This window comes from Spinacia oleracea, chromosome 4 (genome assembly GCF_020520425.1).
Source record: "Spinacia oleracea cultivar Varoflay chromosome 4, BTI_SOV_V1, whole genome shotgun sequence".
NCBI classification, from domain to species: Eukaryota; Viridiplantae; Streptophyta; class Magnoliopsida; order Caryophyllales; family Amaranthaceae; genus Spinacia; species Spinacia oleracea.
Window position 1 is genome coordinate 31937506 of NC_079490.1, and position 144179 is coordinate 32081684.

The window sequence follows — 144179 nt, forward strand, 5'->3', positions numbered from 1 at the left end:
AAAGTAAAAAAAAAACTCCAAACTTTCCCACGCATTTCAAATAAGCAAAACCCAGCATATGCAACCAAACAAAACTTCACTTTTATCATAAAATAGGTACAAAATTGCATTCATAGGCTCAACGGCCTCAACGAAAAAGAATCCAAAATAATAAATTCATTGAAATGAATCAGTAAAAATCTTATCAAGAAAACAAAAACATGACTAATTAACTGAATCGACGTAGTACGCTACTAATGGGAACTACCTAATTTTACTTTCAAGAATTGAACAATCAATCATACCACGCAGTTTTGTGTTGGGCGAATCTCCATAAAATGAAACCAATATCTAGGACACTAAACATATCCAAAAAATCATTCAAAACTGAAATTGCTAAAACTTTATAATTGAAACTGCTAGTCATGCGAGAACTATTCGAGTTAGGGTTTTAGATAATAAAAAATGAGATAGATCGATTACTTGGGCCGGTGGAACTATCTAGTGTCGGTGGTGCTAATGCTGGTGAAATGATCTAGTGTCTGAAAATATCCCCTCCTTCTTGACCTGCAAATCAGAAATTTTATCACTGACCTTATAATATTGTTTTGTTGCTTGGGCAGCTAAAGTAAAAACTTCAGGATCCCCTTAAGTCTTCCATGATTCGCGAAGCATCACATCCTACAATGACAATGAGAAGTTTGTAGTCCACATTTTAACAAACTAACTGGATTCATTATGTTGTCTTGAACAATTTATGAAGAATAAAAATTCTATAAATTCACAAAATTGGGAACTAGTAGTTCATTAAATAGAAAAAAAAAATAGTGTTAAAAAGAAACATACATCTCACAATTTACAAATTGAATAAAGTTGGAAATTAAAAACAACAACCCAAACACAAAATTGCGAATTAAAACCAAAATGTACTGACACAAATTGTGAATTGAAATCAGAATTTTCGAAAACCCTTAAACATAAATTAGAGACATAATCAACATAAGGAAAAATCAATAACGTAAAGAAAAACATTCCGATCAAATTCGCAATGAATTCCTCCACCTTTAAGTCCAATTTCACGAAGCTTCGCCAATTCAATTGTTGAGAATGAAGGTGAAATTATTTAGAAAGAGAAATCGTTTTATCAGTCGGGGAAGTGAAATGCTTCTTTAGGCAATAAGATCGACTTTTAGGTGATTAATGGTTTCCTCCTAAATCTTTAGGAAGTGAAGCAAACAAAAAATAAAATTGAATTGTGTAGTACATACTTGTAGATTAGTAAGAGGAGAAACGACAATACTGGTGAGGAATTGATCATTATTGTGGGCGAAAAAAAATACTAGAGGAGAGAGAAAGGACATAATGGTGAACGGTGAGGGGGAGGGAGAGGATAAGAAGACGTCGTTGAAGAAGGAGGAGCAGTTTCCATGAAGGTAAGAGGAGCAGTTTGATAGTCTGCTATTATTTTGTATTTCTTTCTTCTATTTTTTTTTATTAAAATCCATTTGAATGTTGGATTTTTGGGTGGTTTAATTGGATTGGGAGGGAGTGAATGAGAAAGTTTGGTTGAGGGTTTGGAGTACTCACATAAGCCAATGACTTTTTTTATTATTATATTGGGTTGGATAATTGGATAATTAAAATCCATTTGAACTTTGGATATTATGGTGGTTTATTTGGATTCGACGGTAAAATGGATGATGTCAAATAATGAAGTTAAAGTGATGGAAGGTTAAATTAGATGAATATGATTCGAGCAAAATCAAAATTAAAAAAAATCAATCATGTTCCCCTTACTTTTTTTACCGTTTTGACAATGTCTTCGTGTTTAGAATATTTTTACACTCATTTGAACTATTACGATTTCTGAAGAAAATAAAAATAAAATCAACAATTAAGGTACGCATTTTATAATAAACAACCGATTAAAAAGTAACTTATTAAATACAGATTATCAGAGTATGGAGTGCATGTGCCTTACAAAATAATGTATAATTTGTGTTTCTTATTTCTAAATCTAAACATTGTATATTTCGTCTATCCCGCACTTAAAAACGATTGACCCAAAATTTGAAAAAATTGTCAAACATATAAAATATTTCCATAGAATTGAAACATTAAATTTTAGCATGATATCAGTAACTTTAACATGTTGTCATACAATGTACAAACTTACAACAGTAACATCAACGGCTCAAACAACATTAGAAAATATACTCCCCAAGAAGGAAAATTGTAAAAAAATCTAAAGAATTCAAAGAGAAGAGAAAGAGAAAGGAGTTTTTCTTAAGGGCATTGCCGATAGAGTATACCTATTTTTGATAATATTGTAAATTTATCGGTATAAAGTTAGGAATACTCGTACGATTTTCTAATTTATTTAACCAACCCTACGAATATGAAAGGATGTGATATATAGGAATTTTGCATACCAAGTACGTACTCCATGTCAATTATAAATAATAAGAGCTGGTCAGTCACCCCTATTTATTTTAGGTCTTTGCATATTTAATACTCCGTATTATTTGGAATAATAAAAAAAAGGTTAAAATCATCTCATTATGCAACTGTTTGATGGTATTAATTCGGAAAAATACATATCGTTTGACAATAAGAGAACACATTTCACAAACAATATGATGTAGACTCATGTAGTACTTTAACTTCATTATTTGACATCATCCATTTTACTCGTGCACCATAGTCAAAAGGTGAATCCTCCAAGGCATCTAACATTTTTATCATCTACTCTGAGCAACAAAATGTGCAATTGGTTTTTACATTAATCACATTGTCATCAACTAACTTTTTGAGTAAGACATCTTTCTCCACAGCAACGACATGTTATATTTCGATCCAACAAAAAAACAAAAACTCTCGTAATTCAAGTAAAAGATCGAACCTTACATCAATATCAAAAAAATTGGAGTATTGACTAAAAGAAGTTTTCAATTGGGGAGAGGAGGTTCAAAATTTCACATTTCTCAGACGGAAAAATTAACTTAAATAATCCAACCTAAATTCTATTTTTCGCTTAAATCCAACTTATCGATTATTATATAATAATCCAACCTTTATACCCCATTCGCTTTTCTTGCACCTAAATGACTTACAACCGGCAAAATAGGTCAACATCTCTATTTCATTACGAAGTAATTTTTTTTAGGAAAAATTACTTTAATTAATCCAATCTTTTACCGATTTTCCGTTAATAATCCAACATTTGGATTATTATCTAATAATCCAATCTTTATACCCCATTGACTTTTATTAAACCTAGATAACTTGGAACCGGCTAAAGAGGTCAGCTTTAATTTTATTTTACTTTTTAATTTTTTCCTACCTCCTTCTCGTCCTTCTTCCCCTGGTTTCTATTCCTAGAGATTTTTTCTTTGTTGCACCCCCATTTAATCATTCCATTTTTTAGGAAATCACACTGAAAATTGAGAGCTCAAGCTGCTTACATTAAACGTTTTTTAACTCATTGATAAAAGATTAGTAATATTTAACTAATCAGAATTCAAGGAATTGAGTTTTTTTGGGAATGAAATTTAAGCTCAAAATCTGGAATTTTAAGCCAATGTTTTTTTATATCAAAGAGAACAATAAGCCATTTTCAACTCAAATTAAGCAGAAATTTGACAACTTTGCTAACTTTAAGAAGACTGGAGCAATTGGGTATTCATGGAATGAGAAATTAAGGTAAGAATTTCGGATCTTAATTTTTGTTTCAGAGGGTAGAATCAAACCATTTTAACGACTAATTTTTGGAGGATTTGAACAAATGGGTACTCTTTGAATGAGAATTAAGGTAAAAAAAAGGAATTTAAGATCAAAATTTGATCTTTTTATTGTTAGAAAATTGAGCAAGGTTGAGAAAATGATGGAAATTGATGAGGAAAAAAAAAAGAAACTTGGAATCACAAAATTGTACCAATAGGACTGATTACCTACAATCATCTTCAACCATCGACTCCGGGCTCAAGGTGTTAGCAAACTTAACTATCTGCTCAACGGGCACTAAACTGAATAGGAAACAGACCCTCTAGCACAGCAACCAACACCATTTTCTTCGAGACTGCTCAAACCGACTGCACTCGTCCTCGAAGGATGCTTCTGGTCTTTGAGATAAGAGAAGAGAGATTTTACCTCTGTCTAGTTTTCTGTGGCAGCCTTCTATTAGAGTTCAACGAGAGGGTATGTTGCTATAGTTGTCGACGAGAGGGTATGTTGTTGTAGTTGTCAGCAAGAGGGTCGATAACTGAGGCTTTAATTCGGCGAGTGTCAGGCTAGTGGTGGGTTCTTGCTTTTTTGAGCCTTTTCTGCTTCACAACTCTGGAGGAGGGAAGGAGTAACAAGGAAGAAGAAAAAAATATTTTTTTTTAAAAAAAAAGCGAAAGGTTGGATGACATGTGTATAAGTTACCTGTTGTACCAGGTTGGTAACCGGTTGGGTGCAATAAAAGTTAATGGGGTATAAATATTGGATTATTAGATAATAATTCAAAGGTTGGATTATTAACGGAAAATCGGCAAAAGGTTGGATTAATTAAAGTAATTTTTCCTTTTTTTTAATCTACCCTTCCTTATCCCCAAATCTCAGACTCTCTACTCTTCCAAGCTTTCATCAATGGCTTTAAAGTCTACAAGAGCATAATAAATTTTAAAGGAGAAAATACAGTTATAAATTGTCCAAATAGATACTAGATCAAAGCTTTTGGAATTGGGCTAATTAACTGGGAAAGGAGTTCCAAAATCGGAACTTGAGTTTCGGTGGTTTAATTAATTAATTTCCACGAAGCATAGAACAATGAGAAGAAGGTGGAGGTCCATTCCAATAGAGGCACGCTCATCTTTCTTTCTCCTATTCTTTTGTGTCTTGTCAATAGTAATTTTGTTTTCAATTTCTCAATGAACAACTTTTTATAAATCAATCATCAATGGTAACTCTAACAAAAATGTGTTATTCAAACTAAAAATAATAAGAGCCCAAAGACTGCTAATTTTTCGTCGACGAGGTTCTTTCTTATTGCTGCATTTTGCTGCTACCGCACACCACCGCCCGAGTTCAATTGCTAGAGAATTTTTACGCTTCGCCTTGCCTCTCATCTCCCTAGTACCCCTGCTATAGTTTTTATTTTCATTGTTGGTTGGTGGTGTTGTATGTTGTAGTACTTGTTTTTTTGTTTATTGGTCTAATTACTCTTTGATGGTGTACGTATTTGGATGTTTAGAAAAAGGAGGTTGTGAAGGGGAGGAGACAATCAGATAGAAAGGAGGAATGGAGGAGGGGGTTTGTGGTGTGGTGAGTGTTAATTGGCTGGGTTGGTTGTTAATTGGTGGAAGAGACTAACCAACAATAGTGGTGTACAACGTCGGTGATGCGGAGGACCGAAGGGTAGGAGAGAGTGTGGGTCTGCTGGAGGAGTAACATGATGATGAAGAATAAAAAAAAAAATGAAAATAAATAAACTAGAAGGAAGAAGGCAAAAAAATAACTTAGGGCGAATAGTTGCATGACACGTGTATAGATTACCTACGATATGAGGTTGGTGACCGGTTGGGTGCAATAAGAGTTAGTGGGGTACAATTGTTGGATTATTAGATAATAATCCAAAGATTGAATTATCAATGGAAAATCGTCAAAAGGTTGGATTATTTAAAGTAATTTTTCCTTTCTCAGACATTATGTCAAATATCTCAAATCAACATCATGTACAAAAAAAATCAGACAAAATCCTAGCATTGTGTTTTAAATTTGACGAAAATAGCAATTTGCATTGATTAAACGCAATGGACAAGAAGAATATTATAATTCTATCCCTAATTTCGATAAGTCTAATCACAAATAACACTGCAAAAAAAAAAGTATCTATGAGTGTATGTAAAATAACATAGTAGCAAAATTTGTAAGATATGAAGTACTTTAGGACATCAACTAATTAATTAAGGAATACCTTAGTAGCCGACTGTGTAGCATTAGGATCATAGTTCCACCAGCATGCATTACAGTGTCTAATACCATTTAAATAAATAAATAAACTACCACCAATTCAAATCACCAATAATATATAGATACCTTAAAAAGAAATCTATCATTCTCTCCACATTAAAAGTCAATCATCTACAAAAAATAGTTATTCACAAAGCATGAACAATATTAAAAAATATTATTAGAAATGATCAAGATCGAATACCTTTCATGTAGCAATCCTTGCCTCGATTGCCTCTAAAAACACAGTTAAACAAATTAACTCAATTAACTCAATACATAAAAAAAAAAAAAAAAAAAAATCATCAACTATGTATAAACTAATTACTACATGTAGTATATTTTTTATAATTGGAAAGAAAATAATAAAACTTATAAATTATAGGAGTAAGAAGTAGACAAACACTTACATAATAAATTAAACGTCAAAGGAGTAAATAGCAAACAAATTACAACAAAAGAATTTCAAACATGCGATGCGGAATAAACGAAACATAACAAATTTATTACCTCATTTGCTTGTAAATTATAATACGAAGCAGATAGCTGGAGGTTGAATATTAGGAGGAGATGATCCTATTAATTTTGGTGGAAGTAAGGAGTGGTGGGAAGGAGACAATGGAAGTTCTTCTTAGTTTTAAGAGTGTCGGTTTATACTTTTAAGTTGGTTGTAATTCTCACGTAGGATTTAGTATAGAGACTACTTAATTCTTAGTTTGTTTCTACTATATAATGTTTTTTTGAATGGTTTCGGATGTTTTTTTAGAGGGAAAACACATTATTTGGGTTGTGTAAGGGTGTTAATGGGAGTGAACAAAATTGCTCTATTGAGGTTTTGGAGGCCTCACAAAGGCCAATGACATTCTTATTATTATATAGGATAGGATTGGATAGGATAATAGGATAATTAAAATCCATTTGAACTTTGGATATTAGGGTGGTATGTTTGGATTTGACGATTCATGAGATTGATGAATTAGAGTTGTAGACGTCTCACAATAGATAATAATATTTTTTTTATTATATAGGATAAGATATAGGATAGGATAAGATAAGATAAGATAGAATATGATATATATATGATATTATGATAAGATTTCTGTCATTTCATATGTTATTTTATTTTCAAAAGGTCTTGCATGCACAAGTTGTACAATAAATGTATTGTACACCAACTTAACTTTTACCCAGTTTTCTCTAACTTTTACCCAATTTTCTTTAATTTTTATATTATTAAAAAAAATAATAGACAAACATTTTAAAGAGTTAAATGATTAATTTTATACATAATTAGTATTGAAGAAATATTTTTTATTAAAATGAAAAAAATTATCACTAAAAAAATAGATAAATTTTACATATATAAGTGTAACTTTTAAGCATTTTACGTTAACTTTAACTTCGGTGTACAATATTTACCATATACCCCACATAAACAATAAATGCAGAAATTAATTTCTTTGTGCAAAATTAAAAAAGTCATAACTACCCTTGTATGTTAATAAGAAATAATAATAATAATAATAATAATAATAATAATAATAATAATAATAATAAAAACATCATCAAATTCATTCGTCAACCATAATTGCGAAGTACTCATCATTTCTTTCTACATGAAACGCTGAAAGTAAAAACACCGTACTTAATTCTTTCCAACGTCAACCATAATTAACTTCCCTATTACTTGAAATAAACCATTTCATGGCAGTCAAACTCCAACATCCTTGTCATATTTTAGTACTTTAGAAAATAATTTCAGATTCGAAACTTTAGTTTTTAAAATTTCCTGCAAACTTCGTGTACATTTAAATGGCCTAAGATTGGACTATAATTTTTTCTACAAAGATTGAATTGTTATCATCCGCGATAATTTGAAGTTATTTAGAACTTTATGAATATTAATTACCCAATGAACTAAGCGCCATTAAAAATTGAGAAACAAAATCATGTTTCGGGCTTTGACTTTCAACAACATCACCTAATTTTTAATTCTGAGCTCTCTTAAACTAAGCACAGAACACGCCAATGGGTAATTGGGTATCCTTATATTTATGGTTAAAGATGGTGTTCTGGTTTTGCAGTTAAGAAGCTCCGTCGAATGTTAGTGTTTTTCCTTCTTTTTATTTTATAACTAGTGTGTGGCCCGGGCGATGCCCCGGTTGCTACATTCAATACTTAAGATTTTAGATTTTTCTTGAGCTCAATATTTGACCAAAATACATGTATTTCATAAAGTGAAAATATCCATGAGGTTCGTTAATTACAAAGACACACTACGTCATTTATCATGCTAAGTAATTTTTCAATGTTTTTCATGTTTTAATGCTATAATTGTCATTACTTTTTTCAAAATAGTCCAAAGAAAATAAAATGTCATGTAAAAATTTAGTTGTGTTAAGACTTATGTTAACATTTATTTATAAATTAATGTGAATAAATAAACCACAATTGGTGGTTGTTGGTTAAGATGGTAATGAAACTTATCTTCTACACATGAGGTCTTGTGTTCGAATCTCATTGCATTAGTTTTGGTTGTCTATGACATGCCATAACACTTGGTGAGTGGATGATGTGGCGTAAAAGGGAGAGTACTATGTGGCACATATACATTTTTCACAACGCCTTTTAATATATTATATAGATTTTTGGGTATTTTGGTCAGTTCAAGTTCTGTGTTAAAAAATTAATTTCTGCATTTAGCATCACCTATAAGAATTTGTGTTTTATTCTAGCCAGTATATTTTGATCGAGCCCATTTTATTCAAAAGGTCTTGTGCGCACAAGGTGTACAATAAATTTATTGTACACCAAGATAACTTTAACCCTTTTTTTTTGTAACTTTAACCTAGTTTTGATTAACTTTTATATTAGTAAAAAAATTTGATAGATAAGTATTTTAAAGGGTTAAATGATTAATTTTATACATTATTAGTTATTTTGAAGAAATAAGTTTTACTAAAATAAAACAATTTATCACTGAAAAAATAGATAACTTTTACATATATATATATATATATATATATATATATATATGTATATATATATATATATATATATATATATATATATATACATATATATATATATATATATATATATATATGCTTAACTTTTAAGCATTTTGAGTTAATTTTTACTCCGGTATACAATATTTATTGTACACCCATTATAAATAAGAATCAATTCCGCTTGCATGGACCCGGTCCACCATAAGGTTACCATGGACCAGGGTAATTAAGTAATTTTGCAGCTTTGAACCGTTTGAAATCACGTGATCCAAAATAACAGAATGCGCGAAACCCTAAAATTGAAATCTCTCTCCTCCAGCAGCAGCTTCTCTCTCCTCCAGCAGCTTCTCTCTCCTCCAACAGCTTCTCTCTCTTCGAGCTTCAACAATGGAGGAAGATTTAATCAATTTGAATATCGATTTAAATCGCGCAATAGAAGAAAAATTGTATAATTATGACGGTAATATTCACTACGAAGAATTATAGTAACTTTCATACTCATTGAGTAATTATTATTATTTTAGAAAATTTAGAGAATCATAGAGAAGTATATGACGTTGAAGATGAAGTTGAAGGCACATCTCAGCAAGTTATGGTTGCAAATCATTGTATTGAATAAGGTATGATATAGTATCTCTTAATAAATATATATTAACTATTATTTTGATATAGTTAACATATTATAATTGCAGTAGAGTAACTAACATATAAAGAGGAATTATATTTATCGTATAGTAACTATACCATATAAAGAGAAACTATGTTTACTGTAGAGTAACTATCTCATATAGACAAGTACTTATAGTAACTGTAGAGTAACTATAAAATATAGAGACTAATTATATAAAATGAAGAGTAACTATAACATATAAAGAGTAACTATATAAAGAGTAACTATAAAATATAGAGACTAATTATATAAAATGAAGAGTAACTATAACATATAAAGAGTAACTATATACTGTACAGTAACTATGACATATAAACAGGAGTTATATTAACTGTGAGTAACTATAAAATATAAACAGTAACTATATAAAATGAAGAGTAACTATCACATATAATGATAACTTATTTATAGTAAAGTACCTATAATTTATAAAAGGTAACTATATTAATTATAGAGTAACTTCACATAAAGAAATAATCTATATAAGAAATAAACTATAGTAACTATAACATATAAAGAGTAACTATATTAAATGTAGAGTAACTATAACATATAAATAGGAACTTTATTTACAATCAATAGATCCTGAGTAACTGTGTTAAATATAGAGTAACTATAACATATAAAGAGTAACTATATTAAATGTAGAGTAACTATAACAATCAATAGATCCTGAGGAACTTTATTAATAGTAGAGTAACTATAACATATAAATAGTAACTTTATTTACCATCAATAGATCCTGGTAACTATCTCATATAACAATAACTATATTTATAGTAAAGTAACTATTATAAAAGGTAACTATATTAAATAAAAAGTAACTTATATTAACTATGACATATAAAGCAGAACTTTATTTAAAATAAAAAGATCCTCAGTAACTATATTAACTGTAGAGTAACTATAACATATAAAGAGTAAGTTTATTAATGGTAGAGTAACTATAACATATAAAGAGTAACTTTAGTTACAATCAATAGATCCTGAGGAACTTTATAAATTGTAGAGTAACTGTAACATATAAAGAGTAACTATATTAACTGTAGAGTAACTATAAAATATAAAAAGTAACATAAAGGAAACAACTATTTTTGAAAGAACTTATATTAACTGTACATTAACTACTAAGCTAATATTGGTATATGTACATGTTCAATAATACATTCAATTGATACAAACCACAACATCTTTGAAAATCCAAATAATGAGCAGGAACAAAACATTGATAAATTAAGAATTAGATGGCAGTTTAATTGGAGAAGCAAAGAAAACAACCGATGAGATTTATGATCTATATTGCAAACATGCTGCTATTATTGGTTTTAGTGTACGAAAAGGGAAGAATAGATATAAAGAAGGAACCACAATTGTTAATGGAAAATACTTCTACTGCTCTGCTGCTGGAATAAGAGACCCTCCTAAAAACAAAGAACTCAAAAATGAAGATGATCAATCAGATGCAAAGAAGAAAGAAAGGAGAAAGAGAGTTATGATAACAAGAACAAAATGTGAAGCTCAAATATTTGCAAAGATGAACCAAAATGGAGATTTTGAAATAGAAAAGCATGTAGTGGTACATAATCACCCATTGACAAGAGAAATAAGTAATTATCTCCACCGATCGGAACGACAAATGACAGAGCCCAAAAAAGAAGCTATTGAGGCAATGTCAGAATGTGGTCTAAGACCAATGGAGTCTTATAGATATATGTCAACAAAAACTGGTGGAGACGAATGTGTAGGTCATACGATGATTGATCATCTAAACTACTGCTACAAGTTAAAAATGAAGCAAATTGATGGCAAGGATTCACAAACACTAAGGAACAAACTGTATGACTTACAATCAATAGATCCTGAGTTCTTTTTCCGAGTAAGACTCAATGATGAAGGAAAAGTTGAGTGTCTATTTTGGAGGGATTCTATGATGAGAGAAGATTACAAAATATATGGAGATGTTCTAGTTTTTTATACTACATTCAGAACAAATAAGTACAATCTCATATGTGCTCCATTTGTTGGTATCAATAACCATTGGAAAAACACAATGTTTGCTTGTGCTTTCATTGGGGATGAAACCACAAAATCTTTTGTTTGGGTGTTTGAAACTTTTCTGAAGGCTATGGGAGGAAAGCACCCTATATCAATTTTCACTGATCAAGATGCAGCTATTGCTGCTGGAATAGAACAGGTACCTCTTCATATATTATAGTTACTGTCTATTACAAATAGTAACTGTTTGTAATTACTATAACTTTCACATATAATTACTCTTTATAATTTATAGTTTCCCTTTTTTGAAAATAGTAACTCTTTATATAATATAGTTACTGAGTATAATTAAAAACATTACTATTTATTGTTTATAGTTACCCTTCTTTACATATAGTAACTCTTAATGTAATATAGTTTCTCTTTCAGAAAATACTATATCTTACTTTGAGATCAAGTATAGTAACTCTTTATAAAATATAGTTACTATTTTGACAATATAGTAACTCTAATTCAATATAGTTACTATTCTGAAATTATAATAACTCTTTATAAACTATAGTTACTATTTTGACCATATAGTAACTCTTTATAAAATTTAGTTACTATTTTGACAATATAGTAACTCTTAATACAATATAGTTACTATTATGAAATTATAGTAACTCTTTATAAAATATAGTAACTGTTTTGACAATATAGTAACTCTTAATACAATATAGTTACTATTTTGACAATATAGTAACTCTTTATAAAATATAGTTACTATTTTGTGGAACTATATATATTCATTATTGTTTTTCAGGTTTTTCCTTCTTCAAGACACAGGTTATGCTTGTGGCACTTGAGTAAAAATGCAAACAGTAGGTTTGGTTTATTGAAGTCTAATAAAAACTTCAAAAATGCATTCTACAAGTGTTTAAGTGGGTGTATAACACCAAATTATTTTGAAGAAACTTGGAAATCTATGATCAACACTTTTAAGCTGGAAAAGGATGACTGGTTCAACAGATTGTATGGTCTTAAAGAAAAATGGTGTACAGCTTTAAGTAAAGATTTTTTTTCTGCCGGTATACTTTCTTCACAAAGAAGTGAAAGTACGAACCATGCTGTTGGATTTAAAGCAAATAAAAGTACAACATTAACAAAGTTCTATAGTATTTTTCAAGCTACAATAAATCGATGGAGAAAAACCGAAGAAAAAGACGACTTTGACTGTACAAGGGGAATACCTACTTCAGAGCTAAGTATGAGTGCTATATTAAAACAGGCAGCAAATACATACACGATAACACTTTTCCGTGATTTTGAAGAAGAGTTCAAGCTTTCTGTGGCAAGTAGTGCAAAGTTCAAGGGAAATGTTGGAAGAACAGTATTTTTTGAGGTGTGGATAGAAGGAATAACAGGTAAAAAAAACTATAAATCTTTATTTAATAATTGGAGTAGATGTTCTTTTGAATAATATTATATTATATGTAAATAATCTAACAGGATCAAGGCAAGAAGTTCAATTCAAAATGGAAGATTCAACCGTCACTTGCACATGCAAAAACTTTGAAAAATCTGGATGGTTGTGCTTCCATTGTTTGAGAATATTGCATTTACATTCAATCAATACAATTCTAGATCGTTACATAACAACAAGATGGACTAGATATGCAAAGAAACAGATATGGGAAAGGGTTGATACGATAAAAAGGGAGAAAGGGGAAATCAACAATTTTACTGGTTGGAGATTACATATGATCAGAAGGTAATTTTTTCAATATACATTAGTTCATTTTCATATAGTTACAATTACAGTTGATATTTTATTTAACACATAAACTTTATACCACATATACTATAACGTAATTTTGAAAGGGCATAAGATAGCAAAGGCCAAAAAATTTATCGAGGAGAAGTTTAAAACGGATAATAAAGCAGCTGATGAAATCATAAGAAAGGAAGAAGAAAGGAAGGCAAAAGAAGAAGCTGCAAAGATAGCAGAACAAGAAAAGGCAAAAGCTTAAGCACAACGAGAAACACAAGACGGGGAATCAACTAATTCTGAAATAACAATGGTGCTTGATCCTGATCGTGCTAATACTAAAGGAAAGAGTAAGAAGAGAATAAAGGGTCAATATGACAATTACAAGCAGCCATCAAAGAAAGGAAAAAAGAAACACAAAGAATTTGGATCCAAGACACCAAATATTCAATTATTTACACCTAAAGAACAACTATTTTAGTGATGTTCTTGTTTTATTATCATATACAGTTACTTCAATATTTTTAAACAAATTTATTGAGTGTTTATACTATAGTTCTCCTTTACAATACATAGTTACTATACTGAACGTATAGTAACTCTTTATAAAACACACAATTTTTACAAAATAACTATATCTTGAATGTTTATATTATAGTCTTGACAATATAGTATTTCTTTATAAAATATAGTTACTATTTTGACAATATAGTAACTCTTAATACAATATAGTTACTATTTGACAATATAGTAACTCTTCATAAAATATAGTTACTATTTTGACAATATAGTAACTCTTAATACAATATAGTTACTATATTGACAATATAGTAACTCTTTATAAATATAGTTACTATTTTGACAATATAGTAACTCTTAATACAATAGTTATTATTCTGAAAATTATCTCTTTATAAAATATAGTTACTATTTTGACAATATAGTAACTCTTAATACAATATAGTTACTATTCTGAAAATTATCTCTTTATAAAATGTAGTTACTATTTTGACAATATAGTAACTCTTAATACAATATAGTTACTATTCTAAAAAAGATATAGTAACGTTTTTTATGCAATCAAAATGACTTATAGTAACTATATGTTTATCAAATAATAAAATACCATAAAAAAGAGAGTAACTATATCTTATTAAAGATAACTATATCTGTAAGATAGTAATTATTTAGATTTTTACACCAAATTATTCACTATTTATATATATACTAACTCTTCACATTTAGTGGTCACCCTTCTTTACATATAGTAACTGTTTATAAAATATAGTTACTATTTTAACAATATAGTAACTTTCGTTGTGCAATCATATGACTTACAAATTTATAAGAGTAACTATATTTTTAGAAAGGTAACTATTTCATTCAAATAGAAACTATATTTGTACTTAGTAAATTGAACAATATGACACAAATACTGCAAAAGTTATAATTACTCTCATATATCAAACATTTAAAAATCACTGAGTGTAACTATATCAAAATTAGAATTAATTGTACTTTCTAAACAGTAATTTGACTACACAGTACACTAACACAAAAAATTAAATTGTTTCTTCACCAAGAATCATTATTAACCACGTGAAGCACCTCGTCCACGTCCACGTCCCTTACCGCGTCTGCCTCATCTAGCGCGTCTCCCGCCTTTGCCACGTCCTTTCTATTCAACATTGACATCTGTCTCAGCTTCATCTTCTGTTTCAACATATTTGGATTTCCTTGTTGAACTATTTTTTGCAACAATTTCAATTTTTGAAGGGTCATTCATGTATTTCTGCGTCAACTCTTCCCTTTGTTTAATTAAGGCATCCAAAACATTTTGTTTCCTGTTTCCCCTAAATGCAACCATTTGTTTTAGAAATTCATCCCTGTAAACATTCAAATTTGACAACATAATGGTGCTACACAAACAAGCTCTGAGAAACTTCCTGAAATCTTCCTGCAAATATTTGAACAGAAACTATTAGAATAAAAACAGTAACTATAATAACAAAACAATAACTATGATGAGAAAATAAAAATACCATTAATTAATTTAAACACAGAAACTTACATCTGCCAAGGGATCAAAGTCAAAAATCCCAACACCATCTTGTATAGTTTCAACACCATGAAAGACCATCATAAACATCATCAAATAGACACAACAGTCTTTGTCAAAAGCACCTCGCTTCCAATTACCACCAACTGGGATAAATGTGAAGCTTCTAATATCTTCATGATGAATGTTATCCATATCTTTCAATAGTTTTTCCAATGGAGAACACTGTATAAAACAAAGTATTTGTATTCAATAAGGACTGGATTAAGTATTAAAATCATATAGTACCCATTAAAATCATATAGTAACTATTAACAACATATAGTAACCTTTGGAATCATAGAGTAAATATTGTACACATAATTATTTCTAAAAGAGTATAGTAACTATTGCACACCATATAGTAACCTTTCAAATAATATAGTAACTATAGTACACATAGAGTATCCTATTAAATCAGACACTAACTATTTATACTGTTTTAAAGTTAAAATTACTTTCTAAAAAAGATAGTTACTATTTTAAAAACATAGTTACTGTTTTAAAAAAATAGTAGCATTTTAAAAATATAGTTCCTCTAAAAAACTCAGACTAGTATAAGGGTAACTATAAAATTTATAAAGTAACTACAATAAATATAAGGTAGCTATAAAAAAACTTACCAAGACAGAAAAAGATTTCTTCCTTCCTTCAATCTCTTTGGGTTCAAGAACCATATTATCAATGAAATAGACACTTTTGTCTTTCATACTAACCACAAACAGGTAGTAATGCTTCGGATCTTCAATCAGAACAGGAGCAAAAATCTATATAAAAAAGAAAAATAACAGATTACAACTACAAAAAGGAGACAAAAATAAAATAAAATAATATAGTTATATAAAGAAAATATAAATCATACCATATTACAATCTTTCAAAGATTGAACCGCATTAACATCTTTCACACCATAAGAAAGACAAACAGACAAATCAGACAGGACTTTTGCATCGTCTGGTTTCTCAATCAATGCAGCAACATATTTCTGCAAATGAATATTAGAAGAAAAATTAAACAAAGGCCAAAAAAATTAAAATTATTAACATTCTATATTATTAAAAATATAACTTACACATTATGTGCCACCTAAAAACAGCTTCTGAGGACAACCAGCAGAATTCCTTTCATTTTCATTCAATAAGAAAGCCCATGCTTCAATATGAATCAAAAGAATATCAAAGGTAGAAGGAAGTGTCCACATGTCATCTCTTGCTACCGCAATAAACGGATTGTATTCAACAACTTTATCACTGAAAAACATAAAAAAGAAACAATAACTAGGTCAGAAATATTATAAAGATTACTATAATAAATAAAAATTAACAATAGAATATAAAAGGAAACTATAGTAAATAAAAGGGTACTGCAGTATATAGAAGGTAACTATAAAGTATAGAGAAACTATAGTATACAAAACATAACTATAGTATATGAAGTTACTATAAAATACAGAGGTAACTATAGTATTCAAATGGTAACTATACAGTATAAAAGGTAACTACTATATATAAAAGATAATTATAAAGTATAAAAGGTAACTACAAAATATAAAAAGGAAACTATAAAGTATAGAAAGAAACTATAGTATATAATAGGTAACTATATCAGATATAAAGATACTATATCAAAATATAAAGTTACTATAACAAATATAAAGATAATATATCAAATATAAAGTTACTATAACACATATACAGAAAAACAATAAATTATGAAATGAAAAAACTTCGACTTACTCAGTCAAAATACCCTCTCCATCAGACAAAGCAACAAAATCCACAACTTCTTGAACAAATGTTGGAAGATGTCTCATTAAATCTTCAAATGCAATCATAAACGGAGACATGAACAGCACATTTTCCTCTATGTCATAGACACTCACATCCACATTGGATACAGCAGTGTTGTTAATGATGCATTTTTGGAATGCAGCCCACACGCGCTCACATTCATCCATTTCATCATCATCATCCTCCGTAGTTCTTTTAGTTTTGGCATTCAAAGAATCAAGAACTTCATATATTTGAGAGGTAGCTTGAGCTGGATTACCAACTGCTTCGGTAGATGTTGTTGGATTAACAACAGCAGCAGTAGACAAAACTGCAGGCTCAGTTGGAACAACAGCAGAAGGTTGAGGGGCAACGATAACAACAGGATTGTTACTATCATCAAAAAGAGCATCCCAACCATTTGGTAGATTCTTCACCAATTGATGAAAATCCACTAACTCATCAACCATCTTTTGATAAGTGGAATTCTCCAAAATATCATCACCATGGCTCTGCGTTGCCATCGAAGCCTGTATTTTGAACAGCTCGTCAGCATGGATGGCTGAAACGACATCCAAATCTCTCTTCATCAACAACCACTGACCATGAAACTTCTGTAAAACAAAATACATAAATTTAAATATGGAACATATTAGGAAAATTTAATTAAAAGTACAACAAATATTATAAGAAAAGGTATCAATAGTATATAAAAATAACTATATAAAAGGTTACTATAGTATATGAAAGGTAACTATAGTATATAAAAGATAACTACAGTGAATAAAAGATAACTATAGTATATAAAAGGTGACTATAGTAAATAATAAGTAATTATAGTATATAAAAGATAACTATAGTATTTATTGTATATAATACAATTACTAAAACAATGTAATGATAACTTAGTGTATCAAAGATAACTATAGAACATAAATGGTAACTATAGTATATAAAAGATAACTATAATATATCTACAATTACTAAAACAAAGATAATGATAACTATACTGTATAAAAGATAAGTATAGGATATAAAAAATAACTATAGTTTATAATGACAAATATATCAACCATAAAGTAAACTTACATCAGTGGCTTTGGAGAGAATTTCTTCATCACTAAGATGAGATTCAGGGAGCTCAAACTGAAGAATCCTAGGACGCCGACTTTGACGTCGACGGCCAACAGAGGGCTGTTCAGCACTTCTCCCACTGCTGTCAGGTTCACCTTCTTTGGAAATAGATTTTATTTGTCTAAAATCTATTTGACCATCAACAAAAACAAATTTTTTGGAAATTGGATACTTCTCCTTCTCCAAAATTCCAGAACCATATAATGCACTCATATTTGCATTTTCAGCATGAATCCGATCAGTTACCATCTTCGATGTCCAATGCTGAATAAGAGGTAATTGATCAGGAATACTACTGGAATTCTTAAACTTAATCCTCTGAAAATACACAAGTTGCAAAAACACAACACAGCCTCCAAATGTCTTTTGATCTTTGCCTTTCAATAAACAATTTTTAAATTTCACAGTTTCTTCACATAATACGTCAAGAACGTATTTACATCAATTGTATTTGGGAATCATTTTAGGATCTTCCAAAGCCTTAGCCAATCGTAAATCTACAGTCCTATTGGCTGTAAGGGTCAAAAAATGTAGAAAAAGCAACAAAAACAAACAATTATTTAAACAGATCACCACCGTCTGTCAACAATTTGATCCTTTCCTCAAGCAACCTCAGAGGAATTTGAGCATTGACTTCTTCAAATCCAAACTCTTTTCTCCACTTGATCTTCAAATCCAAATCAGGATTAGTAGAATTGCGCCCGCGTTTAACCCCTTCAACCTCCAGCTCAGAAAGGGGGAGCATAAACAAATCGTACACATCATAATCAGTGATTTCAAACTTCTTGGAATCACTGATAGTGAACAAAGAACTCACTCCATCAAAGCATTTGATGCACCAGTACATCATTTGAGTGTTCTTTCGACTTAATTGAAGGCATAACAATCCTCCAAAGCCTATCTCTTGAACAGATGCCTTTTGTTCAGGAGAGAAGTCTTTAATTAATTTACACAATGATCCTCCTGAACATTGTGTATCAAAATTAAACCTGAAAATAATGAATAATGAAAGTAAGTCAGGTATTTCAAACATATAGTAACTATTTAGAACACATAGTAACTGTTTAAAACATACAGTAACTATTAAAAATATATAGTAACTATGTAGAAGATATAGTAACTGTTACCAACATATAGCAACCTTTCAAATAATATAGTAACTATAGTACACATAGAAACTATTTAAACATATAGTAACTGTTTAAAACATATAGTAACTATTTAAAACATAAAGACACTATTTAGAACATATAGTAACCTTTGGAATCATATAGTAACTATTGTAAACATAGTACACATAGAACCTATTTAGAACATATAGTAACTGTTAAAAACATATAGTAACTGTTAAAAACATATAGTAACTATTTAAAACATATAGTAACCTTTGGAATCATATAGTAACTATTTAAAACAAATAGTAACTATTTAAAACATATAGTAACCTTTGAAATCATATAGTAACTGTTTACAACATATAGTAACTATTTATAAAAATATAGTAACTATTTAGAACATAGTAACTATTTTGAACATATAGTAACTATTTTGAACATATAGTAACTATTTAGAACAATTGACAAAATTAAATTAACACTTTCACGATAGGCAGGCCATCGGCACCAACTTCTTTTAAAACTTGTGACTGAAGTTGATGAGATTCAGGCTGTGGAACGTCAACCAGAGAAGAATTTTGTAAAACTAGTTGATTAGGTTCTTCTTCTTCAATTGGTTCTTTTTCAGGTACAAGCTCAATATCTTTTGTTTTCGGATTGCCAGCCTTTTTGTTCTTTTTTATAGACACAGATTCCTTAGCAACTGAAACAAAACAATTATAAAACAAAATATTACTATATAGTAACCATTACAATCACATAGTAACCAATAAAATCATATAGCAACCATAATAGAATATAGAAACCATTAGAATAATATAGTAACTATTACAAACATATAGTAACCTTAGAAATCATATAGTAACTAATGTACAAATAATAAGTTATAAAATACTATAGTACCTATTGTACAACATAATAGTAACCTTTCAAATAATATAATAAATACATAAACATAGAGTATCCATTTAAATCAGATAGTAACTATTTATTAGACATAGTAACTGTTTAAATTTATAATAACATTTAAGAAAGAAAGTAACTATTTATAACACATAGTTACTGTTTTAAAGTTATATTTACTTTCTAAAAACGATAGTAACTATTTATAACACATAGTTCCTATTTTAAAGTTTATTTACTTTCTAAAAAGACAGTAACTATTTATAACACATAGTTACTGTTTTAAAGTTATATTTACTTTCTAAAAAAGATAGTAACTATTTATAACACATAGTTACTATTTTAAAGTTAAGTTACTTTCTAAAAAAGACAGTAACTATTTTAAAAACATAGTTACTGTTTTAGACATATAGTAACCTTTTAAAAATATAATTACTCTGAAAAACTACTAGCACTACGAACATACCAGTCACTAATAAAAACACTTAAAAACTTCGTAACATAAAATAAAAGGTAACTATATCGTTGAAACAGTAACTTCATGAAACACTAACCCTAATTTCAACAAAAACCACAAACATTTCAATAATTCAAAATCAAACAAAAAATAAGTTCAAATTACCAGGAATTTCTTCACAAACATGATTTGGCCTTCTTCCTCGCCTTCGAGGAGCTTCAACTGCCATTTCAGCGACGAAATTGTCGATTTCAGGTTTCTTCGCTGCCGGATTCTTCGGTGCCGCTTTTTTCACCATTTTTTAGAAAAAAGAAGATCGGAAGAGTAATTTGATGCAAATGGATGAAAATAATCACTGAAATTAAATTTGAAATGGAGAGAGAAATTCAGAGAGAAGTTCGAAAGCAGTTTAGAGAGAGAAGTTGAGTGAGAAGTTCAAAAGCCGGGAAAAGGGAAATTAAAAAAAAAACATATATATAATTACGAAATCACGTGGCAGTTACATTTCAGCAACACGCAACTTTTTACACACGAAAACACAAAGACAATAATACCCTGGTCCATAACATGGACCCGGTTTAGTATAGTGTAAATAAATAAGAACTAGTTCTTGTGCCCGTTCTACGAACGGTTTTTTTTTCTTTGTTGTTTCCTCGTATTGGGTTGTTTATTGGTATTGGACTGATCCAATGTGTTTAGAGTGCATCACTAGTTGTTAGTTTTGTTTTTTGTTTTGTCTTTATGTTTCTGTTGTTTCGGAGGCGCTGTTCTTGTAGTAGTGGGTAGATGTTGGTGAGTAAGTACTGATTCGAGGACTATATTGATCGAAAACTACGTTACGTAAGGGAGTAACATTAAGAGGTGATTCGAGTGGTCCAGGATCGTTAGAAATTTGTTGACTTGAAAAGAGGGGAATATATGAATTGGTGAAATACTAGGATTGAAGCCCAAGAGTTATACATCCATGAAAGGCGTAATGAGGTTCAGTAGAAAAGGAAAGTGGAGCAGAAGGAGTGTCTGTAGATCCTGCTAAGGTTCAAGCTGTGAGTGAGTGACCTACTCCAAAGAACGTGTCTAATGTTTGAAGTTTCCTAGGCCTATTTGACTATTATAGGAGGTTTCCGAGAGACTTTTCGAAGATAGCAAGACCAATGACCAATCTGATGAAAAAGGAATCAAAGTTTGAGTGAAGGGAGAAATGTGTGAAAGCTTTCCAGATTGTAAAAGAGCATTTGACCCCCGCAATCGTTGTCACGTCAGTTGAAACCTTACGAGGCTAATTAACCTACTCATGACCTAAAGCTAGTTGTTATTGTGTTATATGCGAATATTCGGAGACATTACCTTTATAGGGCAACATGTAAGATCCTTACCGAGCACAAAAGTCTGAAATTTTGGCAATAAGGTCCAGTTGAAGCTTGGGGACAACATTGAAAATGATACTGCTTTCCACCCTGTAACCGATGGTCAGCTTGAGAGCACTAACCAAACCATGGGAGATATGTTGAGAGCATGTACTATTGACTTTAAAGAGAAGTTGGGAGATCATTTAGATTTGATTGAATTGTCGTGCATCGATAGTTACCATGCGAGCATTACGATGTCACATGTTGAGGCATTGTGTGGAAAAAGTGTAGAAGTCCATTGCTGGAATGATTTGAGTGAAAATATTGTATTGGGGACATAATTCGATGAAGTGGAAGTATCCAAAGTTATTCCCTGAGATGAGTTACGAGGGCGTAACTCGTTTTCTTTAAGGGGGTAGAATGCGATAGAAATTCGCGCTTTTTACCTACTTTTATAGCAATTTTATGCATTTTATGCTAATTATTAGCAACTTGGATTTGAAATTTGTCGTACTATTCGTGTTTCCTTATTTCAGTTAATTGGTTTTGGACCTAAAATGTAATAGATTATTTATGAACCTAAAAGTTAGTTTTATGTTTTCCGCTGCAAAATTCTGAATAAGCCGTTACGTTTTCACACGGGCGATAATACTTTGATAATTCCCTACAGTTATATTTAAGAAGGGTTATTTTAGAAAATGGGAATTGTTGGGGTGTTAAATTCCTCTGTATATTGTAGGAGACAAATATACTCATGGAAGGTGATTTCACTCCGTATGTCCCATAAACAACCAAATTGGAAAAGAAGGTGAATACTAAGTCCCTTGAATATACATTCAAGTCTTAATTATAATGTCAAATAAACTCTTAAGTTGGGAATAGATTAGGCTGAAGGTGGTGATTATATTGATGATTTTCATCTTTAATTTGGTAATTGAATTAGTTTTAGACAAATCAAACAAATTTTATTGAAAGGAACACCATCTAAGCAGAATTAAGAAGTTGTTGCTTTTGATGGTCTGTACAAGAACACTACCACATGATATGTTTAATTGAGTGTTTCCAATTCACATCACTCACCTGAACACTGCCAAAAATGAAACTGGCATCACCCAAACACCATTGCATGAATGGGTAATAACCTAAACTAAAAGGGTTTTTTTAAATTATCATCAGCTGTGTTAGACAGTCAAATTGTTAACACTGTTGTATTCTATCTGCTCAGTACCAAAACTCAACGTTCACATGTTCTACACTGTCAGATTCATCCTACAGAACTTGCAGGAGTTTAAGGCAGTTAAGGAAGGCAAAATGTAGATTTATGTGGAGTAAACCACCTTCCCCTATTTTCCATTTTCAATGATTTTTTTTGCAAGAAACCCAATAAAGATTTATATTTTTCCTTAGAAAACATTTTCTTTGAAAAATCATTTTTCACTGAAAATATTTTACGCCAATCAAACAGAACCTGTGTCTATCGTCTAACAACACTCACTCATATTGGTCAACTTAAAATATTGGGCTTTCCGAGCTCGCGACAATGCTACATACCCCTTTCACGCAGCTAAAGCCCAGCATTATCAGTTGTACCATGTACAAATATTTACTATTCGTATCATCTTTTAGACCCCGTTTTGGTTGTTTATACATAATGAAATACGAAGTATGTAACTATGTTAGAACTTGTTCATAAACTTCATATCAGCTTCCTATAAGTATGTTAAGTTGCTAAGTACGGAGTATGTTAAAATTGTCTTTTTGTTTTTTTTGATAGGAAAGCTTCCTATAATTGGCGAAATGATTAGCAAACTGAACATGGTATCAAAGTCAGTTTGAGTGTTGGGCCTTTAATCAATTTATGACATGCTTTCAAGTTTACTTTGTTTACTAATCAGTAATCACTACTTTACTTCAAGGATTTTACAGAACCCTTTTTGAATTTCATGTCTCCACAACCTTTTACCAAAAGGCGAGAAGTTATATCAGGTAGCTAATAACTAAGTATCTACTCGTATATTGCAGCTACAAGGTATACATAGTACTATTTTGACCGAGACTCTGGTATAGTTTCCGGGTAAGTTACAAACAAATGAAGTACATTATAGTCCTCTTTCTCAAAATATCAAAAACAAAATGATCAAAAGTGCATAGTAGTGCAGAAATTTCAGGATGTAGCAAACAAAGTAGAGAAAAGGGATCACCTTTAAAAAGGCCTGTCGGAATTACTGAATACCTAACACTGGGGTACACAATTAACTCAAGAACCTGTGTCCAGAAACAAACTTAAAACCAATTCCTGATATAAAAAAAGGACAGAACCGCCCAAAATAATATCACAGGGAGTCCAACTATTTAACATGAGTAAAAAAAACATAGCTTATCTTTGATGGATCATTGTTTATAACTTTCCCGGATATCAAAATCAAGAATACTTTTTCAAATACTCTGTACTATAATTAAATGGGAAAAAAAAAACATGGCACAACTCAACACAGGAAACGCATTTTCAAAAGACTTGATTTGGCTTCACTATTCTGGTCTTGGTACACATTCAACCTCAATCTTACGCAATGAAACAAAGCTTCCACCCACACAATACAAACTACATGTTAGCATCAAATGCTCAACTAAACCGATAAACCCAAATAGGAAAGATGAGGTAAAAAAAGGTACATGTGTCGGGGTAGCGCACGGTCATAGCATTACTGTTGTCATATCTACTGTGTTAAATAGGGTAAGAATTGGATTTAGAGATGAGAGTAGAAAAATCAGTGGCCGTTTGTGTTTACGAAGTGTAACCGACATAATTTACTAAATTATTAATGGAATTGGGAGGAATCTATACTAATATATTAAAAGGCGTTTTGAAAAACGTCTATGTGTCAGGTAGTACTCTTCCCTTTGAGCCACATCATTCACTCACCAATTGGTATGTCATGTCATGGATAACAAAAAATCAATACAACGAGGTTCGAACTCTAGACCTCATGTCTGAATGATAATTCTCATTACCATCTTAACCAACCACCAATTGTGGTTTATTTCTTCACATTAATTTATAAATAAATGTTAACATGAAGTCTAAACCAACTAAATTTTTATTTGATTTTTTATTTTCTATGGAATATTTTGAAAAATAAAAATAAAAAAATAATTAGAACAATTATGAAGAAAAATGATGTCATGAATCTCATAAGCATTAACTATAGGAATACCTTGCATGGCTGCTTATATCTAATTTGGTGTTATTAATTTGAAGCACTTAGTTCCACTAGAAAACAAATTATACAATTGTAAGATGATCTAATTGAAAAATTACTTGGCATGACAAATGACGTAATGTGTCTGTGTAGTTGACAAACTTAATTGATGTTTTTCACTTTAAGGTATACATGCATTTCGTCAAATGTTGAGCTCAAGAAAAATCTAAAATTTTAACTATTCAATGTAGCGATCGGGGCATCGCCCGGGCCACACACTAATTGATTTATAAATAGAAGCTCTTAAAGAAGATGGTGGATCAAATTGAAGGTGGAATTTGAGAATAATGTTGTATTAAGAGGACGAATTGAAGCGGAGATTCAATTGAAGTTTGTGACATTCCAATTGAAGATGAAATAGGACATTGATGAGATTAAAGAATCAAGAAACAATTAATGGAGAGATTAATATCTTGTAACTGATGAATTGAAGGATGATAAATGGAGACTTGAGATGGAGTAAATGGGAAGATGGCAATGGGGAAGTTTGGGGGTTTCCTTTTGCGCGGTGATGGTGATTTTGTTTGCCCTTTTTTTTTTTTATTATTATTTATTAGGATGACACGTCCCTTCCCCTTTTTTTTTTTTTTTAATAAATGGCATGAATTAGGAAGTAGTAGGATGGACATGTGGCAATAAGTAAATGGCATGAATTAGGAAGTAGTAGGATGGACACGTGGCAATAGGTTTGGTTTCCTTTTTTAAATACTAGGTATAGATTTGTGCATTTTATTTTATTTTCCCTGCATTTTGCACCGAGAGTACCAATCTCGGGTGTTCAGTAATTGAAAATAGAAAGCTTTTGTAATGGCGAATGTGGCAAAATAGACCCATTACTTATGTCTTATGTGCGAATTAGTCCCTTAACTTTCAAATGTAGCAAATCAACTCCACAAGTATTTTGTAATGTGTAATTAACTCCAATTGTTAATTTGCCGACCAAATATCATTAGAATTATATAATTTTCGCCGGATTTAGACCATAAAATACAGCATGTCCCAAATACCTCGAATCTGAATTGTTAAAATACACAAATCCACAAATCAAAATAGTGTAGAGTTATAAAAATACTATAGGTCAAACGTACTATTGCTCGATTTTGAGCAATAAAAGAGTTATGTTCGTGACTACTCCGTATCATCTATCATCAAATAAGATGCGAATGAATATACAAACTCCATTACCGTACAATCACATGTATTTTGCTCGTACAATCATCTTATTCCGGCGAAAATCATATATTTTCTGATGGTATTTGATCAGTAATATAATTCGAGTTAATTACACATTACAAAATAGCTGTGGGGTTAAATTGCTACATTTGAAAGTTACAGGACTAATTTGCACATTAGACTTAAGTAATGGGGTTGATTTGCCACATTCGCCCTTTTGTAATTAGAAAGCCTACACACTGTTTCCGGCGGGCAGACGTCTCCAACCACCACCCTTCGATAGCAGACGGCAGTAGAAGGGCAAAGAGAGCGAGAAAAATTCAGCTAAGAATTATTGAGATTTCCTACTTATTTTAGGGTTCATTAACCTCATCATCATCTTTTGAAGAGAGAGAAAGCAAAATCGCTGCGTTTCTGTCATCTTAGGGTTGATTAACCTCATCTTTTAACAAATCTGCGTCGATTTCCTTTTCGTCAATTTCAATGATCGTAAACCCTAATTCTTATTCCTAAAAGACGATCGTCAATTTCCCCCAAATTCCTTATTTTTGTTACTCGGATTTTAGGCACAATGGATTTGGAGACCGAGAATCGAATAGCAGCAATTCTATTGAGAGAGGCTGCGGAAATTCGACGCCAAGCTCAGCAAGATGGTGCGCTTGCTTATCTTCGCAACCCTACCGTTAGAGGTCGCCCTAATTCTCGGTTTCTTACGGCCACAGTTCGTGGCATTCAACAAGGTAACTCTTTTGTATTTTATTTATTTCCCCTCTTTTTTGTTTGAGAGAAGGATGATTAATGGATAATTGAAAGTTGTCTAGTATGTTACTTCATAGAATCATAGCTCTGCTTAAGTTAATTGTACTCCGTATTGTGTGTTTTGTTTATCATTTGAACTGTGTTGAACGGTGATTGACTGTTGTGCAATGCCCCATTTTTGAATTGTTGTCACTTTATTCAGTTTGAGATAATTTTTTCAAGTACCCAATCAAAGAAATGAAAATTTTAATTTGCAACTGATACTTGAGTTATGGGGATCATTTGCCACATTTCCTGTTGGTATGGCTTTGTGCCACCTTTACACGCTTAAAGCCTACTATGAGGTTTAAAGTAGCGGAGAAACTAACGTTGTTGTGACCAATATGCACATATTACACACTAACTGTAACCAACATGAATCCTTTTGTCTCTCTTGCCTGCCATGATATCTTTTCTACTTTGTTTGAGTAGTTTCATTTGTTGCTATCATCTTGTTTTTGGCTTTCATTGCAAAATTGTTGAGTATGCTAGTGCCTGATTTCGGTGCTCGATTCATCTCAGACTCTCAGTCATGTCCTCATAACATCAGACTTCTACTCATATCTTGTGATTATTTCACTGTTTGTTCGAGACTATGGATTTGTCTGATTATAAAATACTAAGTAGTTCAAAATTTAGCACACTATCCATTGGTCTTTGTAGCCTGGGTTGCTGGATGTGCGCCAATTGGCCCAAATCTGAGAGATTGAAAAGTTTCTTATTGGTTCGAGTAACCAGCGTTGCTTAAATTGATGTTTATAACGTTCTTAAGTTTTATTTGTTGCTTCTTTGGATCATAGATTACAAATATCATTGCACTTAAGTAGTGGGATTTTTTTTGGTTTAAGTTACTACATAATTAGATGCAAACTAAGGCCTAAAAGAAGATACAAGTAAGAAATAAAAAGGTGCTATCAAACTCCCCCAAGCTTTCCATTTCCTTATCCCTTTTCTTTTCCTTAGCCAGTTGCTCTACCAGGGTATGCTGTATATTCTGGTGTTATTAAGTTTTACCCACATTAGCAGCCTAGTAGTAAGACTTTCTTGTTTACTTTGCTCTTAATTATATAATCAAAGACCACTACCAAATATGGAGTTTGAGATTCCTGGTGTGACATTACTTCAGATCTTAACTAAACTTGTGAAATAGGAGCTGCTTAGCAACATATTTTCTGTAGTGGGCTGTGGGCTGGTAACCCTTGGTTAGGAAATATTGATTTTTCAGAACCAGATGACTTTTTGACCGCTGTATTGTGACTTTGGGAGCAGAAATTTGATAGGGCCATCAGGAAAAGAGTTGGAGATTGTTGTGGGAGCTAGTGATTGTAATTACAAAAGGACATCCTAATTTTCTTGCGTTCTGAACTTATTTTGTTGTTCCTGGAGGAAATTTTCTCGTGTTCTTTGGATAGGGTAATTTGTTAATATTTTTTGGCAGGGAATCAATTTTATTTAGTTCTTCTTTTTAAATTTTCACTTTGTCCTATTAATCTATATAACGTTTTCTCCTGAGAGATATATGTTAAATGGTCGAGGTGCAGCAGGGATGGATGGAATCGGTGTATGACGCGACAGTAGGATGCTAGGCATATAAGATATAGAGATAGATAGATAGAGGGAGCAACGAAGGCTTATGATGGTAAAATGGTGATGAGGAAAGTCTGGACAGAAGAAAGGCATAGTCTCAAAAGACATGTTGCTGCAGGCTTTGATGATTGAGCGAAAGAAGACATACATTAGGGTTGACATAAGACTATTTCATACGCTCATTCCTCATGGGATAACCAGGTATTTCTGGAGATTAAGGGTAGGGCCTGGCTGCACCTCTTCTCAGTCCTTATTGTATTTGTTTTTAAAAGATCATGTGATTAAGTTTATATCAAGGAGGCATGGATGATGGATCACATGATATCTTGAAAATTTAGATGTAGTTACTTGTTTCTCTTCATGTGTAGAATGTGTATGTTTAATTAAAACAAAGGTGATTGGGCCTGGTTGAGAATGGAACTGTATAAGTTGTTTAAATGACGTCTTCTCAATTCTAATGTTACGTTGGTTTGCACTTCTGGTTCATTTTGAAGCTAGATTTGGCTCTATGTTTAACAAAATTTTAGTTTGTGAAATGAACTTCGCATATCATTGTCTTGATGTCAATGACTTCATTTTTTATGCTTGCAAATGGGCTTTTATTAATTCTTATTTTAAATGTTGCATGTTTCGTGCTTGGGTGATTTCTTTTTTTTGTGTTTCACACATTGGATCATGCAGAGTTGGTCTCTTCACTTAGTAGTGTCTGGAAGATTAGTTTCTATTTCTCTTTGCCAACCTGGATGTCCGGTGTTTTTACTAAATTGTATTGCGGCTTTAGAAGATATTGCTAATCAATTTAGGTAGGGGTATGGCATTGATCCTCTTATATTTGGGACACACATCTTTTTTTGTAATGCAAACCAGGAAAACGTTCCGATTAGAAATAAAGAGTAGCTACAAAATCTAGAGAGGTAATTCCTCCATAATTACATCCGTATGGTGATTAGCTAAAATAGTTCTTACGGAATTAGCAATTTTGCATCAAAATCAACGACAACAACAACCAAGCCTTAGTCTCAAAATGATTAGGGTCGGCTAACATGAACCATTATTAGGAACCGTATGCGTATGTGAAATAAGAGAAATAAAACAAAATAAAAGGTTTTGTTAAAGAGAGTAGACACGAGGCACGAAAAAGAGGGAACACAAAAACAAGATAAACCAGTTTAAAGAAGAGGCAAAATATGTTTTGAAAAGATAATAAAAATAAAAGTGGGAAAATGAGAGAAGTTTGCAAAGAAGATAGAAAAAAGTGAAAGAGATGGAAAAGAAATCATGTTGAGTCGTTGACATGTATTATCTCCCTCAACTCCGCCCTATCTAACGCCATATTTTCCTCAACCCTGAATAAACTCATATCACTATCAATCACCTTCTTCCATGTTTTCTTTGGCCTTCCCTACCCCTTAAAATTACATCCGTTTGCTATCATTTGGCCTCCGTCTTACATGCTAAACCACCTTAGTCGATTCTCTTTCATCTTGTTTTCAATTGGTGCAAACCCCACTTTCTTCCTAATCACCTCATTTCTCAACCGATCCTTTCTTGATGGCCACACATCCAAACAAAACAGGCGCATCTTATATGACATTGTTTCAAAGCCAACATTATCTACCATATAAGAGTGCAGGTCTAATTACTGTACGGTAGAATTTCCTTCAATACATTGGGGGTACGCCTCAATCACATAGAGAACATGTAAAACTCTTCCGACCTGACTTAATTCTATGGGACATCTCCATCCACTCCCCATCCTTTTGGATAATATATCATAGGTAAAGAAAGAAAGATGAACCTTTTACAGTCCTCCTCCAAGGTAATCGTCTTTGCCCCTTTGTTTCTGTCACCACTAAACTTACACTCCAACTATTTTGTCTTACTTCTGCTCAATTTGAAGCCACGAGATCCAAAGTATGTCTCCTTAATTCCAACTTACTTTCTACACCTTTATTTGTTTCTTCAACCAACACAATATCATCGGCAAACAACATGCACCATGGTATTACTATGACACAGAGAAAAGGGCTAAGTGCAGAACCTTGATGTACTCCGATCGCGATAGGGGACCACTCTGTCTTTTCAAACTGGTCCGCACACTTGTTTTAGCTCCCTCATACATGTCCTTAATGATGTTAATGTATTTTTGCGAAATTTCTTTCCTTATCAAAGCCCACCATAGTACTTCTCTTGCTACCTTATCATATGCCTTCTCCAAATCAATGAAAACTATATGTAAATCTTTCTTATTATCCTGATAGTTATCCATTAGCTGTCTCATAAGATGAATGACCTCCATAGTTGATCTTCCTGGGATGAAGCTAAATTGGTTCTCCAAAATCTTTTCGTTAACCTTTGTTCAATTACTCGCTCCCAAGGTTTCATAGTATGCTCATTAGTTTATCCTTTGACATTTGGCACAATCGTGGATGCCTCCTTTATTCTTGTACAAAGGGATTAGCGTACTTTTCCACCACTCCTCTTAATGCTTCTGCAAATCTTGAAGAAAGTTGTCGACCAATCAATTCCTCTCTCTCCCAAACACCTCGAGATCTCGATAGGGATGCCATTCAGACCTACTGCTTTCTTCAATCTCATCTTTTACAATGCCATATTGCCATTTTGACTCTCCCTTTTGAATTGTCTGCATAAAGTCACGATTGACCATATTGTGAGAGATACTTATATCTCCAAAATCCTGCCCTTAATCTCCATTAAAAAGGTTGTCAAAATACGACCATCGTCTCTCTTTATCTCCTTATAACCAATCACATCGAGGTTCTACACGATTTTGCCAAAATATCAGCTGCTCTATTGGACTCCTTCCCTACATGCTCCAGCTTGAATGATTCAATCCCACATGTAAGTGCCTTTATTGCATGATGATATTACTATTGATATCGTAAATATCATCAATATCTAATATCCTAGCTACTACCTCCTTTGAATCCGAATGAGGCAGAATTTTGTTCCGTCCTTGCTAAATTGCTATTCACTGCTGTTTCTATTTTTCTAAAGGCTCCAGCAACACCTGCAAATTCTGCCTTGGAGAAGGACAAATCACAGTTCATTTTCAACCAATTCATTGAGGGGGAGGGGTCCAGTTATAGCTAGAAGGGTGGGGAGAAGGAGAATGGCTAAGTTGTGGTTTTGTTGAGTAGAATCCCCGGGCAAGGTTGTAAACTTCTGTGTGCAAAGTTGTGGTGATTTTAGAGTGTTTTGGAAGATGGCCATTTCTTCTCCAGATATTCTGAATGATACATGGAAAGAAAGTCCTCCATGGTAGGTTGGTGCTGTGATCTGTTTGCTGGTTAGGTGGGTGTTTAAGATTCTGGTTTATCCATTGTTTGAAGACTTGAAGAGGCTGGGTAAAAAAGAAGTTGCGGAGAAGGAAAGGGTCCAATACCTCTTAGCTTGCTGACAGTCTCTCAAAATCTGGAGAGATTCCTCATTGATGACACCAGTCAGAAGTTCTAGATTGAGACATATTTCTTGAAAAAGGCAACTCTTTATGAAATAACCAACCAGAGAAAGAACTTTATCTTTGGCAAGGTATCACACCACCAAATTCAGTCAAGATCAATGGTCTTCTTATCGTGAGGATTAGCAAAATGTCGTACAGCTTTTTTAAAATCAAACTTTTGCAGTTAAAACAGAAAAGATGAATTCGGAGATTTCAACTGAAGGATCAGGAATTGGGACAGAGTGCATAGACTGTAAGATATGTGTAGGGAGCTTAACAGAGGTGAAACACATTCCATGTTTGATGATCAATACAAGCATTAAGGGTCAACGATTCTCCCCCCTCCCTTAAAGAGCCCCTGATGAGACTTCTAAGAGACCCCAAAACCAACCAGTTGTCATGCCAAATAGATGTTTTGTACCCATTCTCTGCTCCCCACTGAATAGAATTCTAGAATACAGACCAAGTTGAGCCCGTGCTCTTCCACAGAGGAGATCCATATTTAAAGGATTTGAATTTGTTACCTTAGAGTACTTACCCTTAATGACCCTCTTACTCCCCCAAAATATGGCTTTTTAATTTGTTTTTGTTTTTTTTTTGCTTTGAATGTTCATCCTTGTCTTTGGAGTAGTATCCTCATAATGTGCCCAGGAAGATGAATAACTTGCATGCATTAGAGTTGAAGGATCATATACCTTCCTGAGATAGAGGAAACATGTTATAGGCAGTTTGCTTGCAATGTTGTTTTCTTCCATTCATTGGTTAGAAAAGGATTTGGGATAAAATTATGCTCAATTAGTACCTACAATTTCCTTTAGCTGTGAAATTCATTGTAGTTCCCATTGTCATGAACTTCTTGTAGAAGATTCATTTATTAGACATTTATTTGATTTACATTTTCAACCTTCTGCTTAAAACTGTTATTATTATTATGTCAGTCAATCGAGCTGTGGAAGTAAATGAAATGTGGAGGATTCGGCAGAAAGAGAAAGAGCTGGATGATAGGCTCAAAGATAGGTCAAGGGATTACCACAGCCACAGTAGCCGAGAAGGAACCAGTGATTTGTCCGGTAGCCAAAGCAAGAGGCATAGTTTAAATTCCTCGTGCTCATCCAGCAAAAGATCATATGAAGATCGCTCTAAAGAAGACGAAGGCTTGAGGGATGAAGATATTGAGGAGTTTCTGCACTCGAGGTCTTATAACCAGCTCCTGCATTTAACTTGCTCCCCCCCCCCCCCCCCAATATGTTTCTTAGTTCCAACTCCATTTTTCCTGCAACATCATCCAATTGCATGATACTCATAGCAGTCTTCAAATCAAATTCTCCATTTGCAATGCTTCCTTTTTCTTTGTTATATAAGGGAATGGCCGTTTCTTTTCTGTCTCCTTGTTACTTTTTTTCTTGACATACTAGGCTTGGCTTGTGTCATTTGAATTTCTCCTTTTTGTTCCAAAACAGATTCAGTCAAATCCATACATTTTCATTCTGTTTATGGATGTCAGAGACTTTTTGTCTGCTCCTGTTATAGTTACATATATTTGTTCATAGAAGGGGACATTTTTCAAGTAAATGTTATATGCTACTTATTTTGAGTATGCTGCTATTTCTTTGCTATTTGCAAAGTGAGAACAGCAGACTTTGAAGTAAATCATAATTTCTTTATCTAAGACGTATGAACAAATGCCACAATGTCTATTTTTTGCTGCTGCAGACTTCTTTTCACTCCTCTTTCTTGAATATTTTCGTCATTAGTAATAACTTATAATTGTAGTTACAGTTTTTTTTTTCAATGAGTTTCTGTATTTCATTTCTATCCATGTGTAGCCACATCTTTGCTACTATCTTCTTCTCATCCTGGTCAAAATTTTTTTTGAGGGGAACATGGTCATTATTATTAAGATGACACTTATGTTGGATGTTACATTCATTATTTGCTTATGACGAGATCTTGTGTCAAATAACTTACCTGAATTATCTACTGATGGCAGGGTTAAACGTGGAAGGGGTTCTATAGGGTCAAGGATGGATGAAACTGGTCCTTTTCTTCCTCGTTCTTCGGAATCCCCAGATGGTGTGGCTACTGACCACAAAAAGGACGAGAAGCATCGCCATACTATTCTTGGTCCAGAGAAGCCCTCATCTTGGAAACATTGTAATTCTTCTGATTCATCTGACAATGATGAGCCGAAGAGATCCAAGAAGACTAGTTCAGGAGGATCGAAAAAGAAACACTCCAAGAAGCATAAATCAAAAGAGAAGTCGAGGGATAAGAAAAAGGACAAACGATATAAACATTAAGAAGGCTGGATAATGAACTGCAACTTCTTAATTCAAATTGCGGGTTCCATTCTCTTGATGTTCATATTTCTCTGCATGTTCTTCTTAGCAGAATAGCAGTTGAACGGTAGTATATTTTCTCCCCGGCAAGTCAGACGGTTACAAATGTTCTTTCCTATTTTGGTGTTCCAGTATATTGTAATTATGTAGATGTATTGGTTACCAAAAAGAATCTGAAGCACCTGTTTATTTGGGCAGTGTTTTCGATGTGCTTGGTTCGGTGTTGTCTTGTTTTACTTATTCTCCTTGACCTAATTATACAATGAGACCTCAGATTGCAGCATTTCATCTATGTTGTCTTGATTAGTCCTCTTTAAATGTTGAAATATAGAGGACTAGAAAATGCCAGATTATATATCTCTGAGTGAACCACAAAATTGTCTTTTAGATTGAATTTGATGACAACAATTCTTGTAGAGTTGTACTTCGTAGAATGAAAGGAATTGTTAAGAGGAAAGGACATTAGTATGATGACAATTATTGAAGAGTTGTAGCTTGTAGTAAAACGACTAAGGGCACTAGTTTCAGTGACTTTTTGATTCGCATGCATAACTAAAATCCAATACACCCGACCCAAACCTGGACAATGTTTCTTCCCTTGCTACCATCTTCCAACTCATCTTAGTTCACAAAGACATAAAATAGCTATTGCAATTAGTAAGTGTTTATAATAAAATGTGTATCTATTTGATAGTCCAGTTACATAAAATCTTTAGTGTTGTACGGGAGGCCATATTATTGAGTATTTCCTAACTCTTTAATAACTAAACTTTCGGTTAAAAAAGAATGTGACCAACTTTTAAGAGAAAATGGAATGATGGTCTTGGACCATGCAATAATTGTTCGAGGTTTGCATGATTTCCTAATATGATGCTATTAGACTCAACCATCTTCCAATTTCAACTTTGTCTTGGTCTAAGTGATACAAAATCATTTTTTTTTTTAACTTTTTTAAGTGAGAGGTAGATGAAAACTTCAAGCAAATAGTTAAAAGAAAGAACGCTATGATTTTTGCGCATGCAATTAAATGAAATATTTTGAAGATTATAAAGAAACTTGAAATGGGGTGACATTCCACCATTAGATTTTGATATGAATTAGTATTTTGATCTGAATTAGTATTTAAAGTCTCTAATTGAGTGATTTTATTAAAGTTAGGAGCAAGTTGTCAAAATTGCAATTTTACAGTAAACCGAAAAGGTGTGGCAAAATTGGATCATAACTCCGAGTCGTGAACTCGTAAGCTTTACGAATTTTGGGGAAATGAGATTCGATATCAAATTTGGAGTTCCGGCTATGAGATTCGATATAAATCCCTTCAAATATCCATATGTATACCTTCCAATATTTTTGCTACTCAATTTAACCTAAGTGACCATGACTTTGTTTATTTATGTGTGAGAAACAATTTACCAAAATATTGCAACTAAGAAATTGCTGATTTTTCCAATAAAAAAGTATTCCTAATAGTACAGATTTATTTATTTTCCGTGGGATATATAATTTTATTTTTTATTCAAGAATTTCATTTTCAAAGTGTACGTAACTTTATTTTGTAAAGCCATGATGTTCTTCTAATTCAATAGAACTATCACTTCATATTATCACGCATCATGAATTGACAATACACGATAAGAAAGTAGTAAATATATATCCATGGTAACTATGGACGGATATTTGGCCAACATGAGTCAATCATTCATGAAGATGAGTTGGAAGACCAGAAAAGTGTTATTCTCTCTCACATATGACCTAAATTTCATTCAACAATATTGCACAAGGATCATTTTTAATTATTTTTTTAGAGAAACTTAACAAAAGATCTTGCATGTATAAGGTGTACGAGGAAGTATCTTTACATATCTGATATGTGCTTAAAGGTGTGCACTAAATTTATTATACACCATGATAGTTTTTTACCCATATTTGAAACTTTTACCTAGTTTTCTATAGCTTTTCATATCTCTTGAGTAACTTTTATATTATAAAAAGAAAAAGTTGATAGACAAACATTTGAAAAGGTTAAATAATTAATTTTATACATTATTAGTGATTTTTTTGAAAAAATAATTTTTATTAAAATGACAAATTTATCACTAAAGAATTGATAACTTTTACCTATATAAAGGTAACTTTTAAGCATTTTGAGTTAACTTTTACTCAAATATATAATATTTAGTGTTCACCACTTGTAAATAAGAATCTGTGAAAACCGAATGATAAATAAATTATCACTTCCAATCCAATGTCGATCCATTAATCGCTTCTATTCAATCAATTCGAAATGATGGATAAATTAAGTACTTCAATATTTTATGGTGAAATTATCAATTTGTTTTCAAGTTTCCCCATTCACAAACACAAAAACCTTCACCACACATAGAGGAAAGAGCCATTGTCATAGAGGACTAGAGGGTAGAGAAGTCTACTCTTGCATTCTCCCATAGCTAAATTACCAAAGACAGCGACACCCAAAATCACAAATTTCTGGTCAAATTTTTTCAGATAAAACCTCAGAACCACCACCACCATGTTGTTCATCCACAGGATGGCGACCACAACACCCATAACTTTCTCTCTCCTCTCCAACTCCCTTCGCCTTCTCACTAAACCCTCTTCACCATTCACTTCTTCCCTAAAAAATGGCTTCTCAATTCCCACCAAATTCTATGCTAAAAAACTCACTTCTTTCTCTTTATACACTACTAGAAATGGGTTTTGCAGTTCATCTGCTGTTGCTTCTCCTGAATCAATGGAGATTGTAACTGATAAAGATGAGAATAAATTAGAGGAGGGAACTTTTTCTGAGGTTAGGATCAAACTTCCCACCAATGAATCGTCTGAAAAGCTCTTGAGAGTTCGGCATACGGTGCGTTTTCAATGATTTAATTGTTTTTCTTTTGTTCTTGTAGAAAATTAATTTGTAAGGAGGATGTGGAAATTTGAAACGAGAGTATCTTGTGTTGTGTTTTTGACTGCCGGAATATGAGAATTAGATTGGTGATTGAATTTTGAGTACCCAGTTTGATGTGATTTGTGAAGGAAAGGTTGAACTTGAATTGGGTTTGTAATATTCTGTGTTGTTGACTGCCGAATTAATGTATCAATACTGTTAGTTGAAGGATGTATGCAAATTGAAATGAGTAGATTGTGTTTGAGGACTTGTAAGAGTAATTTTGGATTGTGGTTCGAGTTCGGTACCCTAGTGGATTAAATATATGAAGAATAGATGAATACATGAACTGGTTACTTCTGGTCTTTAGTTTTTGACTGCTGAATGAATCTATTCTAAAATATATGAAGAATAGATGAATACATGAACTGGTTATTTTGTTATTGCATGAAATTTATTACTTGGTGTTCAATTAAGTGAAAATTGTGAAAGAAAGGTGCAAACTTGAGATAGGGCGTTGTCCGGCACTTGACAATGGATTGAGTAACCGAGTATTGTTTTTCATAAAATTTGGATATTCATTGGATTGATATTTGGTGGAAACTTCCATAGTTGCATTTCCAATGGGTGAAAACTTGGATGTTTTGGACTTAAAGGTTTGCTCGAGTAAACTGGGTAAACTAAATCTATGATTTTTTAATTTGAGTTCTTGTTTGCTATATGAAACTGAAGATATATGATTAGATAAGAACAACACAAATATTGGGATGTTTCCTTCATATATGGTCTTGACCCATCTGAGTCGCGTGAATAAGAACTTAGGTCATTCGGTATGAGGTTTTGCCTGCTGAGTGCTCAGCTTTCTGGTGATAGGATTGTATGTGATAGGCTGTTCAATTGGTGCCTGTGCCAACTGCAACATCTGTGACAAGAATCACTCTTATCTGTTTTCTCTGCCATTTATTCGTCTAAAATTGTCTTCTTTGGTGACACTGTCCTCCAACAGGAGATACCTCTTATCTTTTTGAATTCGTTACTTACATGTAACCTTCCGGTGTAGCCTTCTCTGCAAGTCTTGTGGATTTTATTTGGTTGGTGGTGCATTAAAGTGGTACTGAGTGTTGATAAAAGAACTTAGAAGCTATAACTTTCGTGGCTCTGTGGTTTCATGGTATTGAATAGGGTAAAGATCAGTGCTTGATGTGATGTGAATCTGGCTTTTGTTCCTTTATTCCTCCCTCCTGCAACTGATATGATCCATGCTACTTGATCATGATAGACCTTATTGATGTAATTTCTCATTTGGGGGATTGATACTTGTTTCTCATGATATTGGATCCTTGGCTCATCATGGGTTTTGTTATGAAGTTATTTTATGTTACAGAGATGTATAATTGTATGTTATTATTTCGTTTATTTTATAGGGGTATATTTATTTAGTAATTGGTATTTGAATTCATTTGTCTATGTTGAGTAATGCTGGTAATCTGCTTGCAGTGCGCACATGTGATGGCCATGGCTGTTCAGAAGCTGTACCCAAATGCCAAAGTGACCATTGGACCTTGGATAGAAAATGGGTTTTATTACGATTTCGATATGGATCCTATAACTGATAAAGACCTGAAGAGAATCAAGAAAGAGATGGTCAGTAATAACTATTTATCAAGTTTTTTAATTATAAAACTAAACTAGCTGGGGGAAGTATTTATTAGCTGATGGTTTCATGGTACAGAATTTATTTCTTACATCATCTGTAGGACCGCATTATTGGTCGAAACTTACCACTAGTCAGAGAAGAAGTTTCTCGAGATGAAGCCCGAAAGAGAATAATGGCACAGAATGAACCTTACAAATTGGAGATTTTGGACAGCATAAAAGAAGAACCCATTACAATATATCACGTTGGTAAGGTTTCTGAGAAAAATACTTGCTTCCATGATCACTTTATCCTTGTTGTTGTTTGTGATGTTTGCTCCTACAAGTGACTCAGTTTTCACCACTTAATACACTTCAAACATCAATATCTTGGTTTTGGAATTGATAATATGGTTGCAGTTGTCTTTGCATGGACTATCAGCTTACATGATTCATGAATATCTTCAACAAGCATGGTATTGAAATTCTACTTAATTGGCCCCTTGGATGAATTTCTCTTTTCTCTGTGGCCTCTGGGAAATCATCTCTTCAGTATCATAACCACAGAAATCTGTTACACGTGTAGACCATTGTCATGTTAATTTTTTCCTTGTCTGTTTTCATTTAGCAACATTGAGTACCCTGGGTTATGCTAGATGTTGATTATTGAGGCAAATCAGAAAGCAATGTGTTATGCCTTGTAGTGGCTTCCCTTCCGTCTTATTTTGTTTCCCATTTAACGCTGCATCTTAACTCCTTCATATCCCTATGGAATTTAGTATAAATTTAGGTGGTGCTTTTCCCCCCTAGTTCATTGCATAATTAACTGCCTAAATTCTAAAAACACATCTTCCAAATACTTTCCTCATTTTGTGCTTCTGTGGAAGTCTGAATGAGAAAGATGGCAGTGTTGTATAAGCTTGACACTCATGATAAGCTATGCCTTCTGACTGGATAGCACCACCTTGCCAGGTGTTGTTTTGTGTTGTTTTCTACAAGGTTGGTTAGTTACGGAGATGTCTTGCAGTTTAAAGCACTTTCTTTTGAATAGGCTCTATTAGGTAAAAGTGGGGCCGTTAGTTTAGTTATTATGCCATCTTTAAGCAATAATTATGCTTGTTTCACTAGAGAAGAGGAACATAAGATCCTTTAGAATAGTGTGGCACTGGGTGGTGTGGCTAGAGATGAAATGATGAATGGCATGATATTCTGAAATAAGGTTTAACTGTTAACCGTGGTTTTCATTGTATTCCTTTGTATGTATCTTTCTGGGACTTTTTTAAGTTCTCTATTTTTGTTAAGCAGATTGAATTGTAAGCACCTTCAGTCCTCTTTTCTAAACTGTTAATAGCTAGGAAAATTATGTTAAATTCCATTTAAAATATGTTAATAGCTTGATTATCAAGCTAAGAATTAGTCAAGACAAATCTAAAATAACTGTTAAGAGTTTGTATTGTTTTCATCATTAATTTTGAATCCCAGTACTTCCTCTTGGTTATCTTCTGCCGAGTTATCTGTTATCCATACAAATCTCGAACAACAGCTGTTAATTTGCAGATTCTTTTTGGGGTAGCAAAAATAAGTTTTGTCTTGGTTTAAGATTTTTTCAAAGCAAATTGATGAAATTGCTTAAGTTGAAATTAAGGCTATGTTCTCTTCACCTTATACTTATTGCTTATTAGATCAGACCAGAAAAATCAGACCAGACTAGACCTGAAAAAACAATAAACACTCACAGACCACATCAGAAACTAGAAAAATCAGAACAGACCAGGTGAAAAGAACAAAGCCTAAGGATACATGATGAATTATCCAATAAATGAAATTATTATGATTAAATACTTGAGATGCGTTGCTCAATACATATGTTCTTTTGAGTTTCTATTGGAAGTTTATACTCCTACTATTTCTTGTTGCTCTGGCTTTTTGCCAATTTATTCGCTCTATGTACTTGTAGGTGATGAATGGTGGGATCTTTGTGCTGGGCCCCATGTTGATTCTACTGGAACTATTAACAGGAGAGCCATTGAGCTTGAATCTGTTGCTGGTGCTTACTGGAGAGGAGATGTAAAGAGGCCAATGCTACAAAGGATTTATGGAACAGCATGGGAAAACGAAGAACAGCTGAAAGCGTACGTTCATTTCAAAGCAGAAGCTCTACGGAGAGATCATAGACGTCTTGGCCAAGATCTTGATCTATTTTCCATAGAGGTACTTTATATCTATTGTTCCTATGCTTTGGCTGCTTTGCTAAGAGTGCTTGGAGATGATTCAGCTCATGCACTCTCCATTACCCTACATTCATCATCTATTTATCAATACATTTTCTGCCCAGTTTATGTAGACTTGTAGATCAACCATGATAGCTTTTCTCTTCTCTGAATAATAACACATGGAAACGTAAAATTTGATTTCAATTTCATAGTTTTCAGTGATCGCTGAACCCCTATCATCCACAAAGTATTAATTGGTTCAAGCCCGGCCCTTTTTACTGAATAAGGGTTAATGGAGTTTGAGCTGAAGAATTGCTAATTTGCTAGTGGTTGTGTCCTGTGCACAAATTGATTTTTATTTTCAAGTCGCCGCTTGATAGTCATCAATCATACAGTCCTGTGAAATTCCTGAACATTGTGTTGACTTAAAACTGGCTCCTCTCCTGGTTCCTACTAACTAAACACGAGGGTTCTGTGTGCCTTATGAAGATATGGCATCTTTCCTACCAAAACCAATGGCCTCTGATAAACCTCAGTTACAATTGGAAGTAAAAAAATATTTATGTTTTCTACTTACAATAACTACCGATCAACAATTATTTGATATTCAGTTACAACAGGGAGTAAGAAAATATGTGTGACATTACAGGAAGATGCTGGCGGGGGATTGGTTTTCTGGCATCCAAAAGGGGCCATTGTGAGGCACATCATTGAGGATACGTGGAAAAAGTTGCACATAGAACGTGGATACAGTTTGCTGTACACTCCCCATGTTGCAAAGGCAGATCTATGGAAGATAAGTGGTCACCTTGATTTCTATAAGGAGAACATGTATGACCAAATGAATATCGAGGATGAGCTTTATCAACTACGACCGATGAACTGCCCTTACCATATTTTGGTGTACAAAAGAAAGATGCACTCTTATCGAGATCTTCCAATTAAGGTTGCGGAGCTGGGAACAGTATATAGATACGAGTTATCTGGGAGCTTGCATGGCCTTTTCCGTGTTAGAGGTTTCACTCAGGTATGAACTTCTTCTGTTACTTTCATTTGGATTCTATCTTTTTCTGAAGAAATAAAAACATGTGCATTAGTAGCTTCATGTGTATTACTGGAGGTGAAAAGAAGTTCTTAGAAGGCCACTTTCTTTCTTTTCTCCAACTATTTGTTCTCATCTATGATATTTATCAACCTGTCTATATTACAGGAGTTTTTTCCTCCATGTATCTGGTTCTGGAGGTTCTTTTCTTATTTTTTTTGGAGGGAATTCTTGAGGGGAGCCTTTTTAGCTTTACAGTTGTGTCTGGTCAATCACTCAAATTTTCTGCTAGTTCTCTTTACAGCACATGAGTTATGAGTTATGAATTCTGAATTATAAATTACTAAGAAAAATCATATGATTTCAAAAGCAAGCTAAAGGATGGTGCTCCCTCCCTTGTGTATAATGAATCCGCTGATGAAGCTATTGGAATATGTTGCTTAAAATCTTCTGGTTTACAATTATTTCTAAAACAAGAGCATATGTGGATTGCATCATAATGGGTGAGATGTTCAGGCTGCTGCTATAGTGACACGTTTAAGTGTATTTCAAAACTTTTCCCTGCCTTAAGCGAGATTCTAGATAGGGGATGGTTGTCACATTCGTTATTGAGAAGCCTTTTTGTGTTCGGTGCCCTCAGTTGTTCCATTTGTCTTCCCTCCATAACACACCCTTGCCTGGTTTCTATTGCGGTAGTGGGATTTACATTTTTGGAGGCGACCACACGACAGGGAGTCAGAGGATCTTTTTTCTCTGGTGGAGGTTCTGGATTTTCAATTGGCTGCAGTGGAGGATTCAAGGGTGTGGGGGGGGGGGGGGGGGGGCTTTTCAGGATCTTTTTCCTGAAAATAGTTTCTCCAGAAGTGAGCTTTAGTAAGGCTGGAAGGTGAAGGTTCCTCTTAAAGTAAGGGCTTCTGTGTGGATGTTGGTGTTGGGTAGGAATCGTAGGATTAATACTAATGCCATGCTCCAAAACCAAAGACCGGGGTTGGATATTTCACCTAATATTGTAGGCTTTTCCAACCTAGTAGGGAAGTCATGTTCACATGTTTTTTACATTTGCATGAGGAATCTGGGGTTTTCCCTTCAGAAGTTTTGTATTGGCACTTGGCAGCTCATTATTTTTAGGGGGTTTAGTTAGGATAAGGATAAGAAGTTGCTGTGGAACAATGCTTATATGAAATCTATGTGGTGTGTGTGTGGTTGGAGAGAAACTACCGTGTCTTTTCACGAGCTTCCTTGTCTTCTAATATGTTGTAAGACATAGTTGCTTATTCAGCGTTGTTGTAAACTAATGGAGCTAGGGATTCTAAGAATTACTCAGTTGGGGAGATTCAAAGAAATTGAGGTAATCATTTTGGTTTCTGGTTAGAAGACAGCTTGTCCTCTTTTCACTGCACTCTTTTTTTTCAGATGTTATTATCTTCTATTTTCTTATCAAATTTTTTGTTTCTAATACAAGAGTGACACAAGTTTCTGTCTACATCCATTATTTTTAAGCTGTGTCAACTGTCAAAACGAGGGCTGAAAATTCTACTCCCTTGGCTCTGTACCTTTTTTACAATTTTTTATTTTTAATATTTGTGTGGGTCTAATGCTTCTTTTCTTCTAAAGAACAATTATCACAAAGATATATCATACTCCGTATTGTATATAAGTGTCTATCAATCAATCTTCTCTTTATCTCTGTGCCTAACACGTGACCTCTAACAGATAAATTTAAACTAAACGTCACTTGGGTTTTACTTACGCTGCTTTTGAGTGTGAGACTAACTGTTGTTTCATTGTAGGATGATGCACACATATTTTGTTTGGAGGACCAAATTAAAGATGAAATTAGAGGGGTTCTCGACCTTACAGAGCAAATATTACTTCAGTTTGGCTTTCACCAATATGAGGTGAATCTATCTACAAGGCCAGAAAAAGCTGTGGGAGGTGACGATATATGGGAAAAGGCAACATCTGCTCTAAAAGATGCTTTAGATGATAAAGGCTGGGGCTATGAAATTGATGAAGGTGGGGGTGCTTTCTATGGCCCAAAGATCGATCTCAAAATTGAAGATGCACTTGGAAGAAAATGGCAGTGCTCCACAATTCAGGTAAAATCAAACAAATGACCTGGGATACAAATATTTTGAGCATATATGCTGTAATACGAGGGAAATTATTCTGACTGTTTCTGTCTTGTCTAGTATTTGATAGCAATAAAGTTCATATGTTACGCCTCTATTGTTGCTTTCACTTATAGAGACCAAATATTTACTGTTAATTTTTTTTCAATATATATTTTTATTAAATATCATATTACGAAAATGAAAGCAGAAATGAAGTTAATGGGAATAAAGGGATAAGTTTAGTGCTAAATACGATATGAGCAGCAGAATTAAGCGCTATGTTACTTGGACTTGTGTCACCAAGTGTCTGACTTCGCTATATGGAATTTCAATCAAGTTTATATATTCGCGAACTCAGATATGAACTTATACTGTTTATACCAGGTTGATTTCAACTTGCCTGAAAGATTTGACATTACATATGTGGACTCCAAGTCAGAGAAGAAAAGGCCTATCATGATTCACAGAGCTGTACTAGGATCCTTAGAGAGATTCTTCGGAGTTCTTATAGAGCATTATGCTGGGGATTTCCCACTATGGCTCTCTCCTGTACAAGCTCGAGTCCTGCCTGTGACTGACACACAGGTTAGGAGTTAAATTTGTTATATTTCGTGCAATATCAATGTTATATTCTAGTATTATGTGCATTTTTATTTGGTAATCAAATTTGACATATTAGCCAAACCAAACATAATAATGCTTGTTTCTACAGCTTGAATACTGCTATGAGGTCGTTAGCAAACTCAAGGCAAATGGTATACGCGCTGAAGTTTGCCATGGTGAGCGTTTGCCTAAGCTGATCAGAAATTCAGAGAAGCAGAGAATCCCGTTAATGTCCGTTGTGGGCCCTAGAGAGATGGAGACCCAATCTCTCACCGTCAGATCCAGATTTGGAGGGGAACTGGGCACCATGTCAGTTGACGATTTTACTAGCAGAATCAAGAAAGCTGCTGAGAACAGAAGCTCATTCTGACATTCTTTGTTCAAGAATTCAGAAGACCAATAAAAAAAATCGAAATCTTTTCATTTAAAACACTGATGATACCACATGTAGACTACAGATTACTGAATGAGTATGTTTTTGGGGTTTACATCTTTCAGGAAAATGCAGATTTATCAGCTCGCGATATTCTGTTTTGGTAGTATTTCTTTGTCATTAGTTACTATCTGACTCTATTAATTTAAATTTCCATATTGATTATGATTAGTAATATTATCCGAAAAGTAGTGATTTTCTTTGATGTCCCTGAGAAAATAATGCAGGTTGTATTTTCTATTTCAAATTCCGTCATATCCTTTTTCGGAAGGTGTTGATTCAATGTGACAACAACTTACACGGGAAAGGAGTAGTAACAATCACCATAAATTGCTATTAAGATTCATGAAAATGTGTCTTAGAAGAAACAATTTGTTCTCCTCACCATGGTGCAGTTACCAATGGCTTTGAACTGATCTTTCCTTTGAAAAGTTACCAAAGTTCTTTACAATGATGTTTTTATTAGTGCGAATAAGTCATGAGGGTAATATAAATTACAATTGGGAAAAGGGTATATGAATATGTAACTTATATTGTAAACAGATCCGCAATCTTAAGCACTAGGGGATGTTTTGTTCACCCTAAAGAAATAAGTTTCAGGTTTAGATAAGTTACAATCTGGTCTAATAAGTTAAACAAGTTAGCTCCAATAAGGCTTTGTTTTATTCATCTTATTTTCACTTATTTCATGAAAAATAAGTTCAGATTATCTTATTTTCATGCTAGTTGTGCATGTATCTATGGACACCTGTCCACCCATGGATTACGATCCCAGGTTCCCATGGTTTATGAGCCCAGGCTCGGGCCCAGGCCCCATGTTACCAGTTCGATGATGAGCCCAGGCTCATATGGGCCTAGGCCCTAGTGGAGAATTCCTTCACACGCGGTTCGTACTTGCCGACAACTAGCATGTTAATTAAAAAGTTTATGAATGAATGAATTATGATGTTTTATTAAATGTTTTACCTTATTCTATTCTCCATGTGTTATTAAATAAAATGAATTGAAATGAATTTACGTTGCTAGAATAGTTCGTTACTGAGTCTTCGGCTCACCGTTTTGTTTTCTGTTTTAGGTACTGATGGGAACGATGGACACGAGTAGTGGCGAAGAATTTCACTTTAATAATATTCACCTAGTTTATGCTTAATGTTTTAATAGGTTAATTAAAGACTTTTTGTAAGTTTGTACTTTTATTTTGGGAATATAAAGGATTATTATGTTAACTTGGAGGATTAATAGCTTATGATTGATGTTTGCCTTGTAATTCCCAAGAGGGAGTTACGGCGGTAATGTCCCCACCAAATTAGGTTAATTCCGTTGCTTAATTCCTTGAATTAGAGGTCGGGGCGTTACAATTAGGGTGTCACGTAGGAAATCTAATGGTTTCGGCCAATGAAAAATAAGATTTTCGAAATTATTTTTGAATTATTTATATACAGGTGTCATCAGTAATTATCTACATGACACCTGTATATAAATAATTAGGTGTCATGTAGATAATTTTATTAATTACTGATTACAATAATATTACGCATATACAATTTCACCCAAAATCAAAAACTAATCTAATCTAATATGAAGTATTAGATATATCAGTTGGTACATATAAGCTTTTTTTTTAACTTAACAATTTAATGAAATCCGTACATCACACAGGCTAAAATCTAATAATAATAATAATAATAATAATAACAATAATAATAATAATAATGTGTGAATGATTATATAGTATTATTATTATTATTAATTTGATTTGGTTTATCATCATATCTACTGTGTGAATGATATAAGAATACTAAAAATTAGCTTTTCAATGTCACCTAATTTTGCCGAACACATCTAACATCTAAGCCATCTTGCAACAAACTGTGGGAGAAACTTTGTCTACCTAATGAAATAATGAATAATCAACCACCAGTTATAGACAAAAATACGTAGTGGGACAATTATTCTGTTGTCCATCCTAATGGAGCACTTATGCTGTAATCAGTCCTAATTAAGCATATATTTACTTTGTCAAAGTTGTGGTATTTCCTAATGATGTGATACGAGCCACAACTTTCTAAAAAGCAATACCTAAATGATTATAAATCACAAAAGTTTGTGAAGTCCACCCAATTGCATAAAAGTATAAAATACAACTCATTCTTAAACAGAATATACCATATATACTTGAAAGGAAAGTCAACAACTTATTTTATCAGTTATATTTCAGTAGTGCGATTTTTAGTCAAAGACTCATTTAAATAAAAGGTTATTTTAATTAAGAAATGGTTACTATATCATGTGAACGATAAGGACCATAAGGTGACTATCATTTTAATTCTATTGTTTGGCCGCATCTTTAGATAGGATGAAAATGTTGTATCTTATAACTTTGGTTGTTGAACAAATATGGGAGAATCACTCTCCTTATGTAAACTTTGTTCCTTCATTAAAGATTAGCTCTTGAAGTTATGTTGTATCTTGCTCAAATAGTTTTGTCAGTTTAGTTTGCCTAATAATAGTCTCAACTCCTCACTTTCTTACTGGTGAAATATCATTAAATCAAACTAAGAAACTTATTACTAGCTGCAGAATCTTAACTATGAAGAGTCATACCCAAACAACAACAATAACAACTACAACAAGAAATGGCATTATATAAAACCTAAGGAAGAATATAGAACATAGGTGCAGGCAAATTTAACCGGCAGTTATATATAGGTCTCCATCTCAATATTCCGGAAGTTATGCTAAAGTAATGGGCGAGTTACCCGGCAGTTCAGTCAGAGTGCCGGCTATATGTTCCGGCAGTTTAGTTTGGGTGCCGGATGTCCTTTCCGGCGGTCTAGTTTGGGTGCCGGAATAATCTTCCGGCAGTTCTTTTAATGTACCGGGTAGGATAAGGTTCGTTCTTTGTTTATTCGTTCTACAATATGATTTGACCAAAATAAATCCGACTACGTACCGTAAAATAGTCGTCCCTGCGTAATTAATCATTGTTGTCCATCGATTTGTAGCACAAGGCGACAATTTATTTCACAAGCTATTGAATTAGAGTATTAACGTGTTTATATAGCTTTTGGGTGGAAAAAATATAGATTTAGAACAAGGGCATTATAGAAATAATAATAATATTTAAATAATTTTAAGTTATTCTGCATTTAGTACCCCGTATATAAAAGGGTCACTAGAAATGATTCGGGCTTTGAGTTTACGCTAATACAAGTGTGAGCAAGAATAATCCCTCTTTTATAAGTTAAAACCCTCATTATTGAGATATTCACGCTTATTATTTTGAACCCTAATTCTCCTCTTGGAATTCATTCCTAATACCACCAATGGAAATAAACCTTAGAAACATCAGCCTGAGGCCATTCAAAACCACAGACGTTGATGATTTCATCATATGGGCAGGAGATGAAGAGGTGACCAAACAACTAGTCACGTGGAAAACCATAACTTGCAAAGAAGAAGCCTTAACTTTTATCAAGGATGTTTGCATACCACATCCATGGAGAAGGTCTATATGTATGGAGGATGATCGTTCAATCGGGATGGTTTCAATTTACCCTGGTTTGGGCGACGACAGATGCCGGGCACATATAGGGTACGCTGTGTCAAAGGTGTATTGGAACAAAGGGATTGCTTCAAGAGCTTTGAAAATGGCTATGCTTCAGGTGGTTAAGGATTATCCTGATTTGGTTAGACTGCAAACTTTGGTTAGTGTTGAAAATAAGGCTTCTCAAAGGGTTTTGGACAAGTGTGGGTTTGTCAAAGAAGGTTTGTTGAGGAAATATAGCTATCTTAAGGGGGAGATTAAAGATGTCTTCATTTATGGTATTTTATCAACTGAATTACCTTCCGTTGATCAATAATCAATAATCAATAATCAATAATCAATAATCAATAATCAATAATGAGGGTGTGCTTGTTTTCTAGTTTATTCTGAGGCCAGAATGATTTTCCCATTTTTCGTTGCTTGTTCCGTTAAGGTCGCAACTTTTTTTTTTTTTTTTTTCTACTACGAGGAGTTCTTATCTCCTTTGGCTAGTGGATTAATCTCCGCAGGAGTTTGCATGAGTATCTCGATGGACAACATCCCTCCCAATTGAGGTTTTTTCCATTCCCAAGACTCGAATCCGAGACCTTCGTTAAGGAGCAAAAGACCCTTAACTTGTTAACCTCAATTGGGGTTAAGGTCGCAACTTTCACAAGGTGTAAACTATTTTTCTTTACAAGGAAGAAATTTCGCATCTTCCTCTGTAATCCCTTACCTTCTTTTTCCATCCAAGTATTGTCTGCTGAAACAAACAGAACATTAGTTTTTCTCTTTTTTTTCTTCTCATTATATCAGTACTGTCAATTATGTTAATGTACTGTATGCCCGCTCTTTTGGTTACATTTTGCTTAACGTATCATTTCAACTCAAGTATATTTTTTGGTACAATTTAGCTTGATTCAAAGCAAATCATTCTGAAATGCGGTTGATGGAAAATCAACTAATTCGTGCCATGGAATCTGACACCTCGGTGAGGAAACATATATTTGTATATAAGCAGTTAGTTCATCACAATTTCTCAAACTCAGCTGGTTCATGTCATTTTAATTGCTTGCTTTAACAGAGTAACAATAATATTCCTCTCATCTCCCTTATATAACTGTTAACTCTTAACAAAGGAACACCAATTAGCGAAGATAAACGCATATATACATGGAAATGCTGGTTTTACACTTCCTGGTCCGATTTCATAAGAAAGTGTATAGCGTATATAGATATATACATCACAATGTTTGTATAAAAAATAAAAAATAAAAAATAAAAATAAAACTATGCACATCTCTGTACAAAATTTGGCTGCTCTGGCTCCTGTAATTGAAACTTGATCACTACTTACATTGACAATAAAAACTGCCCTGTAAGCCTTAACCAACTTTTTCTTTTCTTGTGTGTTTAACTAATTTTACTATTTTTCCTGCATAAAAACTTTCGGTTTGCTAAACTTTATGTACTTGAACTACATCCAGAATATGAGGTCTTTATTCACATTTCACAATCAAGGCGTAGAATTTACAGAAATCTCTGATTGGGTTGCTGAACTTTGCTGGTCAATCTGTGAAGAGAGAGCAAGATGCTGCAAAGACTTCAGAGCTACACAGAGCTGTGCAAATGAAGGGCGCAGGTTCGGCTCCCTGGAATTTTTCAGATAAATTAAGCATGCATTACATTACATGACCCCCAAACTTATAAAACCTTTAATGCAAGAAAAACATGGGGATGGGCAACGAAAAGATAAAGAGACTAGAGAACTTACGTCTGCCAACATTCCCATATTATCCTACCAACCAAAGGATCAACTTCCTTGGAGATGTCTAGGCGCCGATTCTGGAAACCTACTGCCCCAACAACTTGCATCGGGTTCATCCCACTCCAAGGAAGTTTAAGTGTTGCAAGCTCCCACAATATCACTCCAAAGCTATAAACATCACATCTGTTGACCAAGTAAAACAATATTCAACTCAGTCATTGTAGCAACAATGGCCCAATACGGCATTGTTATCACTTATCAGGACTAAAGCAGTTCCCCTGCCTACACTAAGTGCTACTTTAAGGAAAACGCACTCAGCCATAATTATCTTTGATTGCAGGCAAAAATCTAACATTCAAGAGTAGCAACTGACTACTGTTTTTTCAAATGGTTTTTCTAATACACAAATATACATCCTCCGTTCTTATATAAGTGCAACATAGCAGGTTGGCCCACGTATTAAGGAGGTACATGTGTGTGTGAGCGGGAGAGAGAGAGACCACAAACCGAATTGTTTGTGCCTTTATTTTTTTAAAGGAAAATTTGTCAAATACAACCCTTGAAACTTTCCTCTTTATGGGCTTCAAACTTTCATTTTTGTTAATTACAACCCAAAACTTAAACTCTCACGTTAAATTACAACCTCAAGTCAGATTCCGACTAACGGTATTGGTGAGTGATGTCATAATTATGATTCCACCCAGTTTTCTCTCAATTAAATGAATTTTAAAGAAAAAATAACCAAATTTTTTTTAAAAAGTTATTCCTCAAATCAGACGTTAGACACCAAAAAGAAAATAAAAATTTATGATCTTCTTCATCATCATCATTGGCAAACCCCGAAAGGAAGAGTAAAATTGAAGAACAAAGACCAGGAGCTGAGACCAATTGCGAGTGAAGCTGAGAAGGGGCGAAAAAGGAGGACCATTTTCAGGAACAACAACAAAAGAATTCATCAAATTATGGTAATCGCATCATCAGGTCTAATTAGATACGACATTGCCGCTTCATCGCCATCACCGAAGACGCAACAAATACATATACCCTTTGCGGAGCAATTGCAAGTTTTGGGAATGATTGAGATTATGGATTTTGAGAGTGTTGCTGCTATGTCCCCGAATCGTCTCCACAATACGTTTGGTACTCTCTCCTTCCCCATTTTTTCAGGCGAGTTTTTTCTATGAATTATGTGACCTGATTTGGGTGCGATTGAAAAGTTTTGGGTTTTTGGAGTGTAGAAATGGTGGCGGTGTGTGAATCGTGTGATGTAAGTTGGAGACTTGGAGGGAAAAGGGGTAAATTTTGATGGAGTAACGAGAAAAAGAAGAAGAAGATGATGATGATGATGATGATGATGATGAAAATCACATTTTCTTTTTGGTTATTTCTGATATGATACGAGAGAGTAATTTTATTTTATTTTGTTTAAATGTTTTTTCAAATTTATTTAATTGAGAGGAAATCGGTTGGAATTATAATTATGACATTCATTTTCCGATACCGTTATCCGAAATCAGACCCAAGGTTGTAATTTAGAATCGGAGAGGCGAAAAAGGAGGAGCATTTTCAGGAACAACAACAAAAGAATTCATCAAATTATGGTAATCGCATCATTAGGTCTAATTAGATACGACATTGCCGCTTCACCGCCATCACCGAAGACGCAACAAATACATATACCCTTTGCGGAGCAATTGCAAGTTTTGGGAATGATTGAGATTATGGATTTTGAGAGTGTTGCTGCTATGTCCCCGAATCGTCTCCACAATACGTTTGGTACTCTCTCCTTCCCCATTTTTTCGGGCGAGTTTTTTCTATGAATTATGTGACATGATTTGGGTGCGATTGAAAAGTTTTGGGTTTTTGGAGTGCAGTAATGGGGGCGGTGTGTGAATCGTGTGATGTAAGTTGGAGACTTGGAGGGAAAAGGGGTAAATTTTGATGGAGTAACGAGAAGAAGAAGAAGATGATGGAAATCACAAATTTTCATTTTTCTTTTTGGTGATTTCTGATATGATACGAGAGAGTAATTTTATTTTATTTTGTTTAAATGTTTTTTCAAATTTATTTAATTGAGAGGAAATCGGTTGGAATTATAATTATGACATCATTTTCCGATACCGTTAGCCGAAATCAGACCCAAGGTTGTAATTTAGAATCGGGGTCTAAGTTTTGGGTTGTAATTAACAAAAATAAAAGTTTGAGGTTGTAACCCGTAGAGAGGGGAAGTTAATAATCCTTTTAAACACCCAAAACGGGAAGTGTTGCACTTATATTAGAACAGGGGAGGACCCTTTTTTGTGCGGGGAGAGGGAAGGGCGGGGGTTTTCTAATCTTGCAAACACCAGGACACTAGCGCAGAGCTGATAGGGGAAAGAAATACAAAAAATGAAAGACACTTACTTCTCATTTGATGGTTCATTTCGAAGAACTTCAGGAGCCATCCATTCAGGCTGTTCAACAAAGAGTACTGGTTAGTGTAAAATAACATATCAAAAACATATAAAAAAAGTTATCTTTACCGTTCCAGCAGTTGATTTAGAAGACAAAAATGTATTATGCTTCAGCCTTGACAATCCAAAATCACAAACCTGCAGTGACAAATTCTTGTTAGAAAGTGACCATAACCATCTAGAATGTCAAGTGTGGGGCAACAACATACTAGAAACAGAAAATAATTTATTATGCTCACACCTGCATCATTAATCCTACAAGAAATACACATGCATAAGCTACACCTGAGAAATAATCTTTGCAGCGGAGGGTCGGACGTACGCAACCTTGATGTATATATATATATATACAAAACCTTGATGTATACTCCCTCCGTCCCTTAATACTCGCACCGGTTTGACCGGTGCGGAGTTTAAGACACTTTAATTGACTTGTTAATTTGATGGGTGTTAATTGATAGTGGGGTATTTTTTTAATATAGTTAGTGGGAAATGTGTAAGGGGTGAAGGGTGGGGAGTGTGGGGTCACTGGGGTGTGAATTTTTAAATGATTTTTTGTAGGGAGTAGGGGTGTAAGTGGGTTAGTAGGTAAGTGTGAGAAATAATATAATATTGGTAAAAAAATTCCATTTATAGAAGCGGTGCAAGTAGACCTGTCAAAAATTGACCCGACCCGAAAACCAACCCGAAAATACTGGATCTTGAACAAGATTTTGTGACCCGTAACCCGATTTTATCCGAACCCGAGCAACCCGAAAAGTAACGGGTCATAACCCGACCGAACCCGTTTTGGACCCGACCGATTGAGAATCATTGTATTTATAGTAATAAATGAGATTATGAGAAAATTTAAGCATAATAAACACGTTTTTACTATTGTTGTGTGTAATATGATTTTATTTTGAATTATACGTCATTTTATGGTTAAATTTGACTAAATATAAACTTGTGTAGGAAAATTTGTTTATTAGTGCCCATATTTTGTATATTTATCGCCTAAATTAATAAGCGTTTTAAAATCTCTCAACCCGTTGGGTCGACCCGACACCGAAAGTTCTGGGTCTTGAACAAGCATTTGTAAACCCGAACCCGAACGTGACCGACCCGAATCAACCCAAACCCGAAAATAATTTTTTACAACCCGACTCGACCGGCCCGTTTGACAGGTCTAGGTGCAAGTATTAAGGGACGGCCCGAAAAGGAAAGTGGTGCGAGTATTAAGGGACGGAGGGGGAATTATATATATATATATATATATATATATATATATATATATATATATATATATATATATATATATCAGCTAAAGGATGGCTTTTTTGCAGGTTTGAAAACAAACAAAAAAAGTTACTATTTAGAGTGTGGGTCACTGGGTCCCTATAAAAACATCTCCAAGTGTTCCTAAAGTAAAGAATTTCTAGAGTACCAACAAACGCTAAGGCTGTATATTTCTAAGGCTGTAAGAGTACAGAGGTCACAGGATAGTTCACTCATAATTCATATAGGCCTTTCAAGTCTACAGACACTGTTTTTTTATGATAAAGCTAATCAACGCCTATGTGCTTTTGGTACCAACAAAATACAATGAAGATACTGTGAGTTGTCCTCCCTTCTTGTGTGTTTCCCTTTCCCCTATTTACGGGGATTGGGGGAGGATGGGCGGCAGAAGGATATCAGTGTCAAAATATGCCAGGAAGAATTTCGGTTGAAAGGCAACAAAAATTCAAATTACCTTCACATTCCAATTCTTGTCAACTAGTAAGTTGGGCGACTTTAAATCACGGTGCACGATTGTTGGTGTGCTTGTATGCAAGCAATTCATGCCCCTCGCCTGCAAATAAGAGGGTTATCATAGGTGCACTACCATGGGAACTAACATAGTGAAAAGGTGAAGAGCCATACAACATCCAGCGCCATTTTAATCCTACGCTTTTCGTCAATTTGACAATTAGGACGATGGAGAATCCGGTACAAGCTTCCTCTACAATACAGGAAAAAAAAAAGGTCAAATGTAATTTCTCTACCTCAATGTAAATAATAGTCAATGATCTCCAATTTCCATATTTCTCTACCTCAAATGTAAATAATAGTCAATGATCTCCAATTTCCATAACTGCGTCACCACAACCCCATCCCAACCAAAATAATATTTTAAAAAAGATTGGAAAGCTGGTGATGACTGATTCATAATGGCTAAAAAATAATCAGCAATGAAAATCTTTCAAGCAGAGTACTGTTTGAAACAAGTTTTACAACTAAAGGAGCCAATGAGATAGCTACATATACAGCTTATGTTGCGTCGACACTCTGGTTGATGGAGGGTGTCGGGTATCGGATCCTCCAATACTTCGACACGACATGACACCCAGATATATATAGTGGCCTTGTATGAAATTTATTACACCTAGAGTGTCGGATCCTCAAATCCTTGTCGGACATGACACCTAAATAAGAGTGTGAGCAACATAGTATACATCCATCATATTCCAAGATCATTTCAGAATATTTTAAAATATCTACCACAAATCTAAATGGAAAGCATCCTATCTCCTCCAACACGTAAATGGCCAACCCCCTACATAGCACAAAGTCAATGAAAAAGCCAGGAGACATACATTTTCTTCAGAATCCAACTACTCTTCTCACTTCTCCCAAAACTGATACAGGTCACAAAATTATCTGTCCTCAGCTCCTCACATAATACAAGGAAGCAAACATCAGTTTAATTGCAATCTTGGTCTCTGGACAAGGATCTATTAAAAAAAGTCTATCTTTCTAGCAACTACTCTGTATTAGCTATCCTGAATTCCTGAAAGCTGCCTACGGTTTTCCTAACTCAAGTTGGTAAATTGCATAGTGGGTCATACGAAGGAAAGAACACTGGCTTCAGATTATATATATTTTTTTTGATGGAAACATAATGATGTTCAAGGGCATCACAGAAAGCTAATTTAACACATATTATTACCAGAAACAGAACAAAGTCTGTTCCCTTTTGTGATATTACTTATAAAATTTTAAATTATTCAAAACATTTCAAATTTTTAGTCAAAAATGGATTTTAATCTATTTAACTACTAATCAGTGGTCCATTTAAGTTCTACCAGAAGTGTTCAAATTCAGCAGGTGAAGATATCCTAAATTTCAGCAATTTCATTATTCATTTTCCCCTTCATTTACAATACAACCATTTAACCACAGGCAGCAGGGGGTAATACTATATCAGCAAACTATTCATTTATCTGAGCATCTAAACAGGGAATCTCTTTGTAATACTTCAATTTCTCCCCTTTCTCAAAGTTGACAACTGGTTTAATCATCATTAGTTTAATGTTCTAAAATTTGTTTCTACATTTTATGTTGAAAAACTAACAGAATTGGTTACAACTTTCTTAACACAGATTAAATAGCACATACCTCGGAAGAAATTCAGACACAATTGATAAATGCGGCGGGCGAGTAACAGCACCCATAAACAAAACAACGTTAGGATGGCGCAATCTTCGCATTATACGGACCTGTAGTTGAAGGGGAAAGCAAGGGAATCAATCCAGTGCTAGAAACTTGAATATATGAAACACTGAAATATTATTTTCAGAAATACAGAACATCTATAAGTTCGACCTAATAAGAACGACATGATTATACAAATTGAATCAAAAGACTTGAAGTGTTCACATACTTCACACACATCAAAATACTGGAGTCTTTTTCAGAGTAATGTCAATGATATGTCACTCTTATACAGAGAATTAAACTAATCAGTATCACAGACCAGTCTCTTATTTTACACTGAAAGTAAAAAACCTACAGGTCCTACAAAATGACACATTTCTATTCTTTTTTACGCATAGCACACCCGGTTCACCGGAGCTTAGCTCCGACTACATCCGGATCCGACCCGTGTCGCACACCTTGCTTATGGTGGGTGAGTCTCTCAACAAGAGTTTCTGCATACGGCGAGGCTCGAACCCGAGACCTCCCTTAAGCGGCATCAAGCTGCTTACCACTTGAGCCAACTCTATGTTGGTTCATTTCTATTCTTAAGGAGAAGTCATAACCAATAAAATTTGAAAAAGAGGAAAAAATTCCACAAATAACTTCCAGTCTTGCAATTACTAAAGAACAAAAGTTACAACATAAAACAGATCAGCATTGCTCATACACATGCTGTATTCAAGGTAAAAGGATTTCAGGATGACAAATTAATTTGTAGAAGGGTAAGTAAATTTTAGAGATCAAGGTTGTTAATTTCAGTTACAAAATGAAAACTACGAGCATTCCTCCATAACCTCTGTGACAACATCAGTCAAATTTACAACATTCACAAGCCACTTTCAGCTTTCTTTTTCCCCCGGTAACCTATAGCATCCCTGCACTTGATCCACTACATAATACTCTGTACACTAGTGTTCTTGGTGAAAATACATCTTACTCAGCTTTAACATTTTTATAGAGTGAAGAAACATTTGGTAACAAAACAGAAAAAGAATAACTAGATATAAACTTTCCAAGAGCCAGAGAACCTATTATGTTCCGTGCAAAACAGCTTCGACACTTACCTCTCTTTTGAACTCTGCTAAAGCAGCCCCAGAGAAATCCTGGTCCAAGAATTTCTTGACAGCAACTTCCTGCAGTGCAAAACACCAACAACTTATAAGCTCTTGGATTTGCCAGGCAATAAGCAAGATGCATCCCTGCTGAAACAAAGAAAAGACTACAGACCAAAACTGTTGTCATCTAAAGGTAAACTTTTTAGTGTGGAGTTTGTAAAGTATCCTCACCTGCTCACCCCCCACATGAGTGTAAACATATTGATCATAGTTAGACCTTTAAGCAGGTCGGCTTGATAAACAATCAATATAGCAACACTCAACCTTGACTCTTGGTCGAATTAACCAAACACTTAATAATGCATCAACGCTTACCTTAATTTTGCATTCACTCATTAATTCAAGAAAACATTGCTAGAAAAAATTCCAATTTGTTTATTACTGGCAATACTAAAAATATCCCACTTACGGGTAATTCTAGGAATAATCACAAGTTCAAAACAATGTATGAGTCTAACACTAACCATACAACTCCATCAATAACAAATGCCCCAATAAAATTAAAGCAATACTAACTGTGAAACACATCAATCGGACCAGGAACAAGAGAGGAGAGGAAGAAAAGTTTTCATTTATGTATGGAAGATTACAAATTCGAAGATTTTAGACAATTGTGTTTCTTCCAGCACTGTTTCATTACCTATCATGAATCAAATGCCATAATTTAAACAGTATCTCAAGATTCTCAGCCATTCCAGTCAACCCTCCTCAACCCTAATGCTACTAAGGATTTCGAGGTAACACCTTTTTTCTTATTGATGTGACAAAATAGAACTTACCGTGCCATTCCAGTCTGCGTGGTAGACCTCCCCGTATGAACCTGTCATGCAGCATGAGCGAAGAACCAATCAAACAATGGAATGAAAAGTGACCCGCCAATACAAGGAAATGAGGGCAATTAACCAATAAAGCTCAAGGCTTTCAATTCAATATCAGCCACAAAGAGTAGAGGGAGAATAACTTCTCTGAGCAAATAACAGTTACCACTTACCATGTGACCTAGGGCCTAAAGTGACTAATAGTTGACACCTGACAGATAAACACTTAACTCCTAAATCCAGTAAGAGAAGAATAGAAGTTGTAGGAAGATAACATAGGACTCAGATAAATTCTAGCAAATACAAACCACGTCTTAAACAAGCATGTAACCCAGTAAAGAAAATTGATTAATGAGCAATAGTCTCAAAACTATAACATGAAAGAAAATGATAGAGTTTATACCTAGTCCAATCCTTTCACCAATAATAAGGTCTTCCCACAAAATTTCACATTCACCCACATCATCTAGCACTTGGTCAACTACCTTTCCGTTAGAATCTACAGGTCTTAGATCGAAATCATTTAATATATATCCTGTTCCAATGAAACCCTCAGTAGTGCACTTGCCACCACTGGTGCCACCTTTTTTGCGTTCAGTTCCCTGAACAAGCATGTCGCCAGAAGAGGCTGCTTCCTTCAGGGAGTCTTTCACTTGGGTGGCAATTCTGACTTCCGCTGTAAAAGACTCATCATTCTGACCACTGCCCGTTGCAGCAGTTGTAGTAACACTAACAGAGCTGCCCACATCGATGTTTACACCACTTGGAGTCGAACTCTCCAACTGAGAGCCATTTTGACGTAAATTTTGGGAAGCTGATGTTCTAGATGAAGTTACTGGTGCCGCTCTGGAATCTTTGTTTCCATTGTTATTTCTCGGGAGTTGACTTTCAACAATATCATAATCTTTATTCCTGGGGACATAATTGATAGCCTGGTGGTTTTTCCACATCATGGGAGAAGGCGGTTTTCTGGAGACAGCATCATTCTTAAATCTCTGAGACTCATCAATCTCGTATTTGGGTTTATTTTGCTGTGAAGCTTGGCCAGAAACTCGTAAATGGAATGGATTAAGTTCCGCAAAAAGATTCTTTGATTCATCATTATTACCTTGATTATAGGGTACTACATTAACATTCAACCTGGTACCATCACCTGCAGCAAGGGCTCCACGATGTGGTTTAAACAAAGATGCCCCCACTGCTGATGTTGAAGGCAAATCCAATTGATTGCTTGGGTATGATTGGCTGGAAGCTCTTGAAGGGCCAGCACCCATGTCATTACTGGTGCTTGAAGACGAAGGCAATGATTCAATCTTTCCAATGACTGAATTCCGACCAAAATGAGAATTATTTTCAACAGGAGAGCCCCCACTTGGCCTTGAATTTACTGGCTTTAGTCTGGCATTTGTTGGCTGCAAGGAAGGGATCTTGTTTAGTTTTTGGTTGTATACTGGAACAGGAGAATCCTTCATGTTTAATACATCTGAAGGTATTAGTGTTCCTGGGGCTGCCATGAGATCAACCAAAAACTCCCTGTGCAATTTATCAGATATTAAAATGAGGAAAAGCAGGGACACAAGAACTCTTTTGCATTAGAAATGGTGCGAATTAAAGTATGAATGTCCATGTCAAACAGAGTGCTACAAGGAATCAAAGAACTATTTTCCAATAAAACATACAGGTAATTGAATGGGGGGGGGGGGAGGAAAATCAACCCCGTTAAGAAAAAATCCACCTTCTGCTTCCACCATCCACTTCATCAAGACACTAAAACGGGAAATACACCCCAGAATATAAAAGTTAACAATTGGCCTTCGCCATTTTAGAGTCGAGGATGGGAACAATCAGCTCTTTTACGACACAATAAAGGAAAAACACAAATATCCTGAAGATACTGGGCCACACTCATCGATATCTGACAGAAGCACAAAATTAGATGACAATATATTTTTCTCATGTATCATTGGCTTAAGGAGAACCTCTTTCCTATAGAAAACTGTATCTAATATAATTAAATAAGGGCACAAACAGTCATACATAAGCTAGCCTCCATCAAAACAATTAATTTTACTTAGCCAGCCGAGCAAATTATCTCCATATTAATATGGTATGACTGGCAATTTATGCTGGCCAACTTAAAAATATCCAAATTAGATCAAGGGCTTATCCCTTGATTCAAATATGGCGACATACTCCTGTTAGTGAAGTATTATAGTATGGACCCTTTCCACACAAAAATTCTCTTTATCTTGCTTTTACGCTTTTCCATTTCTACAGGTCGGCTGAAGTTGCTTCCATGACGAAAGGAAGAGGCCCACGCTGCCCACCATAAGAACATAGATCCTCAGTTCCCTACGAATGAAAGTAGCGAGTTGAGACTAGAGGAGAATATTAGACATTATCTTGCACCCATCTTGAAGTTATGGGCATATCATCCGAATAAATTACTCCCTCTTTTTTTTTCCTTTGCTTCCGACTTCCCTTTTACGGTAAGCATTTACTTTGTATTTCCTACTGTTACTTTTTCCCTAATAAAATCTAGACATGTGACTCCAATGTATAAATCGAAAATGCAGTATTGGACGCGGTGTCTCGACAGTGCAAATGATGCGTTAGTCACGGACCGTATTGCTTTTGTCGTTGTAGGAATGTGAAATTTTATTTTTATTTGAATTTTTAAATTGAATAAGTTGGAAATTTATTTGAAGGATCTTATCATTTCTTCCATACAAAAATATCAAGGCTATCCCACGTTTTGGGCTCATTGAAAATAATCAATTATATTTAAAAAGGCCCAATGAAAAGTGACAACACGCCCCCTTCCCTAAGCCCTGCACTTGAGTATTTAATTAAAAAAAGAATCCCATTGTCAGCCCCACTCACCACCTACCCAAGTAACTCTCCCCTAAACCGTACATGTGACATAATTAAACAAATTCTTTTGTCAACCTTCTCTTTCCTCTCTTGTTTCTGAAAGTGGAGTTCTCTACTTGATTTCAATGGAGTTTCTCCATTTCTTTCCTTTTTCCCTTTTTTGGTCGTGAACATGGGGAATTCGGCTGAAAATTGAGTAGATGTGAGGCTAATAACGTTTCATGCGGACAAAATCGGTTCGGAACAATTCAACCAGCCAAGATCTTACCGCTTTTCCAAACACCTTTACAAACCGAGATATATAACATATCGCATGCCTCCAAAACCGAGTTCATTCGGTGAATGTTTACACCATGCTCCAATGGCCCCTCCATAAACCCTTATTCCTCGAAGACCACTCAAAGCAAGTAGGAACAACAAAAAATGGAGGCAGTAGTAAGCTACTCAAACAACATTTGTGTATTCTTTCAATACATCTTTGATCTAAATTACTTAAACTACAAGCTCGAATTAAAAGGACTTGTGTATTCTTAAACTACAAGCTCGAATTAAAAGGATTTGTGTATTCTTTCAATACATCTTTGATCTGAATTCGAGATGAGATGAGAATGCACCAATAGTTTGAAATTTATTCTACTTCAAATTTTAAAGGAAAATGACAAGTGTCAGCTTAAAACAGCTGAACAAGAGATACAATGAGCTTTTGCAGCTGAACCATAATTCTGAATTTCTGATACAGGGAAGGGATAAGTTTCTGATTTATTCTACCCTAGCTCCTTTCCCAATATATACATTTCTTCGCCTTTTCTTCAAGAGAAAGGAGGGCATGGAGATTTGAAAACTTGATTTGTCACCAAATGAAGTCAGCAAATTCATAACATAACATACCAATGTATTATATTCAAAGAATACAGTACGTTAGAATGCAGATTGCAAGAATATTTTAGGACATAAGAAAAATAATTGCATCAATAGCTACATTCTAAGAGAGTAAGAGGTACCTCTCGTCAGCCATCTTTATTATGTTAATAGCATCATCTTCAACGCCGGTGTAATGACTTCCTTTCACAAGTCTACATTTTATCCCGACATTGTCGGCTAATACCTACTCGTTAAAAAAATTTACAAGGAAAAGGACAAACAGTTGTAAGATATATATCAGACTTAGTAGCATATAAATGACACTGAAATAGCAATTTAATAAGAGAGGAAGAAAAGTTTACGAAGACAATCATATCAATGCATATTCAAATCTTCCCGTCTTTATCCATTTAGTAACCCCCTCTCATCCAAACACCAAAAACTGTTTCTTATATTTTGGGTCTATAGGAACCAGGCTTCCTACCACCTTAACCTAGTTTGCATAAGTTCATGTACAGGTTTACAGCCATTCCATTAAAGAACACTACACTGCAGTTTTTATTAATGGATGGGCCCATGATAGTCTAACAATGGTGGAATAAAATCAAAGAACACACTGATTTCATCCAGAAGGAAGTAATGCGTAAAACATCAACTAACCTTAAAGAGCAAAGCCCGATGGCGTGACAAGCCAACCCTTACAGAACCAATTGGAAAAACACTTGTATGAAGAGAAGTTCTCAATTCTGTGCTGATTTCCATCCATTTTGCCAATACTATACCTGCATCCTTAACTGGTCCTCCCATGTGTTCTGTAACAAGTTCAGCAAGTCTTTGAACCAAAATGCCAACTTCGGATGCAGGACAGTCAAGTGCAAAACAATGTGCAACTTGCTCCAATTCCACAAGTATAGGATCAATTGTCCTATTAACTATCACGGCCTCAAAACCTGAATCGCCGGCATTTGTTTCAAGATCTACAAGAGAAGGCATATTTCCTTGCACTGCTGGATCCACTGAAATAACGAATGCATCATAGAAGCCATCGACCACCTTCTCCTCATAATCAAGTACATTGTAATCCTAGTAAAGCAAAAGTTCAATTTCAGCACACCAAAAATAGCAGCAAATATTTTAATAGCGAGCAAAATACACCGAAGCTCGCTATTAAGCACAAATAAGAACAAAATATTTTCATATCAACTGCTATCCAAACAAGAGATAAATTGTTAAGAGTTTCTTTCACCGGCATGAATTTTCTAGGGTAATAACTGCAATCCAATTTGCCTATATACCAGCGCAACAAGTCTACCTTTTTTCCAGAGCGAATCTATCAATTTAAACTTTTAAACTTAATACCTCCTTCATTCTACAAATAACAACCAAACAAGATGAAAATTCACCTTAAAAATTAAATAACAATTTTACATCTCAAAATATCCTCATAAATTCACTAGAGTGACTCAAGAGGTCTAGAGTGACGTAGTAAGCATTCGGTCAATTAAAGAAGTTCCATGAAGGAACAATGTGATCAGTATGTGTGGATAGAAAGTGTATACTTATGAATCGCTAAGAAAACTTACAACCCTACTATTTCCCATCAGCTAAACTAATTGGAACTAAAATGTGTAAAAAAACATAATGTTCATTTGATCCAATAAGTTCAGATTAGTTGCAACGAGGTCAGGTTCCAATCAGGTCCTATAAGTTCCAATAAATTCCTATAAGTTTACTCTCTTAAAAAGTCCAATAAGTTTCAAACAGGTTCTATCATGTTCCTATCAGGTCAATTAGGTATCAGGTCCAATCAGTTCTGGTGTTAGGTGGCGAACAAAACGCACCATGGATCTAAGCTTGAATTACAATCGAATATATCAATTGAACTTCATGACTTATACAAAATTTGGATTGGAAGTAAAAATGTTATCCCAATCAAAGTTCCAAGAAAATTTATAGGCATAGGAGATTCAAATTCATAATTGTAATGAAATTTGAATGCTTGCAAATACAAACAAATTTAAACTAATACTACCTTTCCTTTCAATCTCACAAGACACAATTGTGCAAATGTTCGAACAAGATGATAAAGTTTCGACATTCAACTGGACTAACTTCCTCTAAAATGAGCAACAACAACTTAATAAACACTACAATAAGGTCAAAAAATACTAATTTCAGCAACAAATACATGACAAGCTCCTACATTTCATCAGTATTCAAATTTTCAACTAAAATTACCAAAATCAATGAAGAAATTCAGAAACTCACCCAAAACCGCCGCGACAAGGCCTCACCAGAAGCCTCTTTATCCCGGCCCTTATCAATAGAATTAGACCTCCCCAAACTCAACAAAGTGGCCGCACGGATCTGATCATTTTCCGGATCATCTCGAAACTCAGAATTCGAAGCACTAATCGCTAAAGCAAGCTGCATCTGAAATTCCTCCTCAGACGAAAAGTAATCACCTTGCCGAAGATGATCATTCTTTGCCAAATTCACCGCCGGCAAGTTTCCGACACCGGTAAGCTGAGAATTACCTTGATCGGTGGATTGCGTTGCCGTTGCCGCCACCGCCATCGATGACGATGTTGCCGCCGAAGAGGACGACGAAGTAGAAGTTGAGGATTGAGGTTGCGAAGTAGAAGAAGGAGAAGGAGTTAGGGTTTCATTGTTAGTGCGATTAAGGTCGTGACTTTTATGAAGCTTCTTGAAAATGTGCTTCATTTCTTGGTTCTGGTTTTTCTTCTCTAGTAAGTTTGAGTTTGTCGTCTGTCTGAGTTATATAGTGTGTGGAAATGCTAACTAGATTTTGTTGATAGAGGAGAGAGAGAAACAGAAACAGAAACAGAAAGTGTGAGGAAGGTGAGTGTGTTGGGACTTGGGAGAGTTTTTATTTGATGACGCGGTTTATAACAGCACAATAAAAAAAACAGTTCGTTTTTTACACGAAGTGCCTCCAAATTTAAAATTTACTAAATGTCTTCAAATTTTAATAATTCATAAAATATTCTTATTTAACAATTTAATATACGAAAATTTCAGGAAATGCTCTCGAGTTTTTCCATAATTCACCAAACGTCCATCAAGTTTCAATAATTCATAAAATACCCCTCACAATTCGTACAAATACCCAAAATACCCTTACTAATAACGGGCCGTTAGTCTGCCGTTAGCCAAGTTTTCAATTCACCCAAATGCCCCTACTCTGAAACTTATTTCACCAAATGGCCCTATTCTGAAACTTATTTCACCAAATGCCCATACTCTGAAACTTATTTCACCAAATGGCCCTATTCTGAAACTTATTTCACCAAATGCCCTAAACCTAAATATAGTTATTCTGATGTTCCAACGGCTAGTTTTATGTTTGAAAAGTAGTCGTTGGTCATGGTTGGCTATAAAACCCTGTTGCTGAATGGTTCTTGTAATTTAGATGTTATTTGCCACGCATATTTGTAAATATGCGACGCACTGGGTTTTGAAATTTTTTTTTTTTCGAATTCGCGATCTACCTTAATTGCTTAGGAATTCATTCTGACTTAGGTTATTGCTCGACAAACACTGCGCCCTCCCAAACGAAACCACCACCAACACCAACACTAGCTGCTTCGTTCTCACCGGCGGCACTGTCGTCGTTACTTCGCCGCCTTCCGTCGCGCCGGCCGTTCCTTCGCGACGGTCGTTCCTTCGCTACTTAATTCACTGCTTCGCCTCACTGCGCGCTTCACGTACTGCTTGCTCCCTTTTTAGAGCCGCCGCCCACGGCCAAGGAATTCGTCCACGACACGGCAGCCGCCCACGCCGCCACCCACTCAGCCGCCCTTGTTCATTGTCATCTCTCCTCTCTTAGGTATTGGATTTTAATTTTGATATTTATTGAATTTTAATTGTGCATTTTAATTTTAATTGTGGACATTATAATTGAATTTTAATTGTGGACATTATAATTGAATTTTAATTATGCATTATAATTGAATTTTAATGGTTGATATTATTTGTTGAATTTTAATTGGGTACATTTTAGGATTTAGGTTTTGATGAATTTTAGTTGTAGGTTTTGTTGAATTTTAGTTGAATTATATTTTAATTGGGTACATTTTAGGATTTAGGTTTTGTTGAATTTTAGTTGTTTATTACATTAAGGTTTTGTTGAATTAAAAGTTATGAAATGAAGTTTTGGGTTTGTGTAGTTTTATGAGATGGTTTGTGTAGGTTATGAAATGAATTTAGGCTATGAAATGAATTTAGGTGATATATGAAATCATGTTTTGGGTTTGCTACAAAATTTTGGATTTATAATGATATGAATAGCCTAGTTTATATTCTAACCTTTGACAAAATTTGGTCATATTGTTTTATCTTTAGTGGTTGAAAATGGATCGGAGTTGGATGTATGATAGTAAACGATTTTCTACAAGGTTCTTACAAGGGATTCAAGAGTTCATTAAGGTTGCCTTGAAACATCAATCAGAACATGAATCAAGTTTAATTCTGTGTCCTTGTTGTGATTGCAATAATTCAAGGGGGTATCGGGATATTGATGATATTGTTGATCACATAGTTCGTCGCGGTTTTAAGGGTAACTACACGACGTGGACATGGCATGGTGAGAGCATAGATCATGGGGCAAGTTCTAGTATGCCGAGCTCGAGTCAGCATAATCATTGTGATAATGGTGATGATAATGAAATTGAGGATGATATTGGTGTTGAAAGTGAGGAAGAAGAGGAGAAAGATAGGATAGATGATATGATGCATGATGTGGAAGACCATCATTTCGTTGAGCGTCCCCATATGTATGATAGTATAATCAAAGCTTCCGCAACACCGTTATATCCTGGTTCTACACAAACTGTACTTGGTGCCGTCATCGAATATTTCAACTTAAAAGTGGAAAACGGTTGGACCAACAAGAGTTTTTCACAGTTTTTGGAGGCCACGTCTGGTAATCTTCCTGAAGGAAACAAACTTCCAAGGTCTAACTATGAGGCCCAGAAGCTTATGTTTCCTTTGGGTATGGATTATGAGAAGATACACGCGTGTCCAAATGATTGCGTGTTGTATCGAAAGCAGTATGCAAATCTGCATGAGTGTCCAAGATGCGGATTGTCCCGTTACAAGATCGTGGAGAATGATGCAACATCAACTAAGAAGAAACCTTCTCCGGCTAAGGTGCTTTGGTATCTTCCAATTATACCAAGATTTAAGCGCCTTTTCTCAGAAGAGAAAACTGCAAAACTCTTGAGGTGGCATGCCGAAGGGAGGAAGAAAGATGGGTTAATGAGGCATCCTGCTGATTCTCCACAATGGAGGAACATTGATCGAAAGTACAAGGTCTTTAGGGAAGAAGTTTGGAATCTCAGGCTTGGTCTTTGCACGGATGGAATGAACCCATTTGGGACACTTAGTACCCAATATAGCACTTGGCCGGTTCTTCTCACCATATACAATTTGCCTCCTTTGTTATGCATGAAGCGTAGATACATCATGTTGTCGCTCTTAATCTCTGGGCCTAAACAACCCGAAAATGACATAGATGTGTATCTAGAGCCACTCATTGAAGATTTGAAATTGTTGTGGGATGAAGGGGTGTTGATGTTTGATGCATACACCAAAACCAATTTCACTTTACGTGCCATGATTTTTTGTACGATAAATGATTTCCCGGCTTATGGAAATTTGTCAGGGTATTATGTAAAGGGAAAGAAGGCATGTCCAGTTTGTCATGATGATTTGGTCTCGAGGCGCCTAAAATTTTGTGGGAAAGATGTGTACATGGATTACCGGATGTATCTTCCTGAAGATCACCCATTTCGAAAAGAGAAGGAAGCTTTTAATGGAGAATTGGAGATGAGAGAAGCTCCTGCCCCCTTATGTGCGTGTGAGGTTTATGAACGGGTTAAAGACATTGAGACAGAGTTTGGTAAGCCTTATAAAGGTCAGCCAAGTGGTGGTTACAAGAAGAGGTCTATCTTTTGGGATCTCCCATATTGGAGAGATTTGGAAGTTAGGCATTGTTTGGATGTAATGCATATTGAGAAAAATGTTTGTGATGCCATTGTTGGGACATTGTTGAATATGCAAGGGAAAACGAAGGATGGGCCTAAAGTTAGACAAGATATGGCTGCTATGGGTCGCTCCGAGTTGGCACCTCAAGAAAGGGGAAAACGCTGGTACCTTCCTCCAGCTTGTTTCACCTTGTCTAAAAAGGAGAAAGTTAGCTTTTGTGAGTCTTTGCATGGCTTAAAGGTCCCTGCTGGTTACTCTTCAAATTTTCGTAGACTTGTGTCCATGTCTGACTTGAAATTAGTTGGAATGAAATCTCATGATTGTCACGTGTTGATGCAACAATTGCTGCCGGTTGCAATTCGAGGGATATTGCCGCCACAAGTGAGGTATACCATTACAAGATTGTGTTTCTTTTTCAACACAATTTGTAGCAAGGTGATCAATCCAACAATACTGGATGATTTGCAGGCCGATGTACTTGAGACCATGTGTCGGTTTAAAAAGTATTTTCCGCCATCATTCTTTGACATGATGCCTCATTTGATTATTCATCTTGTTCGTGAAATTAAGCTTTGTGGGCCAGTTTGTATGAGGTACATGTATCCCTTTGAACGGGAAATGGGTACCTTGAAAGATAGAGTGATGAATTCGGCCAAACCTGAAGCTAGTATTGTCCAACGAACCGTCGCGGAGGAAGTTGCTGCATGGGTTTCTCAATATATGGCACGTTTGAAAGAAGTCGGAGTACCAAAGTCTAGACATGATGGGAGACTTGGGGGTCAAGGTACAATTGGCAGGAAAAGGATATCAATCGGTTCTGAAATGATGTGTAAGGTTGAGCTGTTTGTGGTGCAAAGTCTTAGTGAAGTCCATCCATACGTGGCTGAGCACATGAACTTTCTTAGAGAGCAATATCCTTCAAAAAATGGTCCTCAACTGATAAAAGAGCATAATCGTTCATTCCTCACATGATTCAAGCGTCGAGTGATGGATCAATTTTCCGACACGCCTAATGAGGTATCTGACATGGTGAGATGGTTGGCATATGGTCCTAAATGTCAAGTCATATCTTATGAGGGGTACGACATCAATGGCTATTCTTTTTACACGAAGCGACAAGATGACAAAACGACGATGCAAAATAGTGGTGTTACGGCAATATGTTTGTCTTCAGAGTATGCTAGTGTAAAAGATAGAACACTTGTAGATAAGACGAACTCTTACTATGGAGTCATTGAAGAAATATTAGAGTTGGAATATAAGTATTTTAAGATTCCTCTATTCCGGTGCAAGTGGGTTGATATTAGCCGCGGTGTCAAAAAGGATGAACATGGGTACCTGACACTTGTAAACTTTAGTTGAGTTGGGCATCTTGCAGATCCTTTCATATTAGCATCACAGGCAAAACAAATCTTTTACATGGGTGACCCTGCCGATCGTAGTTGGTCAGTTGTTCTGGAAGGCAAAAGAAGAATACTTGGCGTTGAGGATGTAGATGATGAAGAAGAGTATGATGAGAAGTTTAATGAGGTTCCACCTTCTGAAGGAAATAATGCCCTTGGTCCAAGTATGCATTCAATGTTAAGTCTAATAAATGCGGTTCAGTATTAATTAACAAGTTAATAATTCAGTGAGATCAAGTGAACTGAATGCCTAGCTAGAGGCCGCTTCAGTTCAAGTGGAATTAATGATATTAATCCACAGCTTACTCTTGACTGAAACCGTAGGGTCACACAAATAGTACGTAAACGGATCAAGTATTTAATGGCATTAAATACTCCATCTATGGATATTCGGAATCGACGGATCTTGGTTTCAGTGGGAGCTGAGATCGTCACAGGCAAGAAATGAATACTCCGGAAACGATGATATTGCCGGAAACGGAAATATAGATCGTATCGGAAATATTAATATTATCCAAGTCGTAGATGTTGCCGGAAACGGAAACATGGTACGTATCGGAAAATATTATCGGAAATGGAAATATTGCCGGAATCGGAAATATTGCCGGAAACGGAAATATTGTCTGAATTGGAAATATTATCGGAATCGGAAAATAATTCCGGAAGCGGAAATATTAAATATTTGTTCGAAACGGAAATTAATTCCGGAATCGGAAATGTTAAATATTGTTCGTATCTGAAATAAATTCCGGAATCGGAAAATTAATCGGAAGCGCGTCGTACGAATTAGCATCGGACGAGCTTGCTAGACGAAGGCCCAGCACGAAGCCAGGCCCACGTCCAGCAAGGGAAACGCGCGCCACAACACGCCAGCCCAAGGCTGCGCCAGGCCCACCGCAAGGCAGGCCCAGCGCGCGCCCAAGGCTGCGGCAGTCGTGGGCTGCGATGCTCGGGCTGTGCGCGCGCGCGCATGGCGCCCCTCGTGGGCTGCTGTGCGTGCGTGGGTGTTTGTGTTCACATACGAAACCTAAAACGTACAGGATTCGTTTAATGATTAAATTCCTAATTCTATTTGATAAATTAATTAAATAAGAGTTTTATTGTGATTCTAATTTAATTAATTCGTATCCTAATTCGATTCCAATTCTCTTTCCATACCCCTATAAATATGTGGCCTGGGTTCACAATTTATAACAAGTTTTTCAAGTATTCAAAGTGAGTTTTTGAGAGAAAAATTCAGACACATTCCTTGCTCAAAAGTGCCGAAATTTTTAGTACCTTAAGGGCGATTCTAGTTGGTCAATCTTAAGGCGGATCCGGACGTACTGTGGACTATCTACGGAGGGACGACACTTGGAGTCCTAAAGACTTGTTCTTGTTCGGTTCGGGCGCAGCTAGGGAAGGCACGCAACAAAGAGTATGCATCTAAACTATGCTAAATGATTATGTGTAAATAATATGTTTTCCTGGCTAAATGGTTTTTCCGCATGATTTATGAATTGTCATATGTATCATAACCTTACACCTTCCTCCTGGCATATCCCTCAAATGATTGACGATGTTGACATGAGTTATACGCGCCGAGATCATGATGAAGGATTTTATGTTGAAAAAGAGAAATAGTGGGATAGGTACTATTTTGGCAACTATTTTTTTCACCAAGTTAATTTGTAGATTAGTTAAAAGTTGGGTTCGAAAATGTCATTTTTGCCTAAATATGTACTATAACGACCCAATTAGCCTTAAATGTGGAATAATAGATTAGTACGAGTCTTAGAAAGTTATAACTATGCATATGAGACATGTAATAAGATTGAAAACATTCCTTAGGTTCTTTAGTTAAAAGTTGGGTTCGAAAACGTCATTTTTGCCTAAATATGTACTATAACGACCCAATTAGCCTTAAATGTGGAATAATAGATTAGTACGAGTCTTAGAAAGTTATAACTATGCATATGAGACATGTAATAAGATTGAAAACATTCCTTAGGTTCTTTAGTTAAAAGTTGGGTTCGAAAACGTCATTTTTGCCTAAATATGTACTATAACGACCCAATTAGCCTTAAATGTGGAATAATAGATTAGTACGAGTCTTAGAAAGTTATAACTATGCATATGAGACATGTAATAAGATTGAAAACATTCCTTAAGTTGTTTAGTTAAAGGTTGGGTTCGAAAACGTCATTTTTGCCTAAATATGTACTATAACGACCCAATTACCCTTAAATGTGGAATAATAGATTAGTACGAGGCTTATAAAGTTATAACTATGCATATGAGACATGTAATAAGTTTGAAAACATTCCTTAAGTTGTTTAGTTAAAAGTTGGGTTCGAAAACGTCATTTTTGCCTAAATATGTACTATAACGACCCAATTAGCCTTAAATGTGGAATAATAGATTAGTACGAGTCTTAGAAAGTTATAACTATGCATATGAGACATGTAATAAGATTGAAAACATTCCTTAAGTTGTTTAGTTAAAAGTTGGGTTCGAAAACGTCATTTTTGCCTAAATATGTACTATAACGACCCAATTACCCTTAAATGTGGAATAATAGATTAGTACGAGGCTTAGAAAGTTATAACTATGCATATGGTTTGGGTTTGAATCGAAATAATGACAGCATGCATGCTTGAGAGAAGAGTTTTGTGAGATTGGGTGACTGTTTCTAAGTTACGGTCCCTACATTGCAATATTTTGATGGTGTCTTTTATGGGTTTCTGTTCCAAAATGTTGCAAAACCCTTGGGCGTTTTAGTGCAATTGAGCATGTAAATACGCGAATGAAGAGCTGTGCAGATCAATGAGTTCTGATCAGTTCTGTGCACTGATCTGCACAGCTCAAATCAGAACTGTGCAGATCAGTGCACAGAACTGATCAGTTCTGACCAGTTCTGTGCACTGATCTGCACAGCTTAGATCAGAACTGTGCAGATCAGTGCACAGAACTGGTCAGTTCTGATCAGTTCTGTGCACTGATCTGCACAGTTCAGATCAGAACTGTGCAGATGGAGGCTTTGAAGCTACCTATAGAGGAGAGTGACACAAATTGGAGGCTTTGAAGCTACCTACATCCCCTTCCCTCTCCCTCTTGCCTTGTCTCACCTTAGTGAAGTCCTTATGAGTGGCAATGATGATGACTGCGTATGATGTACACTATTGGCTTGTTTATACTGTATGTGATAATGTGATCAGGAACTTTCAAAAGCTGACACCGATTCCTCCTTGATACCTTTCTTTTTCTTTCTTATGGTGGATTTTTCCATGTATAAACAAAAACAGAACTGCATCTTCTAAGTTATACGGTTATACCTTCAAGGAGAGTTTGTTAGTATATAATTGCAGGAAAATAATATTTCAATACCAAAAGAATTTCTTGACTGCCAAGATATTGTGCGGATTTGATAATTGCATCAAAATGGTTCCTAATTTTTCTCTTATACAAAACATATTCAGATATGCATTTCTTGAAGGAAATAATGCCCTTGGTCCAAGTATGCATTCAATGTAAAGTCTAATAAATGTGGTTCAGTATTAATTAACAAGTTAATAATTCAGTGAGATCAAGTGAGCTGAATGCCTAGCTAGAGGCCGCTTCAGTTCAAGTGGAATTAATGATATTAATCCACAGCTTACTCTTGACTGAACCCGTAGGGTCACACAAATAGTACGTAAACGGATCAAGTATTTAATGGCATTAAATACTCCATCTATGGATATTCGGAATCGACGGATCTTGGTTTCTGTGGGAGCTGAGATCGTCACAGGCAAGAAATGAATACTCCGGAAACGATGATATTGCCGGAAACGGAAATATGGATCGTATCGGAAATATAAATATTATCCAAGTCGTAGATTTTGCCGGAAACGGAAACATGGTACGTATCGGAAAATATTATCGGAAACGGAAATATTAAATATTTGTTCGGAAACGGAAATTAATTCCGGAATCGGAAATATTAAATATTGCTTGTATCGGAAATGAATTCCGGAATCGGGAAATTATTCGGAAGCGTATCGTACGAATTAGCATCGGACGAGGCCTGCCAGACGAAGGCCCAGCACGAAGCCGGGCCATCGCCCAGCAAGCCAGCGCGCCACAACGCACCAGCCAAGGCTGCGCCAGGCCCACCGCAAGGCAGGCCCAGCGTGCGCCAAGGCTGCGGCAGCGTATGGGCCTCGTGGCAATGGGCTGCGAGCTCGCGGGCTGCGCGCGCGCGCATGGCGCCCCTCGTGGGCTGCTGTGCATGCGTGTGTGTGTTTGTGTGCTATACGAATCCTAAAGCTATCAGGTTTCGACATATGATTAAATTCCTAAACCTAAAAGGATGAATTAATTAAATAAGAATTCTATTAGGATTCTAGTTTAATTGATTCGTATCCTAATAGGATTCCAGTTCCTTTTCCATACCTCTATAAATAAGGGCCTACGGTCATTATTTGTACACACGATTCAAGTATTCAAAGTGATTTTTGAGAGCAAAAATTCAGTCACATAATTGCCTACAATAGCCGAAAATTCTAAGTACCTTAAGGGCGATCCTAGTTGGTCAAGCTTAAGGCGGATCCGGACGTGCTGTGGACTATCTACGGAGGGACGACACTTGGAGTCCTAAAGACTTGTTCTTGTTCGGTTCGGGCGCAGCTAGGGAAGGCACGTAACAAAGTGTATGCATCTAAACTATGTTAAATGATTATGTGTAAATAATATGCTTTCCTGGCTTTATGGTTTTTCCGCATGATTTATGTTTTGTCATATGAATCATAACCTAACAGTGGTATCACGAGCCTCTTATTATTTTCATAATCTAAATTGCATGAACATGGTTAAATATTACAAATTTGCAAGAATTAAAAGGGGTGATTAATTTTCGTAATTGTTAATTAATTGCAAATTGCGTTTATTTAATTATACGTACGCAGTTTTTCGGCAGTTTCTTCGTTACTCATCCAAATCGAGTGATTTTTGTGTCAATTCCGCATGTAAAAGGAATTCTAAAATTTTGACAAAAATAATACTTTTCGGCCGAACCCAGAATTCTCAAATTCGAAGCCTAACTATGACTTTTCGGAGGTTTTAGTTTTTCGAATGCAAAATTTCGTAAATTTAAGATGTTAAATTAAATATTTGCGATTCTTGTTGATAAATCTTGAATTTTTGATTGACCTACTGTATATGTTTAACAAGTTTGAATGCCTAGCCTTGTTAATTATGCAATCTAATTTGTAATTATGATTAATTTGTTGAAAATTGGAATAATTTAGAATTAATTTGATTTTCATAATTAGTTATAATTTAATTAGATACCTATGATTAAAAACCACCATAAAAATTGTAAATTTATGTTAAATTTTAAATTTTTATGACCTAGACTTGAATCCATGTTAATCGGAAATCAATTAAATAATTTTCGATTTTTCGCCCTAAAATTATGAAATTAATATTATTTATTAATTTGTCATTAATTTTGAATATAAAATTTTAATTTTTATGCGACTCGCTCATATAACTTGCACGCACAAAGCAATGGACGCTACGTGTTACCCTTAAGGGGTGTTGTATAGTACGGGCATGCGACGACGAGCAAGGGAGCTCGTCGCCCATGCGGTACGAATGCAGCGAGCAAGGGCATGGTGCACGAGCACAAGGCAGCGGCCCTGCCTTGTGTCGTGGGCTGTGAGCAATGGGCGTGTGGGCAGGGGCGAAAGCAAGGCACATCAGTCGCGTGTGGGCAGCAAGCGTGCTGCGCCACAGCGCGCACTGCCTCGCGCAAGCATGCGGAGCCTCGCGCGCAGCGAGCGCAAGCTCGCGTGCCACGAGTGCTACGCACAGCGTCGATGGCTCGCGCGCAGCGAGCGCCAGCTCGCATGCCGCTGTCTCGTGCGATGAGCGCAAGCTCGCGTGCGAGAAAGGCAGGCGTGCAGCGAGCGATGGCTCGCATAAATCGAGCGCTGGGGCGCGCAGCGAGCGATGTCTCGCGTGCATCGAGCGCTGGCGCGCGCAGCGAGCACCAGCTCGCGTGATGCCTTGCGATGGTGAGCAGCAGCGATGCGACGCAGCGCATGGGCTGCGCGCACATGGCCAGCGATGGCTGTGTGCGTGTGGCCCATGGGCGTGCGTTGCGTGGGATTGTTGCGTTGCGATTAGATCGTTTTGAAATTTTAATTTGAAATATTCAGTTTACGTAATTTTAATTAATTTTAAAATTAATAATTTAAATTAATTTCTTGGATTTTAATTTTGAATAATGTAATTATAATAAATTTTATTTATTCTAATTATTTTACTAAAATTAAAATCATGAATTAATTTAAATACGACTGAAATTAAATTAAAACTTTATGGATTCAATTATAAATTTATATGAGCTTTAAATTTTAATTAAATTTGTATGTTTCCGGTTAGACTAGAAATACATTTTTATGTTTAAAATTAGTAAAGCATATGAATTTATTGGTTTAAGTGGGAGCCCTTTTTAGTCATATACTCTTGATTAGGTCTACAAATCCTTAAGGTTAAAACAACTTGATTAGAATTAATAAGGACTGAATAATTTGTAGATTATTGGTGCCCTTGATTAATTGCTGCAAATGTTTATGTGATGCATAATGTGTTTTACTAACCAGCTATGTGGGCCATTCATGATAATGAATGGGTGAATGGTATATATTGTATATGTACTGTTTTGCAGGTTATGAAGTGACTAGTATGGCCCAAATAGGATAGAAAATATGGTATGCGTACCATTAATTTGAATGTAATTGGTCTAAAGTACCAAAGTTGTTTTTCAATTCAAATATGGTCTGCGTACCATCAAATAGTTGTAATTAGTTTTAATTATAGCTTATCCTATTTGAAGAAAATGGTGCCTCCCACGGAGATTTTCAAGACGGACTTTGAAGTTAAAGCTTCAAGATAAAGTCGGGCCATACTAGATCACATTTATCTTATGCATGTTTTAAGTTATTTATTGCTTTTAAATATGTCTTAATTATGCATGAGATTGTGGCTTGATTATGTTGCATGATTAAGGATTTTAGTTCACTTAAAATCTAACCAACATAGTAAGAGCCTTAAGTTCCAAACTTAAAAATTGAGTTAAAAGGTGCCATGCCAAAATATACACTTGCTTGGATATCCTTTACATCAATCTAGTAATAGTTTTCGCTCAGCGAGGTGTTACTTATTGGTCCTAAAGGGGCAAGGTACACAAATAATTGTGAGTACATGTTAGTTTTGGTGAAACTCAACGATATAAGTAAGGAGTCCTTTTATGTCGTGGCAAAATCGATAGGTTTACCTAATAAGTTCTTAGACGTACCTATCAACCAAGAATAGTTTCTAGACTATTAGCAAAAGGCTTTTGCTTACCTAAGATGTTTTAGGATTAAGTCGACAAACTGTTCTTAGTTCTTCAATGATTTTAGGATCTTGGAATCATTTTATTCACACCTGCCGGAACAATAAATTCGAATAAAATGCTAATAACTTGTTTGAATTGCATGATTGCTTTAATTTCAAGTTATTATTCATGATAAATGTTTAGACTTTGCATGCTTCAATGTATGTTTTAATTATTGTTTATAATTAAATATCTTGCACTGCAGTAAATCCTTTTAGAAAGGTAACAGTAAATTTCCTCGATTGGTAGTGAATCCAAGAACGATTCACGGAAAAGAGAGAAAGTGAGCAATTTAAAATGTACGTTTCTTATATCGACTTTTATGGTTGTTTTCGAATATCAAAATCGAATGGCGAACCGATTGGTGCTTGTGGATTCAAAAATACGATGTAGTTTTGAGATCATAAAGCATTGAGTTTAAACGCTCAGCTTTACCAATGGTTAACAACCTAAAATATTTTTTCCATTTAATTCTCGAATGAGTCTAGTCCCTAGACATTCGAGTAGATCGATGCTTAGAGAACTTTAGAAGCTTCTGGTAAGATCATCTAGTTGAAACAGAATATTCAACATAAATAAAATGGTAAGAACTCTGTTGGAATGACATCGGACATGTCTAACAAAGTATAAAAGTCAACACTATAGAATTCAATTCTTAAGACTATAAGAAAGGGTACAAGAAATAGGAAAACAAAGGAACAAATGAAAGGAATTTACGATTCCGGTTCTACCTATAAGTTTATGTTTAAAGAGAAGTGACCTAGCAATCAAACTTCCTTGGTATCATATACCGCTTGAGGTTCTTACTTCGGTAATAACTCAAACAATGGAAGCTAGGCTACACTAATGACCTACAAGTGGGAAATGAAGCATGACAATGCTACATTAGTTGTAGGGTCATCTAGTTTGTTTGAAGTCCTTTCAAGGCTGGAACTTAATGGCTATTTTGTTCCATAATCAGCATACCTAAATTTCTGCTTCAAACACAGAAAGACTCACATTCAGAAGAACAAAAACAATTCTTGTTTGTTTATTTGTTTGTTTATTTGAATAAAATGGTCATTTACGGGTTGAGTCAATATGCTTGATTAAAACAAACAACTCTTTAAAAAAACTTTACTAGGTTCAAATCAACCCCTTGATTTGAGTTCCACTAATCTTTGACATTGTTGCTTAGACCATATCAACAAGTTAACATTCAGAAGCTCTATTTTGATGGACTTTTGAAAGTTCATTGATTTCTAAATCAATTTAAGACAACTAGTCTTACTTGTTGAAATTAACAAAAGATATGAACTATTGTTAGAACGCCTAGACAATAGAGTTCAAAGCTAAAGAAAGATTTTATGACTTTATTATTTCACATGGATTTGAGTGAATATAGGTTTATTTACTCAAATGTGATATAAGTTGAATCTGTTTGGCTAGTTCAAAGATTCAGAAGTATAAAATCCACTTGGCAAGAAATCATAAAGATCTAGGTTAGATCATGTTGATGATTACTTGAGACCAAATATGATCATCAATGATTGTGTGTTGTAATTTCACAATCTAGGTCCATAAGATATGACATATCTTAGTTGGAATAATCGAAGTCAATTAGTACTTGATTCGATCAATGATGGATCATAAAGACTTTTCCTATAATTTCTAAAACAAAATGCTCAACTACCACCAAACTAAACCAAATTCGTCAAAGCTATTGAAAAGTAATTTCAGGATATCTTTTCAATTATATATATCTAAAGAGTTGCTAAACTCAGTGGGAGCTTAGTGTTTGTTATTCAACAAACTAAGGCCCAAGTATAGATATATGTTTCATTGTGATTTATTCAAATGAGACACAAGGGTATTGTTTCTACCACGAATTTTTGAGAACATAATGTTTGTTTGCTCGAGATAATGTCCTTTTGGAGATTCGTTTCCAAAATGACAAGTGGGAGAAAATAGACCTCGAAAGTCTTCGAGGCGAACAACAAACATAGACGGACATTCCGGAGGCTTTTCGAAGTTCTTTAGAAAATCCGAACACGTATTCTTTAAGGACTTTAGAAGTGGCTTTAAAGAATAGACATCTCTTAGAAGACTTTACAAGTGCTTCAAGGAGAACAGAATATTCAAAGGACTTTCAAGTGGCTATTGATATTCTATTGTTTGATGTTCTATACCCAAGTAGGCATAGAGTTCAAATCACTGAAACTATGAGATTCTTCTATTAGATAGTGAAGAAACATGGAGTTCAGGTCACCGAAACTATGCAATTCTTCTATTAAATAGTGAAGAAACCTACAACTTGCAGTCAAACTATTATCATGTAGGTTAATGAGTTTGTGACCTGTAAGAAAGCTATGACGAAACCCAGATTCCCTAAAATGGTTAGAGGCCATATATAGACTCAAATGTTTTAAATGGTTAGAGGCCATAAAACATAACCAATGTTTTGATGACAAAATTGAAATTTTGTTGATTTGCAAGAATAGTTTCACACCTATTGGTTGCAAGTTTGTTTTAAGGATAAAAACCATCAAACATGGAATTGTGTTCACACACAAAGCTAGATTAGTTGCTAAAGGTTACAAGCAAATTCATGGCATGGATTGTGCTGAAACCTCATGCATAATCGTAATGCTCAAGTCTATAACTCAAGCAATGATTGCATATTGGTACATATGACAATTGGATGACAAAACGTATTCCTCAATCAAATGTTGGAAGTAAACTATGTACATGGTATGTCATAGGATTTGTGGATCCAAATAAATGCTTGAAAAGGAAAGCTAGCTTATGAAATCTAAGTACAGATTTAAGCAAGCAATTGGGAATTAGAAATGTATTTTAGTGAAGCTAATAAGTATTTTAGTTTCATAAAATATACATGATTCTTATAGATATATAAGAAGTTTAGTGGGAGTACGTAAAACTTAATTGGTCCTATGTGTATCACACACATATCTCTCTATTGTGAAATAACATTCAAATGCTAATGACTTAGATTTGAAATTATTCATCAATGATGGACCATGGCGAAACTTAGTACATATTGGGTTTTAAGATCTATTTACAAACATCTTATAATATTGTTTTGGATTAAGTAATGACATTTACTAAATCAAACACGAAATACTCCATTGGAGATATTCGACCCATATGAATAAATCTAAGTAAAGAATGTTTGAACTATGTATAAGCATTTACTAAGTTAAACATCAAAGGATCTAAGTGAGATTCTTAACCTATATTATATGTCAAAGAATTTAGCTGGATTCAGTATCTACTGAAATTGAATAAGCTAAAGTTACATGAATAGAATTCAATTGGGAATTATTCTGCAAAAGAATTTATCATGTATGATATAATATGAGGATCGCCAAAAACGTATCGTATGACTTTAGGCATGACGAACATATACCAATCTCTATTGATCTAAGTGAAGATCAACTAGATTGAGATCAAGAATACTTATGGTACTTGAAAAGGTACATAGGAATAGTTCTTGATTCAAGGAAATAAAGATATGCTAAATATTGATGCTACACGCATAAACACTGGCAAAGGATCAAGCAAGATTCCTTTGGAGTTAACCATTGACAAGGACGAGCTAAAGAGCATCGTGTTTTGAAATGGCAACATGGATCGGAGACTATGAGTTGTTGCGTGGGAAATTAAATATTAATTTCTATGTTCTAAGATACAGTTGGAAAGTCTTCCACATATCTGTGAACTGCTTGGATAAGTAAATCCAAACAAAGCATCACTAGCAACCTAAATAGTTGAAGTAAAAGTACTTATTGCCTAAGAAGCAATAAAACAGGGTTGTTTATGTTAAAGAGTTCTTCACTGAACTTGGGAAGATCACCTATCTGCTGGCTTGATGGTTCTTCATTGAAAAATGCGTAGAACCACTCTTGAAGCAAGAAAAAGGTCTGCTAACTTGATGGTTCTTCATTGAGAAATGCGTAGAACCACCATTGTAGCAAGAAAGACTAGATCACAAAATAAACATACTCAAAAGATCTTATCATCTATCTCGAAGAACATTCGATGAAAAGGATATTAAGATTGGCAAAGCATGATAACTAAACCTATGCAACAAGTGAGAAACAACACTCACAATGTGGCACTGGAAATCAAGCATAGCTTTGAATTCCATGAACTGTTTTAAAGATGGGTTTGAGGCCCATGGTTGTAAAACGTTGGGGTTAAACATTTATCATATATGAAATGTATTTTTCATATTCCATTTAATCTTGGTTTAGTATTAAATGATGAGTCCCTTCAATTTGACGAAATATTCAAGATAGACTGTCAGGACCAGTCCTGTGACTAAGAAATGTCTATCAAGTGAACTTGAATGTCAAAGGTTGAGAATGGTCCCTGGTCGGAGTTTTCTATAAAATTGGACGCATAGAAAACATTAGACGACTAGAATGCAAGATGACTAGTAGTTCTGTTTCTTGAACTATGTGGACATGGCAATGTCATAATCATTTGCATAGATACTTACTTTGGGAAGACTAGTATCGGACAGACCTATGAAACTTTACTGTAAGAGATGAAAATCTGTCATAAGTAAATTTCATTAAAATTATTAGACACTAAATCCTCAATACCTGAGTGATTTGAGATTACTTGTTTGAGAACTGGTTGCTTTGACGTTGACCAACCGTCGCACCGTAAAAGGAGGCTATAAAGGCAACGCTCAGGTAATCACCTATCAAACGAAGTCTAATCTCAAGATCGCAAGATTGGGATTGTCCTCCCATAAATCGGGATGAGATGCTTAAAAGTTGTACAAGGCCACTCGGAGAGCTAGAAACTGTGAAATGCATGGCCGTGCTCGGATGAATCATAGGCTATGATTATCTGTTTATTTGATCAGTTGAACTCTGAAACCGAGAAACACCTCTGGACATAATAAGGATGACAATTCTTACCTTATGTTCAAGAGCAAGCATCGAGCGACAAAGGAATTAGGAAATGCACACTTGTCCCTAAGGACAAGTGGGAGACTGAAGGAAATAATGCCCTTGGTCCAAGTATGCATTCAATGTTAAGTCTAATAAATGTGGTTCAGTATTAATTAACAAGTTAATAATTCAGTGAGATCAAGTGAGCTGAATGCCTAGCTAGAGGCCGCTTCAGTTCAAGTGGAATTAATGATATTAATCCACAGCTTACTCTTGACTGAACCCGTAGGGTCACACAAATAGTACGTAAACGGATCAAGTATTTAATGGCATTAAATACTCCATCTACGGATATTCGGAATCGACGGATCTTGGTTTCAGTGGGAGCTGAGATCGTCACAGGAAAGAAATGAATACTCCGGAAACGATGATATTGCCGGAAACGGAAATATGGATCGTATCGGAAATATAAATATTATCCAAGTCGTAGATGTTGCCGAAAACGGAAACATGGTACGTATCGGAAAATATTATCGGAAACGGAAATATTAAATATTTGTTCGGAAACGGAAATTAATTCCGGAATCGGAAATATTAAATATTGCTTGTATCGGAAATGAATTCCGGAATTGGGAAATTAATCGGAAGCGTATCGTACGAATTAGCATCGGACGAGGCCTGCCAGACGAAGGCCCAGCACGAAGCCGGGCCATCGCCCAGCAAGCCAGCGCGCCACAACGCACCAGCCAAGGCTGTGCCAGGCCCACCGCAAGGCAGGCCCAGCGCGCGCCAAGGCTGCGGCAGCGTATGGGCCTCGTGGCAATGGGCTGCGAGCTCGCGGGCTGCGCGCGCACGCATGGCGCCCCTCGTGGGCTGCTGTGCGTGCGTGTGTGTGTTTGTGTGCTATACGAATCCTAAAGCTATCAGGTTTCGACATATGATTAAATTCCTAAACCTAAAAGGATGGATTAATTAAATAAGAATTCTATTAGGATTCTAGTTTAATTGATTCGTATCCTAATAGGATTCCAGTTCCTTTTCCATACCTCTATAAATAAGGGCCTAGGGTCATTCTTTGTACACACGATTCAAGTATTCAAAGTGATTTTTGAGAGCAAAAATTCAGTCACATAATTGCCTACAATAGCCGAAAATTCTAAGTACCTTAAGGGCGATCCTAGTTGGTCAAGCTTAAGGCGGATCCGGACGTGTTGTGGACTATCTACGGAGGGGCGACACTTGGAGTCCTAAAGACTTGTTCTTGTTCGGTTCGGGCGCAGCTAGGGAAGGCACGCAACAAAGTGTATGCATCTAAACTATGCTAAATGATTATGTGTAAATAATATGCTTTCCTGGCTTTATGGTTTTTCCGCATGATTTATGTTTTGTCATATGAATCATAACCTAACATTTCTATATGTAGGCAATGTTGACAAAAAACTCTTATACAAAACATATTCAGCTCAGATCAGAACTGTGCAGATCAGTGCACAGAACTGGTCAGTTCTGATCAGTTCTGTGCACTGATCTGCACAGTTCTGATCTGAGCTGTGTAGATCAGTGCACAAAACTTGTGAGTTCTGATCAGTTCTGTGCACTCATCTGCACAGCTCAGATCAGTTCTGTGCAGATCAGTGCACAGAACTGGTCAGTTCTTTATTTTTCTTTTAAAATCCTGCTTTTGAAGGTATGTAATTTTGATGATTTTCCAATGCAGTAGCGTCAGGCATGGATGAAGATCAACAAGCAAATTCAGGTCCATCTAACAAATCACCAAATCAAGTGCCCCAAAAGCAAAAAAAGAAGCCAAGAGGCCCTACAAAAGGAATAAAATCCATGCCCGGGGTTCCAAGAATAATTGAATGGGATCACTTGGACCGACCCACAGGGAAATGGGCAACGGATTACAAGAATCACATTGGCGAGATAAGTCGCGCAAAGGTTTCAATATTGATCAGAACCTGGGAAGATGTTTCACAAGGAATAAAAGACACTTTGTGGGAAGATGTCAAGGTAACCGGTTTTATTTTGGAAATTCAGTTGTACATATCTACGTGTCTTTTTCATGTGCTAAAAGACTTTCTTGTTCCTTTTCTTTTTCTTTCATTTAGAGAGAATTTCATATCACAGATGAAACTAAGAAAGAAGTTGTCTTAAAGAGTTGTGATAAGCGTTGGAGGGAATTCAAATCAAGATTGGCGACTGGTTGGATCCGGGGTACAAGAAAAAGGCCAAAAGATGAAAAGATGCCATATGATTTGTATAGTTATATAACTAAGGATATATGGAAGGAATTTGTGAAGATACGTACCTCCGAAGAAGCTGAGGTATAAAAATTATTCTTATTTAAAGTCTTGGTATAATCTAAGTTTTATTTTGTTGTAATAATTTCTTTTACCCCCCTAAAATTAGGAAATAAGTGAGAAAGCAAGACAGAGTCAATCTTTCAACATATATCCTCATCATATGGGACAGAAATCATATGCTTAAATGACAAGTGAATGGCAGAGAAAAGGGTACATTCCCTCAGTTTCTTCGTCATCTGAAGGTTCCTCTGCGTCTACAATTTCTTCAAGTTTGCCGAGTAGGACATGTTTATGGCTTCTTGCAAGATCGGTACCAGGTGAGAAAGGAAATCCTTACTTGCCGGATGAGGGCACACAAAAGGTCAAAGAAAATATTGTAAGTTCATTTAACAATTTTTCGTAATGTTGTCATTCCTCTAATTTCATTTATGTTCTTAAATATGAAACCAAGTGTTGAACTTTTCTCAAAACCATTTCATTTCATGTAGGATGAATGGAAAAGGAAACAAGATGAAGGGGAATTTGTTCCTAAAAGGCTTGATGATGTCTTATCTCGTGCACTTGGTAAGACTAAAGAAGGGAGACCAATAACATTTGGTGGTGGAGTAGGCATCAAAGCTGTGTGGGGGACCGGAGAGCGGCGTAGCTCTCGACGGTATGGAGATGCGGAGATGGAGGAAATGGAAGCAAGAGTGACCAAAAGGGTCAAAGATGAGACAATACAAGAGATGAACTCCAAAATGGATGCCATGGTTATGGAGAAATTTATCACATTTGCTAAAGAACTTGGTGTCCAAATACCAAGCCAGATGAGGATAGACGCAAATGTTCATAGTAGTTGTCGTTCCGGGGGTTTAGATCAATTTGCCGACATTACGGTATGATAATTTGTGTTTTTCAAGTAATTTGTTTCTAGTTAATTCTATTGAACTTTTCTAACATGTTACATTGTATTTGCGTTATTGTTCAAAATAAATAATAAGGAACTTGTCCCGTGCCATCTATACCTGAACATAGGCTTCGAGAAAGTCTTTGTTGCCTATGGTACCATATGTCCAGAGTTGCTCCTTTATCACCACAACGACGTCACTTCCGATAACGTGAAAGTGAGCGTTGATGATTTTGAGCCCGCGTACAAAGAAGCTCCCGTCCCCATGCCTTCTCAATATATTAAGAAACTTGCTCAAGCTCATGGTACCTTCACTCAGTGGCCAAAGCATTTGGTGTCGCTTACGAATGAGGAGGTAACTAACATATGCATGATAATTTGAAGTAGAACTATTATACCATGTATGCTCACTAATATGTATATCGTTATTTGAAAATCATACCTTAGGTAAACAAGCCTACAAGTAAAGATCCTAAAGGGAAAGGGAACAAAGGGAAAGAGATAGTGCTTGGGGGAAGTGGAACAAAAGCGTCCAACACTAAATCAAAAACCTATTTCCTTGAAAATTATAAAGTGCAAAATTTGAGTGGTAAGTGCAATGTGATGAAAACTATGATGTTGGGATTAAAAGAAGGGGAGCACGTTAAGGTACATTGCACTAAAAGGACATTCAATATGGAAAAGGACTTTGAAATTAGTGTCACCGTTGAAGACACCGATCAACTTCTCTCGGGAGCATGGCTCAATATATCAATAATACAAGTTTTTGTTATGTGAGTTACCTAAATTCATATTTTGCCCCTAATTTGATTTTTATGATTGTCTTAACGTTCTTACACTATATATTATAGGGCTTTGAGTGAGTTGTGTTTTCACGATGATTGTCACCCCAATAGTATTAGATTCATGTGCCCGGAGATGATCTCGGCCACCATGTTAAAGTCTGATGCAGATCGAATTCTATTGTACATGACGAGGTCCATGAGTGCACTTAGTTCTAAGACATTCATCTTATGTCCATACTACGAAAAGTATGAAAATTACTTTGAACTTCGTTTTTAATTGATTGTTATAACTTTAACTTTTTTTTTTCAAACTACATACGTTTATTGTTTGTATGTAGGAGTCACTGGATGCTTTTAGTTCTTTGCTTGTCTAAACGTGAGGTCTACATATTTGATTCTCAACAGAAGAAGAGAAATTTGATGATTAAGGAGCCATTAAACAAGTAAGTAAAGTATGCATATGAAAATGCCATTTTTGCCTAAATTTTTGCCTAAAAATGACCTAGAACGACCCAATTAGCCTTAAATGTGAAATAATAGATTGTAAAGAGCCTTAGAAAGTTGTAAATAAGCATATTAAACGTAGAATAAGTTTGAAAACATTCCTTAGGTTCTTTAGTTCAAAGTTGGGTTCAAAAACATCATTTTTGCCTAAAAATGACCTAGAACGACCCAATTAGCCTTAAATGTGAAATAATAGATTGTAAAGAGCCTTAGAAAGTTATAACTATGCATAGGAGACGTGTAATAAGTTTGAAAACATTCCTTAGGTTCTTTAGTTCAAAGTTGGGTTCGAAAACTTCATTTTTGCCTAAAAATGACCTAGAACGACCCAATTAGCCTTAAATGTGAAATAATAGATTGTAAAGAGCCTTAGAAAGTTGTAAATAAGCATATTAAACGTAGAATAAGTTTGAAAACATTCCTTAGGTTCTTTGGTTCAAAGTTGGGTTCGAAAACATCATTTTTGCCTAAAAATGACCTAGAACGACCCAATTAGCCTTAAATGTGAAATAATAGATTGTAAAGAGCCTTAGAAAGTTATAACTATGCATATGAGACGTGTAATAAGTTTGAAAACATTCCTTAGGTTCTTTAGTTCAAAGTTGGGTTCGAAAACATCATTTTTGCCTAAAAATGACCTAGAACGACCCAATTAGCCTTAAATGTGAAATAATAGATTGTAAATAGCCTTAGAAAGTTATAACTATGCATATGAGACGTGTAATAAGTTTGAAAACATTCCTTAGGTTCTTTGGTTCAAAGTTGGGTTCGAAAACATCATTTTTGCCTAAAAATGGCCTAGAACGACCCAATTAGCCTTATATGTGAAATAATAGATTGTAAAGAGCCTTAGAAAGTTATAACTATGTATATGAGACGTGTAATAAGTTTGAAAACATTCCTTAGGTTCTTTAGTTCAAAGTTGGGTTCGAAAACATCATTTTTGCCTAAAAATGACCTAGAACGACCCAATTAGCCTTAAATGTGAAATAATAGATTGTAAAGAGCCTTAGAAAGTTGTAAATAATCATATTAAACGTAGAATAAGTTTGAAAACATTCCTTAGGTTCTTTGGTTCAAAGTTGGGTTCGAAAACATCATTTTTGCCTAAAAATGACCTAGAACGACCCAATTAGCCTTAAATGTGAAATAATAGATTGTAAAGAGCCTTAGAAAGTTATAACTATGCATATGAGACGTGTAATAAGTTTGAAAACATTCCTTAGGTTCTTTAGTTCAAAGTTGGGTTCGAAAACATCATTTTTGCCTAAAAATGACCTAGAACGACCCAATTAGCCTTAAATGTGAAATAATAGATTGTAAATAGCCTTAGAAAGTTATAACTATGCATATGAGACGTGTAATAAGTTTGAAAACATTCCTTAGGTTCTTTGGTTCAAAGTTGGGTTCGAAAACATCATTTTTGCCTAAAAATGACCTAGAACGACCCAATTAGCCTTAAATGTGAAATAATAGATTGTAAAGAGCCTTAGAAAGTTATAACTATGCATATGAGACGTGTAATAAGTTTGAAAACATTCCTTAGGTTCTTTAGTTCAAAGTTGGGTTCGAAAACATCATTTTTGCCTAAAAATGACATAGAACGACCCAATTAGCCTTAAGTGTGAAATAATAGATTGTAAAGAGAAAGTTATAACTATGCATATGAGACGTGTAATAAGTTTGAAAACATTCCTTAGGTTCTTTAGTTCAAAGTTGGGTTCGAAAACATCATTTTTGTCTAAAAATGACCTAGAACGACCCAATTAGCCTTAAATGTGGAATAATAGATTGTAAAGAGCCTTAGAAAGTTATAACTATGCATATGAGACGTGTAATAAGTTTGAAAACATTCCTTAGGTTCTTTAGTTCAAAGTTGGGTTCGAAAACTTCATTTTTGCCTAAAAATGACCTAGAACGACCCAATTAGCCTTATATGTGAAATAATAGATTGTAAAGAGCCTTAGAAAGTTGTAAATAAGCATATTAAACGTAGAATAAGTTTGAAAACATTCCTTAGGTTCTTTGGTTCAAAGTTGGGTTCGAAAACATCATTTTTGCCTAAAAATGACCTAGAACGACCCAATTAGCCTTAAATGTGAAATAATAGATTGTAAAGAGCCTTAGAAAGTTATAACTATGCATATGAGACGTGTAATAAGTTTGAAAACATTCCTTAGGTTCTTTAGTTCAAAGTTGGGTTCGAAAACATCATTTTTGCCTAAAAATGACCTAGAACGACTCAATTAGCCTTAAATGTGGCTACTACATACATAATTGCATTTACATGTGTAAACAAAGTATATAATTGCACTTACATGTAAAATATTCTTTGCATTTACATGTGTAAACAAAGTATATATAATTGCATATTTTATCAAACGTGTAGTGCTTTTCGGAGTTACAAGAGACTAGGTGGACAATCTAAGGGAACTAAATTAACATGGATTCCAGCACAGGTATAATTAGTTTATTATTTACCTAAGAAGCAAGTTTTTCAAAATTATAACATACAATGTGATAGAAATTTTACTTGTGTTATTTATTTTAATGCATTTAGTGTGCTCAACAACCGGGATCACTAGATTGTGGCTACTACGTCATGCGTTTTATGTACGACATAATAATGAATCATGGTAATAGTCAAGATCTTACTAAGGTATGTCCTCATAAACTACGTACTATATATAATAAATTGAAGTACACAAAACTATTATATTGAACGATCGTTGATAAATTGAATTATTTACACTTTTTTAGGATTTTTCAAGAACATTGCCTTATTCACCGGAGGAGATTAATGAGGTGAAAGATTTTTTGGCAGATTACTTCATGAACAATGTCGAATTTTTAGCTTAATTTGTAATATGAACTTGATCTCTAGCTAGCCACGTACCTTTGTTGTAATAATTTTATGTTTGTTGTAACATGTTGGTTGATCTATGACGAATTTAATTGCCTTTTATTGGGAACGTTAATTACGTTGTAAACTTTTGTGACAGGTATTATTTATAAATGTATTCCCGGTATTGGGAATGAAGCGTCTAATTTCAAAGACGATCATGTCGGAATTTCCAACTAAAATATTAAAAAACAATTTTTTTTTTTTAAAAATAAGTCATTTGCAACGCACGTTAGCTCAATGTGCGAGGCAAATGACTTAATTTTTTGGCGCTAAAATTGTCATTTGCGTCGCACATTAAGCTAATGTGCGTGGCAAATGACTTTTTTTTTTGGCGCCTAAAAGTCATTTGCGTCGCACATTTAGCTAATGTGCGTGGCAAATGACTTTTCAACATGGTGCCTGAAAAGTCATTTGCCACGCACATTAGCTAAATGTGCGACGCAAATGACCCTTATTTGCGTCGCACATTAAGCTAATGTGCGTGGCAAATGACTTTTCAACATGGTGCCTGAAAAGTTATTTGCCACGCACATTTGCTAATTGTGCGACGCAAATAAGGGTCATTTGCGTCGCACAAATGTGCGACGCAAATGACTTTTAGTCATTTGCGTCGAGAGCTTTTGCCACGCACGATGTGCGACGCAAATATGCTTAAAAGTGCGATGCAAATGACCCTTTTTCCACTAGTGCTTTCTCCTTCGTCTAAGCTTCCCCCGTATTGTCCTTCGTGTTGTTTCCCCCTGTTTCCTTGCTCAACTACTTCCTTGCACCATCTCAGACTGTTGCAAGGATCACACTTATAGTACAACCTTTGTGGATTGAGTGTTGAATTGGAGCTTCGGATGGCAAATTTCCTACCACAATAACAAAATTTGTTAGGCACTCTAATATATGTGGGACTCATTGGGTGTGGATGATGATTTTGAAAGAAAACTCGTGACAAAAATCTTATGAAACTAGCAAAGAAAATCAAAATAACATCTAAATTACAAGAACCATTCAACAAATGGGTTTTTATAGTCAACCATGACCAACAACTACTTTTCAAACACAAAAACTAGCCATTGGAACATCAGAATAGCTATATTTAAGTTTGGGGCATTAGGTGAAATAAGTTTTAGAATAAGGGCATTTGGTGAAATAAGTTTCAGAATATGGGCATTTGGGTGAATTGGAAACTTGGCTAACGGCAGACTAACGACCCTTTATTAGTAAGGGTATTTTGGGTATTTATACGAATTGTGAGGGGTATTTTATGAATTATTGAAACTTGATGGGCGTTTGGTGAATAAAGGCAAAACTCAGGGGCATTTCATGAAATTTCCGCTTAATATACGACTTACTCTGAATAATGTCATTAACCCTAATTAACCCACTAACCCCCTAATTCACCCACTCATAAACCCATTTTTACCTGATTATTCCATTAACCCATTTTTTTCCTGTTTCAATTTCTTTTTTCTTTCCCTTTTCCCCCTTCCTTTTTCCCTGACCTTTCCACCAAATGCTTCTTCTTTCCTCTGCAACCACTACAACACCCTCGCCATCGCCGACAGTTTCTTTGGGGAACCTCGATCTCTTCTATATCTTACATCTTCTTCAACCTCCCTTCTCTCTCCAACGCTCCGTCAACCTCCATTCTCTCTCCTCCACTCATCGCCGCGATATCATGCCGTCAAAACCCTAAATGTTCGCCCAGATTATGAATCGAATTTGGTTAACTGCAGATCGAGGAATATTAATGAGTATCCACTTGACCTATGGGAAGCGGAAGCTTCAGGGTACTTGCTGGAGCGGGGGTATAAAGTAGCACCCACTTCAGAGATTTGGGGATTGGATATGGGACTCAAATCGGTGGTCGGCGGTGAGGCTAGGGTTGAAGAATTGCTCGATTTGGATGATGGCGAAGAAATGAAGATGGCGGCTTCACGGCGTTGATGAGCGTCTCCATCAGTACGGTGGTTGTTGTGATAGTGGCGGTCACGACGAGCGCGCTCTTTCTCCGGTTCACACTTATGAGCTTCGATCTCCTCGTCACGACGTTGAGGGGGGTAGCGTTGTGAAGGGGTCGAAAAACACGACGGGCTTTTAAAGAGTATATGGCCCGCACGACTTTCCCCTCTGGATGTGGAAATCGTATTAAGTAAACAGAACTAACTGTGGGCGTTAGCCTATTTTTACTAGTATTAGGAGTCGCCATTCAGTTTTACAACGACATTAAAGAAAACTTACAAAACCCAGTTATCGTGATATGCATGAAGTGCAAACATATTTGAGTCACAACGGCCATAGGTTCCCTTGTGATCCCTATTATGGAGATCTCTCAACGTACGTCCAGCGGAGTAGAGATTGAGAGTTCGGGGGACGTTTACTAATACGGGGAGTGCCCAACATTAGCCTGCGGTGGTCCTTACTAGTTCAATGCGACGACGAAAGGGACATGCGTTAGACTTCATTACTAATCTTGCTTGATTTTAATGCACAGATAATTAACTAAACAAAGTCAATGAGTTATTTAGATTAATTCAAGGTGCCTAGCAATAAACCGGTTTGTCCAGAGATTATCTGATTTAGGCATCATTAATAAAACAAATTTATATGAACATATTTGTAATCAGGGATGGCAATGGATTGGATTCGGGTTGGATCTTCCAAATCCAATCCATTTAAAATTTGGACTCCAAAATTGCATCCATACCCAAATCCATTTAAAATTCGGACTCCCAAATTGCATCCATATCCATATTCAAATCCATTTAAATTTCGGACTCAAAAATCCATATCCAAATCCGAATCCGTATCCGTATCCATATCCAAATCCGAATCTATATCCATATCCATACCATATCCATATCTGAATCCACATCTATATCCATATCCAAATCCGAATCATGCGTTAACTTTACTTACATAGAACATGTATTTTTTAATTTTAAAATAAATTAGAAATCCTATTTCTCATTTACCAAAATCTAATGAGTTTCTAATAAATTAATAAATTACAAATATATGCGCTTTAATTAAATATATTAGATTAAATTAGGAACTACCTTTAAAAAAAAAGTTATGTACGAAAAATAATACACTTTGAAATAATTCCGGGTCGGACTTGGACTCGGATTCAGACTCGGGTCGGATTTGGGTCGGAGTTTCTGCAGACTCCATATCCAATCCATATCCATTCGGATTCGGATCTTTGTAATGGGATTCGGATTCGGACTTTTTTTTCGTGGATTCGGATCGGATTTTTTCCTTCGGATCGGCTCGGACTCGGTTCGGATTCGGATGTGATTGTCATCCCTATACCTCGTATTTTTCGTAATTTATAAATATATTTTATTGTATTTATAAAAGATATTTACGAATTTAATTGCATTTAATGTGATTTAAATGTATTTTATTTTTAAATGATTTAATTATTAATTATTTACGAAAACTGGATTTTATTAAATAAATTAAGCGAATTTATTTACTCGGGAATTGTTGGGTCGTATTTCGAAAACTATTTTAATTCTAATCCAAGCCCAATCCAATTCCTTTGGCAAACCCAACAAGGCTTGCAAGAAACTAATTTCAATTAAATCCCTTAGCAAGCCCAACTCAATACCCTAAAACCTGGCCCATTAGGGAAGGAAAAACTATAAATACAACCCTCCCTCTCATTAATCCCCACATTAAAATTCAGAAATTACTCCTCTCTCTCTCTCTCCTCTCTTTCGGCACTTTCTCTCTCATCTAGCCCTTTACCTTCGGCCGCAAGCAAGCAAGCACCGAGTGCCTTGCTCGCTGCCCAGCCTGCGCACACCCGCGCATCTTCGTAGTCGTACCCTCGCAACCCCGCACACCCCGTGCGCTGCTGCCTGCCTCTCGCCCTCACCTCTCGCATCTCTCTCTCTTGCCTAGCTCGCACATACACGGGCACGTATCGTGTGCTGCTGCTGTGTTATGCGGAGCAAGCCGAGTAAGCCCACCGCCCAGTGCTCGCCCTTGCTCGCCGCTGCTCGCCAGCGCTACCCGCGTGCCTTGCGCGCTGTTACTACGACGAGGCCGTGTGCTCGTGCGCCCCTGCCAAGTGCCCTGCTACTTTGTGCTCGCTGCCCACACGCAACACAATTCGTGTTGTGTGGGTTGTCGGTGTTGATTGATTTCCATACTCCTTATACTTTTAACTCTTTTTCTAAATTCTGTTTTTAAATTATTAAATTATTATTATTGTTTTGGATTATTTAAACTGTTAGAATGGTTATGAACACCGTGTTTTTATGTTTTTGTATTTGAATTGATGAGATTGATTGTAATTATATGAACTATTATTTTCAGATTTAGTAATTAATTAAAGTGTCAATTTTTATGGTCAAAACATGGTTTTATTGATGACATATTGATAGGATTTTAATTTCAACTGTTTAAGCGATTGATTCACATAATTTAATGACGATTTAAATTATGGGAATCAAACTTAATTTTCAGATTTAATAAAAGGTCGTTAAGTGTTGATTTTTAATGATTTTAAAGGCCAAAAGTCAATGTTTTGCACTAGGACTTTAATTAACCAATTGAGACTATTAAATTGCTAAAGAACGATTAATTTCTAATTAAAACAAAGGTTTTATAATCTTAAATAGTTTCTGGAAATCCAGTAAACATGGATAATAATTAAGTTTCTCCATTGTGTTTATAGGAGGTGATTTCTAGCTTTAAGTCGTGATTCGCACAGTGACCCCCGTACTTAGGCCGGTATTACAGGTACGTACATGACTAGAGTGACCACCTATCCCATGAGGACTTTATGATGTGTATTGATTGTGAATTATGTGAACTTAAAGTGTTAAGAATTCATGTTTGTTGTGTGAACAAGCATGTTGTGAATTATTATTGAATATATGAATTCTTTGTGAACAATCATGTTATTGACTTTTATAATCGTTGAATTATGTCAAGCATGTTGTTCGAATCGATATGAATGTATGAGTGTTTCGCATGCAAGTTATTATGATTATGCTATTGTACGAGATGTCTAGCATACTTTGAGCCTATTGGATTTTCCTCAGTGCGTCGTTTATTCTACCGCCGAGTAGAATACATTTAAGAAGTTTATGTGAATTGAACTAAGGACTATTCGTGCTAAGGGCACACCCCGCTTGTTAACAGGCAATGTCGGGTTATCTCAAATAGTGTTTTGAGAAGGAACGATGGGAGTAATTTCACTTGCGTTCTATGTTTGATCACAAGTCCTAAAGGATTAAAATGAAGTGTCATTGTTTAGTTGTTTAATTGTTTGCATGTTATGTCTTGTGTAGAGTCTTGAGTCGCCTTGAACATAACATACTAATTAACGTAAAGTGTAACCCGAATGAGCTTCAAAACTCTTGGAACGTATATACATTGAGTATGAACAATGGGGGAGTCGCGTCAGAGAAACTCGTACTCCTTGAATGATACAAGACGTTGTTTCATTCTTTTGGTTTTATCGCTTGTAATGCGCAGGAATTCCGTCGGTATGGTCCGACTGTCGGTAGAAAGCCCGACCTTAATTATTTGGTGCTTGGTTGGCTCCCAACACCCTCAGTTTCCCTCAGTGGATTTTGTTATTATATTTTACCCGTTCGAAGCTAGCTAATTCTTATTGATCTGTGACTTAAGAGTCGTGTCAAGTATCGAGTCTGTCTCCATGATTAATTGGTTATTAAATGGCTTTTGCATGTGGATTATTATATTATTGAGTGAAGCATGTTAGACTACGATTTCATTCTAGCTTGTTCGTACTCAGCTTTTGCTGACTTCGTGCTTCATGTCTTTCGGTCATGGCCTTTGCCTTAATGAACCCATGATGATCCATCATTGCACTTGCATTGTTGGGGAGTAGTTTTCAATAAGCAGGTTCGTAGAGATAACTTGCGGGAGAAGTTATCATGGGAATAGTGTCGAGAGACTGTTTCATCTTCCGTATTTATAAACTCTATTTTGATTTTTAGTCATGACTACGTACTACTACTATTATTATTTAAACTATAGTTAATGGGTTTTAAACTATTTAATGCTTTGGTTTTTGGGCCGTAATGGTTCCAGTTTGTTCAGTGACCATTAACTATTTAATGTGTTTCAAAGTTAGTTATTTCCATTGCGTAATTCTGGTGAATAGCCTTAGCGTTATCACGGTGGCGGTAATATCTTGGTAATTCTTTTATATTAGTCGGAAAAAGGGAATTATAAATATAAGGAATTATCAGGGGGTTACAAAGTGGTATTTGCAGAACTCTAGTTTGAGAGCTGCTTTGCATTAATTAATAATGCAAGATGGTAAATCCTCAAACTACGATTTTAAAAACTACTTGATAGTAATTCATACTATTTGAGTAGGATTTGCGGAACTTTAGGATTTTCGAAAATTATTTTCCTAAAGTCAAAATGTTATTTTTGAGTACTCAATATTTTGAAAAGCCAAATACCAATTATTTTAAGTATTTGAAAATTTATTGATTTTATTTTAAGAATTTATTAAACTCGAATTCGATTTTTTTTTCTTCGGGATTTTCCGAATTTTTCAAAAAAAAAAAAAAAAAACTTTTTTTTGTAATTATTTATTTATTTAATTATTTATGTATTTTCGGAAATTAATCGGATTAATTACTTAATTTATTCGATTAATTATTTTAATTTTCGATTAATTATTTTAATTTTTGATTTTAATTTATAATAATTTCGCTTATATTTGGAGTTATTTATTTAAATTAATTTCGAAAATTATTCTTATTTCTAAGTGAGAAAGGGTAGATTAAGAAGGGCATATTTAGACTAAGTATGCATTTAAGTTAAGTATGCATCCAATTAAGCGCTATGTGTTAAGTATTAATTGTGTGCTTATGTATTTAAAGTTGATAATGGTTCTATGTTGCTTTATGTGATTAATTGCATCATAATCCATGACTAAGCATGTACTTGTGCATTGAAATTGTATGGCTTCACGAACTTACCTTGTTTTGGAACGTATTAGTAAGACTTTTTAGTTGTGTACTTTCAAGACTTAAGATGTTGATTTCAAAGTTCGCTAACCTAGGACACCTAGAGAAGTTAGACTGTGAGACCCCACACATTTATGTGAAGAAGATTGATTTCGCTTGCAACTATTTTGCTACGGTTCAGAATTTGCCTCAAGTAAGGAATAAGGATACTATGACTGAGATGGTTATTCATTGCTTGCCTCATAAGAACCCATATATAAGTCTGAAGCAACAATTTCAGGATATGCATTCCGAAAGTGGCATTCCTAATTACTTTAAGTATGGTACTCCAGATGGTAGATGGAGGTATGACATGGAGATTATGACCACTATTCTAGAGATGGAAGAGCAATGTTTTGAGGATGGTAAATTGGTGGAAAGTATCAACCACACCGAATTTGATAGTGAAATGGAAACCCCTATGAATGAGGATAGTGATGACGACGTTGTTGAAATTGAGAATCCTAACCCTATCATTCCTAAACCCACTATTGAGATCTCTAGCGATAATGAAGTTGAGCCTGAAGACAATGAAGAGGTCAATAGCAGTCCATAACAAATTAATGAAGATATGGAGTATGAGTCTGACCTTGAAGAAGACTTAGATGATTTTGAAGACCAAGACCCTTCTCCATAAGTCTGTAGGGGAGGTTGGCTAGTAGAATAGCTACAACTTTTCTAATGTAATAGCTAGTGCTTATTTTAGTTGAATAATAAAGTAGCAAGCTACTATTTATGGTTTTAGTAATTCGTTTTGTGGTTTCGTGAATAAAAGTACTATCCAAAGGATGTAGTATTCTCTCATTGAAGCAATAAAAGTTCCGAGTTCTTCTATTACCCTTATTTCTAAGTTTTAAAGTCTACTTTGAGCGACTATCGCAAAAGAATTTCATGTATTTATTCAATGAAATTGTACTTGTAAGGTGGTTCAGTTCTTCACCACTTAAATTTTGTGATGCGAACTAAAGAGGGAATTGGCCTAAAAAGTAGGCGCCATTTTTCCTTAGAGTCCGAAATTTTGATGCCAAATTGTGCTATTGCGTGACTTGGTTGTTAGTGCAATGCTTTAGCAAGTTCGTGTCCAACCCAATTGTTAAAGTTAGCCTATTGATTTATCCAGGAGAAGGGACATGACTACCCAAGGGATTGCCGATGTGGTTAGGCAACTAGATGAAGTAGTGCAGAACTTAGCACCGAATAGAAATAACCAAGGACTTGATCCAGCTGGTGAAATGTTTATGAAGGTGGCCCAGAGTAAGCCTCCTTTGTACCAAGGGGAAGTAGACCCAAGTTTACTTGAGAACTGGTTAAGAGAGTTCGATAAGCTTATATTAGCTATAAATTGCCCAGAAGACCTTAGGGTCAATAGTGCTGTGTATTACCTTAGGGGAGAAGCTAATCTATGGTGGCAAAGGTGTGAGAATGCTTTGAGAGCTACACCTGGATTTGGATGGGAATCATTCAAAGTTGCCTTAAGAAACAAGTTTTATCCGTCGTACCTGAAAAAGCAGAAAGCCCAAGAGTTCATCGAGCTAGGGATGGAAGGGATGTCTGTAACTGAATACTATTCCAAGTTCATAGAGCTGTCTAGGTTTGGACCTGAAGTGGTGGCAACGGAGGAGCTTAGAGCTCATAGATTTGAGAGTGGATTAACTATGGATTTGCATATGATGCTTGCTGGAGAGACCTTTACCTCTCTCGACACCCTGTACGGGAAAGCTGCCCATCTATATGGTCTGCAACAAAGGAGGAATGGAGTTGGTGAAAAGAGGAAGGATGTTGGTAACCAAAATCAAGATGGTGGCCAACAGAATCAGGGAAACTTTAAGAAAAATAAAGGAAATAATCACTTCCAGTTTAAGGGAAATCATGGTGGAAACAGAAGCAACTTCCACAACAAAAATGGGAATAGGAACCAGTCTGCAGGGAATGGAACGAGAGTCTATGAGTGTAGACGTTGCAATAATAATCACCCAGGAAAGAACTCTAATGGGAACCCAGTTGTTTGTAGGTTCTGTGAGAAGCTAGGCCATAGAGAATTTGAGTGTTGGGCCAAGAATGGAAAACCCAACCAGGTCAACCGCCAGAACAATAACCGGAATAACCAAAACCAGAATGGAGGAAACAATGGAAATAATGGTGGGAACCAAAAGGGCTACCAAAATGGTAACAACGGCAATAATGGCCAGAGTAATGGAAAGTCTTGGGGAAACTATCAGCAGAATGGGAACCGATCACCAATGGAAATGCCAATGGAGGTGGCTATAACAAAGGAGTTTCCCAAGGAAAGCTGAATGTACTCACTAGGCAGAAAGCTGAAACCTCGTCCGACGTCATAGTTGGTACTTTTTCTATTAACTCCATTTTAGTTAAAGTACTATTTGATTCTGGTGCGACTTATTCGTTTATATCAAAGGGTATCTTAGAGAAGTTAGAATTGAAAGAACCTGAAAGAATTGAAGTACCCATAGTGATACCAACCGGTGAGATCGTGAAGTGTACCAAGATCCATAGAGACGTACCTTTGACCATAGCCAAGACCATATTCTTATCTAGCCTAATCGAGTTTGAGTTAGGTGATTTAGATGTGATTTTGAGAATGGATTGGTTGGCAATGTTCAAAGCCAAGATTGATTGTGAGAAGCAGAAGATTCACTTGAAGTCTAGCTTAGGAAAGGTAGTATCCTATCATCGTTTTGGGAAGCCTAGGAGTGTAGGAATCATCACGGCAATGGAACTCGTGAAGCTAGTCAACAAAGGGAACCCTGTTTTCTTATGTAATGTGAGAGACTTAGAACATGTGATGAAGGAGCAACCAGAGGACATTGCAGTGGTAAATGAGTTCTTGGACGTGTTTCCGGAAGAGATCCCGGGAATGCCGCCCAACCGACCTATTGACTTTTTACCATAGACCTAATACCCGGAACTGCACCTATTTCAAAAGCCCTATACCGGATGGCTCCATCAGAGATGAGTGAATTGAAAGTTCAACTGGAAGAATTACTAGAGAAAGGTTATATTAGACCAAGTGCATCGCCTTGTGGAGCGCCAGCCTTGTTTGTGAAGAAGAAGGATGGAAGCATGAGGCTCTGTATATACTACAGGGAGCTCAACAAAGTCACAATCAAGAATAAGTATCCTTTGCCTAGGATAAATGATCTGTTTGACCAGTTGAAAGGAGCAGGAATATTTACAAAGATTGACTTAAAATCAGGTTATCATTAGTTGAGAATCGCAGAGCACGATATACCAAAGGCTGCATTTAGGACTAGATACGGTCATTATGAGTTCACTGTTATGTCTTTTGGGTTAACCAATGCACCTGCAATTTTTATGGACTTAATGAATCGAGTATTCCATGCATTCTTGGACAAGTTTGTAGTGGTTTTCATAGACGATATTCTGGTATATTCCAAAAGTGAGAAGGATCATGCTGAACACTTAAGGTCAGTATTGAGTACCCTGAGAGACAACCAGTTGTACGCCAAATTTTCTCGAAGTGTGAATTCTGGCTAGAGAAGGTTGTATTTTTGGGACATTTTGTGTATAAGGAAGGAGTTGCAGTGGACCCTGCAAAGATAAAAGTTGTTAGTGAGTGGCCACACCTAAGATTGTCACCGATATTCAGAGTTTTCTAGGTTTAGCGGGTTATTATAGACGCTTTGTGCAAGACTTTTCTAGAATCGCCAAACCAATGACGACTTTGATGAAGAAGGAAGCAAAGTTTGAGTGGAATGAGCAGTGTGATGAGGCATTCCAGGCTTTGAAGACGCGATTGACAACCGTGTCGGTGTTAACCTTACCTGATGAGAGTGGTACCTACGATGTGTACAGTGATGCATCTAAGAATGGCTTAGGATGTGTTTTGATGCAGACCGGGAAGGTGATTGCGTATTCATCAAGGTAGTTAAAACCGTATGAATCCAATTACCCTACCCATGACTTAGAGCTGGCTGCCATAGTGTTTGCATTAAAGATATGGAGACACTATCTGTATGGTGTGAAATGTAGGATATTCACGGATCATAAGAGTTTGAAATAATTTTTCACACAGAAGGATTTGAATATGCGCCAAAGAAGGTGGTTAGCATTGATCAAGGATTATGATTTGGACATACAATACCATGAGGGAAAAGCCAATGTAGTTGCAGATGCCTTGAGCAGGAAATCAAGTCATAGTGTGAATGCGTTAGTAGTTGCTAACGAGCTGTGCAAGGACATGCAAGGATTGAATCTAGAGATAGTGAATGGAGAATGTCTTGAAGGAATGATGAATGCCTTAACTATCCAACCGTCTGTGTTTGATGAGATCAGGGAGAATCAGGCTGGAGATGTTAATCTAGAGTGAATAAAGGAAAAGATTTCGCAAGGATAAGAGATGGATTTTAGGATCCACGACGATGGAAGTTTGAGGTAAAAAGGACGGTGGTGCGTGTCTCAAAAGTGTGGTGAACTAAAGGAAAAGTTAATGAGAGAAGGTCACAATACACCATATTCTGTTCACACGGGTGGTGACAAGCTGTATAAGGATCTGAAAAAGGTCTATTGGTGGCCAAGAATGAAGAATGAAGTGGCTGAATTTGTTGCAAGATGCTTGACTTGTCAGAAGGTTAAGATTGAACATAGGAGACCTTGATATGTGCATTTTATATAGAGTATTTACCCCCGTCCCTTAGTTCTTTTATGCGTTAAATGAGCTCTTAGGAGCCGTTTTTAGTACTAATCTGTGTTATTGAGTGTGCCTTGACTTTCAGGATTACTTAGTAAGAAATTAGCCTTTTTAGGCTCGTTTCATGGTGATATGGGCCACTACACGATCCCGAGGAAGTTCGGAACGACTATCGTCGACTTTTGGGAGCCTTAGATGCTTATGGTTGAGCCCCGGAAGTTAGACTCAGTGTTATGGGCGAAGGATAGTGCTTTTAGACAATCGTCCGGTTGGTCTCCTTTCGCCCACCGGGCGAGCAAAGGAGCTGATGTGTTTTTGACGGGCGCCCGACGGGCGGCTTTCGCCCGGTGACCACCGGGCAGACAACAAGAAGAGGAGAACAAGGGTCTTTGGCTGCCCGACGGGCGAACTTCGGCCCGGCGGGCGAAAAGTGAAGATTTCGAGGAACATCATATTTGGCCCGGCGGCCAGACCTACGCCCGACGGGCGGGTTTCGAGCTTCTCGCCCGGCGGGCGGATGTTTGCCCGACCGGGCGACGACAACCCTGGGTGCTTTTCGCGGATTTATTTCCGATTTTTTTAATTTTATTTTTGGTAAACTATAAATAATAAGCCCATATGTTTTAGTTGGTACCTTATTTTCTAGTATTGAACACTTAGTTTATTGTCCTTAGCTTAGTTATTCTCTCTAAATTTGTTCCAAACACTTAGTTTTTAATTGCAATCAAAATTCAAGCTTTCATATTTCATTGTTCTTCATTTAGGTATTGCTTCTTACTTTGATTTATTATTTTTCTCTAGCTATGTTTTCATTGATTTACATTGCCTTAGTTATTTCAATCATGTGTGAGTAGTCTATTTTCTAGGGTTTTGGGGATCCATGAATTAATATGAAGGGATGATTGAATGTTGATGATTGTTGGTATTGTGATTAATTCCTATTGATTGGTTTCATTTACTATGCGATTAGATTTGCGCAGGTTTAATTGTATTAGTCAAGCAATATCAAGTTAAGATCCGAGAGATACAATTTGATGTTTAGGCTTGTGTCAATAGGTAGAATTGGAATTAATACGTAGCGAGAGCCCGTTAATTCCGAGTCTATGATTAGTATCGATTCGAGAGAGCATGCTAGTCTAATTAATTGCTTTATTGATTATTGTCGATTGTTTATCATCCTGGATTGTTGTTCATTGGTGAACCTATGCCCTAGATCTTTTAATATCTGAATTCTCTTGTTTGATTATTATTGTAGTTTTAGTATCCAAATCAATCCAACTCTTGTTCGCAATAGTCTAGATTTTATTCTTAGTAATAGAAAGAACGATGTTTCCCTGTGGATTCGATCCTGACTTCCCTTGCTACCTAGCTAGTGATTTTAGGTTTATCTTTCATAGGAGTGCGATTTAGCCTGTCAAATTTCGCGCCGTTTCCGAGAAAACGGTTTTATTTTCTGTTATTAATTGTGTATTCTAGATTATTGTTTGTTACTTCTCAACGAACCCCCGTTCCTTGAGACCAGATCTCACACCTGTTTGTGGTTTCTTTGTCTATGCCCAGGACCGTTGGTACTAGTAATCTTACTCCGTTCGATCCTGAGCCCGAAAGAACCTTTCGTAGACGAAGAAATTTCATCGCAGAGTGTGGGAATTACTCTAACTCTGATTCTGATCATAATATTGGCGGTCTTTTTTCTTCAGATACAGATTCAGTTTCAGAGATAGAGATGGGTGACGAAACACCACCACCAGTTGAGCCAAGGCTTACAGACTATTCTAAGCCAAGTTTGTCTGTGCTACCCAAGGCAATCATGCTTTCTATTGCAGCTGTGACCTTCAAGATTGAGCCTGCATTGATTAACATGATTGAGAGACGCCCGTTTGTGGGGAAGCTGATGAGCGACATAAATGTCGCTCTTAGCTTAGGATTTTAGTTCATTTCATTAGCATTTTATTACTATTTTCGCTTAGTTTTATCGTTTTTAGTTCGTTTTTTGCGTTTTTGCATTAATCATATCATTCTCTCGTCTTGAGTACATTCTAGCCGTTTTCGCTCTAAATATGTCTTTTATGCTCAATTTTATAGCGTGGGGTCATTTGGAGTGTTAACGTGCTAAATAATGTGATTTTTTGCTTGGACGATGATTTAAATGGCTTTACGATTTGCGAAAATGTCAAACGAATTAAATATGTGATTTTCCGATTCAATAATGCGTTTTCCGATTTTAATAATGTGCTATTCGATTTTCTAGCGTGCTAGACGATTTTAGAATATATCTTACGATTTTATTGATATGCTATACGATTTTGTTCAACGTGCAGCGACGAAGCAAGGCATGAGCATATGAGCAGCCAGCCACACACGCAGCACTACCCATAGCTGCTGACCATGGCACCCATCGCAGCATCATCGTAGCAGCACCATTACGGCAATGCACGAGCACACTTGCAGCATGTCTTGTGCTCACCTCAAAGCCCTCTTGCACTCCCTTGGCAGCAGCCCTATAGCAGCCATGTGCAAGCAGACCAGCAATACAAGCAGCGCACAACAGAAAGCCACAACAGCAGCCTTTGCACACGAACAAACAGACAACATAGCTGCTGTTGCTGTGCACTCTTTCAGCTATGGTTCACCACAACAACAGCCAAGCATTGCAGCAAACACGGCACAACAATATAGCGCAGCACAGACCCACAAGAACGCAACAGCAACACGCAGAAGAAAAGCAGCCACGCAACTGTGGGCGCAGCAAAGCTCGCAGCAGTCTGTGCGATCGAGTGCAACAGCCTGTGTGGTCGAACAAAACTGCAAATTGTGGGCAGTATGTCTTAAAATTGCTGTGCGACAGACTGCTTGTCTCTGTGCGACCGCACAGAATCTGTGCGACCAAACGTACCCTCAATTCGATCGAATACGGCTGCGGGGCTGCTACTATAAAAGATTAAATCGCAGCATTGTTTTCATTAGGCTTTCATTTTGTAAAACACGTAATTAGTTTTAGGATTTCAAAATTAGAATTCTCTCTCTAGAATTAGTTTAGGGCTTTGATTAGAGATTAGGATTAAGGATTCTTAGCCTCAAATTCTTGATTCTAAATTCAATTCAATCTCTAATTTTCAGATTTCTTTCCTTTTGCTTTGAGTTTTGTTCTTCATTTTTGTGCTTCAAGTTTGATGCAATTGCTTCATTTCAAGGTATAATTCTAATTCTTCTTTTGTTTTGTTCTTTAATTCGTTAATTGCTTCACTAATTTCGTTTATGCTTTGATTTCATGCTTGAATTCAAGGATTAGTTTGTTATTTTGAATTTCATTGATTTTTCCCCAATTTTTGTGGCTTTGATTTTCTGAATTTTATTGTTTCAGTTAGCTTCATTAGCTCAATTAGTTTCATGATTCGGATTAATATTAGTTTAATGTTGATGTTAATCATGCTAATTGAGTAGTTTAGTCTAGAGGTTAGGGATGAAGCTTTGGCATTGAATTTGGGGAATTTTAGGGAAAAATTCATGATTGATGTTGTGATTAAATGTGATTTAGTGATAGGATTTTCCATGATCAATTGAGTAGTAGTTGAAAATGCTAGTTGATTGAATTAGATTGGAATGTATGATTTAGGTTTGGCAAGACATTGTGAGCCTAATTCATGCAAGTGAATGATAGTTCCTATTATATGCAAGCTAATCTAGCTTAGGACTATGCGAAAGATTTTCCATAGGCTAGGTTGCTTCGCATGCTCTATCCGAGAGGTGGCGAGCACATCATTAGTTTTCATTCCCCTATTTGCTATGTCGTTTCATATTCATGAATGTCTTGACCTTGTTATTTCTTTGATTTGATTTCCATTGCCGATTCCCGAATCCTCTAGAATTTCTTTATTAGTTTGAATTACTTGCTTTCATTAGATTAGAATTCAAAATCAAATTCTTATTCGAACTAGCTTGTGAGCGCATAGATTGATAAGTCACACATATATCCATTCCTATGGGACGATCCCTATACTTGCCGCTATAGTCAATATAGCCGGTAGTTTAGGTGTTTTATAAATTTTGTTTGGTGAGGTGTATTTCTATTCAACGACGGAAAAACTCCCTATAAGAAGCAGGTGAAGACCTAAATCTTCACATTCAATCTTTCATCCAATACTTCTCTACCATCAAGCAAAAGGGATAGACTCCGGAGCAGACTATGGAGATGCTTTTCCCGTTCTCTCTGAGTGGGAAGGAAAAATTCTGGATCAATGGGTTGAATCGAGCAGCCATGAAAATTACTAACTGGGAGTCTTTGGCCCTTGCATTCTATGTGAAATATTTCCCACCTGAGAAGACAGCTCGTCTGAGGAGCCAGATCATTTATATTACTCAACAAGCATATGAGAGTTTGTTCGAGGTCTGGGAAAGGTTCAAGGATTTACAGAGAGAGTGCCCACACCATGGTTTGAGTGACTGGTTCTTGATTCAACAATTTTATAATGGTCTGGGTAATGACTCTAGACTTATTCTGGATTCAGCTGCTAGTGGGAGATTCATGCAACTTGCTGTGACTAGAGCTATGGAGGTGATTGAGGAGATGACCATTCACAATGCCCAGTATGGGAATCCTAGAGGCCTATCTAACAAGGGTGGTAAGCATGACTTGAATTCCATAGAACAACTAACTGCCCAATTGACTGCTTTACATTACAAGTTTGATAATATGTAAGCGGCCAATGCTCAATCTGCTCAACCTGGTAGTGTAGCTGCAATGAATTCTCAAACCGTCAATGTGTGTGATAGTTGTGGGATGTCTGGTCATTATGCACAGGAATGTAGGATCTCTATTGAACAATGTAACTCATTCCAGTCCTACAAGCAGAATAATCCGTACTCCAATTCTTACAATGAGGGGTATAAAAACAATCCCGTACTATCATACAGGAGTACTAATATTCAAAACCCCCATCAGGTCCAACATCCACCACCACAACCATCATATCAACCACCACCACAACAATCATACCAACCACGGAGTAGCTACAACCAACAGTCTAGTGGACCACCTGGGTTCCCTAGACAACACACATCACCTCCACCACCACAACCTCAACCCACACAATCTGACCCTATGCTTGTAGACATGAGGAACATGATGTTGCAAATGCAGAAGTCTCTGAGTGAAAAGGATGCTAAAATTGATGCTCTTACCGCCCATAATAAGATCATTGATACTGTAACACCCCGACAATTCCCTCTTTTCTAAAATAACTTTTTAATAAATATAGCTATAGAGAATTATCAAGGCATTATCGCCCGTGTGAAAACGTAACGACTTATTCAGAATTTTGCAGCGGAAATCATAAAACTAACTTTAAGTTTATAAATAATCAACTACAAAGTTAACTTTAAAACCAATCAACGAAAATAAAGTCAATGTAGCTAGTCCAACAAGTTTAAAGTCTAATTTAACAAACCAAAGTCAACTTAGCAAAACAAAATAAATACAAGCTCTCTAATCCCGATCCCAATGATGCATCATCTTCAAACCTGTAGATGGACAGCGCTTATTGATCCTTAGAGACTGCTCACCAAAATGGGTCATCACAGGATCAATAAGGCATAGCCATGATCAACACACACAAACAAAGCACGTAATCAGCAAAGCTGAGTACTACATACTAAAACAATAATAATCCTAACATGATACTATTAAACGAACAATCCTAACATGATACTAATGAACATAAATAAGGGCAGACAAACATGTTAATTTGACGACCACGCTTGACTAGACTAGGCTAGACTTTATAACAATAATATTATTTTAGTTGAAATAGTCAATGGACCGAGTTGTCCAACCAGATTTCTTCACTAAGGAAGACGAGGTACGGGCGCGACTCTGTAACCTCAGTGACCTGCGATATCAAGGAACGTTTGAATAAAAATAGAACACGGTGATCAATCCGGTCCCAGAAAAGGCCATGGGCTACCACCATGAACCCCAACTCCTGTTTGTCCGTCACTTTAGACGTGCACAGTCTAAAGCTATTGTTACTCAGTTTCACTTTACATGATTTACAAATTGAGACTCTGTTATGACTCAACAATCACATAAAGCATACAATCCACATTTGTTCACAACTGTTTTTATCTTGGAATTAAGTAAGTGATCACAAAGGCATCAATCAAGACTCATTCCAATTAACCCAACCTTTCCTTTAACCATGATCAACCCCTGTATATGGGTATAAGGTTTCAACTTACTAAACAAGGTCCACAACCCTCATAAAGTAGTGAAAAGCTAAAAAGGGAACAACGATCCATCGATCCAAACCAACATATATAGAATAATCTAGTGTTCTCAACCAACATGTTTGCATCAATCATCCATACTAACATGTTATAATTCTCATAACAAAATGTATGCCCAATATGTCCATCCAACAATATTAAACATGCAAATTCAACACGACCAAGTTCATCAGTAATGTCAACATAACCAAGTTCAACAACAATCTCAACACAACCAAGTTCACCAATAATTTCAACATGGTTTCAACAAATAACACACATTCCAAGCACACAGGTATGTACGTACCTTGTGTAAACAAAAGTCGCCTATGGAGAATTCTCCACCTAACAACAACCAATATAGACTCATATCAATTCATATTGAATTTTCAGCAACATTAGGGAGCTTCAAACTCTTCCTAAACATAATTAGAACATTTCCCAATATCGAAACTTGAATATTTAATTCCCTAGCATCATAATTATTATTTTAATTATTGAAATTCGTTGAAAACTCTTCAAAGCATCATACTTTAAATTTCCAGCAATATAACTAATTTCAAACTACTCCAAAACATTATTAACATGTTTGAAATCATAAAAACAATAACTTTAATAACTTATAATCATCCTACCATGGTTTCAAAACTATAAAACCTTAAAAATCCATGCTTTAATAATTAAAACCCATATTTTAATCAAAATATATAATCTGAAAATTAGTAATTTCGTTATGCAAAGCATATAATTTGGTTTCTATATTTACACAATTAAAACCATAATTTAAAGCATGAAAACATTAATTAAATTACATAAACAAAATAAAATATTAATTAGTTTTAGGGTTAAAGAAATTAACCAAAAATAGAGAGAATAAAGGGAGTGTTGCCGGCGACAAGGCGGCGCGGCAGGTGGGTGGTCGTCGGCGCTGGGCGACGCGGAGGGTGGTGGTGTTGTGTGCGCCTGTGGTGGTAGCCTGTGACAAAGAGGAAGGGGAATCGATGGTTGGCAGCGCAGCAACGATGCTGCAAGTGAGCGGCACCGCGTGGAGGGAGCGACGAAGGTGGCTGGTGGTCGTGGGCCGCGCACGGTGGTGCTAACTGGTTCGAAATGCAAGCAGAAACAAAGTCAGGAGGTGCGGATAAGCCAAAGAAGAAAAGAATGAAACAAGGGGGAAGAGAGGTTACCGGCGGGAGGGACGACGGAGAAGAAGAGCGCCGGCGCGCGGTGGTGGAGGCTGGGCGGCAGCAGCAATCACCGCAGTGAGGAGAGAAGGGTTTTGGGTGTTTCTTGTTTTTGGCTTTTTACGTGAATACAAAGAGAAGGAAAGGAGTAAAGTGTTTTGGGTCTTATTATTTGGGCTTTGACAATTGGGCTAGAATTAGGATTTAGTTCTAGGATTTCAATCCAAAATCGATTAGGATCGTTTTCTAAATTCAATCGGTTTCGTAATTCGATTTCTTTTCAACATAAAATTCTAAAATCATTTTAATTTCATAAATCGTTGAAATATTTAAAATGTATAAAAATAAATATTCGTTAATTACATTTTTATTTCTAAAATTCGTAAATTCTATTTAAATATAATTAACTATACGTTAAAATATAGGAAAATTTGTAAATATTAATCCCACCTTTGGCCGGTTTTCTTTAATTAATCCCACCTAAGCGATATTTTTTAATAATCCCACATTTAAGCCCTAACTACTTTAATTAGACCTAATTGACTGGCTACCGGCAAAAAAGTCAACGTCTATTTCGTTGACAACCAACACTTTGATTTCCCTCCTAAAATGCTTGACACGTCAGTAATTAATTGCCAACTACTCTAGGTTTTCGAAATTTTTTTACCAAAAAAATTTACAACTCTCTCTCTTCTCTACTCTCCCGTACTTCTCTCTCCTCCAAATTAAACAGCCAAACCAAAATTCACCAACCTTGCCAAAATCAATTACTAATTTAGCACACAAAAATTCAATTAAACCGTCATTAACACAGCCAAATTAATCAACCAAACCAAAATTAATCAACCAAACCAAAATTCAACAACCTTGCCAAATTCATTAACACAACCAAATTAATCAACCACGAGTGAATTAAATGAGAGTCCAGACAAGGAGAGGATTCAATTAAACCTTACCAAAACCAAAACCAAAGTCAACAACCTTACTAATTTAGCACACAAAAACTCAATTAAACCGTCATTAATTAGGGTGAGTGAATCCTAAATACACGAATTAAACCAATTGCAAAGGTAAGACCTTTACAAACAATTCGTGACTTGTGGTGGAAATCAAAAAAATTGCAACACATCAGAGGATCTTACCGGCCATAAAGGGCAGCCATGAAACTTCATTCCTACATTTGGACCTCGCTTAACTGTACGCACAACAGAGTAATTCCCACATTCACACAACAATGGTGGTACCATTCCTCCCCTTGAATTTGATGAAGACGATCCAACAGGTACTTGCTTTGAACCAGTCATAGTAATTGAATTGAACGACGTGAGGGAGCAAGAATGGTGGAGGAGAAGAAGAATTTTCGCAGAGGAGAAGATGAAGAAAATGTCGCAGAGAAAATGAGGAAGAAAGAGAAAGAATGAAGATATAAAGAAATAAAAAGGGGAAAAAAAAAATTTAAAGTTACAACGGTTATAATGCCACGTGGGACGCTTCACCGGCTAAATCAGGTTTATTACCTGTTAGGTCTAATTAAAGTAGTTAGGGCTTAAATGTGGGATTATTAAAAAATATCGCTTAGGTGGGATTAATTAAAGAAAACCGGCCAAAGGTGGGATTATTATTTACAAATTTTCCTAAAATATATTAATAAGATTTATAAAATTACGGGGGATTACAGATACACAATTGGCACAAATGGCTACTACTCTTGCAGGGAGACCCCCAGGTCAACTCCCTTCACAACCTGAGAATAGAGAAACTGCAAATGCTATTCTATTGAGGAGTGGAAGAGGTTATGATGGTCCTGATATGCCCGTCGAGGTTGATTATGAGGTGTCTTCTAGTGGTCTGGTTAGTGAGGAAACACCAAGGGTAGTCACGGATGGTGAACAAGCTGAAAAGGTAGTATGTGAAAAAGAGGCTACAACTGAGGTTAAGAAGGGGACAAATATTCAAGTACCACCTATTGCACTCCCCTTCCCAAACCGGCAACTCAAGAGTAAGCTAGACAAACAGTTTGGCAAATTCTTGATGTGGTAAAAAATTTGCAGGTAACGGTTCCTTTTACTGAATTGATTTTACAGGTTATTGCATATGCTAAGTTTATGAAAGATATTTTGACCAGGAAACGTGCTTTTTGTGAGGTGGAGACTGTAGCTTTTACTGAGGAATGTAGTGCTTATTTACAGAACAAGTCTCCACCTAAACTTAAAGACCCTGGGAGTTTTTACATCCCATGTAACATTGGCACCGTTTTTATTGATAAGGCTTTATGTGATTTAGGTACTAGTGTGTCTGTTATGCCTTTGTCTGTCTGTACTAAATTGAACATGGGTGAGCTTAAGGTTACTAATATCACTCTACAAATGGCCGACCGTTATGTTAAATACCCCTTAGGTGTTTTAGAGGACGTTCCCGTTAGAGTAGGTAAATTTTATATACCTGTGGACTTTGTAGTACTAGACATGCAAGAGGACTCCTAAATTCCCATTATTTTAGGTAGACCCTTCCTTCACACGGCAGGGGCGGTCATTGATGTAAAAAGTGGGAAATTGACTTTGTCTGTTGGGGATGATAAGGTGACTTTTAATCTGAATAGTGCCTTAAAGAGTCCCATGCTAGAGGAAGAACAATGCTATCGAATTGATGTAGTTGATTTTATTATGCGTGATAACGTCTCCCAAGTTCTCGAAAGGGATCCCTTGGAGGCAGTGCTTTGTTGTGAATCTTCTACAGGTGATAGCAGTTCTTGGAGTGCTAAAGTGGATGCTCTAGAGTTAGCTCTTGATGGTGGAGAGTCTGAACCCGAGGAGAGCACCAAATTGAGGAGGTTAGTTCGGCCGGTCTGTTCTGTGAAAGAGGTAAAGAAGCCCGAACTTAAACCTCCTCCTGCTAATCATATGCATTTTTGGATGATGAACAACTTTGCCCTGTAATTGTCAGTACTGCACTTGATGCAGACCAGTTGTCCCAACTTCTTACTGTGTTGAAAAAGCACAAAAAGGCCATTGGGTACAGTATTGATGATTTAAAGTGTTAGGTTATGATACATATGACAATTCATAAATCATGCGGAAAAAACCATAAAGCCAGGAAAGCATATTATTTACACATAATCATTTAGCATAGTTTAGATGCATACACTTTGTTGCGTGCCTTCCCTAGCTGCGCCCGAACCGAACAAGAACAAGTCTTTAGGACTCCAAGTGTCGTCCCTCCGTAGATAGTCCACAGCACGTCCGGATCCGCCTTAAGCTTGACCAACTAGGATCGCCCTTAAGGTACTTAGAATTTTCGGCTAATGTAGGCAATTATATGACTGAATTTTTGCTCTCAAAATCACTTTGAATACTTGAATACTCTTTTTAAAATAATGACCCTAGGCCTTTATTTATAGAGGTATGGAAAGGGAATTGTAATCCTATTAGGATACGAATTAATTAAACTAGAATCCTAATAGAATTCTTATTTAATTAATTTCATCCTTTTAGGTTTAGGAATTTAATCATATGTCGAAACCTGATAGCTTTAGGATTCGCATAGCACACAAACACACACACGCACGCACAGCAGCCCACGAGGGGCGCCATGCGCGCGCGCGCAGCCCGCGAGCTCGCAGCCCATTGCCACGAGGCCCACACGCTGCCGCAGCGTTGGCGCGCGCTGGGCCTGCCTTGCGGTGGGCCTGGCGCAGCCTTGGCTGGTGCGTTGTGGCGCGCTGGCTTGCTGGGCGTTGGCCCGGCTTCGTACTGGGCCTTCGTCTGGCAGGCCTCGTCCGATGCTAATTCGTACGATACGCTTCCGATTAATTTCCCGATTCCGGAATTCATTTCCGATACGAACAATATTTAATATTTCCGATTCCGGAATTAATTTCCGTTTCGAACAAATATTTAATATTTCCGTTTCCGGAATTATTTTCCGATTCCGATAATATGTCCGATTCTGACAATATTTCCGTTTCCGGCAATATTTCCGATTCCGGCAATATTTCCATTTCCGATAATATTTTCCGATACGTACCATGTTTCCGTTTCCGGCAACATCTACGACTTGGATAATATTTATATTTCTGATACGATCCATATTTCCGTTTCCGGCAATATCATCGTTTCCGGAGTATTCATTTCTTGCCTGTGACGATCTCAGCTCCCACCGAAACCAAGATCCGTCTATTCCGAATATCCATAGATGGAGTATTTAATGCCAATAAATACTTGATCCGTTTACGTACTATTTGTGTGACCCTACGGGTTCAGTCAAGAGTAAGCTGTGGATTAATATCATTAATTCCACTTGAACTGAAGCGACCTCTAGCTAGGCATTCAGCTCACTTGATCTCACTGAATTATTAACTTGTTAATTAATACTGAACCGCACTTATTAGACTTAACATAGAATGCATACTTGGACCAAGGGCATTATTTCCTTCATAAAGGGTATTAGCCCTGATTTTTGCATGCATAGGATACATCTAGATGATAATAAAAAACCATGCATTCAACCCCAACGTCGTTTGAACCTCATCATGCAAGATGTTGTGAAAGCTGAAGTTATGAAATTGCTTGACGCGGGTATTGCTTATGCTGTGTCTGTTTCTAAGTGGGTGGGCCCTGTTCAGGTAGTCCCAAAGAAAGGGGAGACAACTGTGGTTAGAAATGAGAAAAATGAGTTGATCCCAACTAGGGTAGTTATAGGGTGGCGCATGTGTATTGACTATAGGTGTAACACCCAAATAATTCCTTGCTTTTATAAAACCATTTTCCAACTTAAAATAAAGGAATTACTAAAGTATTACCGCCACCGTGATAACGGCTAAGGCTATTACCAGAATTACGCAGCGGAATTAAATATCAACTAACTTTTAAAAAACATAATTAATGAAATATTGAGGCCTCCTACAATTTGGAACCATAATGGCCCAAAACCCAAAGTATAAATAATTCAAACATTTCAAACATAATTAAAGTAAAGTTAAATAGTTCAAATACGAAAACATGCAACTCTCTCGATCATCCCAAGCCACATGATTCCGATCTACCAACCTGCTATATTATTCTACTCCCCATCAATGCAAGTGCAAATGATAGATCATCATAGGGTCATTAAGGCAAAGGCCATGACCAAAACACACAAAGCACGTAGTCAGCAAAAGCTGAGTACTTACAAGCATAGAGTGAATGAAACTAACACATGCATCACTCACTAAGTACTAATCAACATGCAAAAGCCATTTAATAATAAACAATCAATCATGAATACAAGACTCGACTCTTGACTCGACTCTTGACTCACAATTTAATTAGAATAAGCTTCGAACGGGACAAAAGAATAATCCACAAAGGGAAAAGGTGATGGGAGCCAACCATACACCAAATATATAATAATAAAAATCGGGCCATACCGAGTGTCGTGCCATACCGACGGAATTCCTGCGCATAATATAAATGAAACAACGTCTTGTATCATTAGTAGGAGTACGAGCTTTCCGGCAAGACTCCCCCCATTGTTCATACTCAAGGTATATACGTTCCAAGAGTTTTGAAGCTTGTTCTGGTTGCACTTTACGTTTATTAATATTTTATTAAAGGTGAACTCAAGACTCGACAATGTACACACATACAATTAATAAACAACAACCAAAACAATCTTATTTTAATGCTTTAAGACTTGTGATCAACCAAGCAAGACACTTGTGATATTACTACCATGTTCCTCCTCACCAAAGTGAGACTCCACAATTATGCACATTAACATGAGGGTTGTGCCCTTGCACGACAAATCCTAATTCATTTCATACATAATATTCCCAACTGAACCCTACATGTTCGGTGGCTTATGTGAGCTAACCCTTCACATGTGGTAAAATAAATAGTACAACGAAGTACGAATAATTGGCTCAAAGTATGCTAGACATCCCGTACAACAGCATACAAATAAATAATCCGTCCCTTGCATGGGAAATAAACCATACATGCATAAATATTGAACAACATGATTGACAATGAAATCCATACCCATAATAATTCCAACATGCTTGTTCAACAATTAATCCAATAATCCAACATCACAAATCACATGCTCGTTCACCAAAATAAACATAATTCCACATAATGTAATTCACATCATCAACAATCATGTAATGTCATTGACAAAATGTGTGGTCGCCCTAGACTTGTACGTACCTTGAATACCTAAGCGTAGGGGCCACTTTGCAATAACGAGCACTCAACTAGAAATCACCTCCTATCATCAAAATAATGAAACTTAAATTATTTCCATGTTCATTAAATTTCCAGCAACTTTATAAAATTTAAAACCTCCTTTAAACTTTAGAATTCAATCGTTTTTCAATAATATAATCGTCTCAATTTGCAAAATCAATCCCTAGTACGAAAACATACTTTTTCCGCCTTTAAAATCAATAAAAATCGACACTTTAAACCTTTATTCAAATATAAAAATATAATTGATTATCATAATTAAAATCATCACCTAATTATGCTAATCAATTGACTCATTATGTCTAGGTTAAAACCCTAACTTGAAAATCCCAATAACACTAGTTTATTATCATAAAAATCAATGCTTTATTCAATAAAAAAATCTGAAAATTCATCCTTTAATAATTAAAACAAGCCTAATGAATCACAACATGCAAATCCTCAAACCACGGTATTCATAACCGGTTCCCAGCATTTTAATTACTCAAAACAATATTAATATAATAATTTAATATACGAAATTTAAATAGAATAAGTAAGGAAGAAGAGAATTATACCAATCCGGCCTATAGCACGGAACAACCACGAATTAATGTGATTGGGCGAAAATTGAGCAAGAACGAACACACACACACAACGCACAACTCGTGTGCGTGTGTGCGCAGCGACGAAGGGGGACGCAGCAGGGCCGCGCGCGGGATGGGAGCAGCAAGTGCGCGAGAGACGAGAAGGAGAGTGTGGGTGTGCGAGGAGCAGCAGCACAACACACGTCACACAGCACTCGACGCAGCAGAGGGCAAGGGTGTGGGTGTGCGAGGGAAGCAACACACCACACGGCACACACACACTCGACGCAAGGAAGGGACAAGGGGGGCGAAGGGTTGTGCCGTGCGAGGAGCACGAGCAGCAGCGAGCAAGGGGGACAACAAGGCACACAGCGCGCGAGGGCGCGAGGGCACGAGGGAAGGCGACGGCGAGCACACAGCACGAGCACCCGAGTGCTGGGCGGTCGTGTGTGAGCCGGGCAAAGAGAGGAGAGGAGTGAGGTGCAAGAAATCAAAGGGAGGGTTTATGAGATTTTAGGGGTTCATTTAATGATAGGGGAGTCTATTTATAGGCTCTCTAATCCCTTGATGGGCTAGGCTTAGGGAATTTGAATTGATTGGGCTAGCTTAGGACTTGAATTAAATTCTTTTGATTGGGCTCGTTTAATAAAACGAATTGGACTTTTCATTTAAAACCCGAAGCCTTTAAAAATCATTTGCAACTCATTTAATTTCCCGACTCAAGAATTAAATTCGTTTCGTAATTAATTAAAATAATAAATATTCTAATTAATTAGAATACATTAAATGAAATGCATTTAAATATTATTTAAATGATAATAAATCGTAAAATGCTTTATAAATATAATAAAATATACTTATAAATATTATAAAAATACGAGGTATTAGAGTCTACCCTCCTTAAAAGAAGTTTCGTCCCGAAACTTGGGTTCGGAAATCAAAATTCAACTCAAAACTTGAGACTTTCTGAGACTTTCAATGCGTTCATTTACAAAAGTTTTAAGTTGCTGTACTCTTTACATGATTAAACAGGACAATAATAAGTGCAAATTCAATAGAAAGCACTAAATTGAGCATAAAATAGGGGAAAAAAAGGTAAAAAGCGCGAAATTCTACCGCACTCTACCCCCCTTAAAAGACACGAGTTACGACCCCGTAACTCAACTAACCTCGGGAAAAAGCTCGGGATATTTCTTTCTCATTTCGTCCTCCGCTTCCCAAGTGGCTTCCTCAGATTCTTGATTAGACCACAACACTTTGACAATTTTCACATTTTTAGTACGCGTACTACGCACTTTGCTATCAAGGATTTTGACAGGTATTTCCTCAAAGGTTAGACTTTGGTCTAATTCTATGGTCTCCGGTTGCAACACATGCGATTTATCCGGGATATATTTCCTTAACTGAGATATGTGGAACACATTATGCACTCTATGCAAGTCCATAGGCAAGGCTAGTCTATAGGCTACCTTTCCGATTCTTTCTAGGATCTCATATGGGCTTATGTACTTAGGGCTTAACTTCCCTTTCTTTCCAAATCTCATGACACCTTTCATTGGTGACACTTTGAGCAACACTTTATCACCTATGTTGAACTCTTCATCCCTACGTTTAAAGTCTACATAACTCTTTTGGCGATCCTACGCTGCTTGAATCTTTGATTGGATGGTTCGGATTTGGTTCATTGTGTCCTCTATCATTTGAGGTCCCAACACTACGGTTTCACTAATATCGTTCCAGCAAAGTGGACTTCTACACTTTCGTCCATACAAAGCCTCAAATGGTGCCATTCCAATGCTAGCATGCTAGCTATTGTTATATGAAAACTCAATCAAATCCAGGCTATCTTCCCAACTTCCTTGGAAATCAATAACGCATGCCCGAAGCATGTCCTCCAGGGTTTGGATAGTCCTTTCAGTTTGTCCATCCGTGGCTGGGTGGAAGGCTGTACTCATTTTCAATGTCGTACCAAAGCTCTTCTGCACACTTTTCCAGAAATTGAAAAGAAACCTTGAATCCCTATCTGATACGATATCCTTAGGAACTCCATGTAACCTCACAACACTCTTAATGTAGGCTTTAGCAAGTTGTTCCATTTTCCAGGTTTCTTTCATTGGTATAAACACTGCCGACTTAGTCAACCTATCTACCACAACCCAAATTGTATCATTCCCAGTCTTTGACTTAAGTAAACAAGTGACGAAGTCCATAGAAATACAGTCCCATTTCCATCTTGGAATCTCTAAAGGTTGGACCTTCCCTTGAGGTCTCCTATGCTCAATCTTAACTTTCTGACAAGTCAGACATCTAGCCACAAATTCAGCCACTTCGTTCTTCATCGTTGGCCACCAATAGACCTTTTTCAAGTCCTTATGCAACTTGTCACCCCCTAGGTGCACAGAATATGGCGTATTATGCCCTTCTTTCATCAATTTCTCCTTCAATTCTCCACACTTTTGAGGCACGCACCACCTGCCTTCTTTCATCATCATGGATTCGGAAATCTAACTCCTTACCCTGCAAAATCTTTTCCTTGATTCTCTCCAACTTTACATCACCTGCCTGATTCTCCCTAATCTCATCAAATATCGTCGGCTGGATGGTTAAGGCATTCATTATTCCCACAAGGCTTTCACCACTTACTATTTCAAGGCTCAAACGCTGCATGTCCTTACACAGCTCGTTAGCAACGACTAACGCATTAACACTATGACTTGATTTCCTACTCAAGGCATCTGCGACTACATTGGCTTTTCCCTCATGGTACTGGATATCCAAATCATAGTCCTTAATTAACTCCAACCACCTTCGTTGGCGCATATTCAGGTCCTTCTGTGTGAAGATGTACTTTAAACTCTTGTGGTCCGTAAATATCCTACACTTCACACCGTACAGATAGTGTCTCCATATCTTCAATGCAAACACTATAGAAGCCAGCTCTAAATCATGGGTATGGTAATTGGATTCATATGGCTTCAATTGCCTTGACGCATACGCAATAACCTTCCCGTTCTGCATCAATACACACCCTAAACCATTCTTAGAGGCATCACTATACACATCGTATGCACCACTCTCATCTGGTAAGGTTAATACTGGCACGGTTGTCAATCGCGTCTTTAAGGCTTGGAATGCTTCCTCACACTGGTCAATCCATTCAAACCTTGTTTCCTTCTTCATCAAGGTAGTCATGGGCTTGGCTATCCTAGAGAAGTCTTGCACAAAGCGCCTATAGTAGCCAGCTAATCCCAAAAAACTACGAATGTCAGTCACACTCTTGGGTGTAGGCCATTCACTAACAACTTTGATCTTAGCAGGGTCAACTGCCACTCCTTCCTTTGACACAAAATGTCCCAAAAATGCAACTCTTTCCAACCAAAACTCACACTTTGAGAACTTGGCATACAACTGGTTATCTCTCAAGGTACTCAACACCGATCTCAAGTGTTCCGCGTGATCCTCTTCACTCTTCGAATACACTAGGATGTCATCTATGAAAACCACTACAAACTTGTCCAAATACGCATGGAATATGTTAGGGGGGAAAATACCCTCTTAGTGACGGGGCATACGTGGCAAGCATTGCATACGTGGCTGCCAGCAAGGTGCGAGGTGGCATTATTCGAACATTACTCCCAACTGCTGGGCTCAAAACGAACGTTACAAACCCTTGATGAAGCCGGCCTTCATTACGCATTTATTATCTAATTATGTGCAATTAAGCACAAATGTTACACTTTTATTGTAAATGCCTATAAAATGGCTTAGTCTTGTCTATTTTACACACATGATTTCCAAGCAATAAACCTACGATTATCCTATGCTATTACAACTTGCTCTCACCATTTTCAATTATCTAGCTCGATCGATTGTTAGCACCTTCATCAAGGCAAGTTCGTCTCTAAGTTGAAATTGCCCAAAACAATTTAGCGCCCACCGTGGGGCTGACAATAAAAAACAGCTTGATAATACCATTCCAATCAACATCCCGAAACGGTTTAGCCCACCCAACATGCCCATGTATGACGGGACAACCGACCCAAGAGAACATATCTTGACCTAAAAAGAACGGATGATGACCATTCCAGTCCCCAAACACATGAGAGAAGCCAGCCTTTGCAAGGGATTCGGTTCAACATTGGTCGGGCCCGCCTTGAAGTGGTTGACCAGCCCGCCAAATGGATGCATCACCTCTTTTGCTCACCTCGACAACATGTTCAACCAACAGTTCGCCAGCAGCAGGTGTCTAGAGAAGCAGACAAGCGACTTGTACCGAGTAATCCAACGTCCTGATGAACCCCTGAAGGATTACATAGCCCGGTTCATCAGGGAGAAGGTGATTGTTCCTGAGTGTGATGTCCCGACAGCTATCGAAGCGTTCAGGCAGGGATTGTATGGCGAAACCGACCTCTGGAGGGATCTAATCAAATACCCCTGCAAGACGTTCGAAGATGCTCAAGCTAAAGCAATGGCCCAAGTAAGGTTGGAAGAGACTCTCCATTTTCGGAAAGGGGGTAATGACTACTCAAAGACGGAAAGACGGTTGCCCTATCCCAAGAGAAGCAACGATCGCCCTGCTCCTTATTCTCGACCTCAACATGTAGCAGTGGTGGAGGATGACGACGACTCCGACTGGAAGAACAGCCCGGACCTGCCTCCGAAAATTAACGAATATTCTTTCTGTATTGATACTGTAGGTCTGATGAACCACCTCTCGAAGATGGGGAAAGCAGTACAATGGCCACCGAAGTCCAGCAAACCCGAGTCGAAGAAGGACCCCTCTAAATGGTGTGATTTTCATGCCGACATCGGTCACACAACCAACGATTGCGTTGCGTTGAGGAGAGAAGTAGCCTACCTGCTGAAAAATGGTTACCTCAAGGACGTCATGTCGGATAAAGCTCGTGGCGTTGTCAACAAAGACAACTCTAACTCTCCATCTCGACCTCCTCCACCTCCCCCTCACACTAAAAGTGTGAATTTTATTGCTGGAGGTTCTGACATTTGTGGTTTAACTTATTCTGCAGCGAAGAGACACGCGCGAGAAAATGAGATAGATAGACCGGTCCGAGCCGTAGCCGCAAAATACCTAACCCCTATATCTTTTGATGAATCTGATGCAGGGGACATCTCGGACAAACATCATGACGGCTTGGTAATATCTATTCCTGTTGGAAACTGCATGATCAAACGAGTCCTTGTCGACAATGGTAGCTCAACTAACGTGATGATGCTCGACGCCCTCAAGGAGATGAGACTCAACCCGGACACATATGTCGTCAAAAAGTCCGCCGTGCTAATAGGGTTCAGTGGTGAAGCAAAAACCACCTTCGGAGAAGTTACCCTACCTGTTTACGCACAAGGAATCAACCAACAGGTAAAGTTTTGTGTTATTGATTGCCCTTCATCTTACAACATTATTTTGGGCAGGCCCTGGATCCACGACATGAAGGCCATCCCTTCGACATATCACCAAACCATCAAGTTCCCGACTCGATGGGGGGTTCAGGAAATCAAAGGAGATCAGCAAGAGTCCAAAGAATGTTACAAGGCGACCCTAAAACCATCGGCCACCAACAAGTCCTCATTATAGAAATTACAGTCCAGTTCCGAACCAGCAAGCTACGAAGAGCCCAAGTCTGAACAAATCGACGAGGTCATCTTAGATCCCACAAAGTCGGAACAGGTTGTTTTTATTGGATGTGACATACCCGACGACATCAGGGCGGAACTTGTCACATCCCTCAAAGCCAATGCGGATTGCTTCGCGTGGTCACATGAAGATATGCCAGGCATCAGCCCAGACGTCATCACTCACAAACTCAGTGTTGATCCCCGTCACAAGCCCGTCAAAAAAAAGCGGCGGAAGTTCGCTCCAGAACGCAACCAAATTATCAACGATGAAGTTCAGCAACTACTAGATACAGGAAAGATCAGGGAAGTAAAATACCTAGATTGGTTGGCCAATGTCGTCGTAGTCAGAAAAAAGAATGGGAAATGGCGAGTGTGCATAGACTTCACCGACATCAACAAGGCATGCCCTAAAGATTCTTTTCCTTTACCCCACATCGACGCCATGGTTGATGCTACTGCGGGACATGAGATGCTCACATTCATGGATGCGTTCAGTGGGTACAACCAGATTTTGATGCACCCAGAAGACCAAGAAAAAACCGCCTTCATCACGGAGCGGGGAACTTATTGTTACAAGGTCATGTCGTTCGGTTTGAGGAACGCAGGCGCCACCTATCAACGCCTAGTCAACAAAATGTTCAGAAAACAGCTAGGAGACACAATGGAGGTCTACATCGACGACATGTTGGTAAAATCCAAGAAAGCCTCAGATCACATCTCACATCTCCAACAAGCCTTCGACGTACTACGGAAAACAGCATGAAGCTCAACCCCACCAAATGTTCGTTCGGAGTCTCCTCCGGAAAATTCTTGGGTTATATGGTTACCCGAAGAGGCATCGAAGCCAGTCCTGATCAGATCCGCGCAATCATCAACCTGCAATCACCTCGCAATCATCAACCTGCAATCACCTCGCAATCAAAAGGACATACAGAAGTTAGCAAGCAGAGTGGCCGCCCTCAACCGCTTCATCTCCAGGTCGTCCGACAAATGCAAATTGTTCTACGACATCCTTAGGAAGAACGAGAAGTTCAACTGGACCGACCGACACGAAGCCGCATTGCAGCAACTCAAGCAATACCTGTCAAACCCCCCGTTACTGTCCAAACCAAAAAACAATGAAGTACTACAAGTATACCTTGCAGTTACGGAGTCGACCATCAGTGTAGTGTTAGTACGGGAAGAAGACGGAAAGCAGCTGCCTGTTTATTACGTCAGTAAGTCCTTACTTAGCGCCGAAACAAGGTACTCTCATCTCGAAAAACTTGTCCTTGCTTTAATTGTCGCTTCTGTTAAATTGCGCCCTTATTTCGAATGTCATCCTATCACTGTTAGAACTAACTATCCCATGAAGTCAATCATGAGGAAACCCGAGTTGTCTGGCAGGATGTCCAAATGGGCAATACAATTAGGTTGTTACGACATCAGATACGAACCTCGCACAACCATCAAGTCGCAAGTTTTGGCTGATTTTGTGGCTGACTTCAGCCCGAGCCTCCAACACGAAGTCGATCACGAAGTCAACACACCGACCGACAATGGATCCTCATCAACATGGACCCTACATACTGACGGCTCCTCCAACATACGGGGGACAGGCCTCGACATCGTGCTAAAGTCGCCACAAGGGGACACCATAGTACAATCTGTCTGTTGCGAGTTCAAAGCTACCAACAACGAAGCAGAATACGAAGCCTTGATCCTGGTGTTATCATTAGCACTCGACATGAATATCCGCCGACTTGAGGTACGTTGCGATTCTTTATTGATTATCAGCCAGATTAACGGTTCGTATGCAGCGAAGGACTCAAAGATGCAGGCCTACCTGGAAATAGCAAAAAGGCTCGTAAACAGGTTCGACTCGTGCGCCTTACAGCAAATACCAAGAGATTAAAACACCCAGGCTGACGCCCTAGCCAACCTCGCCTCAAACATCAAACCTAAACTCACTTCCATTCCCGTAGTCCACTTAATGTACCCAGCCATCACCAAAGATAACCTACCCATCATCGAACAGTCCCAACCAACACAAACGCCTTCATGGCGCGACCCCTACATACACTGGCTTAAACACAACACCACCCCACCTGGAGTCACCTACGAAAAAGCCTTCCGCATGAAAGCCTCCAGATTTATCCTAATCCATGGAGTATGGTTTAGAAAATCAGTTGCGGGACCGTACCTGAGATGCCTAGATCATGACGAGATCGAGTCGACATTGCGCAACATACATGATGGAGAGTGTGGAAATCACGCCGGAGGAAGAAGCTTAGCTCACAAAGCCCTCACCATGGGATATTTCTGGCCCACCATGAAGAAAGACGCAATCGCCTTTGCTAAGAAATGAGACTCTTGCCAACGGTTCGCGTCTATCTCCCACCAACCCTGGGAAGTACTCCACCCCATCCTATCCCCTTGGCCCTTCATGAAGTGGGGGATGGACATAGTAGGGCCCTTACCACAAGCATCCCGCCAGCGCGTCTTTATGTTGGCAATGACTGATTACTTCTCCAAGTGGATCAAAGCAGAAGCTTTTAAGCGAGTCCGAGATACCGAAGTCATCTCGTTCATCAAGCGAAACGTCCTCAGTCGCTTCGGTATCCCTTCCGAGATTATCTGCGACAATGGTTCACAGTTTATCAGCAACAAAACCAAGGAATTCTGCAGTAGATATAACATCACCTTGAACACCACAACACCAAGATATCCTCAAGGAAATGGCCAGGCCGAGTCAAGCAACAAAATCATCATCAACAACCTCAAAAAACGTCTCGATGACGCCAAAGGGAGATGGGCAGACGAACTACCTATGATCCTTTGGGCTGACAGGACGACACCCAAGACGGCTACCAACCACACACCTTTCTCCTTAGTCTTTGGTTGTGAGGCAGTCATCCCTCCCGAAGTCGAGCTCCCCACAGCAAGAAGCAGTTTCATGGCTCCAGGAATGAACGACTCAGTCTTGGTTTATGACATCGATACTGTTGACGAACTGAGGGAAGCAGCACTGGTCAGGATGGCCTCCTACCAACAAGCTATTGCAAACAGCTACAACAAGAATGTGAGGGTTCGGATATTTCAGCAGGGAGATTGGGTTCTGCGCAAAGTCTTCCCAAACAAAAAGGATCCTCGACACGGCAAACTAGCCCCGACATGGGAAGGTCCTTACCAGATCGTGAGACGAACAGGTCATGGTGCGTACGAGTTGGTTGATAGAGACGGCACATCCATCCCAAGAAGTTGGAATGCAACACACCTAAAACTGTATCATTTCTGAACACTCAAGCCCTTTTTCTTTCTTTTTAGGTTTTCCTAACACACAGGCGCACTAGCATTCGCCGTCATTATGACGACGCCCCGAAGCAGAGTGGGCACAATATATCACAAAACCGAGAACATCTCGGATAGTATACACTCACAAGTAACAGAAGTTAAGTCTCTTTCCTCTATCCTTTTTACTTCTTTCTTTTTCTCTCTACATATTATTATCCTTACTGACTTAGGCATCGGAGGGCCGTTGGCTCCACCAACGGCTAACCCTCACGCCGTCATTCTGTTCTGCAGATGATAACATGAGACCAACATGAAGTTTACACTTAGAAGGAGTAAACATACATAAAGCAGTTGACCAGACTCCGTCCAGTATCTCTCTTTGACCTTTTTTCTTTTTTCTCTCCTTGTCATAATTCCCTTTCATTTCTATGTCGCTCTATACTGACTTAAGCATCGGAGGGCCGTTGGCGGATCCTCATGCTCTGCTATGTTGACAGTATGATGCCCACATGATGATGGATTCGACAAGAGGAGAAAAGACGAAGCAAAGTGTACAACACAACATACAGGAAAACAATATTCGAAACTGAGTACCAATGTGCAAAGAAACAAAGTAGCAGGAAACGTTGTTAATTTTATTTCAAACATGATTGTATACATCGCATATTGCAAACTCTACAAACTACAAAACACAATTTAGGCCATTACAAAAACGCCTGGTACACCACAATGTACATTTACAATGGAATACAGTTCTATATTTTCCTACAGTATACATTTTTGCAGGTCTTCCTTTGACAGGCTGGAGACGTCTCCAAAGTTGAATTCGAGGTATGTGCCCAACCTGCAAAAAAAAAAAGCATCAAACCAAAGTATATTTTTCCAAACACAAAGCAAGCAACACAAAATTCACAAACCACAAAATATTTACATGACTTGCCCCCTTGGACAAGCCCAAAAACATCCAAAAAGACTGCCGCCATCAAGGCGAAACACAACCACAAACATCTTTTCGACCTTTCCAAAGGCCGAACACACAAAAATACTGTTTAAAGAGAACCATTGTTTGAAAAACACACCATTAAAATTTTAAGTTTTTTTGGGGGGGGGGGGGGGGGGGACAGAACTAATCCTGAGGATCTGCTGGGCTTGCATTCTCCCCTTGTTCGCCATCGTCTGGTGCCGCCATCGTCTCGGCGTTGGGGGTGGTTGCAGTTGCACCCTCCTCAATGTCTTCTTCATCGCTAACGACACCAGGGGGGATATAGTCCTCGGGGAATGCAGTGTTGAACTGAGCAATGTCTTCATCAGGAGTCCAGTTCACATGTTTGCCCGCCTTGAATTCCTCCATCATCTCGGCCTTCATCTTCCAAGTGTAATAACCAGCACACTCGTAAATCCTCGCCTTGACTTTGGAGGGAGACGTCTTCAGCTCGTCAACCTCAGCGACTAGCGTCTCCTTCTCGACATTCAACTGCACAACCTCAGCAGCCCCCTTTTCTTGCGCCACCTGCAGCGCCTCAGTTTTGGCCGTCGCCTCCTTGGGCACACCGCCAAGGCGACCAGCTTCCTGCTTTTCCTTCTTCATGTCATTTTTCAGTTTTACTATTTGATCTTCTAACATTATGACATGATGACGTGTGGCTAAAGCAGATTGCAGGGCCTATGTGAAAACAAATTATTCAAAGTCACTAAAATGACGAGATGAAGATGGAGGAGACGAGGAATAAAAAAAAAAGAGCAAACACATACCCTCCATGCATCCGAGACGCTCTCGACAGTTGCAGTAACTGGGGACAAATATTCCTGGCGCTCCCGGCTTGACGGCATCCAGAGGCGGTCGACCTCAGGCCAAAGCTGAACCCGTGGCGCATCTGCCGACCCGTAGTCGTCAGGGAACTCCACTGCAAGCTTCCTCTTCCGAGTTGGGGGCGGAAGCTTTTTCTGAGCAGGCATAAGCGAGCTAGTCTCCCCCGTCACCGTGGCGTCAGTTGAAGCCTTTGGCGGCTTCGGTGGTGACAACACAGTGATGGATTTGGCTCGAGACACACTTCCTAGTGACTCCAGCCTCTTCCTCAGCAAAGCATCCGCAGATGGGGCCTTTCCAGAGCTTGTCGACGGGCCAGTACCTGTTGACATCATTTGTTCGACGACTCAGTCTCGTCACAGCAGTTGTAATTTATATTTCGTATTGAAAAGGGCGACGAACCCAAAAAAAATTGTAAACTAACCGTAACCCATGTTTACATGTTGACGTCGACATGTGTTATCCCCCGTAAATTTATAAATTTTATTAATATATTTTAACGTATATTATTTATATTTAAATAGAATTTACAAATTTTAAGTAATAAATATATAATTAACGTATATTTATTTTATTTTAAGTACGTTCTAAATATTTAACGATTTTGAACTTTATTATATTTATATATTTAATGTATATTTAATTTTATTTAAATATATTCTAAATATTTTAGCGTTTGTGCAATCAAGAATAATTTTAGAATTTTATGTTGAAAATAATTTGAATTAGGAAAACTCGTTGAATTCGGAAAAACAATTCTATTCGATTTTTACTCAAACACTAAAACCCAAATCCTAATACTAGCCCAATTAGGCAAAGCCCAAACCAGTAAAACCCCAAAACAATACTCCCTTCTCTTTTCTAATTCACGTAAAAGAATCAAACCCCTACTCCCCTTCCTCCAATCTCACGCACGACAAGCAGCACCAGCAACTCCACTCTCTCTCCTCGCCATTCCTCTCTCCCGCCTTCACTTTCGTTGCTGAAGCCTCCCTCGCCGTCGGACCACCATCACCCGTCGCCACTGTTAAGGTTTCGACCTCCTTCTCTTCTCCTTCTCCCTTATTTCTTTCTCTGTTGTTTCATCCCTCCTCCTCACTCGCAGTTTCGTTCGCAGCAACCACCACCGCGCCACCAGCCGCGCCCATAACGATTGTTCGCCGCCGGTAAAGCACCTCCTTCCTCTCACCTCTTGCTTCGTTCTCCCCTTTCGTTGCCCTCCTTAATTGTTTTCTTGCACAGCACCACCAACAACCACCGCGCGGATGCTGACACCCTCCGCCGCACTCCTCCAACCAGCGTCGCCGCCCACTGTTGCCGCGCCGCACTGCCTGCCGGGCAGCAGCTCCCCTCTCCTCTCTTTTTTTTGGTTAATTCTTTACCCTTTTATTTAATTAATGTAATATTTATGTTTTAATAATTTAATTAAGGTTTTCATGATTTAAATTATTAGTTTTGATAATTTATATTTAGAATTCAGATTATATATTATAAACTAATTTATTTTCAGTTTGTTAATAATATTTAAGTTAGATTTTTAATTATGTTTACGAATTAAATTAATGTTTTATTGGATTAAATTTATAGTTTTATGGTTTAACTATAAATTTCAGATTTTATGTTTTATATAATTAAATTATTAATATTCGGATTATACGATTTGATTGAAATAATGGTTTTAATTATTAAAGTATGAATTTTTAAGGTTTTAATGGTTGTAAATCATGGTAGGACGATTGTGGTTTATTAAATTTATTGTTTCGATGTTCTAAGAACGTAAATTGGCCTTGGTGAAGTTTATAAATGAGTTCATATTGCTGAAAATTTAAAGTACGTTGTTTGCAAAGAGTTTTCAACGAATTTCAATCACTAATTCAATAATTATGATTCTAGGAAATCAAATATTCAAGTTTTGATATTGGGGAAGGTTCTAAATATGTTTAGGATGTATTTAGAATGCTTTATTATAGTCGTGAATGATTAGAAATTGATTGGGAATATGTGTTGGTTGTTTTAGGCGGAGAATTCTCTTTAGGCGACCTTTGAAAGTGTTAAAGTGACGTATTAGTTTGTTTACACAAGGTACGTACATACCTGTGTGCTTGGAATGTGTGCTAATTGTTGAAACCATGTTGAATTTGTTGTTGAACTTGGCTATGTTGATATTATTGTTGAACTTGGTGATGTTGATATTATCGACGAACTTAGTCAGGTTGAAATTGCATGTTTAATACTGTTGGATGGACGTATTGAACCTATATTGTATTAAGAGAATTATAACATGTTAGTATGGATGATTGATGCAAACATGTTTGATTGGGAACACTAGATTACTTTGTATATGTTGATTCAAATCAGTTGATTGTTGTTCCCTTTTTACCTTTTCATTACTTTATGAGGGCCGAGGACCTTGTTTAGTAAGTTGAAACTTTATACCCATATACAGGGTTGATCATGGTTAAAGGAAAGGTTGGGTAAATTGGAATGAGTCTTGATTGACGCCTTTATGATCACGCACTTAATTCCAAGATAAAAACAGTTGTGAACGAATGTGGATTATATGCCTTATGTGATTGTTGAGTCATAACAGAGTCTCAATTTGTAAATCATGTAAAGTGAAACTGAGTAGCAATAGCTTTAGACTGTGCACGTCTAAAGTGACGGACAAACAAGAGTTGGGGTTCATGGTGGTAGCCCATGGCCTTTATCTCGGACCGGATTGATCACCGTGTCCTATTTTTATTCAAATGTTCCTCAATATCGCAGGTCTCTGAGGTTACGGAGTCGCGCCCGTACCTCGTCTTCCTTAGTGAAGGCTGTCGGACGGTCAACTCGGTCCATTGTCTATTTCAACTAAAATAATATTATTGTTGTAGGTCTAGCCCAGTCTAGTCAAGTATGGTCGTCAAATTATCATGTTCTGTCTGCCTTTGTTTATGTTTAATAGTATCATGTTAGGATTATTATTGTTTTAGTATGTAGTACTCAGCTTTGCTGATTACGTGCTTTGTTTGTGTGTGTTGATCATGGCTATGCCTTATTGATCCTGTGATGACCCAACTTTGGTGAGCATTCTCTAAGGATCAATAAGCGTTGCCCATCTACAGGTTTGAAGATGATGCATCATTGACATCGGGATTAGAGAGCTTGTAGTTATATTTGCTTTATTAAGTAATTTGGTTTGTTAACTTAAATTTGAAATTGTCGTACTATTCGTATTTCCTTATTCCAGTTAATTGGTTTTGGACCTAATATGTAATAAGATTATTTATGAACCTAAAAGTTAGTTTTATGTTTTCCGCTGCAAAATTCTGAATAAGCCGTTACGTTTTCACACGGGCGATAATACTTTGATAATTCCCTACAGTTATATTTAAAAAGGGTTATTTTGGAAAATGGGAATTGTCGGGGTGCTACAATGTGGTATCTAGAAGCTAAGGTTTTACTTTAATAAATTTTTAGGCGCCTAACTATCTAGTTATTTAAAATAAATTTCTTAAAAATCGAGCTTCTACGTATTATAGTGTTCAAAAATTGGTACTTTTTTTTGGGGGGCCGATTTCCTTTTATCTTGTTTGAAAGTATACGATATTCCTTATTTACGTTCGAAATCAAATTATTTTTCCAAGTTAAAGTGAGTCGACATTTTTATTTTTCTTATTATTTATTATTCAAACAAATACATAAAAATAATATGAATACATTTTTTTTTTTTTTAAAAAGGAGTTCAAATATTTTTTTAAAGTTGTTTCAAGAGTTAGAATTCGTTAATTAGGAAATATAAATCTTTTCGAATTAATAACTTTATTCTCGAATTTATTCGCTACGCATTTTCTTAACTTATTTCACTTTATTTTATATTTTTATTTATGTTATTATTCTATGTTATAATTTTATTATTTTTTCGTTCTTTTATTTCGTTATATAAATGATTCTAATGCTTTAGTTTATGAGAGATGGGTAGTATAAGAAGGGCATATAAGATAGAATTATATGTGCATTAGTAGCTAGTCAATGATAAGGAATTGATTGTTATGTATGTGCATGTGCTAATTGTTTAAGTGTTACATTTACATGTGCATAAAGAATTGTTTGATTCCACCAAACTTATTGATTATTGAACCTTGTTTATGTTTTGGCTGGAAAATCGTTAGTGAGACATGTAATTGTTTATTTCAGGAATAAAATGTTTCTTTCCAAGTATACCAACATAGGATCCTTCGAGAAACTTGATATAGAAACTCCTGACATTTACGTGAAGAAAATTGTGTTTGGATGTGAATATCATGCTAAAGTTCAAGGGCAACCTATCTTGATGAGAAAGGATACCATAGCAGCCACTATCATTAATTGCTTACCTAACAAATTTCCATACCTAGAACTCAAGGAAAAGTTTAATGACATGCATTCTGATAATGGAACTCCAAACTTGGCTAAGTATGGGACTTGGGATGGTAGATGGAAATATGATTCAGAAATTCTGACCACCATTATTGAGGCGGCAGAAAGTGGGTTTAGAGACGGTAAAATCGTAGGGAGTCATGTTGGAGATGCAGTTACAGAAGAACCTATGGGAGTAAGTGCAAATAATGACCTAGAGGAAAATGATGTAGCTGTGGAGAATGAGAATGTAGATGTTGAGGCAGAGAATCCTAACCCAGCGGCTCATGAGCCAACCATTGAGATCTCTAGTGATTCGGATGCAGAGCTCGAAAGTGAACAGGAGATGGCAAGTGAGCCTAATCAAGATGAAGACATGGGTGAAGATGCAAACCCTGAGGAAGACCCCGATGAAGACCCTGAAGAAGAGTTCGATGATCTTGAGATCTAAAGTTCACTCCGGAAGCTTTCAGGAGCAATGGATAGGCAAGAGGCCACAAATATTTTGAAGTCATAAATAGTTAATTAGCTCTTTTATGTTTTAAAGAATAAGTAGCAAAGCTACAACAGTTGAAGGTTAAAGTTTATTGAAGTTTGAAATGTTCTTTATTATTTCGAAGGATGTAATAAACCTTTATGGAGTTAGCAATAAAAGTTAAAGTTTTCAAGGAATTGTTCTTTATTCTATTTTGAGGATTCCATAATACCCTAATCTTTAGGTAACACGTCATGGATTAATTTTTCTATTGGTTGCATACTCAGTGTGAATTGTGGATCAATTTAATTGCCACAATAATATTAAATGATTTGAGTACATAAAGGAAGTGAGGGCCAATCTAGACCCTCATGACCAATATGATTCAAAATGTTATGCCTTATGTGCAGTGTGTGACTGTCTTTCGTGAATTATTGAGGATGATTATTTTTCAATGACTATTGCATCTTGTAGACGATCGTTGCACCTTCGTAAACGATTGTCGTGCCTTCATAAATGATGTGTATTAATGTGAACATTTTTGGTTGAGGCGATCTTTATGGTCAATTCAAGTATTAAATTGTATGGGATGACGTATAGGTGATGTTTCGAACCTAAAGTAGAGTATACTAATTGCAGGTCGCGTTCTAGAATGACCAACAACAATGATCTAGCCGTTGCTATTCGCCTCTTGGCGAAAAAGCTGACTCCGGAAACAACTGAGCGCCCCAATTCTGTAGGGGAAATGTTTGAAAGACTTGCTAGGGTTAAACCACCATACTTCAAGGGTCAATCAGACCCTACCTTCTTAGAAAATTGGATTAGGGAGTTTGAGAAACTGTTTGAGGCTGTGAGTTGCCCTAGGAGTATGAGAGTAGGTCAAGCTGTCCTTTACCTAAAAGATGAAGCCGATCTGTGGTGGAGAAAGAATGAAACTAGGCTAAGTACTGCCGAGGGATTTAATTGGGACTCATTTATTGTTGCATTGAGGGAAAAGTTTTATCCTCCTTTTATAACAAAACGAAAAGCGGAGGAATTCATAAACCTTGGGATGGGGAGTATGACCATCGCTGAATATTATAGCAAATTTATAGCGCTGTCGAAGTTTGCACCTGAGGTTGTAGCCACAGAGGAGATAAAGGCTCAGATGTTTGAGCAAGGATTGACCGATGAGATCCAGTTGGGATTAGGTGGAGAAACCTTTACACCTTTAGAGAATGTGTATGAGAGAACCGCCCATATTCATGGTTTACAGTCTAGAAGGGACAAGAAAAATGTTGTTGGGGAGAAAAGAAAAGAGTTTGATGCTGGGAAAAACCGAGGGAATTTCAAGAAGAATAGAAACGTGAATAGGAATAAGAGTGGAAATGGAAATTTTCAAGGAAAAAGCAATCAGGGGCACCACAACAACTCGAACCAATCTGAGAGAGTGCATCATTGCAAGATGTGCAGTAACAATCACCCTGGTAAGAACTGCAAAGGAGAATTAGTGACCTGCAACTATTGTAAGAAAAGGGGACATAGGGAGTATGAGTGCTTCACTAAGCACAGAAAGGAAAAAAATAGTAATGGAGGTGGAAACCAAGTGAGGTTTAACCAATCTGGAGGTCAAAATTCAAAGCCTGGAGGGGCACAAAGCAATCAAGAGAACTATAATAAGCCTGCAAATGATAACAACAACCCGAATAAGACTCCAGGAAAGTTGTACATGATGAATCAGAATGAGGATGAACGATCTGCCGATATAGATTATGGTACTTTTTCTATTAACTCCGCGCAAGTTAAGCATTATTTAATTCGTGGTGACTTGTTCTTTTGTTTCGTTATCTGTTGTGAAAAGTATAAAGTGAGTAGTTTTAGTGAAATAGGAATTGTGAGGATAGAATTCGTCGAAAGAGAATTTTAGTTAGCTATTCCCTGAGGTGAGTTACGAGGGCGTAACTCGTTTTCTTTAAGGGGGTAGAATGCGATAGAAATTCGCGCTTTTTACCTATTTTATGGAATTTTTTTACGCATTTATTACTTATTTTAGCAAATTTTACAAGTTGATGCAAAGCAAATAGATTCTCCGCATAAGAAAAGGTGTTCGTGAGTAACACAAATAGCTTTGAGTTGGCAAAAGAGTGCACATCGGTGGCACAAGTACTTCTCTAGTAAGAATAAGTTAAAAGCTTTTGGGAAAATGCGGGAAATTTCGTGTCAAGTTTCGGGACGAAACTTCTTTTAAGAGGGGTAGATTGTAATCCCCCGTAAATTTATAAATTTTATTAATATATTTTAACGTATATTATTTATATTTAAATAGAATTTACAAATTTTAAGTAATAAATATATAATTAACGTATATTTATTTTATTTTAAGTACGTTCTAAATATTTAACGATTTTGAACTTTATTATATTTATATATTTAATGTATATTTAATTTTATTTAAATATATTCTAAATATTTTAGCGATTGTGCAATCAAGAATATTTTTAGAATTTTATGTTGAAAATAATTTGAATTAGGAAAACTCGTTGAATTCGGAAAAACAATTCTATTCGATTTTTACTCAAACACTAAAACCCAAATCCTAATCAAAGCCCAATTAGGCAAAGCCCAAACCAGTAAAACCCCAAAACAATACTCCCTTCTCTTTTCTAATTCACGTAAAAGAATCAAACCCCTACTCCCCTTCCTCCAATCTCACGCACGACAAGCAGCACCAGCAACTCCACTCTCTCTCCTCGCCGTTCCTCTCTCCCGCCTTCACTTTCGTTGCTGCAGCCTCCCTCGCCGTCGGACCACCATCACCCGTCGCCACTGTTAAGGTTTCGACCTCCTTCTCTTCTCCTTCTCCCTTATTTCTTTCTCTGTTGTTTCATCCCTCCTCCTCACTCGCAGTTTCGTTCGCAGCAACCACCACCGCGCCACCAGCCGCGCCCATAACGATTGTTCGCCGCCGGTAAAGCACCTCCTTCCTCTCACCTCTTGCTTCGTTCTCCCTTTTCGTTGTCCTCCTTAATTGTTTTCTTGCACAGCACCACCAACAACCACCGCGCGGACGCTGACACCCTCCGCCGCACTCCTCCGACCAGCGTCGCCGCCCACTGTTGTCGCGCCGCCCTGCCTGCCGGGCAGCAGCTCCCCTCTCCTCTCTTTTTTTTGGTTAATTCTTTACCCTTTTATTTAATTAATGTAATATTTATGTTTTAATAATTTAATAAGGGTTTTCATGATTTAAATTATTAGTTTTGATAATTTATATTTAGAATTCAGATTATATATTATAAACTAATTTATTTTCAGTTTGTTAATAATATTTAAGTTAGATTTTTAATTATGTTTACGAATTAAATTAATGTTTTATTGGATTAAATTTATAGTTTTATGGTTTAACTATAAATTTCAGATTTTATGTTTTATATAATTAAATTATTAATATTCGGATTATACGATTTGATTGAAATAATGGTTTTAATTATTAAAGTATGAATTTTTAAGGTTTTAATGGTTGTAAATCATGGTAGGACGATTGTGGTTTATTAAATTTATTGTTTCGATGTTCTAAGAACGTAAATTGGCCTTGGTGAAGTTTTTAAATGAGTTCATATTGCTGAAAATTTAAAGTACGATGTTTGCAAAGAGTTTTCAACGAATTTCAATCACTAATTCAATAATTATGATTCTAGGAAATCAAATATTCAAGTTTTGATATTGGGGAAGGTTCTAAATATGTTTAGGATGTATTTAGAATGCTTTATTATAGTCGTGAATGATTAGAAATTGATTGGGAATATGTGTTGGTTGTTTTAGGCGGAGAATTCTCTTTAGGCGACCTTTGAAAGTGTTAAAGTGACGTATTAGTTTGTTTACACAAGGTACGTACATACCTGTGTGCTTGGAATGTGTGCTAATTGTTGAAACCATGTTGAATTTGTTGTTGAACTTGGCTATGTTGATATTATTGTTGAACTTGGTGATGTTGATATTATCGACGAACTTAGTCAGGTTGAAATTGCATGTTTAATACTGTTGGATGGACGTATTGAACCTATATTGCATTAAGAGAATTATAACATGTTAGTATGGATGATTGATGCAAACATGTTTGATTGGGAACACTAGATTACTTTGTATATGTTGATTCAGATCAGTTGATTGTTGTTCCCTTTTTAGCTTTTCACTACTTTATGAGGGCCGAGGACCTTGTTTAGTAAGTTGAAACTTTATACCCATATACAGGGTTGATCATGGTTAAAGGAAAGGTTGGGTAAATTGGAATGAGTCTTGATTGACGCCTTTATGATCACGTACTTAATTCCAAGATAAAAACAGTTGTGAACGAATGTGGATTATATGCCTTATGTGATTGTTGAGTCATAACAGAGTCTCAATTTGTAAATCATGTAAAGTGAAACTGAGTAGCAATAGCTTTAGACTGTGCACGTCTAAAGTGACGGACAAACAGGAGTTAGGGTTCATGGTGGTAGCCCATGGCCTTTATCTCGGACCGGATTGATCACCGTGTCCTATTTTTATTCAAATGTTCCTCGATATCGCAGGTCTCTGAGGTTACGGAGTCGCGCCCGTACCTCGTCTTCCTTAGTGAAGGCTGTCGGACGGTCAACTCGGTCCATTGTCTATTTCAACTAAAATAATATTATTGTTGTAGGTCTAGCCCAGTCTAGTCAAGTATGGTCGTCAAATTATCATGTTCTATCTGCCTTTGTTTATGTTTAATAGTATCATGTTAGGATTATTATTGTTTTAGTATGTAGTACTCAGCTTTGCTGATTACGTGCTTTATTTGTGTGTGTTGATCATGGCTATGCCTTATTGATCCTGTGATGACCCAACTTTGGTGAGCAGTCTCTAAGGATCAATAAGCGTTGCCCATCTACAGGTTTGAAGATGATGCATCATTGGGATCGGGATTAGAGAGCTTGTAGTTATATTTGCTTTATTAAGTGATTTGGTTTGTTAACTTAAATTTTTAATTGTCTTACTATTCGTATTTCCTTATTTCAGTTAATTGGTTTTGGACCTAATATGTAATAAGATTATTTATGAACCTAAAAGTTAGTTTTATGTTTTCCGCTGCAAAATTCTGAATAAGCCGTTACGTTTTCACACGGGCGATAATACTTTGATAATTCCCTACAGTTATATTTAAAAAGGGTTATTTTGGAAAATGGGAATTGTAGGGGTGTTACAACATGTTTGCAGGCTCAGAAATTTCTTCTTCTTGAGAGGCCTCCTCACGATCAAACTTGAGGCCGATGAAAGCTCTGTCCTTTAGAGGGACCCCCAACAACACAACAGTCTTTTCTATGGCTTCGGCACCGACTCCAACTGTGTCGAAGGACGCACCTACAAAAACAAGAAAGTGAGACAAAGTCAAATCAACAAGCCCAAAAAAAACAAAATTAAACAAAAATACCTCTAGCCATCCATTCCCCCGTCAAGAAGTCGGAGTCGGGTCCTAAACTAGCCAATTCCACACAAAAAAACCACCCATCCTCCCACGGTCGTTCGACTTGTCTGCACCAAGAAGAGCCTCCCTGTCATCCTTGACATGCAGCAAGTACCTACCAGCCCCATAATTTTGAACCTTGTAGGTATAAACAAGGTCCTCAACCAGGAATTCCATGTCCAGTTTGCCGGCCAGATGGTCGACCAGATACATCACCCTCCAGACCTGCGGCATCAGTTGCGCCGGCGGCACCGCTAGTGCCCTCAGAACTCCTCGCACCATTGGCGAGAAAGGATAAGTGTACCCAATTCTGAAGGGGTACTCATAAAAGCACACCCAACCGTCCGATACCCAATCGGCCCGTTCGTCGGGCTGCGGCAACCGAATTACCGCCGACGGTGGGAAACCACACTCCTCCTTGAGCGCCTCCACATCCTGCTTCCCCCAAGTGGCCGGCCGAGCATTCTTTCTGTCCAGAATGTGGGTAGGGCTGAAAATTTGCCCCTCAACCAGGTCGCACTCTACCACCACTCTTTTGTTCTTCGCACGGGTGGATTTCGTTCCCATTCGTTGCTACATAGAAAAAATCGAAACAAGAAAGAAGAAAGGAAGAAGATGGAAGCCAAGCAGTTACCTGGAAAAAGGAGAGAGAGAGAGCGCCGATCGTTTTTTCTGGGAAAGTGAAGAGAGAGATTGCAGAAGTGAGTACGGGTGGTTGGGTGCGCAGCCCTATTTATTGGCGCAGATGGGCGGTTGGTCTTTTCAAGGCAAAAGTCATCATGATCTTAACCTCCCCAACACTGACAGCGTCAAGATCATGATGACTCTTGCCTTGGAGACGCCAACCGTCCATCTGCGCCAATAAATAGGACTGCGCTTCCAACCATCCGCAATCACTTCTGCAAATCTCTCTATTCTCTTTCCCAGAAAAAATGATCGGCGCTCTTTCTCTCTCCTTTTTCCAGGTAACTGCTCGGCTTCCATCTTCTTCTCTTCTTCTTTCTTTCTTCGATTCCTTCTATGCCGCAACGAATGGGGACGAAATCCACCCGTGCGAAGAACAAGAGAGTGGTGGTGGAGTGCGATCTGACTGAGGGGCCGATTTTCAGCCCTACCCACATTCTGGACAGAAAGAATGCTCGGCCGGCCACTTGGGGAAGCAGGATGTGGAGGCGCTTAGGGAGGAGTGTGGTTTTCCTCCGTCGGCGGAAATTCGTTTGCCGCAGCCCGACGAACGGGCCGATTGGGTATCGGACGGCTGGGTGTGCTTCTATGAGTATCCCTTCAGAATTGGGTATACTTATCCCTTCTCGCCACTGGTGCGAGGAGTTCTAAGGGCGCTGGCTATGCCGCCGGCGCAACTGATGCCGCAGGTCTGGAGGGTGATGCACTTGGTCGACCACCTGGCCGGCAAACTGGATATGGAGTTCCGGGTTGAGGACCTCGTGTACACCTACAAGGTCCAAAATTATGGGGCTGGTAGGTACTTGCTGCATGTCAAGGATGACAGGGAGGCTCTTCTTGGTGCGGACAAGTCAAACGACCGCGGGTGGATGGGTCGGTTCTTTTTTGTGGAGTTGGCTAGTTTAGGGCCCGACTCCGACTTCTTGACGGGGGAGTGGATGGCTAGAGGTATTTTGTTTGTTTTTGGTGTTTTTTGGGCTTGTTGATTTGGCTTTGTCTCACTTTTGTGTTTTTGTAGGTGCATCTTTCGACACAGTTGATGTTGGTGCCGAAGCCATAGAGAAGACTGATGTGCTGTTGGGGGTCCCTCTAAAGGACAGAGCTTTCATCGGCCTCAAGTTCGAACGCGAAGAGCCTTCTCAAGAAGAAGAAGTTTCTGAACCTGCGAACATGTCGACATCAACATGTAAACATGGATTAGGGTTAGTTTGCATTTTGTTTGGGTTCGTCGCCCTTTTCAATACAAAATACAATTTACAACTGCTGTGACGAGACTGAGTCGTCAAATAAATGCTATCAACAGGTACTGACCCGTCGACACGCTCTGACAAGGCCCCATCTGCGGATGCATTGCTGAGGAAGAGGCTGGAGTCACTGGGAAGTGTGTCTCGAGCCAAACCCATCACTGTGTTGTCACCACCGAGGCCGCCAAAGGCTTCAACTGACATCACGGTGACGGAGGAGACCAGCTCGCTTCTGCCTGCTGAGAAAAAGCTGCCGCCTCCATCTCGAAAGAGGAAGCTTGCAATGGAGTTCCCTGACGACTACGGGTCGGCAGATACGCCACGGGTTCAGCTTTGACCTAAAGTCGACCGTCTCTGGATGCCGTCAAGCCTGGAGCGCCAGGAGTCTTTGTCCTCAGTAGCTGCAACTGTCAAGAGCGTCTCGGATGCATGGAGGGTATGTGTTTGCTTTTTCTTTTTAATTTCTTCGCCTCTGCCATCCTCATCTCGTCACTTTAGAAACTTTAAATAATTTGCTTTCGCACAGGCCTGAAGGAAATAATGCCCTTGGTCCAAGTATGCATTCTATGTTAAGTCTAATAAATGCGGTTCAGTATTAATTAACAAGTTAATAATTCAGTGAGATCAAGTGAGCTGAATGCCTAGCTAGAGGCCGCTTCAGTTCAAGTGGAATTAATGATATTAATCCACATCTTACTCTTGACTGAACCCGTAGGGTCACACAAATAGTACGTAAACGGATCAAGTATTTAATGGCATTAGATACTCCATCTATGGATATTCGGAATCGACGGATCTTGGTTTCAATGGGAGCTGAGATCGTCACAGGCAAGAAATGAATACTCCGGATACGATGATATTGCCGGAAACGGAAATATGGATCGTATCGGAAATATAAATATTATCCAAGTCGTAGATGTTGCCGGAAACGGAAACATGGTACGTATCGGAAAATATTATCGGAAATGGAAATATTGCCAGAATCGGAAATATTGCCGGAAACAGAAATATTGTCAGAATCGGAAATATTATCGGAATCGGAAAATAATTCCGGAAACGGAAATATTAAATATTTGTTCGAAACGGAAATTGATTCCGGAATCGGAAATATTAAATATTGTTCGTATCGGAAATGAATTCCGGAACCGGGAATTTAATCGGAAGCGTATCGTACGAATTAGCATCGGACGAGGCCTGCCGGACGAAGGCCCAGCACGAAGTCGGGCCATCGCCCAGCAAGCCAAACGCGCGCCCAGCCAAGGCAGCGCCCAGGCCCACCGCAAGGCAGGCCTAGCCCGCGCCAAGGCCATGGCCTCGCTGCGTGGGCTGCTGCTCGCACGCACACGCATGGGCGGCCCTCGTGGCTGCCGTGTGTGTGTGAGTTTGTGTTCATGCATGATTCCTAAAACTATTAGAGTTAGTATATGATTAAATTCCTATTCCTAAAAGGATAAATTAATTAATTAGAGTTCTTGTAGGATTCTAAGTTTAATTAATTCGTATCCTACTAGGATTCCAATTCCCTTTCCATAACTCTATAAATACGTGCCTAGGGTCACATATTTTCAGAGATTAATTCAAGTATTCAAAGTGAGTTTTGAGAGAAAAATTCAGTCATATTTCTTACCTAAGAGTGCCGAAAATTCTAGTACCTTAAGGGCGATTCTAGTTGGTCAATCTTAAGGCGGATCCGGACGTGCTGTGGACTATCTACGGAGGGACGACACTTGGAGTCCTAAAGACTTGTTCTTGTTCGGTTCGGGCGCAGCTAGGGAAGGCACGCAACAAAGAGTATGCATCTAAATTATGCTATATGATTATGTGTAAATAATATGTATTCCTGGCTAAATGGTTGTTTCCGCATGATTTATGAATTGTCATATGTATCATAACCTAACAGTGGTATCACGAGCCCCTTATTATTTTCATAATCTAAATTGCATGAACATGGTTAAATATTACAAATTTGCAAGAATTAAAAGGGGTGATTAATTTTCGTAATTGTTAATTAATTGCAAATTGCGTTTATTTGATTATACGTACGCAGTTTTTCGGCAGTTTCTTCGTTACTCATCCAAATCGAGTGATTTTTGTGTCAATTCCGCATGTAAAAGGCATTCTAAAATTTTGACAAAAATATTAATTTTCTGCCGAACCCAGAATTCTCAAATTCGAAGCCTAACTATGACTTTTCGAAGGTTTTAGTTTTTCGAATGCAAAATTTCGTAAATTTAAGATGTTAAATTAAATATTTGCGATTCTTGTTGATAAATCTTGAATTTTTGATTGACCTAATGTATATGTTTAACAAGTTTGAATGCCTAGCCTTGTTAATTATGCAATCTAATTTGTAATTATGATTAATTTGTTGAAAATTAGAATAATTTAGAATTAATTTGATTTTCATATTTAATTATAACTTAATTAGAAACTTATGATTAAAAACCACCATAAAAATTGTAAATTTATGATAAATTTTAAATTTTTATGACCTAGACTTGAATCCATAATAATCGGAAATCAATTGGATAATAAATTTTCGATTTTTCGCCCTAAAATTATGAAATTAATATTATTTATTAATTTGTCATTAATTTTAAATATAAATTTTAATTTTTTTATGCGATTCGTTCATATGACTTGCACGCACAAAGCAATGGACGCTTCGTGTTACCCTTAAGGGGTGTTGTATAGTGCGGGCATGCGACGACGAGCAAGGGAGCTCGTCGCCCGTGCGGCACGAATGCAATGAGCAAGGGCATGGTGCACGAGCACAAGGCAGCAGCCCTGCCTTTTGTATTGGGCCACGAGCTATGAACAAATGGGCATGGGCGAAAGGCAAGCCAAGGTAGTCGCGTGTGGGCAGCAAGCGAGCTGCGCCACGACGCGCACTGCCTCGCGCAAGCGCGCGCAGCGAGCGCAAGCTCGCGTGCCACGAGCGCTGCGCCCAGCGATTGATCGCGCGCAATTGCTCGCGCGCACAGCGAGCGATGGCTCGCGCGCACAGCGAGCGATGGCTCGCGCGCACAGCGAGCGATGGCTCGCGCGCAGCGAGCGCTGGCGAGCGCGCACAGCGAGCGATGGCTCGCGTGCGTCGAGCGATGGCTCGCGTGCGTCGAGCGCTGGCGCGCGCGCAGCGAGCACCATAGCGTGCGATGGCTTGCGATGGAAGATGCAGCAGCTATGCGACGAGCGCATGGGCTGCGCGCACATGGCCAGCGATGGCTGTGTGCGTGCGGCCCATGGGAGTGCGATGCGTAGGGTGTTTGCGTTGCGATTAGATCGTTTTGAATGTTTAATTTGAAATGTTTCAGTTTACGTAATTTTAATTAATTTTAAAATTAATAATTTAAATTATTTTCTTGGATTTTAATTTTGAATATTGTAATTATAATAAATTTTATTTATTCTAATTATTTTACTAAAATTAAAATCATGAATTAATTTAAATAAGACTGAAATTAAATTAAACTTTTTGGATTCAATTATAAATTTATATGAGCTTTAAATTTTAATTAAATTTGTATGTTTCCGGTTAGACTTGAAATACATTTTTATGTTTAAAATTAGTAAAGCATATGAATTTATTGGTTTAAGTGGGAGCCCTTTTAGTCATAAAACTCTTGATTAGGTCTACGAATCCTTAAGGTTAAAACAACTTGATTAGAATTAATAAGGACTGAATAATTGGTAGATTATTGGTGCCCTTGATTAATTGCTGCAAATGTTTACGTGATGCATAATGTGTTTTACTAACCAGCTATGTGGGCCATTCATGATAATGAATGGGTGAATGGTATATATTGTATATGTACTGTTTTGCAGGTTATGAAGTGACTAGTATGGCCCAAATAGGATAGAAAATATGGTCTGCGTACCATTAATTTGAATGTAATTGGTCTAAAGTACCAAAGTTATTTTTCAATTCAAATATGGTCTGCGTACCATCAAATAGTTGTAATTAGTTATAGCTTATCCTATTTGAATAAAATGGTGCCTCCCACGGAGATTTTCAAGACGGACTTTGAAGTCAAAGCTTCAAGATGAAGTCGGGCCATACTAGATCACATTTATCTTATGCATGTTTTAAGTTATTTATTGCTTTTAAATATGTCTTAAAATGCATGAGATCAAAAGCTTGATTATGTTGCATGATTAAGGATTTTAGTTCACTTAAAATCTAACCAACATAGTAAGAGCCTTAAGTTCCAAACTTAAAAATTGAGTTAAAAGGTGCCATGCCAAAATATACACTTGCTTGGATATCCTTTACATCAATCTAGTAATAGTGAGTACATGTTAGTCTTGGTGAAACTCAACGATATCAGTAAGGAGTCCTTTTATGTCGTGGCAAAATCGATAGGTTTACCTAATAAGTTCTTAGACGTACCTATCAACCAAGAATAGTTTCTAGACTATTAGCAAAAGGCTTTTGGTTACCTAAGATGTTCTAGGATTAAGTCGAAAAACTGTGCTTAGTTCTTCAATGATTTTAGGATCTTGGAATCATTTTATTCACACCTGCCGGAACACATAACTTGAATAAAATGCTTAATAAACATTGAATTATGCATGTATGCTAGAATTTAAGTTTATTAAGAGAAACTGTGAATGGTTATTTATTTGTTTGTTCTTTTCAATTGTAGTTTTTAATATGGCAAACAACAATTCATTCAACATTCGATCAATTCTCGAAAAGGAGAAGTTGAAAGGGAAAAACTTCCTTGACTGGCAAAGGAACTTGCAAATAGTTCTTATGCAGGAAGAAAAGGAGTATGTCCTAGATGAGGCGATGCCCGAAGCTGCAGGCGACGGGGTCACTCAGGCAGCCCTCAATCGTTGGATTGATGCCAACAAGGATGTGAAATGTCTAATGCTCGCCACCATGAGTGCGGATCTGCAGAAAAAGTTCATCAACTCAGATGCTTTCACAATCATCAGTGAATTGAAGAACATGTTCCAAGATCTGGCTCGAGTCGAAAGATTCGAGACTCATAGGCAAATTCTTGAGACCAAGCTTAAGAAAGGCGAGCCCGTAAGTCCACATGTTCTCAAAATGATTGGACTCATTGAGAATATGAGTCGGCTGGATCAGCAATTTTCTCAGGAAATGGCTATAGACACCATCCTCCATTCTCTTCATAGCGGGTATGATCAGTTCAAACTGAACTACAGTATGGATAGTCTGGACAAAACGCTCACTGAGCTTCACGGTATGCTGAAGACCGCTGAAAAGACGCTCAAAAGTGATAAGCAGGATGTGCTTATGGTGCGTGGGGGCAAGTTCAAGAAATCTGGAAAGAAGAGGAATGCTAAGAAAGGTGGCAACAAGGCCAGCCCAACTAAGCAAACTGGCGCCAAATCTGTAAAGAGGAAGGTCAGTCAACCCACTTCTGAATCCGAATGCTTCTACTGCAAGAAGAAGGGGCATTGGAAGAGAGATTGCTTGAAGCTAAAGGAAGATCAGAAGAACGGAACAGTCGTTCCATCTTCAGGTATTTTCGTTATAGACTGTATAC

At 36.8% G+C, this 144179-nt stretch overlaps 6 protein-coding genes and 1 non-coding gene across 8 annotated transcripts; 4 read left to right on the plus strand and 3 right to left on the minus strand.

Moving 5' to 3' along the window:
• Positions 1-12613: 12613 nt before the first annotated feature.
• Positions 12614-13658, plus strand: LOC130471438 (protein FAR1-RELATED SEQUENCE 9-like). Its single transcript, XM_056841563.1, has 3 exons — positions 12614-13052; positions 13138-13374; positions 13510-13658. The coding sequence occupies exons 1-3, from the start codon at positions 12614-12616 to the stop codon at positions 13656-13658; spliced, it is 825 nt and encodes a 274-aa protein (XP_056697541.1).
• A 1416-nt stretch (positions 13659-15074) lies between these two features.
• LOC130471439 (uncharacterized) lies at positions 15075-16454 on the minus strand. The gene is made up of 3 exons (XM_056841564.1): positions 16118-16454; positions 15468-15680; positions 15075-15353 (listed from the first exon to the last, which is right to left on the minus strand). The coding sequence occupies exons 1-3, from the start codon at positions 16202-16204 to the stop codon at positions 15075-15077; spliced, it is 579 nt and encodes a 192-aa protein (XP_056697542.1). The 5' UTR covers positions 16205-16454.
• A 10406-nt stretch (positions 16455-26860) lies between these two features.
• LOC110801080 (uncharacterized) lies at positions 26861-35126 on the plus strand. 2 transcript variants are annotated; one of them, XM_056843722.1, is made up of 4 exons: positions 26861-27140; positions 27218-27391; positions 33438-33693; positions 34490-35126. In XM_056843722.1, exons 2-4 carry the CDS (start codon positions 27223-27225, stop codon positions 34797-34799), a joined length of 735 nt encoding a protein of 244 aa, XP_056699700.1. In that variant the 5' UTR covers positions 26861-27140; positions 27218-27222; the 3' UTR covers positions 34800-35126. The 2 variants fall into 2 exon arrangements, with proteins under 2 accessions (XP_056699700.1, XP_021862091.1); XM_022006399.2 differs by having other exon boundaries at positions 26862-27078.
• Positions 35127-37237: 2111 nt separating this feature from the next.
• On the plus strand, positions 37238-45976 carry LOC110801097 (threonine--tRNA ligase, chloroplastic/mitochondrial 2). Its single transcript, XM_022006415.2, has 8 exons — positions 37238-37707; positions 39229-39375; positions 39489-39636; positions 41324-41577; positions 42229-42606; positions 44412-44720; positions 45120-45320; positions 45448-45976. Exons 1-8 carry the CDS (start codon positions 37369-37371, stop codon positions 45706-45708), a joined length of 2037 nt encoding a protein of 678 aa, XP_021862107.1. The 5' UTR covers positions 37238-37368; the 3' UTR covers positions 45709-45976.
• A 2475-nt stretch (positions 45977-48451) lies between these two features.
• On the plus strand, positions 48452-50188 carry LOC110801093 (uncharacterized). Its single transcript, XM_022006410.2, has one exon. The coding sequence runs from the start codon at positions 49098-49100 to the stop codon at positions 49632-49634; it is 537 nt and encodes a 178-aa protein (XP_021862102.1). The 5' UTR covers positions 48452-49097; the 3' UTR covers positions 49635-50188.
• A 257-nt stretch (positions 50189-50445) lies between these two features.
• LOC110801092 (serine/threonine-protein kinase EDR1) lies at positions 50446-65549 on the minus strand. Its single transcript, XM_022006409.1, has 13 exons — positions 64953-65549; positions 63345-63767; positions 62825-62928; positions 59353-60482; positions 58911-58951; positions 58081-58149; positions 56936-57036; positions 55421-55499; positions 55251-55349; positions 53588-53656; positions 53469-53518; positions 51072-51248; positions 50446-50949 (listed from the first exon to the last, which is right to left on the minus strand). Exons 1-13 carry the CDS (start codon positions 65406-65408, stop codon positions 50814-50816), a joined length of 2934 nt encoding a protein of 977 aa, XP_021862101.1. The 5' UTR covers positions 65409-65549; the 3' UTR covers positions 50446-50813.
• Positions 65550-105797: 40248 nt separating this feature from the next.
• Positions 105798-105904, minus strand: LOC130460316 (small nucleolar RNA R71). Its single transcript, XR_008920222.1, has one exon. It is a non-coding gene; the product is annotated as a small nucleolar RNA R71 (small nucleolar RNA).
• Positions 105905-144179: the final 38275 nt, after the last annotated feature.

What these genes read in the sequence shown, in the direction of transcription:
- LOC130471438 (XM_056841563.1), top strand. Translation starts at nt 12,614, where the DNA reads ATGATCAACACTTTTAAGCTGGAAAAGGATGACTGGTTCAACAGATTG. An exon ending in GTGGATAGAAGGAATAACAG is followed by an intron (nt 13,053 to 13,137) that starts GTAAAAAAAACT and finishes ATAATCTAACAG; the next exon opens with GATCAAGGCAAGAAGTTCAA. An exon ending in GGAAATCAACAATTTTACTG is followed by an intron (nt 13,375 to 13,509) that starts GTTGGAGATTAC and finishes TAATTTTGAAAG; the next exon opens with GGCATAAGATAGCAAAGGCC.
- LOC130471439 (XM_056841564.1), bottom strand. Translation starts at nt 16,204, where the DNA reads ATGAAAGACAAAAGTGTCTATTTCATTGATAATATGGTTCTTGAACCC. An exon ending in AGAAATCTTTTTCTGTCTTG is followed by an intron (nt 15,681 to 16,117) that starts GTAAGTTTTTTT and finishes TGTTTTATACAG; the next exon opens with TGTTCTCCATTGGAAAAACT. An exon ending in ACTTTGATCCCTTGGCAGAT is followed by an intron (nt 15,354 to 15,467) that starts GTAAGTTTCTGT and finishes AAATATTTGCAG; the next exon opens with GAAGATTTCAGGAAGTTTCT.
- LOC110801080 (XM_056843722.1), top strand. Translation starts at nt 27,223, where the DNA reads ATGGATTTGGAGACCGAGAATCGAATAGCAGCAATTCTATTGAGAGAG. An exon ending in AGTTCGTGGCATTCAACAAG is followed by an intron (nt 27,392 to 33,437) that starts GTAACTCTTTTG and finishes TTATTATGTCAG; the next exon opens with TCAATCGAGCTGTGGAAGTA. An exon ending in GAGGAGTTTCTGCACTCGAG is followed by an intron (nt 33,694 to 34,489) that starts GTCTTATAACCA and finishes TACTGATGGCAG; the next exon opens with GGTTAAACGTGGAAGGGGTT.
- LOC110801097 (XM_022006415.2), top strand. Translation starts at nt 37,369, where the DNA reads ATGTTGTTCATCCACAGGATGGCGACCACAACACCCATAACTTTCTCT. An exon ending in GTGTTAGAGGTTTCACTCAG is followed by an intron (nt 42,607 to 44,411) that starts GTATGAACTTCT and finishes GTTTCATTGTAG; the next exon opens with GATGATGCACACATATTTTG. An exon ending in GGCAGTGCTCCACAATTCAG is followed by an intron (nt 44,721 to 45,119) that starts GTAAAATCAAAC and finishes TGTTTATACCAG; the next exon opens with GTTGATTTCAACTTGCCTGA.
- LOC110801093 (XM_022006410.2), top strand. Translation starts at nt 49,098, where the DNA reads ATGGAAATAAACCTTAGAAACATCAGCCTGAGGCCATTCAAAACCACA.
- LOC110801092 (XM_022006409.1), bottom strand. Translation starts at nt 65,408, where the DNA reads ATGAAGCACATTTTCAAGAAGCTTCATAAAAGTCACGACCTTAATCGC. An exon ending in TGGTGAAAGGATTGGACTAG is followed by an intron (nt 58,952 to 59,352) that starts GTATAAACTCTA and finishes GCTGCATGACAG; the next exon opens with GTTCATACGGGGAGGTCTAC. An exon ending in AATGAACCATCAAATGAGAA is followed by an intron (nt 51,249 to 53,468) that starts GTAAGTGTCTTT and finishes CTTGGTCAACAG; the next exon opens with ATGTGATGTTTATAGCTTTG.